At 44.5% G+C, this 139,226-nt stretch overlaps 16 protein-coding genes, 2 long non-coding RNA genes and 2 pseudogenes across 22 annotated transcripts; 6 read left to right on the top strand and 14 right to left on the bottom strand.

Annotated features, from left to right (window-relative positions):
* Positions 1-28,902: 28,902 nt before the first annotated feature.
* LOC100824928 (4-hydroxyphenylpyruvate dioxygenase) lies at positions 28,903-30,921 on the bottom strand. The gene is made up of 2 exons (XM_003575698.3): positions 29,539-30,921; positions 28,903-29,399 (listed from the first exon to the last, which is right to left on the bottom strand). The coding sequence occupies exons 1-2, from the start codon at positions 30,843-30,845 to the stop codon at positions 29,225-29,227; spliced, it is 1,482 nt and encodes a 493-aa protein (XP_003575746.1). The 5' UTR covers positions 30,846-30,921; the 3' UTR covers positions 28,903-29,224.
* Positions 30,922-40,886: 9,965 nt separating this feature from the next.
* LOC100824316 (lysine-specific demethylase JMJ25-like) lies at positions 40,887-46,492 on the top strand. Its single transcript, XM_024454535.1, is given in 13 exon segments — positions 40,887-41,043; positions 41,562-41,698; positions 41,930-42,029; positions 42,120-42,252; positions 42,546-42,609; positions 42,694-43,035; positions 43,037-43,274; positions 44,012-44,341; positions 45,107-45,254; positions 45,338-45,489; positions 45,575-45,647; positions 45,733-45,818; positions 45,948-46,492. Coding segments are annotated over 12 exon segments (2,046 nt in total). The 5' UTR covers positions 40,887-41,043; positions 41,562-41,591; the 3' UTR covers positions 46,221-46,492.
* Positions 46,493-47,724: 1,232 nt separating this feature from the next.
* Positions 47,725-48,760, bottom strand: LOC112268804 (CASP-like protein 1U1). The gene is made up of 2 exons (XM_024454933.1): positions 48,248-48,760; positions 47,725-48,166 (listed from the first exon to the last, which is right to left on the bottom strand). Exons 1-2 carry the CDS (start codon positions 48,418-48,420, stop codon positions 47,839-47,841), a joined length of 501 nt encoding a protein of 166 aa, XP_024310701.1. The 5' UTR covers positions 48,421-48,760; the 3' UTR covers positions 47,725-47,838.
* Positions 48,761-52,299: 3,539 nt separating this feature from the next.
* Positions 52,300-53,928, bottom strand: LOC100824006 (CASP-like protein 1U3). Its single transcript, XM_003575696.4, has 2 exons — positions 53,099-53,928; positions 52,300-52,991 (listed from the first exon to the last, which is right to left on the bottom strand). Exons 1-2 carry the CDS (start codon positions 53,296-53,298, stop codon positions 52,559-52,561), a joined length of 633 nt encoding a protein of 210 aa, XP_003575744.1. The 5' UTR covers positions 53,299-53,928; the 3' UTR covers positions 52,300-52,558.
* A 182-nt stretch (positions 53,929-54,110) lies between these two features.
* LOC100837822 (tropinone reductase homolog At2g29170) lies at positions 54,111-56,289 on the bottom strand. The gene is made up of 5 exons (XM_003577234.4): positions 56,053-56,289; positions 55,396-55,603; positions 54,880-55,105; positions 54,668-54,774; positions 54,111-54,471 (listed from the first exon to the last, which is right to left on the bottom strand). The coding sequence occupies exons 1-5, from the start codon at positions 56,124-56,126 to the stop codon at positions 54,307-54,309; spliced, it is 780 nt and encodes a 259-aa protein (XP_003577282.1). The 5' UTR covers positions 56,127-56,289; the 3' UTR covers positions 54,111-54,306.
* Positions 56,290-56,719: 430 nt separating this feature from the next.
* Positions 56,720-59,231, bottom strand: LOC100838517 (tropinone reductase homolog At5g06060). The gene is made up of 4 exons (XM_003577237.4): positions 58,838-59,231; positions 58,166-58,391; positions 57,312-57,418; positions 56,720-57,091 (listed from the first exon to the last, which is right to left on the bottom strand). The coding sequence occupies exons 1-4, from the start codon at positions 59,150-59,152 to the stop codon at positions 56,927-56,929; spliced, it is 813 nt and encodes a 270-aa protein (XP_003577285.1). The 5' UTR covers positions 59,153-59,231; the 3' UTR covers positions 56,720-56,926.
* A 2,763-nt stretch (positions 59,232-61,994) lies between these two features.
* On the bottom strand, positions 61,995-63,683 carry LOC100823697 (annotated as a pseudogene).
* A 3,827-nt stretch (positions 63,684-67,510) lies between these two features.
* LOC100823396 (tropinone reductase homolog At2g29290) lies at positions 67,511-68,973 on the bottom strand. The gene is made up of 4 exons (XM_003575694.3): positions 68,521-68,973; positions 68,158-68,383; positions 67,931-68,037; positions 67,511-67,807 (listed from the first exon to the last, which is right to left on the bottom strand). Exons 1-4 carry the CDS (start codon positions 68,818-68,820, stop codon positions 67,646-67,648), a joined length of 795 nt encoding a protein of 264 aa, XP_003575742.1. The 5' UTR covers positions 68,821-68,973; the 3' UTR covers positions 67,511-67,645.
* A 4,637-nt stretch (positions 68,974-73,610) lies between these two features.
* Positions 73,611-75,038, bottom strand: LOC100823087 (tropinone reductase homolog At2g29360). Its single transcript, XM_024454857.1, is given in 5 exon segments — positions 73,611-73,641; positions 73,759-73,865; positions 74,607-74,814; positions 74,930-74,967; positions 74,970-75,038. Coding segments are annotated over 4 exon segments (309 nt in total). The 5' UTR covers positions 75,024-75,038; the 3' UTR covers positions 73,611-73,641; positions 73,759-73,856.
* A 1,180-nt stretch (positions 75,039-76,218) lies between these two features.
* Positions 76,219-79,880, bottom strand: LOC106866905 (tropinone reductase homolog At2g29290). Its single transcript, XM_014903344.2, has 4 exons — positions 79,255-79,880; positions 77,754-77,979; positions 76,962-77,068; positions 76,219-76,847 (listed from the first exon to the last, which is right to left on the bottom strand). Exons 1-4 carry the CDS (start codon positions 79,546-79,548, stop codon positions 76,683-76,685), a joined length of 792 nt encoding a protein of 263 aa, XP_014758830.1. The 5' UTR covers positions 79,549-79,880; the 3' UTR covers positions 76,219-76,682.
* A 175-nt stretch (positions 79,881-80,055) lies between these two features.
* On the bottom strand, positions 80,056-81,713 carry LOC100837004 (annotated as a pseudogene). Its single transcript, XR_001408085.2, has 4 exons — positions 81,323-81,713; positions 80,763-80,974; positions 80,526-80,632; positions 80,056-80,389 (listed from the first exon to the last, which is right to left on the bottom strand). The product of XR_001408085.2 is annotated as a tropinone reductase homolog At2g29150-like (transcript).
* A 918-nt stretch (positions 81,714-82,631) lies between these two features.
* Positions 82,632-88,232, bottom strand: LOC112272488. Of its 2 annotated transcripts, XR_002966329.1 has the most exons (3): positions 88,096-88,232; positions 84,500-84,568; positions 82,632-82,713 (listed from the first exon to the last, which is right to left on the bottom strand). It is a non-coding gene; the product is annotated as an uncharacterized LOC112272488 (long non-coding RNA). The 2 variants fall into 2 exon arrangements; XR_002966328.1 differs by lacking the exon at positions 82,632-82,713 and having other exon boundaries at positions 83,790-84,568.
* Positions 88,233-91,002: 2,770 nt separating this feature from the next.
* LOC100822147 (lipase) lies at positions 91,003-94,646 on the top strand. Of its 3 annotated transcripts, none has more exons than XM_010239168.3 (10): positions 91,004-91,192; positions 92,209-92,288; positions 92,473-92,538; positions 92,639-92,686; positions 92,775-92,842; positions 93,012-93,084; positions 93,176-93,349; positions 93,714-93,908; positions 94,032-94,120; positions 94,200-94,646. In XM_010239168.3, exons 1-10 carry the CDS (start codon positions 91,096-91,098, stop codon positions 94,387-94,389), a joined length of 1,080 nt encoding a protein of 359 aa, XP_010237470.2. In that variant the 5' UTR covers positions 91,004-91,095; the 3' UTR covers positions 94,390-94,646. The 3 variants fall into 3 exon arrangements, with proteins under 3 accessions (XP_024310813.1, XP_010237470.2, XP_003575740.1); XM_003575692.4 differs by having other exon boundaries at positions 91,005-91,192; positions 93,188-93,349; XM_024455045.1 differs by lacking the exon at positions 93,176-93,349 and having other exon boundaries at positions 91,003-91,192.
* Positions 94,647-95,686: 1,040 nt separating this feature from the next.
* On the top strand, positions 95,687-96,644 carry LOC112268859 (glutaredoxin-C10-like). Its single transcript, XM_024455046.1, has one exon. It carries the CDS (start codon positions 96,098-96,100, stop codon positions 96,413-96,415), a length of 318 nt encoding a protein of 105 aa, XP_024310814.1. The 5' UTR covers positions 95,687-96,097; the 3' UTR covers positions 96,416-96,644.
* An 8,182-nt stretch (positions 96,645-104,826) lies between these two features.
* Positions 104,827-110,905, top strand: LOC100836074 (acyl-CoA-binding domain-containing protein 5). The gene is made up of 16 exons (XM_003577228.4): positions 104,827-105,189; positions 105,604-105,708; positions 106,264-106,342; positions 106,440-106,598; positions 106,723-106,800; positions 106,900-107,004; positions 107,501-107,567; positions 107,679-107,740; positions 107,815-107,954; positions 108,197-108,323; positions 108,435-108,549; positions 108,710-108,798; positions 109,180-109,263; positions 109,476-110,240; positions 110,320-110,379; positions 110,504-110,905. The coding sequence occupies exons 2-16, from the start codon at positions 105,662-105,664 to the stop codon at positions 110,582-110,584; spliced, it is 2,058 nt and encodes a 685-aa protein (XP_003577276.1). The 5' UTR covers positions 104,827-105,189; positions 105,604-105,661; the 3' UTR covers positions 110,585-110,905.
* Positions 110,906-111,350: 445 nt separating this feature from the next.
* Positions 111,351-115,619, top strand: LOC100835769 (peptide chain release factor APG3, chloroplastic). The gene is made up of 15 exons (XM_003577227.4): positions 111,351-111,567; positions 111,656-111,712; positions 112,073-112,153; positions 112,255-112,312; positions 112,393-112,496; positions 112,570-112,621; positions 113,092-113,141; positions 113,427-113,492; positions 113,593-113,757; positions 113,845-113,917; positions 114,018-114,150; positions 114,403-114,460; positions 114,916-114,963; positions 115,062-115,145; positions 115,232-115,619. The coding sequence occupies exons 1-15, from the start codon at positions 111,430-111,432 to the stop codon at positions 115,298-115,300; spliced, it is 1,236 nt and encodes a 411-aa protein (XP_003577275.1). The 5' UTR covers positions 111,351-111,429; the 3' UTR covers positions 115,301-115,619.
* Positions 115,620-116,049: 430 nt separating this feature from the next.
* Positions 116,050-116,544, bottom strand: LOC104584908 (keratin-associated protein 5-10-like). The gene has a single exon (XM_010240726.1). It carries the CDS (start codon positions 116,542-116,544, stop codon positions 116,050-116,052), a length of 495 nt encoding a protein of 164 aa, XP_010239028.1.
* Positions 116,545-117,979: 1,435 nt separating this feature from the next.
* LOC104584907 (chorion class high-cysteine HCB protein 13-like) lies at positions 117,980-118,477 on the bottom strand. Its single transcript, XM_010240725.1, has one exon. The coding sequence runs from the start codon at positions 118,475-118,477 to the stop codon at positions 117,980-117,982; it is 498 nt and encodes a 165-aa protein (XP_010239027.1).
* A 1,417-nt stretch (positions 118,478-119,894) lies between these two features.
* Positions 119,895-121,830, top strand: LOC112268795. The gene is made up of 2 exons (XR_002960265.1): positions 119,895-120,487; positions 121,180-121,830. It is a non-coding gene; the product is annotated as an uncharacterized LOC112268795 (long non-coding RNA).
* A 525-nt stretch (positions 121,831-122,355) lies between these two features.
* LOC104584906 (keratin-associated protein 5-4) lies at positions 122,356-122,865 on the bottom strand. Its single transcript, XM_010240724.1, has one exon. The coding sequence runs from the start codon at positions 122,863-122,865 to the stop codon at positions 122,356-122,358; it is 510 nt and encodes a 169-aa protein (XP_010239026.1).
* Positions 122,866-139,226: the final 16,361 nt, after the last annotated feature.

The following is a 139,226-nucleotide window of genomic DNA, read 5'->3' as shown; positions in this document are numbered from 1 at the left end:
AGATCCTGCCCGGGAGACGGTCGATAAGGTTTTTGGGGAGCATTCTCACGCGACTGCTCGCTTCTTCACGTCTCTGTTTCGTCGGCATCTTCATCACCAATGGCCGACGACCTCGGAGATCCCGCGGCTCAGGCTGCCGCTTTAGCTCAGCAGCAGCAGGCTGCACAACTCCAAGCACAGCAGCAGGCTGTCCAACTCCAAGCCCAGGCAACTGCTGCTGCACAGGCGCAAGCGCAGGCACTGGCCGCTGCTCAGGAGGTAGTCAAAGCTGCAGCTGCTGCCGGCGTGAACATCGACGCCACCGGACTCGTCACCGACCTCAACAAACAAACACAAGAAAAGAGCACAGTACAGTACGTAATCTGCTCTTTCTTGCTGATTTTGATTAGTAGTTCTATTATTCATGCCGTGAAATTAGATGAGTTTTATTGCTGTGCGTTGCTATTTAATTTGTCTAGTTTGCATGATATAATGTGCTACATGTTTTACACACTGTCTTTTTGATTAAATATTCATCGAAATTACCTAATTTATCAACACCATCTACCATGCCATCTGTTTTTCCTTTCTACCACCCTAGATGCTTGAGATGAGTTGAGAGGTGTTTACTCATGTCCTTCCACAGAATTGTGTACAGTCCAACATACATGGCACAACCCACAGCTTACAGATCTGTGTACATTCCAATGTACATAGCATAACGCACAGCCTGCAGTCAGAGGTTTAGTGATTTACCCATGCTAGCTCTATGTCACCTGCCCCATGGAAGAGAAACTGACGTCGCATCACAGGCTCTCGAGTGACCTAGAGCGAGCTACTGAAGGATGGTTGCAAGACTTCATTCTCGATACCTCCCTTTCCTACTCAATAGTTGGGAGAAAACAAAAGGAGAATTGCGAATAAGAAGAAAAACAATTGCATGGTGACAACAATCCTACTAAATTCAGAAACTATATATACTGTGTGAAATTTACTGGCTCGATCTCTCCTTTTATATGCAACACTGTGATAAGAAATTAACATTGCTAACGGCTTGGTGGTCGGTCTATATATGGGAACAAGGCAAGCCCAAGACAAGAGAGAGGTTTCGCGACGGAATCATCTGGACAACGGCTGGCTGAACCGTTATGAGAGAACGGGCTGAACAAATATCAGATCCTAGTATGTTTGGATGGTGACCAAACCTTCCTTATTAAATATTTGGTAACCAATCAAAATTTGGTTCTTGTTTGGATGAAACCAACTTTTTGGCAAGCCAATGTTCCACTGGCAATTTTTTTGTCTTATTATTAACTAGTTTTGGAAATCTTTTACTGTAATCCTCTAATGCATGTACTGTGAATTCTGTGGTTTCATGATCAATATCAAGTAGGAGGACTCTGCCCTATTTAAAAAAAATGAAGAACTGTGTGACATTTTTGTCATGTAATCTCTGCATCTTGCTCTTACTTTATTTCTTGAGCACTGTATATATACACTGCTCTCTCTTACTTTATTTCTTGAGCATTTTGAAATAAATATTTGGCAGCACAAGGTGTCAAGGGCCCGAGGAACTCAGGGCAATCGATGTCCATGGCTGCGATGGCTGCAGGCGCAGTCTTGCAGATAGAACCGACAGCAGCGATCCATGTCCATGGGTGCAACCGTTAGAAGGAAGGAAATACATACTCTTTCCGTCCAACAAAAGATGTCTTAAATTTATCAAAATTTGGATGCATCTAGATATTAATTAGTGTATAGATGCATTCAAATTTAGTCAAAATTAAGACATTCTTTGTTGGACGGAGGAAGTATATGGTGTGGACTTTAATGGCTCGATCTCTCCTTTTTGTATACAGCACTGCAAAACCCAAGAAAAAGTACACAATTTTCATGTCCTTGAGAAGAAAATAACATATATCAGGATGAAGAGAGCCCAGCCATTTAGCTTAAGGCAGAGCAGCTAAAGGGAGAAGAGAGGATTTATATACTCTGAAGCCTGACGACAGAGCATTCTCTTGCCTGGTCGTATTACACGGCGTGGTGTACGTGTATTTCGAGTACAGTACTACACGTGTATGCTGCACTTTTTTTTTTCCTTCTCCTTCAGAAAATGCTGAATTTCGACACACACCCGGCACGTACCGATCGGCCCAATCAGTAGCATGGTAGAAAGCCTAAAGAATTACAACGTGTGACTCGGAAACGAAAAAAGACCATGGGCCTCGGCCCAGATGCAGCGAATTGCAGTGCTGGGCCTCCTTTCGTCCCAATCTTCCTCCATCGGTCCGACCAAGCAAGAGAGGGTTTTTTTCCCTTCTATGTCCAAGTTGGCCGCGGTGCAATCGATGGCCGGCGAGATCGATCCCCTGTTCTTCCCCTTCTACTCTAGTACTGCAATTGTATTCCACATTCATTTGCTTCTTCATTCATTTAATTTGATTTCTACGAAGTCTTATACTTACATCAGTAACAGGTTCTCCTACAGAGTATAACATGATGCCAATACAGGGTCTTCATAATTCCTTGGATAAACTAGCACCATCTAACATGGCATTAATCCAGTCCTTAGTCTTCTGTTTTTCCTTTCTACCACACTAGATGCTTGAGATGAGTAGAGAGGCGCTTTCTCATCTTCTTCCACAGAATTGAGTGGCTTTGATAATGTGATATATATTCTCTTCCTTGATCTGACCTTGAGGGCTTCATTTTTCTTGTCTAGTTGTTGTCATTGACCCTGTTTACCCGAGAGGTTTAGGAAAAGCGATCGTGGGGCAGTACACAAAATTAGGCCAACAACCAAAACCCTGTCATGGAAGACATGTCACAACCAAATTCCCGCTGCCTCACTTGCCTACAAATTGTTGTGTTTTACCATAAGATCCACCATGCGACTTTTACACACTAGGAGGTGGAACTCAATTGGCCTACAATTTAAATCGATGGGTGGTTCTTATTTACTAGTGTGTTTTCTCTCTCTCAATATATACACTACCATAGCTTTTTTGTCTTGTCGAGGATAAATGTTAATATACTACTATGTACCAAAAACTGCAGAAATCCGTAAGTATTTCTTGTCCCCACAAGACAGCGCAACCGGCAACCCGATTGATGTGATTCATTCTAAAGTGCCTCTGGAAACATAAAAATGCCTTCAGAAAAGAAATGTTACCAAACAGTATCAAAGAGACTTTTGTTGGTTCGTCTCTTGTCATGTAGTAGGATTAAGGCATGGCCGATATAAGAGAATTTCTTTATACCCCAACACTAGCAATTTTTAAAAACTAAGATTGCACGGATCACAATCCCCACCTTTATATATTCTTATATTACACAAAAGGTGTATAATACAATAGTAGTAGTAATATCGGTATTTTCGTAATCTCAGCAATATATCTGTCGAAGACCAACAACTCGTTGCTGACAAAAAGGAGTCCCGCTCGAATTGACCGATTGATTTAGTAAAGGACCCAATACAGCAAAAATTTCTCAAACGAGTGTGAATTTCTTTTCTCTGTGCGCCACTGCGCCTACAGTATACCACCGACGGAGTTGGCAGAAGGTGTGGAGTGAGGGCGTGGGCATCTCCCTTCCGCCCGCTCGGACGTCAACAAGAGTTTTGTTGCTTTCTGTCCCTTGGCATGCAATCACTTACCGCCATTGCAGTTGGCACCAAGCTGGTTCCGCAAGCTCAGTTGGTAGCAAGTGCCTTTCGCCTGCCCAGTTGGCCAAAACGCCACGTGTCGGATGCTGACTTTTTGCCATGCCATTTCTGACATCAAGTTTCTGATAGGGGCATTCTTGTCAATTCCTTTCGATGGGAGGCCAGAAGAGCGAAAAATTCTCAATGTATGGCATAGAACAGCCCAAGCGAGATGTCACGCACACAAGGAATAACATAGCTGGATTCCTGAAGCCTCGGATGCCTACAATGCAACAAGGGCCGGATGGCGTCCGCCACATGATTTTCAGTCGGCTAGCTAGCAAGCACGCTCTAAGGATGGATGGTGTTTCTTCTCTGCGTAGTTTAGCACCTGAGATCGGATTGCACATGGAGTCCATGGCGGATTTATAGGCATGTATTGAGTTTATCATTGGCAAATGTGGAGTCCACATACATTGCCAAGATTAATTGGCATTGAAGATTATATGCAGTAGGTAATTCACCTACCGATTTTGTCTCACAAAAAGATTGACATTGAAGAGGATGGTTTATCTCATTGATGAGACGCAAGTACAGATATCCAAGTAACAATATAAATACATATACTTCCTTTGTTCTGAAATACATGATATTTTAGACATTGGCCATGGTCCCGAGAAGCAATTTTGACGGTTACTTTTTATATGAACATGTTAATAGAAGGAATTAAAAAGCCACTGACTAACCTACTTAGGTTCAGTTCGCCGTACACACAAGTTATTATCCGGTATAGCGCCAACGTTTAGCTTTCACGAGGTCTATGACCCGGTGGGATCGAACAGTTAGCAGGAACCCGATTGGTTTAGTACGTGTGGCTTATCATGCCAATTTCATTAATTTGACAAATCATAATAATCTTTTGCCCTATCAATAGTAAAATGCAGAGAAGTCTGATTGCGCTTTCAAGAATTTAATCTAATTTGCAACAATGTAGATAGAGCATATTTCGGCCAGTTTGAGGAGTGCACATTGATCGAAATAATTAAACATTATGTCGCTTCTGTTGGAATTTAGGATAAGGCAAACGCCTAAACTAAATTAAATTCATGAAAAATCTTAAAAGCTCATTCATCGAGTCGGTTGGTTTGGATCGTTGCTTATTCTTTTGGCAATTCGAATATGTTGCGGACGCGTAACAAATCCCGATAATTGCGGAGTCGATTTTGGTTTCTTAAACCGAAGGTTTCCTAAATTGATGTTTTCCTAAACCGACGTCCGCATGCGTGCCTATATAATAAGACGTTCCCGGCCTCAGAACGAATACGCCAAAAATCCGTCGTTGCACCCACGATCCAATCTCGTTGTTCGCCTTCTGCTACTCCATCCCGCTGGCTGCATGCACAGCTCGCCGGGAGAGCAGGCATCCGGAACCCCGACCTTCGAGATCCTGCCCGAGAGACGGTCGATAAGGTTTTTGGGGAGCTTCTTACGCGACTGCTCGCTTCATCACGTCCCTTCCTCGTCGGCTTCTTCGTCACCATGGTCAACAACAGTGATCCTGCGGATCTGGTTGCCGCTCAAAGCTCAGCAGCAGCAGGCTGCTCAACTCCAAGCACAACAGCAGATCGAACAACGGGCGACTTCTGCTGCCCAGATGCGAGCACAGGCGCTCGCAGCTGCCCAGGAGGTTGCCAGGTCGGCTGCTGCAGCCGGCGTCAACATCGACGCCGCTGGACTCGTCACCGACTTCAACAAATTCATCAACAACGAACCAACTCAGGAGAAGGGCACCTTACCGTACGTAATCTGCTCTTTCTTGTTGATTTTATTCAGTAGTTATATTATGCATGCTGTGGAATTAGACGAGTTTTATTGCTTTGCGTTGCTGTTTAGTTTGTCTAGTTTGCATGACATAATATGCTACATGTTTTTAGCCATGATTTTATGGATTAAATATTCATCAAAAATACTTAATTTTTCAACAATCCAAAAACCTTATATGTGTAGGCAATTTTCGATGGCTCAATGTGCTGCTACTTTGATACCACCTATGTTTACTGGACTGCACTTTAAGAGGTGGCAGTATAAATGTCACATGTGGCTTGTGGCTATGGGCGCATGGTGGGCGGTACAACACGGGAAGACTTAAACGGTTGCTCCTAAGCAGTTGTATAAAGAGGCTTGTGTTGTAGTCGTCGACGCGATCGTAAGTGTGCTGGCAGATAAGCTCGTTGATGCTTATCTGCACATTCAGGATGCCAAAGAGTTGTGGGATGCGCCCAACGCAAAATTCGGCGCATCTGATGCTGGCAGTGAGCTATACGTCATGCAGCAGTTCTTTGACTATAAGACGGTTGCAAACCGATCTGTAGTCGAACAAGCTCATGAGCTACTGACTATGGCTAAGGAACTTGAGCAATTCAAGTGTCCACTACCCGACAAATTTGTTGCCGGGGGCATCATCGCCAAGCTTCCTCCCTCGTGGAGGAACTTTGCTTCTTCTCTAAAACACAAGAGACAGGAAATCTCTGTGGAGAACCTGATCGGGACTCTTGATGTTGAGGAGAAGGCGAGAGCAAAAGATGCTGGCCCCATAGGCAATCCTGTGGAGGGTATGTCCACTACCAACATGGTTCAGAGGAAAAACCATAACCACAACAACAGTAACAACAAGGGAAGGGAAAGGGATTCAGCATGCTTGGTCCCAAGAACACTACCACTTTCAAGAAGAAGAAGAAAGGATGCAACAAGGACAAGAATCCTTGCTTTGTGTGCGGAGGACTTGGCCATTGGGCGAGTAACTGCAAAGAGCGCAAAGGAGGACAGATACGGCAAAAGTTTACCAATTTGACTATTGGCAACAATGAAAATGCAGGCGGGTATGGTAATTCATTTACTGTATTTTCTGTATGTCAATCCACCGATTGGTGGGTTGATACAGGTGCAACTATTCATGTGTGTGCTAATATTTCCTTGTTTTCTTCATATCAGGCCATCAGGTCCTCAGTGATGATGGGGAACGGCGCTCATGCTTTTGTTCATGGTGTTGGCTCGGTGGATCTGAAGTTTACTTCGGGGAAGATCGTGCAGCTGAGGAACGTGCAGCATGTGCCCTCCATTCAGAAGAATCTTGTTAGTGGATCCCTCCTTTGCAAGGATGGATTTAAGTTAGTGTTTGAGTCCAATAAAGTTATTGTGTCTAAGTATGGGCAATTTATTGGTAAAGCTTATGAGTGCGGAGGCTTGTTCCGCTTATCCCTTTCGGATTTTTGTAATAAGGACGTGAACAGCGTCAATTCTATTAACAATGAGTCTAATGTTTGGCATTCACGACTTTGTCACATTAATTTTGGTTGCATGACGCGGTTAGCAAATCAGAGTTTAATCCCTAAAATCACCGTGGCTAAAGGTTTGAAGTGCCAAGTTTGTGTGCAAGCGAAGCAGCCTCGCAAGCCTCACAAGGCTGCGGAGGAGAGAAACCTAGCACCGTTAGAGCTCATACATTTTGATCTTTGTGAGATAAACGGTGTATTAATCAAAGGTGGAAAACGTTACTTTATGACTTTCATTGATGATGCGACTAGATTTTGCTATGTGTATTTATTAAAATCAAAAGATGAAGCATTGCATTATTTTAAGATCTATAAAGCTGAAGTCGAGAATCAACTTGAGAAGAAAATCAAACGGTTGCGGTCTGACCGCGGTGGAGAATATTTCTCCAGTGAGTTTAATTCATTTTGTGAGAAACATGGCATTGTCCATGAGAGGACGCCTCCCTATTCGCCCCAATCAAATGGGGTTGCTGAGAGGAAAAATCGCACGCTGACTAACTTGGTTAACGCCATGTTAGACACTGCGGGTTTATCCAAGGCATGATGGGGAGAGGCTCTATTGACTTCGTGTCATGTCCTAAATCGTGTTCACACAAAAGATAAAGAGATCACACCATACGAGCTATGGGAAAAGAAGAGACTCACACTTTCTTACTTACGGACTTGGGGTTGTTTGGCGAAAGTCAATGTGCCAATTACCAACAAACGTAAGATTGGACCCAAAACCGTTGATTGTGTCTTTCTTGGCTACGATCCTAGGAGTGTCGGCTATAGATTCTTGGTGTAAACTCTGGAGTACCTGACATGAGCGTCGATACAATTATGGAGTCCAGGGATGCTACATTTTTTGAGGACATATTTTCCATGAAAGATATGCATAGCACATCTAGAGAAGATCATGATATAACTGCTGAACCCGACAGTTCAGAGGAACATCAAGATCATGATGTAGCTCCTAAACCCGCCATCCCAATTGAAAATCTTGAACAAACGTTTGCTGAGATTCTTGAGGAGGATGACAATGAAGCTCCTACAAGGAGTAAGCGACAAAGGATTGCAAAATCGTTTGTTGATGATTTCATTGTGTACCTTGTGGAAGACACTCCTAAAACCATTAATGAGGCCTTTGCATCTCCGGGTGCAGACTATTGGAAGGAAGCCATTCGTAGTGAGATAGATTCCATCATGACTAGTGGTACTTGGGAGGTGGTTGACCGTCTGTACGGGTGCAAACCTGTAGGATGCAAGTGGATATTGAAGGAAAAGCTTAGGCCCGATGGTACTATTGAGAATTACAAGGCGCGGCTTGTGGCCAAGGGTTTTACTCAGAAAGAAAGTGAAGATTTCTTTGATACTTACTCACCTGTAGCTCGATTGACCACAATCAGAGTATTACTGTCACTGGCTGCCTCATATGGTCTGATCATCCATCAAATGGACGTCAAGACAGCTTTCCTTAATGGAGAGTTGGACGAGGAAATTTACATGAAACAACCAGATGGATTTGTAATAAAGGGACATGAAGGCAAAGTGTGTAACTTATTAAAGTCTTTATATGGCCTGAAACAAGCTCCTAAGCAATGACATGAGAAGTTTGACAAAACTTTGACATCTGCCGGCTTTGTTGTTAACGAAGCTGACAAATGTGTATAGTACTGCCATGGTGGGGGTGAGGGAGTTATACTCTGATTGTATGTCGATGACATACTAATATTTGGGACTGACCTCGAAATGATTGAAGAGGTTAAGGCTTTCTTGTCGAAGTGCTTTGACATGAAAGATCTTGGTGTAGCTGATGTCATTTTAAACATCAAGCTTGTGAGAGGTGACAATGGTGAGATCACTCTGTTGCAATCTCACTATGTGGAGAAGATATTGAGCTGTTTCGGCTATGCTGATTATAAACCTTCTCCAACTCCTTATGATCCAAGTGTTCTGCTTCGCAAGAATCACAGAATTGGAAGAGACCAACTGAGATATTCTCAGATTATTGGCTCGCTCATGTATTTAGCTAGCGCAACTAGACCTGACATCTCTTTTGCTGTGAGCAAACTGAGTCGGTTCACTAAGAATCCAGGAGATGATCACTGGAGTGCACTCGAGAGGGTAATGCACTACCTAAAGGGTACAATGAGCTATGGTATACACTATACTGGGTACTCCAAGGTACTTGAGGGCTATAGTGATTCAAACTGGATATTTGATGTTGATGAGCTAAAGGCCACGAGTGGATATGTGTTCACCCTCGGAGGGGGCACTGTTTCCTGGAAGTCTTGCAAGCAAACGATCTTAACCAGATCAACAATGGAACCAGAACTTTCAGCGTTAGATACATCCACGGTTGAAGCCGACTGGCTTCGAGATGTCTTGATGGACTTGCCGGTTGTTGAAAAACCTATACCGGCAATTCTTATGAATTGTGACAATCAAACTGTGATAGTCAAAGTGAGCAGTCTAAAGACAACATGAAGTCATTAAGACACGTCAGAAGACGTTTGAAATCCGTCAGAGCAATGAGAAATTCCGGAATAATAGCATTGGGGTATATCCCAACGGCTAAAAATATGGCAGATCCCTTTACGAAGGGTCTATCAAGGAATGTGATAGAATCTGCATCAAGGGAGATGGGCTTACGACCCACGTGAGTTACCATGGTGGTAAACCAGCCTATGTAATCAGAGATCCCGTGAAGTAGGACCTGTGAAACAAGTTATGGGATAACTGAGGAGAGTGTACATTCTTTATCCCACTCAGTTGACGATGCATTACTCTCATATGTTGTATGGTAGGTTGTTCAACTTCATGTGTTCTGATGCATTGCATTAATTTGCAAGAGAGATACTGTCCTACAGAGTAGTCTCGAAAGAAAACACCTATATGAGCCTGACTGTTGGTCGCAGTCTATGAGATTTGGCTGGTCTCTAGTCAGCTCATGAAAAAGGCCTGGAGAATGACTTATATGCTCCACACCGCGGGGTAGCTTTCGGAAGCCCTGTACCAGACAATAACTGAGTGAAGCTCTAACACAGAAAACTGACAATTCAAGATTTTGTCCATTGTTCAGTTGTGCATGAGTGTAGCTATTTGTTTAGGTGGATGTTCAATCTTAACCGGTCTCCACTGAAACGCTGGTATATCAAAAACAGAGTTTTTGGATCAACGGCATTCTTATGTGCTTATGAGATATTGTGGGGGATTGTTGGAATTTAGGATAAGGCAAACGCCTAAACTAAATTAAATTTTTGGAAAATCTCAAAAGCCCATTCATCGAGTCGGTCGGTCCATCGTTGCTTATTCTTTTGGCAGTTGGAATATGTTGCCGACGCGTAACAAATCCCGATAATTGCGGAGTTGATTTTGGTTTCGTAAACCGAAGGTTTCCTAAATCAACGTCGGTTGGTTTCCTAAACTGAAGGTTTCCTAAATTGATGGTTTCCTAAACCGACGTCCGCATGCGTGTCTATATAATAACACGTTCCCGGCCTCAGAACGAATATGCCAAAAATCCGTCGTTGCACCCACGATCCAATCTCGTTGTTCGCTGCCTTCTGCTACTCCATCCCATCGGTTGCGTGCACAGCTCGCCGGGAGAGCAGGCCTCCGGAACCCCGACCTTCGAGATCCTGCCCGGGAGACGGTCGATAAGGTTTGTGGGGAGCGTTCTTACGCGACTGCTCGCTTCATCACGTCCCTTTCTCGTCGGCTTCTTCGTCACCATGGTCAACAACGGTAATCCTGCGGCTCAGGCTGCCGCTCAAGCTCAGTAGCAACAGGCTACTCAACTCCAAGCACAACAGCAGATCGAGCAACGGGCGACTGCTGATGCCCAGATGCGAGCACGGGTGCTCGCAGCTGCCCAGGAGGTTGCCAGGTCGGCTGCTGCAGCCGGCATCAACATCGACGCCGCTGGACTCGTCACCGACTTCGACAAATTCATCAACAAGAAATCAACTCAGGAGAAGGGCACCTTACCGTACGTAATTTGCTCTTTCTTGTTGATTTTATTCAGTAGTTATATTATGCATGCTGTGGAATTAGACGAGTTTTATCGCTTTGCGTTGCTGTTTAGTTTGTCTAGTTTGCATGACATAATATGCTACATGTTTTTAGCCATGATTTTCTGGATTAAATATTCATCGAAAATACCTAATTTTTCTAACAGCTTCCAGTCCAAATTGCATTGTGCCACGAGATGTATGCTTCTTGGAAGCACTCCACTTTTGATTGTTTCGCGTTGGACGGTCTTCTTGCTTGGAGCTTCAGAGGAATTCATCAGCTGATGCCCTCATTGATACTACATTCAGCTCTGATCAAGGCTGTTCTAGTTTTCAAGGTCAGGACTAAGCTTTGGCCCTCATTCATTTAGCTGATGCTCGTGGATCGTTATTATATTAGGAACGATGCACGAGAGGACCAATGTATGTAATGTATGTAGATGCAATCCTGGTGCCTCTAGTGTCCAGGACTCCAGGCACGTCCGTATGGTGTCATTCGAGCAGTTCATCTCTTGAGTGGTTTGAAGTTCTTGAGCTTGGCCTGGAATATATACATACGTGCTCCTCAATCCGAATTGTGTGACAAGCTTCCCGTATATATACATGTATTTATATTTTCTTCCGGCGGGGCAAAGTTTAGTGCTAGCACATGTCATGGAGTTCACATATATGTAGCAGATATCACGGAGTTCCATAGAGATTTATTCCTTTTGCTCGTTTATGAAGCGCGTACGTCCAATCCAATCCAATAGATGTTGATACTCACGAGTATCTTTCAACCACATGAACATTTGTATTGTAGTTTTCATGAACCATTTGTTTCGAAACACCCATCTTTTTTGGTGAAAATTCAGTAACAGCTCGTTTGGCACCTAGGATTTCATTTCATTTGGTAGAAATGAAATGAATTCAAATTTTCCACAGGATTTCATTTGGTTGAAATGAATTCCAAATTCAAATATCATGTTTGGCTACCACATGAATTCATAAAATGAAATGAATTCCATGCCCTGTTCGGCTGCCATTTCCAACGTGATGTTTGCAATATTAAAATTTCAGGCCAGTATTATGATTTCTCCTGTTTGGCAGCCATTTTCAGCTTGAACTTTGCAATATTAAAAATTCAGGCCTTTATTATGCTTAGTCACAGCACATAAACTTGAACTCATAACACAAAATGCAATATTCAGGAAGATCCTACGGATTGACTTGCTTCAAGATCCACTTCTTCTTCATTCTAGGCAAGGCTTAAGGGACTTGAACTTGCGGTCATTGGAAACAAGAATATTGTAAACTGCTAGCACATCATCCTCACCCAATCCTGATATTGCATCAAGAGCAGCTAGGTTTCTCCCTTGTTGTAATGTTCGACAAAGACATCTAACAAAGCTTTGTCCATTGAATCCGACCAAGTTAGGTAGCCTCTACCTCCTTTTCTCCCAGACATCATACCTACAACAGCAAGAATATCATGAGATTTAGTGGCAACTACTAAGAAAGAGAGAGAATAACTAAATTTGACAGATATGAAATATACCAAGTATATATTAAAAAAAGACTGTACAACAATCAATCGAAGTCAAGCATTTGCTCTCCTAGCTTGATAATCTACCCACATCTGATTAGCTAAGGTATCTCTGAAATTGTTCCACACGGTAGTTGACTCAACATGCCTAATCATATCATGCTCGTCTTGCTCTTCGATGGCAGCATTGTTTATCTCATTGTCCACTTGCTGTAAGATTATGTAATCCATCTCTCTTTGTCTACCAGTTAGGAAGTTATGCAAGATGCAACAAGCATTGATGACACGAATCTGCCATGAAGTTAGTATGGCATGTTAACACAACAAAAGAAGAACCCAACAAAAAGATACAATTAACTAGATGATACCTGATTTCTTATTCCAAAGAAGGAACTAGTCCTCACAAAAGCCCATCTCATCTTTATAAAAGCAAAAATCCTCAAAACTACATTTCTAGCAGATGCATGCCGTAGGTTATATAGCTCTCTTGGAGTTTGTGGATTATTTCCATTGGCAGCCCACTCTTTCAAGTGATACCGCACAGTCCTGTATGGAGCAAGAAAGTCTGGACCGTTTGTGTATCCAGCATCTACTAGATAGTATTTCCCTAATGTTTATGAAAATTAGCCCATATTAGATTTCAGTTGAAATATCTAGTTAGAAGTTGTATCATACAAAGATAGAAAATTACCACTTGGAACTTTAAAAGCATCTTGCCTTAACATTGCATCTCGCAACACTCATGAATCTCATGCTGAACCTTCATATCCAGCTAATACATAAACAAACTTCATGCTTTGGTCACAAACACCCAGCACATTTGTGGTTATCTGATGCTTCCTATTCCTATATCTACCTTGCTTGCGAGCTGCAACACGGACCCTAACATGTGTGCCATCTAAAGCTCCAAGCCCATCTAGGAACCACTTCCAAACATTGTCCTGGGGTAGTTCAGTAGCAGGGTCCGACAACTTGATGAATTCACGAGATAGGGAAAGGATAGCTCCTAACACCTCATTGAAGTGTACTAATTGTCTCAAGTGTCCACCTATAGGTGCTACGGATTAACCTATACTTCATGCCATGGCCAACAACAAGGAGGAAAATGGTTAAGGCTTCTTCAACAGACACATAGAAGGTGTCTCTCAAGCCAGCCTTTTCACGCAAGAATGCACATAAGTCAGAGAAGGACCTTTTGGTCAACCGTAGAGTATCGTAACAATATTGATTAGGACCTTCATAGATGTTTCTAAGCATATATTTCCTATATCTAATATCAGCCTCATCCTCACTGAAGTCTCCAAGCTCTACAATTCTTCTTCTACAATAGATGTGTTGAGCCATTGCAACTACAGAAACAAAGAACCCGGCTGCTGCCCTTTTCCTTTTTTCCCTCCTCTCATGATATAGCTCTACAGATAGATCTGCCATCTACAGTACCTATAAAGAATACGGAAATAAATAAATAAAAGCCTAGCATGCAATCGACTAGCTAGTACTACAAATTAGGAGATGCAATCAGCTTTCAGTACATGATAGGTGCTCACCTTGTTGACTTTCACTCTGTAGATTATAAGGGTCAGGAACGGGACTCCAGGATGGTGGAGGTTCCCCCTCACCTACTCTGATTGGGGGCGGAGGATTCTGCAAAACATCAAGTATGCGCAATCTGAGATGAGCTCTTTGCCACACAGATCAATGCATGACCATGTTTGGAATGCCAACACAAGAAAATAGCCATTCAGCATGTTGATTTTACTAGTAGATGCATAAGAATCCCAGTTCTATAACAGATAGAGAAAAAGCTATGAGCAACTAGCTAATTAGATATTACGGCCATGAAGTAGAAACAAAAAAACATATAAAGATGCCTAAAAAACGACCATATCAAATTAACACAAAACATACGATTGTTGGATCTAATTAAACAAAGAGAACTAACACGAACCATTATCTGCCATTAGTCATTCCATGGCTCATATTTTCTCAATCCACATAAAAACTAAAGAACAACAGCCTAAGGAGGAAGCAGAACGTAGCCACTATCCTGTTGGCTTGTGTGTATAGATAGGTTGGCTGATCTAGAGTTTAGAACTGATGCTTCTATACTGCTATAGCCTATAAATGAGAAATTCCACTAGAATAACAAGAAACTAAATCATAAGTATGTTGTGCCATCAGTTTTCTAAATTCGGTGAGGCAAACTCATCCACTAACTGTATGTTTCACATCTATACTTCAGAAAGGAACCATTCAACTCACCAACAAAGCAAGAATTTGTTGCCAAAAAAAGGAGAAAAAATCTCACTGACACCTCACAAACAAAGAGAAGGAGAACTTACTGGAGAGAACGTCGAAGGACAGGGCCAGCGCCTTGCCTTCGCCTTGGAGGTTGCCTTGCGCGTCGCCGTAGTTGCAGGTTGATCAAAGGGGAGGACCCCGACTTGCGGCTGCATGCGTGTGGTTGATTAGGGTTAGGGTTCTGAGACGAATAAGAGATACAAAGGCGTTGGAGGAGAGGAGAGGTGGAGGAGGAGACTTACCTACGGATGAGGTTAGATCCACAACGGAGATCACTGGAGGCGGGACGGAGTCAAGCAGGCGGCAATAGGAGCTCGAGGGGGAAGGGTCGCATAGAGAAGAGGACTGGACGAGGAGGGAGGCGGGAGACGGGGGTGGGGGCGGAGATGATTCTGCTCACCGGTAGCAGCAAGGGTCACCGGCGGTGGGGAGGACGAGCACCATGGCGGCGGCAGGGAAAGGCGAGGAGAACTGTCGGGGGAGAGGAAGGAGTTGGGTCGGGGGAGAGAGCGACGTGAAATCCAGAAGAATAACGGCCTCGAGAGGGGAATTGGGTTTAGGTATTGCAGGATTCCATGGAATCGGTGATTGAATTCCAAGGCCCAATTCCGTGGTTGCCAAACTTGTTTGGTCCGAAATTGCGAAATGAATTTCACGATTCTCGGCCCAATTCCTGGATGCCAAACGAGCTGTAAGTTAAATGCCTGTTTATTTTCTGCACCAAAAGAGAGTGTTTGTGTGTGTTCTGAACTGAATCGGAGTGCAGATTCCTCCTGTTCTCTCCCCTGGTCCCGAACTGGGCCTTATCTGCGCTAAAATTTGCACATGGGCTGTGTTTGCTGCATTGGAGAAGCAATTGAATTGGAAATGGAGAGTGTCCAGGAGGAGTATGGCAGCTGCTGCCTTTGCTTGAGAACGGCAGAGAATCCGCACTTTTTGTCCCGGTTGCTGGGTTTTTTGTCAGGCCATTTTTGACATTGTGTTTTAGATAGGAGAAATTACTTAAAACCACTATGATTGGGGCAATCTTGTAGGAAAACTACCTTTAAAAAAAAAATTCAAATCACCACCATTTTTGGGGACAACAGTTATCTAGAACACTAATCTCTCGGTTAAGCACAGATTGATGGCAAATCTAACAACGGGGTCCACCTGTCGGAGCCAACGTGGCGCCACATCAGCACACAACATGCAGCAAAGAATCAGAGACTCGCCGGAGTCGCGTCTTGGTGCGGCTCAGGCGCTGCTGGGGAGAGGAGGAAATATAGTGACACGCAGCTGCAGCTGGGTAGGCAGAGCAGCCGGCTCGTCGCCGGAAATCTTGCCGACGGCGTGCTCAAGCGGCACAAGGGGCAAAAAAGCCGGAGGCTCACCGTGAGTGCACATGGGAGGCAGGGGAAGGCAGGTACGCTCGGTGCGGTTGACCTCCACGGTAGCCGGCGGCGGCCGAAGCAGAGCGTCGACGCGACAACGGCTCGGAGCTAGCGTCCACTTTAGGAGGGCATCGGCGTGTTCCTCTCGGTGACGCAAAGCTCCAGAGCTCGACGTGGAAAACCGGGACTCGCCGGTGGTGGAGATCGGCGCGGCTGCGCTATCGCGCCAGACTCAGAGAAGACGAGTGCAGCAACAGTGAAACACCTTGGCGTCCGCGTCCTCGTCCACGGCGCCTAGCCGCACGCACCGGAGCACCGCCTCCTAGGTCACATCCCTCGGGAATTTCTCCTCCGCTTGCCATTGTCTGATGCTCCCCTGTTCTGCTCGCACAAATTAAATCTCACGAACTTGAGCTTGAGCAAGCTAGCAAGAGTCACTCTCGTGGAGTGGATAAGTAAAGTAACCTTAGAGGTGGTGGAGAAAGGCTGGCCGGTGGCATCACGGGGCTGAAGGGCTCGGGTGCAGCCAGTACTTGGACGGGTCCGTGGTCAGCCATCTGCCATCGTTAGTGCCGCAGTCAGGTGCTGCCATGCGGATGGGGAAATGGCGCGGGCGAGGGAAGCTCCGATGCGGGAGCAGGTCGGGCAGATGGGGGCGAGGACGAGGACGGGCAGGAGACGTGCGGGGCCGTCTCGGTGCAGACTAGCCTCGCAGCGACGCGGGGGAGGCTCTGCAGTGCCGCAGCGATCTGGCGGACGGCGTTCGGCTGGAGCTGGGGAAGACGACGACCGTCAATGCCATGTGGCACCACGCTGGCTCTGAGATGTGGGTCCCATTGTCAGTTTTCCTGTCAATCCATGCTCAATTAATATACTAATTAGTGTTCTAGGTAACTGCTATCCCAAAAATGGTGGCGATTTGAATTATTTTTTTTTAAAAGGTAGTTTTCCCAGAAGGTTGCCCCAATTGTGGTCGTCTTAAGTAGCTTTTTCTTTAGAGAGAGTCATTTTTGTCAATTCCTTTAGACGGGGGCCAAAACAGCGAAAACTTCTCAATGCACGGCAACAGCCCCAAGGAGACGTCACATAGCTGGATTCCTGAAGCCTCGGATGCACAGCGGCCGCCAAATGATTTTCAGTCGACTAGCAAGCTCACGCTCTAAGGATTATAGATGGTGTTTCGATCTTCTCTGCGCAGTTGCCAAGATTAATTGGCGTTGAGGATTCTATGCAGTACGTAATTCTACTACTGTTTTCTTTCAAAAAAAGATTGGCACTGAAGCGGATGGTTTATCTCATTGATGAGCCCCAACTACACATATCCAAGTAACAAATACTTCCTTTGCTATAGAATACATGATGTTTCAGACATTGACCATGGTCCCGAGAAGCAATTTTGACAGTTACTTTTTCATATGAACATGTTAATAGAAGGGATTAAAAAGCTACTGACTAACCTATACTTAGGTTCAGTTCGCCATACACACAAGTTATCTGGTACGGAGCCAACGTCGTTTTCTCTTTCACGGGGTCTATGACCCGGTAGGATCCAAAAGTTAGCACGAACCCGCGCGATTGGTTCGCTAGGTGTGGCTTATGATGCCAATTTCGTTAATTTGACAAATCATAATGATCTTCTGGTATAACAATAGTAAAATTTAGAGAAGTCTGATTGCGCTTTCAAGAATTCAATCTAACTTGCAACAATGCAGATAGAGTACATTTTCGCCAGTTTGTGGATCGGAGTGCATATTGATCAAAATAATTAAACATGCTCTGGCTTGTTTCTTACTCCCAGTGGTATTGTGCGAGGAGATGTATGCGTCTTTGAAACACTCCGCTTTTGATGGCTTCGCGAGTACATGCATTCCTGATGTCTCTCGAGCCTGGCTAGAGATTAATTTCGTGCGCGTTGGACGGTCGTCTTCCTCGGGGCTTCAGAGGTATTGGTATTCATCAGCTGATGCCCTCGTCGATACTATACATTCAGCTCTCGCGGATGATATCGTATTCAAGTTCATAATTACGCTTCGGCCCTCGTTCGTTAAGCTGATCGATGCTCCTCCATCGCTATTTCTTGTCTATGCAGAGGCATCTACCCACGTAAATCTCGACAACTTGCGCCGTCATTAAACTGGGAACGATGCACGAGAGGACCAATGTGTGTAGATGCGATCCTGATGCCTCTCGTGTCTAGGAACGTAAATATGGTGTCATTCGAGCGAGCCGGTGGACAGCAGGGGCACAATGCCGCAAGACATGTTCTAGATAGCGTTTCATCTTCGAGTGTGGTTTGTAGTTCTTGAGCTTGTACTGGATATACAGAGAACTGCGATGCCATACGTGTTCCTCAAAGTGGGACAAGCTTCCCGGATATATAGCTATAGCCTTTTCTTTTATGAATCCCTACTTTGAAGACAAACAAAGTTGGGTGTTTAAATAGGACCATTTTTCCCAAGTGTGACAAGCTTCCCGGATATATATATTATATAGCTATATATAGCCTTTGCTATGTCATACGAGCGAAAGTCGTTTCTGGCGGTGCCGTGATGTACCGGCACTACTAGATCAGTTAGAGCTTCCCACGTGTCTGAGCAAAAGCAAAGCCCCACTTCCCCACGTGCTAGTGCGTCGGACAAAGAATGGGATTGGGATTGAACTTTGCTAGTTTTGCACTAACATATTTTGTTGTTTGTACAAATTATTTAATGGTCCAAACAAACCTGGAGTTGATTGTGTTCAGTTTATCACTCAGTTGACCGTTGACCCTGGGATGACAGCGATGTTCAGAAATGTGGCCCGGAAACTTGCTCTTGATGGCAGCCCAACTTCCTTCATCTTTAGCTTGCAAGCCCCTTCCTCTGTGGTCATTACTGAGATTGAAAATGATGATCATGTTCCTTCTGTCCCTGCTACTCCCAGGAAAAGAGGACGTCCTAGCAAGACAAGCATCAACTTGGACCATGCCTGTCTGCGTCGAAGCCCACGAGCAAACAAGTTTGATGGCTTTAAAGCCCATGTCCAGGGAGCTGCTAGGGTGCGTGCCTCCCACACCAAGCCTCGACAGGATTTCCAAGCCCTGCCGCCCCCCACTCCGGTTGTTGTGCTCCAGAACATTGCTGTCAATCTCTGTGGAGTGCCAGCAGAGGAAGTGACCGTGGACAAGCTGGAGGCTGAAGGTTTGGCACCTCGGCGCAGACTTGACGACACTAAGTGCATTTCTTTCGATCATTCTTTGACACTAAGTGCTCTTCGTTGCGAACTCATATTGATGCAAGTAACTGTGCTATCGTGTGTTTACAGGAAACTAAGTGCATTTCTTTCGATCATTCTTTGATTCGATCTTTTTGCTCAAAGAGGCTGGACAAGTTTGCTTTTATCCCTTCTGATGGGGCTTCGGGGGGTTTGATCACTATTTGGAACAACAGCTTTTTCTCGGGGGAAATCATTTTTGAGGAGATTTTTGTACTTGTTATTCTTTTCAGAGTAAATATCACGGAACCCATGGTTTAGGACGAACCGTATCACAGAACTCCACGTTTTGGTTTTCTTATCACTTAAACCCGATAATTGGGCAAAAGTGTATCGCTGAACCCGTAATCACGCTGTCAACGGTGCTAACAGGGAAACTGACTCCGGGCCCCACCTGTCGGTCTCTGTTACTTAATCTGGCTTAACTGGTCGGTTTTTAGGCCGGTTCGGGCTGGTCGGGACTGGCATAGCCTATGGGGTATAGAAGGCGTTTGGGCGAAGACCTGGCGCAGTATCGAGAACCACCTACCCGGAAGGCGAGTCGACAGATGGAGGTGGAAGCGGGTGACGACGACGTCGGCGGCGACTCGGGGGGCTCGGCGACAGCGAATCGCGTGCGTGCGCGGCCATGGAAGCATCAGCCTTAGAGATGTAAGCCCCTGCTATCTCAATTTTGCTTTTTATCTAGGGTTTGCGTCGTGCTTTTTATCAGCCCATACCTGAACTTCAGACAAGGAAGATGAAGCTTGATTGCTGTTCGTCATCTTCGCGCCTTCATCCGCCACCTTGGATTTCATCTCTCCTTGCGGGAACAACGAAGAACAGAGGGGAAGAGCAGGAGAACAGAGGGGAAGAGCGGGCGCAGGAAATATTTCTCCTCTTCACGCCTTCTATATCCCACAGGCTATGCCAGTCCCGACCAGCCCGAACCGGCCTAAAAACCGACCGGTTAAGCCAGATTAAGTAACAGAGACCGACATGTGGGGCCCGGAGTCAATTTCCCTATTAGCGCCGTTGACAGCGTGTACGGGTTCAACGATACACTTTTGCCCAATTATCAGGTTTAAGTGATAAGAAAACCAAAAGGTGGAGTTCTGTGATACGGTTCGTCCTAAACCATGGGTTCTGTGATATTTACTCTTCTTTTTACTTGGCTAATATCTATGGGCCGTGTCAAGGGGATGATCGGATAAATTTTGTGGCCTGGTTATATGGCTTGGACATTCCACGCAACAGCCTTTGGATGCTGGTAGGGGACTTCAACTTCATTCGCTCGCCAGAAAATAGAAACTGCACCGGAGGGGACGCTAATGATATGCCATTATTCAATGACATTATCCGCGCGCAGCTTCTCACTGAAATCCAAATCAAAGGTAGATCCTTCACATGGAGTAATATGCATGCATCACCTTTGTTAGAGCACCTGGATTGGATATTCACTTCAGTCGACTGGATCTCCTCGTTCCCCAACACCTCGGCCATTCTACTCCCCAAACCAGTGTCTGACCACACACCGATACTGGTCCTTCATCCCGAACCGTGACACCGCGTCAGTAGTGGTTGCCAAACTGAAAAATGTCCGTAAAGGTCTGAAGAAATGGATCAAATCGCTGTCCAAACTGTCGCTGCTCATCCATAACTGCAACAAAGCGATCTTCCTTATGGATGAACTGGAGGACAAAAGATCTCTTACCAGGCCGGAAAGCAACTTTCAGAGCATCATCAAATTGCAGCTAATAAGACTAATCTCCTATCGACAAACTTTCTGGCGCAAAAGATGCACAATCAGATGGACCCAGTTGGGTGATGAAAACACAAAGTACTTCCATGCGGTGGCCACTGAACGCTTTGGACGGAATAACATTGCTCAAATAGAGATGGCACTGTGGCAGTCTCCCACACTGAAAAAGAAGCTGCTTTCTTTCAAGTTTTTAAGAGCCGTCTTGGAGAAAATTGTCAGCCCACCATGCTTTTTGATCTTGAAAATCTCTTTCATAAAGCTGATAACCTGCAGGCCCTATCTGAACCTGTGACTAGGGAGGAAATTGACATGATCGTCCGCTCTCTTCCAGTAGATAAAGCTCCTGGTCCGGATCGTTTTAATGGTCTGTTTTCTAAACTGTGTTGGCACATCATTAAAGAAGAAATCTATGCCCTCTGTGAAGACTTCTTTTCCAGAAAGATTGGGCTCAAAGCACTTAATGATTCTTTCATCACCCTAATACCGAAGAAGCTTGATCCTGAAACAACTAATGACTTTAGGGCCATATCACTTCTTAATAGTTGCCTCAAGCTGATAACTAAAATTCTCGCAAATCGTCTGGAAAAGCGTGTATTGGAACTTCTTCATCAGAACCAGTATGGCTTCCTCAAAAGCAGATCAATTCAGGATTGTCTAGCATGGGCGTTTGAATACATCTATCAATGCCAATCCTCTGGCAAAGAGCTCCTCATCCTGAAACTCGTCTTTGAAAAAGCCTTTGACGCCATCGAGCACTCGGTCATCCTTGAGATTTTATGGCATAAAGGTTTCGATGCCAAGCGGTGTGCATGGATCAAGGAAATCTTCTCGTCTGGAACGTCTGCAGTTCTTCTCAATGGAGTGCCTGGGCGCCAATTTTTATGCAGATGAGGCGTGCGGCAAGGCGACCCTCTGTCGCCCCTGCTGTTTGTTCTTGCGGACGACCTTCTTCAAGCTATTGTTAACCATGCTCATCAGAGCGGCCACCTAGACCTCCCAATTCCAGCAGCAGGAACTGCACATTATCCATCATTCAGTACACGGACGACACAATTCTTATCGTGCCTGCCTATGACCTGCAGCTCATGCACCTCAAGCACATACTCAATGAGTTTGCGACTCCACTGGTCTGAAAGTGAACTTCCAAAAGTCCCAGCTCATCCCTCTTAATGTGTCAGCAGCAAAGGCAGAGCATCTGGCCTCAATCCTTGGTTGTGTCATTGGTTCCATGCCATTCACCTATCTTGGATTTCCTCTGGGCACCACTAAGCCAACTGTCACCGACTTCCTTCCCCTTGTTGATAGAATTGAACGACGTATGTCCAACACCTCAGCCATGCTTTCCTATGGTGGCAGAGTAACTATCCTAAACTTAGTAATCTCCTCCCTAGCAACAAACACCATGTGCTCGCTTGAAATCCCCTCTAAGATCATAAAGCACATTGACAAGGCTAGAAGACACCTCCTATGAAGTAAGCAAACTGATTTAGGAGAGAAGTGCCAGTCTCTGGCTGCATGGGATCTTGTTTGTAGGCCGAAGAGCAAAGGTGGTCTTGGGGTCCTGAATTTAAAAATCCAGAACAAAGCCCTTCTTCTTAAGCACCTTGATAGATTCTACAACAAGAAAGATTTGCCCTGGGTTCATCTACTTTGGAACACACACTATAGACATGCAATCCCCCATGCAACCCCCCCTTGAGCTCTTTCTGGTGGAAAGATATTCTCAAGCTCAGCCCCATATTCAGAGGCCTGGCGAATTGTGAGATTAGAACTGGTAATACCTGCTTAATGTGGAAAGACAAGTGGAACGGCATAATTCTTGGGGAAGAGTTCCTAAGGGTGTTCTCCTTCTCCATTCAAGACGACATCTCGGTTCAGGATTTCTTCGCTCATCTGCCGGCAGCGTCGTCCCTGCAAGCGCCCCTCTCGACACAAGCTTTCCAGGAATTCCAAGCCCTCAGCCGCGATTGTGCGCAGGTTACACTAGGGGAGGCTGAGCCCGACATCTGGTGCTATCCATGGAACAAAGATTTCTCAGCAGGCAGATTCTACAAGCACTGCTTCGATCTACTGCCGGATCATCCTGTCTTGAAAAAGTTCTGGAGATCAAAGTGTACAATGAAGCACAAAGTCTTTGTCTCGCTGTTGGTGGTCGATCGCCTCAACACTCGAAACATGCTCCAGCGCAGGCATTATACTATTAACTCGAGCTGGGATTGTGTGCTTTGCCCGGATGGCAATGAGGAACTCTTTTGTCTCTTTTTTGACTGTCCTTTCAGCCGACACTGCTGGACCTCCCTTGGCATTGCTTGGGACGTGAATCTGCCATTGTCTGATCGGCTATGCCAAGCTTCCACATCGTGGCATGGAGGTCTTTTCTGGGAAACTTTCACCTTGGCAGCCTGGTCCCTCTGGCAGACGCGCAAGGCCAAAATTTTCGAGAACAAAGCGCCTGCCTTAGGACACTGGAAGGCCAGGCCCAAAGCTGACCTTGCCCTACCAGCGTTCAGGTCACAGAAGGAAGAATTTAAATATAAATTAGTTATAATCCTTGCTACTTTGTAATCTAAACAACCTCAGCTCTTGGTTCCTTTTGTTTCTTTTTTCCTTCTCCTTGCTTGTACATATGTAACATTTTTGTGGCTTTAATTTAATACAGTAGGAGCCTCTCCTGCTGTTTGATCCCGGTCAAAAAAAACAAACTTGGGATTTTATGGAAATTTAAGGGTAGTTTTATTATGGGAAAATCCACCTTCCGTAAAAGTTTCAAAAATTTTAGAGCAAGTTCAAAATCCACCATTGGAATTGATATACCATATACCATTCATATATCATATATGAATGACGTAAATTTGATATACCATATACCAATGACATGTACCATTCGTGTGTCATATATGAATGACATATACCATTCATATATCATACACCAATAACACATATCACATACCATTCTTTTATCATATATCGGCAAATATATCATATACCGATGACATAAACGAATATACCAATGACATATATCATTCATACATCATACACCAGTAAATATACCATTCATATGGCATATACCAATAGAAACATATGCCAGATTTTCAAACTTGCTCTAAAATTTTCGAAACTTTTACTGAAAGAGTATTTTCCCATCTTAGAACTATCCTCAAATTTTCATAAAATTATGAGTTTGTTTGGACCATTAAATAATTTGTACAAGCCACAAAATGTGTTAGTGCAAAAAAAGCAAAATCCAATCCCAATCCCAATCCTTCTCTGGCAAAGCACGTGGGCGGGAAAGGGAGGCTTGCTCAGGCACCCGGGGGACTCTCATTGGCTCTAGCGGTGCCGGCACAATCACCGCTTTGTGTCATATGACCAAGTTTGTCTTCAAAGTAGGTAAAGGTTGCCATCAGGCCGAGATTTTTGTATCGCTAGATTCGTTATCAAAAGTACATCATAATACTTGTGGTTTCATGTAATACAAACCACATCTTAACATAGTAATTTGTGATCAAAACTTTGTCTTAACTAAAGCTAATATGACATCTTTCAAAGAACGGATGGAGTCTCCAATTTGGTGCACATACATTTGTACTAAAACCGATAAATTAAAGAAGTATTTTAAGACAAATGCTATCTTTTTGCATTTCAGGGCGACAAGACACTTATTCTTCGATTCCTGGGTTTGCGTGAGGAATCAAACAAGTACATGAGCTTTGCAAGAACCTTGTTAAGTTGGCGTCAACTTTACACCTAAAGTACTCATAATCAATTCCTAGCAATTAGACATGATGGGCTAGAGGGCACGCCAAGAATGAGATGGCACGTCGGGCCAAGAGCGGTCTGCACGACGCCTCGCCAGACCTGGGATGACACGAACGGCATGCTCAACATGGAAAAATAGCCCGAAAGCACGAAAAAAAAGTCTGATAAGCACAAAATGGCACAAAAAATTCAAAATTTTGGATTGTGCCTGTTTTAGCCCTGAAAATGGCTCATTGTTTTCCTATAAATAGGGCTTCATACCGCACTCATTTCACACACACAAACCACACCTCTCTCATTCACCACACACTTCAATCTCATGGCAGATCCCAACCAGTTTCCCCCGATCTTCCTTTAGGAGGTTTGGGGATAGATATCGGCTACGAATTCACTCCAACTCCTCTTGATATTCCACAAACACAAGAGATGCCTCCTCATGCCCATTCCACCGGTTCCAATAGTGCCATCGCTTCGTCCTCCATCGGTACAAAAAAGCGTCGCACAACCTCACCTGTGTGGAAAGACTTCAACGTCAACCAAGAGCATTGAAGTGGTGGGAGGACCACAAGTTTACATATCTGGTGTTTTCCAAATTAGCACAGGTGTTTACGGTACCTGTCTCAACAACAACATCGGAGTCTGCTTTCGGTCTTGCTGGAAGAATAGTCCAGGAGAGAAGAGCATTCTCAAACCTAGAGCTGACAGTCGCAATCCAGAACATTTATCTTGACGAGAGTACAAGAATAATTGTAGTCTTTGTACTTTTCTTATCATTTTTAATTTTCGTTCTTTTTTCTAATTTCTCTTTTGATTCCAAGCAAGCTTGTACTCTTTTTTTTCTTACCAAGGTTTATCTCCCAAGGGAGTGTTTACTTGGAAGGTATTAACACTACAACAAATATGTCTTGTAGAGACATTTTCATTGAGGCAATGTACTCTTTGTCTCTACCTAGAGACAATTTTGAGACAGAGTTTCATGTAGAGGCATTTTATGAGGCGTTATAGGCAATGTCTTAAATATAGAGACACTAGTTGAGACATTATGGTGTAGAGACATTTTTTGAGGCATTTAATAGATTGTCACAAAACTCATGTAGAGACATGGTTTTGAGATACTTGAGGAAATGACCTTACGGTATGGTTAGAGACACTATTTGAGACACACATTATGTTGTGTAGAGACATTCTTAGAAGGTTTGAGACATGTAGCAGACTACTCATAATAATTTCATTAGAAGTATATGCAAGAATTGATATCAGGTTGAGATGGTTAGGTTAGTGTGTAGTTTTCCTTAAGGTCTTGAGTTCGAGGATTGATTTCAACATGATTTTTTCAATGCATATTTTCTAGCACATCACTATAGAGACACAATTTAATGTCTTTATAAAATGTCGCGTTGAATGTAGAGACAATATAGTGTCTCTATGAAATGTCTAAAAAGTATAAAGACACAATGCAATGTCTTTATGAAATGTCGTATTGAATGTAGAGACGGTATGGTGTCTCTATGCAATGTCTAAAACAATAGAGACGTTTTCTTAGTGTCTCATCACACATAGCGACACTGTCCGTAGTGGCAGTTTTGTGACATTGTACCAAGCGTGTCTAAAGTTATGTAGAGACAATTATAGTGTCTCTACAAACCAAAAATAGTGTCTCCACGGGTTATTTCTCTTGTAGTGTAATGAGGCAAGCTTACTAAAGCTCACTATTTACCCCACATGACATTTAGCCACTTTGTCTTCTAAATATTTTTCTTATTTCTTCTTACAATTTTCTATAACAAAATTTAGAACTTCTCTAACTTTTAGATTTTTGTAGATTTCAGAAAAACACAGTTTTGGGGCTAGGGTTTTAAGGAGACACAGGTTTTGTGTTTTGCAACAGAAAACCACAAGTTTTGGGCCTAATTTTTCAGAAAACCCAAATGACCCGGATTAGGCACTTCGACAGCGAAACCGACAGGTAGGGCCCACAAGTAAGTCGCCACGTCAGACGAACTCTTTTTTTCCCAACCCCTCATCTTAGTCTATATTTGCAGTTTGCACCCAACTCCAAATCAAATTTAAAAAAAAAACAGAAAATTAGCACATCTTTTGGCCGGCCGTGCCTTGCAGCAACCGCCGGAGATGGGCTCCGACGACCATCGTGACCTCGCCGTCGATGGAGACCTCCCGTGACGGATCGATGTCGCAGCAGGGAAGACACGCGGCAACGCGGAGGTGCGAGGGCAGCAGCGCGGCAGCCCGCAGCAGAACACTGGCGCTCGGCAGCAGCGGTGGCGGTGGCCCACGGGCAGCGGGCGGCGTGCAGCAGCGGCGGCGCGGGGGGCTCAGCAGCAACGGCGTTGAGGCGTGGCCGCAGGTACAAAGGCAGCCAGGTAATTTTAATTTTCTGTTTTTTTAGATGTTATTTGTTGTTGGGTGCAAATATAGACTTAGATGAGGGGCCGGGGAAAAAAGAGTTCGTCTGACGTGGCGACTTACCTGTGGGCTCTACCTGTCGGTTTCGCTGTCAACGTACCTAATTGGGTCATTTGGGTTTTCTGAAAAAATTAGGCCCAAAACTTGTGGTTTTCTATTGCAAAACCCAAAACCTGTGTCTTCCCTACTGCAATTTGTAAAAAAAATTGACCATTTTCCTTATATGTATATGTATGTACATGCATGGCATAAGTTTGTCGATTGCTCGAATTCGCAGAGGACAAGAAAGACGGGCGGAACTTCAAATTAACCAGTGCTATCAGTGCCATCGGAACGGCAAAGGAAAGGGCTGCATGTACAGTGCCTAGGCTGCAAAACACATATGAGGAGATACTGCTTGCCGTGCATCGCACTCGATGCTTTGTGCGCCTTTCTAAAAAAGCAGCCGTGTTGATCGCCTGAATTATATTTTTGCATCTGCCTTCCTGATCATCATACGGTACGTAATTGCTCGATCTCTTGTGTCTGCGATCTCTTATATTTATTGTAACTGCCTTTTCAAGCACCTTGATACGCATATACCAGTTTATGATGATGTATTTGTTATTAAAGTGGCCAGGATCTTGTGTTTGTGGCATGTCCCTATGAATAGGTATCCACATTTAACAGAAGAAGACTTTGTTAGTAGTTGTCCATTGTGTCGGAATAATTGCACTTGCAAGGCTCGTCTATGGACAGACTAGACAAGGTATGTGCCTTACTTTTTGTGTTCTGTTTTTCTAGTTTGTTCCCTATGGGTGCATTTGACATTTCCTCTTATTTCTTTCACAGATTGACAACTTTAAATATGCGGTGAGGATGAAGTTAAACTCTCTCATTGAATGCACACTTTCTGCTCCCTTGGCTGAAAGATTTGCATCATAAGCTGATCCTAGAGAAAAGTGTTGAGCCCACAATTAGAGGTATTTTTTATTGGCTTATTTTTTTTTCCGTTTATTTGATAGTTGTTACTCTCTTCACCTTATAGCAAAGGTCACTATGCAGTCAACAAGGTGCACAAGTCGACGTTTTTGAATAAATCCAGCCGCCTCGTGGAGCTTGATCTACTCCTATCTTTGGTGTGGTATGGAGTAAGGTGTCAATTAGTCGCTTGGGGTCGTTTGAGACTTCACAAACTGGCATCGATGGAGGACTACCCAGAACTCGTCGACCCTAGGAGTTCCCCTTCAAATGGGTCTTGGAGCTCCCTCTTGGAGCTCCCTGGCTAGGCTCTCTTCTTGAGTTTTATGCAAGAGAGAATGAAATGATTTACACATCCTATGGGATGTTTTGTTAGAAGTACGTAACAAATGACCATGGCTAATCTTAAGGAACGAGAAATGAAGGGGTGGAAGGGTAAGTTTGGATATTATTGTAGGGTCCGTAGTTCTTATATTTCTTTTGATTGCCCACAGGGTCCTTTGTTGTTTGACTTGTTGACTTCTTTAATCAATCCTTGGTGGCATGTTGATTGGAGAAGACTCTCGTTGGTTTGTTCTCATATATAGGAAAATATATTTATATCCCAACACGTACTAGTAATTTTTCAAAATTAATTACACAAAAATCACAATCCCTGCGTTTATATATTCTTATATCATGCAAAGGGTCTATGATACAATATTTTTTTAGGAACAGTCTACAATACAATATTGGTAGTACATTATACAGTTCTCCGAAAGAACAGAAAGTATATAGGAGCTATAGTTGTACATCATGCATATTATGATACGTGGTACCCGATATATTGAACGTTCATTCAGTTTCAAATGTATTCATGATTCAGTCACAGTGCTTAATTATTTCTATATTCAAAACATATATGATAAGGTTATTGGAGAGTGGTATCGTGCATGTTGTTTTAATTTGTTTGGGAAGGTGCAGGAGCATCAAGGGTCTTGTCATAGTCCTCGTAGGCCTTGATGAAATCAGTGGTGTTGCCCCTCGCAAAGCCGCCGCAGGCACCCCTCTGCTTCCCGTTCTCGTCCTTGCCCATGCAACCGATCCTTTGGATAAACTCCAACAGTAGGGTTGGCCTGCATATATAATTAATCTTGTTACTTGTAAGAATTAATCCTTTCTAGAATATATAGCTAGTCAATATTGTAAACTTGATCAAACTATTTGAATAAAGTAAATGGACCGAATAGTACTTATTAATTAGGCAATCATCACCTGTCTCCTACGGGCTTTGTAAAGATCTGGAGCACAACTCCATCGTCATCTCCTCTGTCCACCATCACGCCCAGCTCCTCGCACTCCTTGATCTGCGCTTCCGACAGCACGTCCCCGATGCGCCGCCTCACGCCGTCGTAGTAGCTGGGCGGCGGCGTCGGGAGGAACTCAAACCCGCCCATGGACGCCGGCCGGGCCCGGATCTTCCTGAGCGTGGCGAGCAGGTCGTCGCTGGCCATGGCCAGGTGCTGCACCCCGGGGCCACCATGGTGGTCCAGGTACGTCTGCACCTGGCTCCGGCGCTTGGTGCCGTGCGCCGGCTCGATGACGGTGAGCAGCACGGTGTCGAAGCCCTCGCTGAGGACCACGCCATTGAGCCCGCTCTCCTCCGTGCCGACCTCCTCCGTGGTGAACTCGAAGAACCGGTGGAACCCCGTGAAGCCGGCGATGTAGTTGGCCACTTCGCCTAGGTCTGGCACGTTGCCGACGATGTGGTCGAACCGCGTGAGCCCGTAGTCCTCCTCCGAAGCCTTTGAGCTCGAAGACACTAAGTTCTCGAAACCTGGCAGGAAGGGTACCTCCGTGTCGTCCGGGTAGCTCACGAAGCGGAGGACGGAGTCTCCGTAGAGCTCCACCTCCGCAAAAAGAAACCCATGGCCGAGATCGACAGGGGCGAAAGCCGGGCGCGCCCCGGCTTCGACGCTCGCGTGGTAGGCCTCGGCGGCATCGGCCACCCGGACGGCCACGGTGCGCACCGCGAGGCCGCCGTGCGCCGCGGTGAAGGCGCGTGCGGCGTCGGCGGAGAAGGAGGGCACGGTGGATGAGGATGAGGACGAAGAGGAAGACGAGGCGGCGTCGGCGTAGGGCGCGGTGAAGAGTAAGGCGATAGAGCTGCCCGGGGACGACGAACGGAGGAGGTGGGAGGCGTGGACGGTGTTCCCCATGGAGAGGTCAGAGCGTGCGGCGACCGGCACGCCGAGGCCGGAGGAGAAGCGGGCCGCGGCGGAGGCGGCATCGGCGCACCAGAACTCCGCGTGGTGGAAGTCGATCACGCGCAAGCGGTTGTCGACGGTGCTGGGGAGGATCGTCAATCCGGATGCGGCGGATGATGATGATCGCTCCAGGGGGGCGACAACAGTGGCGACGGCGTTGGGCCGGTGGGTTGTCTTGAGGGCTTGGATTGGAAGCCGCCGTGCCAGCCGTGGGCGTGATCGGATGCTGGAGAGCTTAGAGCTGGGGAGAAGGTGGGTGTGGAAAGCGGAGGAGGCCAGAGCCTGGTACTGGGTGTGGACAGCGGCATTCATCATGTTGATTTGCTTTGTTTCTTTCTTTGTTGCACTTGTGCTCAATTGTGCTGTGTCTCCGCTGCATGCAATAACGATGCTTATAAAGGCAACGAGTCGTCGCCCGGTAGTATTTAACTAGCATTTCGTGTCTCAGCATATATAGCTAGTCGCGTAGGAGGCACATGTGCACCTGGCCTCGAGATCTTTGTTCTCCACGATACAATTCTATTCGCGTATATCAACTTCAGTAAGTTTTGGGTCGAAACTAGGTACGCACGTCAGCCACGATTGAAACCACCGAAAATGGAGCAAAGGGACTAAATATAATGTACGTGGTTTTCAAAACCGGATGACTAGTACATGTGATTTTGTGGTTGATACTACTTGTTAAAAATTACTCCTCTATAGTGAAGACTTGTGAGTGGAGCTAGCTTTGGCATTTGCAGTTAACTGACCTTAAGTTAAACCATCAGCCTGGCAAGTTCACCTCACCAGACCTTAATTATGTTCGTAACTTTGTTTAACACCACCATGCATGCAACTTGATGCCCTTAAAAATTTGGGAATTAGAACCATGTGAGGGGAGCTTTGTCATTTGCTATATATTGATTGCTAATGTGAGATCAGCAATAGTCAATTAAGCTTTGTCATATATTTGCTATATGGAAGAGTTCTTTCACACCTCACCGTCCATATGGCATGAGGGCCGGGATTACCAGGTTAGCTAGATTCTCGTCGATCAAAGATGAGACGTAGGTGCTGGTGTCTATCTTTATCTTCCTTATTCCCACGAAGTCACGAAAGGATATCTAGTACTAGATTCAGTACACCTACTACTACGAACTCCTGCATGCATCAGCTGATAATGATCTAGCTCGTATGACATATGCCCATGACATAATGTTATACGTACGCTAGCTACAAGGAAGAATATATAATCCATCCGAATTATTTCAAGTCCTTCATCAAACTTGGTACTAGATATATAGTTAGTCCCATATAATCCATCCGAATTATTTCAAGTGTACCACATACATGCATATATATTTTATTTTTTTGAGGAACATGCATATATATTCTTATCAGTCCTCCTATGACCACCTTAGATATTCCTCTGGAGAAGCCAACTAATTGATTAAGTTAGCCTTAATTTCTTTGGGATAATTAAATTTTCATCTGCCTAATTAAGCCGAAATCCGTCAGGAACCATGCATGCACCAACTTTATCATGAAACAGCCGGCGCGCTTAATTTCTTAACTTAATTAGCTCTAGCTTGGAAATTAAATTACCTACCGCGCCTTGTCGACAAGTGTGTCGACCATTGGCATCTTTCCCTTGGTATCAGGCCCGGCCGGCTCTTTCTTAATTCATTGGTGTGCTGCCTAAAGTCTAAATACATGTTGAATAATTAGTTAATTTCGATGAATATTTAATCCAGAAAAACAATGTGTAAAACATATACCATATTATATCATGCAAACTAAACAAATTAAATAGCAACGCGCAGCAAGAAAACTCACCTAATTTCACGGCATGAATAATAGAACTACTAATCAAAATCAACAAGAAAAGAGCAGATTACGTACGGTGCAGTACTATTTTCTTGTGTTTGTTTGTTGAGGTCGGTGACGAGTCCGGCGGCGTCGATGTTCACGCCGGCAGTAGCAGCAGCCTTGACTACCTCCTGGGCAGCGGGCAGCGCCTGCGCTTGCGCCTGTGCGGCAGCAGTTGCCTGAGCTTGAAGAAGCGAGCAGTCGCGTGAGAACGCTCCCCAAAAACCTTATCGACCGTCTCCCGGGAAGGATCTCGAAGGTCGGTGTTCCGGAGGCCTGCTCTCCCGGCGATCTATGCACGCAGTCGACGGGATGGAGTAGCAGTTGGCGGCGAACAGCGAGATTGGATCGTGGGCGTGATGGCTAGGGTTGTCGCGTGGTACATCCGAAGGCCGCGGTCATCTTATTATATAGGGACACAGGCGGACTTCGGTTCAGTTTAGGAAACCAAAACCGACTCCGCAATTATCGGGATTTGTTACGCGTCCGCAACGGATTCCGACTGCCAAAAAGATAAGCACGACCCTGCCCCGCATCGACCTGGGCGTGGCGTGGCGTGGCGAGCGGAGAAGGAGGAGGAGGAGCGTGCGTGGGGATTTTCCTTGCTCACTTGCTCAAGAGCTGCGAAACAACATACCTTATATATTGGTCTAACTCCCCCTAAACTAGCAAGGTGGGACTATTCCTACTTCCTCATCCTACTTCATGAATGGGCTTTTGAGATTTTCCAGAAATTAATTTCAGTTTGGGCCTTGGGCCTAACCCAAATTTCAACAATCCCCCGCAATATCTCATAAGCACATAAAATTGCCATTGATCCAAAACTTCTTTTTTGATATAGCAGCATTTTAGTTCCACCTAAACAAATAGCTTCACTCACGCACAACTGAACAATGGACAAACCTTGAATTGTCAGTTTTTTGTGTTAGAGCTTCACTAAATTGTTGTTTGGTACTGGGTTGCCGAATGCTACCCCGCGGTGTGGAGCATATAAGTCATTCTCCAAGCATTTTCATGAGCTTACTAGAGACCACCCAAATCTCATAGACTGCGACCAACAGTCAGGCTCATATAGGTGTGTTCTTTAGAGACTACTCTGTAGGACAGTATCTCCCTTGCAAATTAATGCAACGCGTTAGAACACATTAAGTTAAACAACCTACCAAACAGTACACGAGAGTAATGCATCATCAACGGAGTGGGATAAAGAATGTACACTCTCCTCAGTTATCCAATGACTTGTTTCCCAGGTCCTAATTCACGGGATCTTCGATCACATAGGTTGGTTTACTGCCATGGTAACTCACGTGGGTCACAACCCCATCTCCCTTGATGCAGATTCTATCACATTCCTTGATAGACCCTTCGTAAAGGGATCTGCTAGATTTTTAGCCGTTGAGATATATCCCAATGCTATTATTCCGGAATTTCTCATTGCTCTGACAGATTTCAGACGTCTCCTGACGTGTCTTGATGACTTCATGTTATTTTTAGAACTGTTCACTTTGACTATCACAGTTTGATTGTCACAGTTCATAATAATCGCCGGTATTGGTTTTTTAACAATCGGCAAGTCCATCAAGAGCTCACGAAGCCAGTCGGCTTCAACCGTGGATGTATCTAATGCTGAAAGTTCTGCTTCCATTGTTGATCTGGTTAAGATCGTTTGCTTGCAAGACTTCCATGAAACAACGCCCCCTCAGAGTGTGAACACATATCCACTTGTGGCCTTTAGCTCGTCAACATCGGATATCCAGTTTGAATCAATATAACCCTCAAGTACCTTGGGGTACCCAATATAGTGTATACCATACCTCATTGTGCCCTTTAGATAGCGCATGACCCTCTCGAGTGCACTCCAATGATCATCTCCCGGATTCTTATTGAACCGACTCACTTTGCTCACAGCAAAAGAGATGTCAGGTCTAGTTGCGCTAGCCAAATACATGAGCGAACCAATAATCTGAGAATATCTCAGTTGGTCTCTTCCAATTCTGTGATTCTTTCGAAGCAGAACGCTTGGATCACAAGGAGTTGGAGAAGGTTTACAATCAGCATAGCCGAAACGACTCAAGATCTTTTCCACATCGTGAGATTGCAACAAAGTAATCTCACCATTGTCGCCTCTCATGAGCTTGATGTTCAGAATAACATCAGCTACACCAAGGTCTTTCATGTCAAAGCACTTCGACAAGAAAGTCTTAACCTATTCAATCACTTTGAGGTTAGTCCCAAATATTAGTATGTCATTGACATAAAACAAAGTATAACTCCATCACCCCCACCATGGCGGTAGTATACACATTTGTCAGCTTCGTTTACAACAAAGCTGACAGATGTTAAAGTTTTGTCAAACTTCTCATGCCATTGCTTAGGAGCTTGTTTCAGGCCATATAAAGACTTTAATAACTTACACACTTTGCCTTCATGACCCTTTATTACAAATCCATCTGGCTGGTTCATGTAAATTTCCTCGTCCAACTCTCTGTTAAGGAAAGCTGTCTAAACGTCCATTTGATGGACGATCAGACCATATGAGGCAGCCAATGATACTAATATTCTGATTGTGGTCAATCGAGCTACAGGTGAGTAAGTATCAAAGAAATTTTCATCTTCTTTCTGGGTAAAACCCTTGGCCACAAGCCGCGCCTTGTACTTCTCAATAGTACCATCAGGCCTAAGCTTTTTATTGAATATCTACTTGCATCCTACAGGTTTGCACCCGTACGGACGGTCAATGACCTCCCAAGTACCATTAGCCATGATAGAATCCATCTCACTACGAATGGCTTCCTTCCAATAGTCTGCAGCCGGAGATGCAAAGGCCTCATTAATGGTTTTAGGGGTGTCATCCACAAGGTACACAATGAAATCATCACCAAAGGATTCAGCAATCCTTTGTCGCTTACCACTAATAGGGACTTCATTGTCATACTCCTCAGGAATCTCATCAAGTGTTTGTTCAAGATTTTCCATTGGGATGGCGGGTTCAGAAGCTACACCATCATCCTGATGTTCCTCTGAACTGACGGGTTCAGCAGGTACATCATGATCCTCTCTAGATGTGATATGCATATCTCTCATGGGAAATATGTCCGCAAAGAATGTAGCATCCCTGGACTCCATAATTGTACCGACGCTCATGTCAGGTACTCCAGAATTTACAACCAAGAATCTATAGCCAACACTCCGAAGTGCGTAGCCAAGAAAGACACAATCAACGATAATTGGCACATTGACTTTCGCCAAACAACCCCAAGTCTGTAAATAAAAAAATGTGAGTCTCTTCTTTTCCCCTAGCTCGTATGGGGTGACTTCTTTATCTTTTGTGGGAACACGATTTAGGACATGACACGAAGTCAATAGCGCCTCCCCCCACCATGCCTTGGATAAATCAGCAGTGTCTAACATGGCGTTGACCAAGTCAGTCAGCGTGCGGTTTTTCCTCTCAGCAACCCCGTTTGACTGGGGCGAATAGGGAGGCGTCCTCTCATGGACTATGCCATGTTCCTCACAAAATGAATTAAACTCACTGGAGAAATATTCTCCACCGCGGTCAGACCGCAAACGTTTAATTTTCTTCTCAAGTTGATTCTCGACTTCAGCTTTATAGATCTTAAAATAATGCAATGCTTCATCCTTTGATTTTAATAAATACACATAGCAGAATCTAGTCGCATCATCAATAAAAGTCATAAAGTAACGTTTTTCACCTTTGGTTAATACACCGTTCATCTCACAAAGATCAGAATGTATGAGCTCTAACGGTGCTAGGTCCCTCTCCTCAGCAGCCTTGTGAGGCTTGCGAGGCTGCTTGCTTGCACACAAGTTTGGCACTTCGAACCTTCAGCCACAGTGATTTTAGGGATTAAACTCAGATTTGCTAATCGCATCATGCAACCAAAATTAATGTGACAAAGTCGTGAATGCCAAACATTAGACTCATTATTAATAGAATTGACGCTGTTCACGATCTTATTACAAAAATCTGAAAGGCATAAGCGGAACAAGCCTTCGCACTCATAATCTTTACCAATAAATTGTCCATACTTAGACACAATAACTTTATTAGATTCAAACACTAACTTAAATCCGTCATTGCAAAGGAGAGAGCCACTAACAAGATTCTTCTGAATGGAGGGCACATGCTGCACGATCTTTCCCGAAGTAAACTTCAGATCCACCGTGCCAACACCATGAACAGAAGCATGGGCGTCGTTCCCCATCATCACTGAGGAGCTGATGGCCTGATATGAAGAAAACAAGGAAATATCAGCACACACATAAATAGTTGCACCTGTATCGACCCACCAGTTGGTGGATTGACATACAGAAAATACAGTAAATAAATTACCATACCCGTCTACATCTTCATTGTTGCCAATGATCAAATTAGCAAACTTTTGCCGAATATGTCCTCCTTTGCGCTCCTTTCAGTTACTCGCCCAGTGGCCAAGTCCTCCGCACACAAAGCAAGGATCCTTGTCCTTGTTACCTCCTTTCTTCTTCTTCTTGAAAATGGTAGTGTTCTTTGGACCAGCATTGTTGAATGCCTTTCCCTTTTCCTTGTTGTTACTGTTGTTGTGGTTGTTCCTCTGAACCATGTTGGCACTGGACGTACCCTCTTGTGTGTTGCCTTTGTCGCCAGCATCTTTTCCTCTCGCCTTCTCCTCAACATCAAGAGTCTCAATCAGGTTCTTCACAGAGATTTCTTGTCTCTTGTGTTTTAGTGAAGTAGCAAAGTTCCTCCATGAGGGAGGAAGCTTGGCGATGATGCCCCCGACGACAAACTTATCGGGTAGTGGACACTTGAATTGCTCAAGTTCCTTAGCCACAGTCAATAACTCATGAGCTTGTTCCACTACAGATCGGTTTGTAACAATCTTATAGTCAAAGAACGGCTCCATGACGTACATCTCACTGCCAGCGTCAGATGCGCCAAACTTAGCATCAAGCGCATCCCACAACTCTTTGGCATCCTAATAGTGCAGATAAGCATCAACGAGCTTATCTCCCAGCACACTACAGATCGCACCGACGACTACAACACAAGCCTCAACATACAACTGCTGAGGAGCAATTGTTTGAGTCTTCCCAAGTTGTACCGCCCACCATGCGCCCATAGCCACGAGCCACATATGACATTTATACTGCCACCTCTTAAAGTGCAGTCCAGTAAACACAGGTGGTTTCAATGCGACAGCAAATTGAGACATCGAAAATTGCCTACACAAATAAGGTTTTTGGATTGTTGAATAATTAGCTAATTTCGATGAATATTTAATCCAGAAAAACAATGTGTAAAACATGTAGCATATTATATCATGCAAACTAGACAAATTAAATAGCAACGCACAGCAATAAAACTCATCTAATTTCACAGCATGAATAATAGAACTAGTAATCGAAATCAACAAGAAAAAGCAGATTACGTACGGTGCTGTACTCTTTTCTTGTGTTTGTTTGTTGAGGTCGGTGACGAGTCCGGCGGCATCCATGTTCACGCCGGCAGCAGCAGCAGCCTTGACTACCTCCTGGGCAGCGCCAGCGCCTGCGCTTGCGCCTGTGCAGCAGCAGTTGCCTGGGGTTGGAGTTGGACAACCTGCTTGTGTGCTTGGAGTTGGGCAGCCTAAGTTGGGCAGCCTGCTACTGCGGAGCTAGAGCGGCAGCCTGAGCCCATGGTTTTCCGAGGTCGTCGGCCATTGGTGATGAAGATGCCGATGAAACAGGGACGTGAAGAAGCGAGCAGTCGCGTGAGAACACTCCCCAAAAACCTTATCGACCGTCTCCCGGGAAGGATCTCGAAGGTCGGTGTTCCGGAGGCCTGCTCTCCCGGCGATCTGTGCACGCAGTCGACGGGATGGAGTAGCAGTTGGCGGCGAACAGCAAGATTGGATCGTAGGCGTGACGGCTAGGGTTGTCGCGTGGTACGTCCGGAGGCCGCGGTCGTCTTATTATATAGGCACGCAGGCGGACTTCGGTTCGGTTTAGGAAACCAAAACCGACTACACAATTATCGGGATTTGTTACGCGTCCGCAACGGACTCTGACTGCCACCGACCCGGCTCACAGCTCGAACTCGAACTCGAAATCGATTCACAAAACTCGACCCGGCTCACGGTGCGGCGACCAGAGGGGGAGGAGAAGCGCGCATGGGGATTTTCCTTGCTCACTTGCTCAAGAGGTGAGAACCAACATAACTTATATATCGGTCCAACTCCCCCTAAACTAGTAAGGTGGAACTATTCCCACTTCCTCGTCCCACTCCATGGATGGGTTTTTGAGATTTTTCAGGAATTAATTTCAGATTGGGCCTTGGGCCTAACCCAAAATTCCAACAATACATACAGCACCTTCTAATTTGTTTTCTATAGCCAATTGGGAAATATAAAGTCTGAAGCCGCTGTTGGCTTCCCTGCTTCCTAGGTTCAGACTTGAGGCCACTGATCTGAAGCATCCGGCGAAGGTACATATTAGTATTGACTTGACTTGGGTTAATGCATGGCGGCCTACGCCCGGTGACTTAATTTTCTTCTTCATTAATTCACCACTGTTGGCATTTTAAGCACATGCACCACGATACAAGTCTTTGTTTCATGAGTCCTTTTCTTGTGTAATTAAAAGGAGCCCCACCGATGTTTGAGTCGCATACGACATAGAAATTGTAATGCAGTACGACAAGTTGTAGTTACTTCGGGTCAGGTCTTTTCTTGTATTGAGCTGTAGTGTTAGGAAAATTAACTAGAAAAGTGCAAGTTGTTGCAAATTTAGTTTAACCTGGTTTCGGCTGTAAAAACGCTAGAGGCATATATCTTTCGGAAATTTGAGCCCTATATCTTTACAATGTACTCCGTACGTGCATATGATTAGGGGATATGACGAAACACTATGAAATTGTTCCTCCTGAACTAAAAAACTGTCATCTTTTTCTTTCTTTCTTTGACAAGAACGCAGGCACTTCATTAGTTTGTAGGCTCAACAAAATCGTCGGCCATGAAAATATGATCTTTTTCCCGTTCTATAGAAAGGGAAAGGTAGAGGTGAAAGCTGGAAGGAGAACTGGAAAAGTTATACGAAACCATTCGCAGGCAGAAGAACTACTGGTTTTTTTCTCGCAAAAAAAAATGTTAGTTTCCTCAGTAGCCCAAAAACATTAAACAGCACCTTTCTATTTGTTTTATTAGTGTGCTACCCAAAGTTGAAGATAAAGGTGCAACATGGTGACCCTCGGGGTACCTTTTGACCCTCCTTTGTTCAAAAAAATGAACTAGTTTTTTAAAAAGTTATGTCATTTTAAATTTTTAATTCATTTGGTTGAACTAAGGATGGTTGAAGGGTGGTCAAAAATTTGCAGCTCTAGTTGAAGACATTACAGCACCTTTTATTGTTTTTTATATATACCCGGTCAATTGGGAAATACAAAGTCTGAAGCCGCTGCTCGCTTCCTTCTTAATTAGGTTCAGACATGGGGCCACTGAAGCATGCAGATTGACTTGTTCAATGGCGTCCTACGACCGGTGACTTAATTTTGTTCTTCATTAATTCACCACCGCTAGCATCGTAAGCTATATCACATGCAACACGATACAAGTCTTTGTTTCATGAGTCTTTTTCTTGTGTAATTAATTTTGTTCTTCATTCACACCAGTAGGGTGATGTTTAGAAATCGTAAACTAGGTTTTCATTTTGAGATTTAAACCGAACAAGGTGTAATTAGTTACTTGAGGTCATGTTGTGTTGGGAATATATGTATCTTTCACGGCGGGATGAACACGCAGGGTCGTTCTTGTATTGAGCTATCGAAATTAAGCAGAAAGTTGCAAGTTGTTAATTGCACACCATATATCTCATTCCAAATTTAGTTTAACTTGGTTTCGGCTGTCAAAATGCTACAGTACCGAAAATAGCCATATATATATTTATAATGCACTCCCTCCATTCCATATACAAGGCATATGGTTTTTGTCCGAAGCAAAACTTTTTAAAATTTGACCACAAATTTGTAAGAAAAATAACTATCAACTTCTGCAACACCAAACCATCACTAAGGGCATTTTCAATAGTCTGATACTAACGAATTTCCTCCCACGTCACCTTTCGCTTATGTGTCACCCCACTCTAGTAAAACCTTAGGTGGACTACCGGAGATGCTCTAATATATCAACCATGAAATATATTTTCATAATATTTTTATTTGCAAGCCGGAAGGAGAAAAAGTCAAACGAAACCATTCGCAGGCAGAAGAACTGCTGGTTTCTTCCTCGCCCCGAAAAAAAAGAACTGCTAATTTTCTTAGTAGCCAAACACCACTAAACAGCAAGCCCAACTCAAAAGAAACTAGTACTATTACTTTCCTTCGTAGTCCATTCGACTGATAAAATGGGCTGGAACTGGATGGTGGGCTAGGCCAGAAGCACCTCTCCTGGCCTGCTGAAAGGCCCATCCAGCTCGTAGAGTGGCCCATTATCCATCTAACGGTCGAGGCATGAGTGTAGGAAGGACCAAACGGCGCCTTTTCACTGTCAGTCACGAGCTTCCGCCCTCCTTCGCTCCGGCGACCCGAGCTCCTCTTCTTCTCCGCCGGCGCGCCGGGATGCCCAAGCGGGGGCGGCAGGTGCCTCCGCCGGAACCAAACGCCTAGCCGGGCTCCGCCGCTGGTGCCAAGGTAAGCAGCATTGTCGTTCCCCAGCCGCAAAATCCCCAATTCGTTAATCGTCAGACATAACACCCACCCCCTCCGCCTCCGGCACCCAGCGCCGCCCCTAATCCATCCCATCTCATCTAGTCCCATGAACTGTGATTGCGTGAGCGTAGGGCTTGTGCGTGAGTGAGAACCCAAACCGCAACCCTAACCCTAACGCGCGCGCAGCGGGCATATGGTCGACGGAGGAAGAAGGAAGGGGTTCAGGGGGTCCCTCTCTCCACATGCCATTCTGCACTCACACAGGAAACCGGCCAGTCAGAGCCCTCTCGGGTTAAAAAAGATTCAGGGGGGCAACTCAAATGCAGCTTATTCTAGCTTGATTCCGGGCACATTTTAATTTCATCATCACCTGCTATGTATGTACACTCTGAAATCTCTGCATAAGAATTAGTACCTGCTGCAATTTATAATATTTACCCTTTTGCCCCTATATGTATGTACATGTATGGCATAAGTTTGTTGACTGATCGAATTCGCAGAGGACAGGAAAGAAGAATGCAACTTCAAACATGTGTCATCAGTGCCAGAAAAACGACAGAGGGCGAGTTGTACTGTGCCTATGCTGCAGAACATATAGGAGGTGGAGGAGATATTGCTTGCCGTGCATTGCTCGCTGGTTTGTACCTTTTCTAAAAAAGCATTCGTCTTCATCACCTGAATGATATCTCTGCATTTGCCTTCCTGTTTATCTTAGAGTAATTGCTCGATATCCTGTTTGTATGATCTCTTATAATTATAGTACCTGCCCTTCAAACACCATGGTAGCCCACTAGCCCATATACCAGTTTATGATGATGTACTTGTTAGTAAGGTGTGGCTTGTGTTTGTTGCATGATCTTATGAATAGGTATCCACATTTAACAGAAGGAGACTTTGTTAATAGTTGTCCATCTTGTCGTAATAATTGTAATTGCAAGGCTTGTCTGCGGGCAGACATATTCAACAAGGTATATATGTGCCTAACCTTTTGTGTTCTGTTTTTCTAGTTTGTTTCCTGTCTTGGTGCATTTGACATTTTTCTCTTATTTCCTTCACAGATTGACAAGTTTAAAGTATCCTTTGATGATGAAATTACATTCGCTCATCGAATTGTACACTTCTTACTCCCTTGGCTGAAAGATTTGCATCATAAGCAGATGCTAGAGAAAAGTGTTGAGGCCACAATTAGAGGTATTATTTCTTCCCACTTATTAATTACTATCTCCATTCCCTTTTACTTTTTTTAGTATTATGTTTATTGAATATTATAAAAACATAAATGTAATACTTTGAAAGAACTTCTGATAAAAAAGCTATGATATCATTTGCATGAGGTAAATATAAATACTTTTGTGTATATTAGTCATCCATAATTTAAAAGTTTACAACATGGAGGCATGCATTCTAGGTAAGACTCATGTATATATTTAGGATTGAAGTTAGTACTCTTTGGTTCTATTGTTCCTGATTTTTCTTCATAACAGGGATTGATGCATGCAAAGTGGAGGTTCAAGTTAGGTGTACACAAACCGATGAGCGGATATTATGGTTGGTCTTGCTCTCTACTTATGAACTGTGTGCAAATTATTTTTTTCCTTTCAGGTGTCTAATTCGTACTTTTGTTTGGGATAGCGACAATTGCAAGACATCTATTCTTGATTTCCACAGAAGGTGCAGTTCATGTGGCTATGATCTCTGCCTCAGTTGCTGCCAGGAGCTTCGTCAATATAGCTCTCGCAGTTCAAGACAATTCAAGGCAAGTAACAATGGAAGCATACTTTGCACTAGCTGTTGTGATCGTTCTCTTGAACTAAACTGCTGCTTCGAGGAAAAGTTAATTTCTGATTTACTGGATAAAGCAAATTCAGTGGTCTGTAGCAAAACAATGCTCGAGGTGGTAAGTTCAAAATGTTCCTGCTTTATGGAATCTGGCGAGATAAACGTTGGAACATCACGGAAATCAGCTTGTAGAGAGCCCCAATGATAATTACATATATTGCCCAGCTGCTAGAGATGTTAAGAATGGCGGTTTAGATCATTTCCAGCACCATTGGTTGAAGGGCCGGCCTGTTATTGTCTGTGATGTGCTTGAGTTAACTTCTGGATTGAGCTGGGAACCAATGGTTATGTGGCGAGCCTTGCGAGAACAGAAAGGAGAGACTAAGAAAGAGCGGCTCTTTGTTAAAGCTCTTGAATGCCTGACATGGTCTGAGGTAACTGACATCTTTATGATTATTGATTTTATCCTAGCATTGTTGTGAGCTGTCTATGACAAAACAGAATTGTGGATTAGTACATGCATATGGATCTTCTAAATTCACTACATTGTTTGTAGATGCATACAGTATCTTGTACATTAATTTGGTTTGTTTCTCTTTATATGTGAGTTGGTATCTTTACTCTAATGAAGGTTTCAATTGGTGGTGGCACCCCATCACTTTGACACCACACCACCTGTTAATTTGGCACAAACCATTTAGATTAGAAAGTGTCCAGATTATTTGATACAAGTTGAGAAATGATATTACATCATTTTCTTAAATCATGTACTCCCTCCGATCCATAATAAGTGTCGCTGATTTAGTACAATTTTGTACTAAAGTTGTACTAAAGCCACGACATTTATTATGGATCGGAGGGAGTAATATATTACTGTAATTTTTATTCTATAGCAATGTACGGGTATTGTGCTAGTTAATGCTTGCTCAGTTGTATGCTTGTTACAACTTAAATAATTCAGGTTGTCAGCCGCATTTCAATGGATACCCACTCGTTTGTTTCAGGAACCCGTACCCATATACTATTTGCATGTACTACCTGGATGTGTTTTGCTGCATAGGAAATGCTTTTGAAATGGATTTTCTATGTTGCACTTGGCATGAAGATAATTTTTATTTTGTAAAGGAAAAGATTCTAATGATAGTGTTGCTTTCGTTTAACCTAAATGCAGATCGAAGTAAATATCCATAATTTTTTTGATGGATATTCTTGTGGAATTGTTGGTTCAGAGGATTTGCCATCTTTAATTAAGCTTAAAGATTGGCCAGAAGGTAGCACTTTTGAGGAGCGACTACCAAGACATCATGTTGAGTTCATTTCTGCTTTGCCATTTGGTGAATATACGCATCCTATATATGGCCCTCTTAATCTAGCAGTGAAGCTTCCGGAGGAAGTTGTAAAACCAGACCTTGGTCCAAAAATTTGTATTGCTTATGGTGTTGCGCAGGAATTGGGAACGCGTGATTCTGTTACCAAGATTCATTCTGACATGTCCGATACAGTAAATAAATGGATCTTCCTTATGCTTTCTATCTTTCGTAGTTGTCGATTTTATGATTAATATCTTATTACTTTTGAATTTGGAACAAATATACTTTCCAAAAAGCATATTTCTTATGCGAGGATTAAGATCATTAGACCACACACAGCGGTTTGGTAGGTTTACACTTTGCACGCTCACTGCTGCAGGCCCAGGAAATATGGTTTTCCACACACCCCAGGACATATGCACACAACTATATTCAACTCATGGAACTTGTTAAGAACAAAACTACGAACCTTCATCGAGAAAAATGTAGTAATGGCTAATTACCATGATCTGTGTGGCCCTGTTTTAAATGACAGAAACCATCGGAACTTGCCAATGATTATTGCTGTTTCCTATTTGCTGTTGTTTGCACGTTGAAACTTGTTTAATTATAAGTTTCACTCTAAATGAACACTGCGCAATTATGTATATCGTCTATGAATATTTTAGGCGGTAATTACTTTTTAGCTGGCATTTGCTCCTCTGTTGCTTTGTATCAAAGCTGCATCCCTTAGTTCTAAAGCTATATATAACAGCTCACAGTGTTGGATTCTTGGTTGATCCTGGTTCAGAGAATTTTGTTGGAAAAATCTAAATCCTGAGTATGCATTTGCCACATACTCCACCAATCTGAGTCCTCATGTTGTGTTTCTTTCTTAGAAGTTGTTTCATTGGGTAGCCTTCTTTTTTCTCTGTTTATTTTTCTTGATCAGATCCTGTTTCCTACCGTCTAAGCAGGTGAATATCCTCACACATACTGCCAAAATAAAGCTCAAAGCCCAAAGTATTACATAAATAGAGAAAATGAAAAAGAGTATGGCTTTCATCAGCAAAGATACAAGTGAACCTCCTAATGACGCAGAAGAAGGAACTTCTAAACCTACTGGTTGGCAAGCAGATGATAAGCAGCATGGTTCTCCTCATTCTTCTAATACAACAGGGAAAAGAATTAAACCAATCCTTGACCAAAAGACGACGATCTACCATTTGTGGAGGAAAATGGGCCAGAAGGTGGTGCGCTGTGGGATATATTCCGAAGGGAAGATGTCAGCAAACTACATGATTATCTAATGAAGCACAAAGAGGAGTTTAGGCATTACAACTGTGAACAAGTGAAGCAGGTGCTTAGTTTTATTTTACTATTTGACTGTCATATACAATATGACATCTGATTCTCACATTTGTATAATTGCTGTACGCTGGCAGGTTACTCATCCTATACATGATCAGTGTTTTTATCTAACGAATGAGCACAAGAGGAAGCTTAAGGAAGAATATGGTAGTTCAAGACACGGATGTCTTTTGGAAGATTAAATTAATATTCCCTTATTAGTTAATTCCTTCTTTTTCTGTGGCATATGCAGGAGTTGAGGCCTGGACATTTGGACAGAAGCTTGGTGAGGCAGTACTTATCCCTGCAGGTTGTCCCCACCAGGTGAGAAATCTGAAGGTATGATGACATGGAAACAGCTGTCTGTTTCTGTTGCTGCTAGTGACATGTCATATACTTGTGAACTGACAGGATTGTAGTTACATTACCTTTTGATAATTTCTTTACCTATTATTTTGATATTGGCAGTCATGTATAAAGGTTGCACATAACTTTGTTTCTCCAGAAAATCTGAACGAGTGCATAAAGTTGAGAGAAGAATTTCAGCGGCTTCCAGAAGGGCATATGATGAATGAAGACAAACTAGAGGCCTGGCAATCGTTTTCTCATTACTCCCATGATGTATCTATTTACATCAAAATAATCGTCCTATGCCAATTTTTGTGCAGCTCTAGTACTGCTGTATATATGTTCACCTTTAACATTCCATTTTCTAGTTGGATCTACGGAGCTAAAACCTGAAATTCTGTGTGAACCTTGGAATCCAGGTTAACAAGATAACTCTTCACGCGCTCTGTAAAGCCATTATGGATATTAATAGTGATTGTGGGCTTGTGGCCATTGGATATTAAGATAATACAGCAGACGAGTCCAAGTTCCAGGAGTAGGAAGAGCAGTTCAAGGCTAGGAAGTTATCTTTAGGGCACATCTGGATTATAATTAGAATTCTATACGATGCAATAATCTTTCCTTTAGAACCAGGAAGAGCTCAATGGAATATTCGATTAAGATTATCTTGCATGTATGTTTTGAACCAAGAAAGAAGAACTTGCATTAACAGGCAGCCTCAGCTAACAGTGCTTGGTTCATGACGCTGTGAGGAACCCTCTACTTGTATTAAATCAGATTCCCCTGAAGTAGCGTATGTGCAGCCTGATTACCCTCAATTTATTTGATCCATAGTGACTACTGCACTCTGTAGGCTCATGGCTGCAGTATTTTTTTTTTTTCGGACTGTCGGCTCATAGCCGCAGTTGATGACATCTTCGCCGCGGTTCCTCTGCTCGGGATGATACTACGCCCGAACAGAGCAGGCCCCAAACAGAGTAGCTTATGCAGAACTTGCTCTGTTTTCAGCCCCTGAACTGAAGAAGCTTCCGCCCTGTCCAAGGACGCAGCAGCAGCCGCCCTCTGCCAGGCATCTGTTCTCGCAGGCATAGCCGCCGGTGCAAGTCCTAGGAAGTAAAATTTTGACCCTTTGGCTTCTTTATAAGCTTCAAACGGTTCAAACTTGTTTCTCTTTCACGCATTCTTGACCTCCTCAGCTTGATGCTTTTGTTTTTACAGGCGATGTGTTGGATGTCTTGTATGTTGATCCGTACGTAGGTTGAGACATCCTTTGATCGATGAATGAAGGCATTGGCTTGAAAGATGCACAAAAAATCAGGTGGATTAAACTAGCTGTTGCTGCAAATTTGAACAGTCACCAAGACAGAAGACAGGGGAATTTTTTTTGACAATTTTAAACTCAGCAAAAATGAACACTTTAGTCCACGAACACAGAAAACGCACACTTAAACTCCTAAACTGGGAATACTGTGTCACTTTAGTCCAAAACGGTTCGTCCAGGCTTAAATACGCTACGTGGCCACCACGTCAGCTTCAACCAGTACGCGGACAGCTACTCGATTTTCTCAAGAATTTTTTTGCAAAATCATCATGCCCGAGCCGCTCGCGAGGGGCAAGGCAGCCTCGCCCAGACGGGAATCCTGACCCTTGAGAACCACGCCGTTGCAGCCGTCGCCTCGCGTAAGGTTGTTATCAATTCCATAATACTTAATTTTGAGGATGCCGGTGAAAGAGTGATCGAAGCCAACGTGGCGGGCACGTGGTGAATCGTTTTTGGACTAAAATGACACAATAGTCACAGTTTACGGATTTAAGTGTGCGTTTTCCAAGTTCGTGAACTAAAGTGTTCATTTTTGCCGAGTTCATGGACTAATGGTGTTAGTATTTACATTGCATATATGTCAGGCTTATGTATATATAATAGAGAGAGATGACATCCTGCAAAGCCATTAATTCCTCTGTTCTGTTCTGTTTTTCTTTTGCTCTGTACAAGATGCAAGTAGCTTGCTAGCTAGCATCCGTGCTTGCAGCCATGGCCGTCTGAGTCACCGCCGCCGCCGCCGCCGCGCGGAGAGAAACTCGTCAGCGCGGCGAGGGCGACGGCGACAGCCGCGCCGGCGCCGACGGCCGCCGCGACGCCAGTCCTGGAGCCAAACGCGCCGCCGTCCGCCCCATCGACGAAGCAGCCCCGCGCGGCGAGCGCGGCGCCGGAGGCGGAGAAGAGGAGCGCCTGGGCGGCGGCGTCGAGGGCCCACACCCGCCGCGATCCGCCATGGACGAACCAGTAGAGCGCCAGCGCGGCGAAGATGGCCGAGACGGCGCTCGCCGCCACGAAGTACCTGAGAAGCGCGCGCGAATCTCAAAGCAAATCTCAACGGTTGATAAGCGTTCGTACACGTGGACAAGGTGAGAGCTCTCACGTGAGGGCGCCGTAGTTGGAGTAGGAGACGACGCGGCCGGCGCCGGAGCCGCCGTGGACGACGAGGATGTTGCTGGCGGTGCCCATGACGACGGCGGCGGCCACCGACAACGCGAGCGCCGCGATGCGGAAGGCCAGGCTCGCCGCCTTGGCGCCCTCCACCTCGGCGGCCATTGCCACACCAGAAGTTCTGAACACCGCAGTTAGCTAAGCAAGATGAACCGGGCAAGAAAGATGTAGAGGATGAAGATCTAAACTGAGCCAAGAGCCTATGATGCTTGTAATAGTGGTGGTACATTTGGGCGAGCAAAGCAAGCAACCATTTTATTAATCAGTTTCTTTGCTCTTCTACACGAGCAAGCAAGCTAGTTAGCCGATCATGTCAACGCGAAATCACGAATTAGCTGTCTGTTCTGTTACTAAAGAATTTTGGTTGGAAGAACTCCAATCTTGCACTCCAAAGACTCAGAAGAAACGTTGAACTGACTAATTAAAAACACGGTGGGTGTAATTGTTTAGTGTTGATTATGATTAGCTAGATTTTAAGAATGCAACATTTGTATAGTCATGTCATGAATGTTTGAGGGTTTGGTATTAAGAGAATAAGTACATTGTTGAGCAAGACACTCAACACATGCGGATACCTTTTGAATTAGTTTGTTGGTCCCGTTTGTAAGCGACAGAGCTACCTAGTATGACAGCGTAACAAAGGAATTCATAAATGATTTGTTTGTGTTCAAGTTGCCCAACCTTGGAACAGACATTGATCTTGATAAATCATTAGCTGCATGTGGTAGTTAAAGAATGGCGTTTGGAGATCGTTGCAAAATTTGTTTGCTTGGAGTAAGCAGCAAGTCATAGAGTTGCAGTTGTTCAGTTGACAACGGAGCGACATCGCCAACGAGGAATTCTTCAGAAAATGATGTGTATTCTATGAATAATAATACAACGGCCGAGAAAGAAAGACTTGATCTTTGAGTTTTTTAGTGATCAATGAACGGTAAACTTTTCTTCTGATATTGAACTGTTCCATAATAACAGATACATTGGAGTTTAGACATTTCTTCAGTTCTATGCTGAAAAGATAATACTCCTGTCGACATCAATCATGCCCACAGCTTAACGTCCCTTCTGATTGACTTTGGATATCCTTGGCACTTTCTGAACAGGTCGAGGAACCGACTGTTACCTGAATTTGGGCTGAAAGTATGCAGGAGATAACAACAAATCACCTGCTTTTGACCAGGAAATACCTCAGACTGTTAGATAACCACACTTGTTGATCTCCATGTGAAATCCTAAACCAATCTGAAACTGCTAAAACATCAGGTTTTGGTTCTCTGTGTGGTTTCTTTCTTTAAATCAGAGTTTTGCCTTTATCTTAGGTGTCTTCCTGTCTCTGTCTTCTTCTGCCCCTTGTCAACCTGGACAATACTCTTCTGAAAATCATAGGGCAGGTTCAGAGTTCGCAGCTAGGCAGCCTGAATATCTCTTTTCTGTAAAATATATACTCCCTCTGTCCCATGTTAAGAGACGAAATATTACATGTATCTAGACGCTTTTTGTGTATAGATATATCTATATTTAGATAAATTTGAGTTACTTAATATGGGACAGAGGGAGTATTATATATCTGTAGAAAATTTGTGCAGGTCAAGTTCAGTATCATCTGAGCTCCCTTATATGCAATCTTAACCAGACGATTTATAAGTACTGTTGCCAAGAAAATTACTACTGTTGCTACTAATAAACAAGTACCCTCCAGTCTCCAACATCATCTCTAAAACTTGCTAACGCAACAAGCTTTTGCCTTACTAAGTTCAGTGCCTGACGCTGACAGAGATCATCGAAGTTCAGTGCCAGGCAGAGATCGTCAGGGAGAGTTCAGTTCAGAATTTCAGATGCCAAGAGCCAGAACAAAAGCTTGCATCCAGAGAGGACGCGAAGATGCATCGAAGTGCTCAAAATGGGCCGGCCATGTCCATGCTGCTCATATCGCCGGAATGAGGCCCACGTAGACATCACACGATTGCGAATCTTGTCTCAGAAAACAAAAGTAGGAGTCTTTTTTTTGTCCTCTTTTTTAGCTGCGACTGTTTTCGCTTTTGCTGATCTTGTCTGCGTCTGCGTGTCCCGGTAACATTTTCCTGGTCTTGTGTCAACGGTATATAATGAAAGTCCTCGTAAAAAAGGACTTTTACAATGAAAGAGGTAGACTGCTCTGAGAAGGAATTAACCGCAATTAATCAATCAATCAATGGCACCATTTATATGTAATTCTCGACCCGATCACTGTCACCAGAAAAGCTTCATACAAAACTCCCAAGTTGTGTCATGCAATGATATGGAGTGACATAATCAAAGATCGTTGGTCGATCGATGCATTGACTTGGCCACTCTGTATTGTGTGTGTATATATATTCGTACACGTTAAGGTGATGGACTAATTGGCCACTCTCACAAAAGAAATAAAAGAATTGTTAATTCTTGTCTGCGTGCATGGCTCTTGCCATTAATTTTGCTGGTGTAGTACGACTAATGTAAGCAGGACCAAACTGCCTGTTTTTAATCACTCGAAAACAAAAACATTTCCTGTACTTTTAATCTCGAAGACCAACCTGCTGAAGGTTCTTATCCGATCGAACATGATTAATTCGACCAAGACAACATCCATAGAGGGACTAATTTCAGCTTCTTCTTCTTTTTAAATTTGTGCTGGACGTTAGTCGTGAACTGATTGGGTACGTTCGAATTAACAAAGGTTGGTGTTAATTAAGCGTTAGGTGTACTAGCTCGGACGGATGTTCATTGTTAATTAGTACTTTCTTCGTTTCATAATTCTTTTCAAAATATTACATCTATCTAGTCTAGACACTTTTTAGGAATAGATACATTCATTTTTGAATAAATTTGAGACAAGAATTATGCAACATAAGAAATACTACGTACAGCAGAAGCCAGTAATCTTCAGACATCTTTCAAAAAAAAAGTAATCTTCAGACAATGTTCATTGTTCAGTTTCGTCTTGGATTCGGTAAAGACTTTTTTTTCCTTGCTATATATTGCTATACGGGGAGTAGATATATGTATGTACCGGCCTATGGCTGTTGCTTTCTGGTTTGCTTGAAAATTAATCCCAGCAGCTTGATTGCAGCTAGAGCTGCCGCCGTCACCAAATGTTCCCTCTTGACGAATTAATGACTCAGACTAAGAGCAACCGGCCGGGGGTTACAACTAGCTAGTAGTAGCACGCCATCTCACTGTTAGGTGGTCACATGCATGCTTTCTTGTCTTAATCCAGTGATCAATTTTGGATGTAACCACCAAATTAAGGGTTAGATTTGCATACTAGGTGTTCCCGCCTAAATCCTTTAATTTCTGCACTTTTGTTTTCTTTATTCTCAAGTGATGGACCAGAAGTGCCACACCATATGCATGCATAAGTTTTCCTATGGCAATCAACCGCAGTAGGGGTTGGAGATAAAGATTGTCGAAATATACGATCAGATTTTCTTTATCATCCATCGATCAGATCTATTGAGCTTGAGCCTTCGGAAATTGGGAGAGAAGGAAGCTAGGCACTTTAATTTGGCTCAGATTAATTAGCAACAAAATCATCATCAACGACCCTTATGGATACTGATTGAAGTTAATCTATTTGCATCATCGAAGGAAGACACATTTTGGTTTCTTTCGGTTGGATGATTCCACATTATTCCAATTTATTATACTCTTACATATGCATTGTACAATAATGACAACTAGTTATTGGTTGCATAGTAGGACTTCCAACAGAAGTTGGTTGGGACTAATTTGGAGGGCTGCCATCAAAACATTATAATAGGACTCTCTCTGCTCCTATATACTTGTCGCTGTTTTAGTACAAAGTATTTAGAACGGAGGGAGTACAACATATCTTGTCAGCATAGACAGTACGCATACGCATGCATGTAGGCGGCCGCCAGGTCAGCTAATATATACAACTTGCTACATTTGAAAATGCAAGTACATTTTTTTTGTAAGAGGATGGACATGAATTACATGCTTTCTCTCTAGAGTGAAAATGCAAATAGTATTACAGATGTACTAATACATTGTACAATACACTTCTTATATAAATATATACTCCTGATACTTACAAAAGAGCAGCACACAAAATGCAAAACATCCCAACAAAAGATCTTCAGTGACAAAATTCAGATACGCACAAACTTGGCCACCATGCACACGCATGCTTGCAAACTCCCAAACGATTAACTAGAAATGTGGCGAATTTATTCAAATTAACCACAAAGGCAAAACAAGTTCCTAATTAATGCTTGCTGTGGCATCCATGGCCGCATCCGCCGGCCTCAGACTCGGAGTCTGACCCGTCGGACCCACAGCCCAGCGACAGCGGCACGTTCTTCGCCAACTCGGCGGCCGACGCCGCCGCCGCCGCCGCCAGCGAGATGTACATCGCCATGTGCACCTGGCTGCAGAAGCTCCTCGTCGTCCCTCTCACGGCGCCTTCCCCGGCGACGACATCGCAGACGCTGACCCGCCGCCCTTGGGTCGAGCAGTAGGACATGTACTGCCCAGCGGCGAAGGCGGCGCCGGTGGCCGAGTACAGCAGCGCCGGCGCGGCGGCATCGAGGAACGGCAGGAGGAACCTGGAAGGCTTCCCCTTGCCTTTCTTCCACACGCTCAGGATGATCGCCGCGCCCACCATAAACGCCGCTATCGCGTTCGCCGCCACCAGGTACCTGGATAGAAGAAGTACGCGACTAGAGTTAGAATACGTACATACTGAGAAATACGCTTTCGGAACGAGGAAGCGGGGTTTTGGTTGTGTTGGGGATTTATGTATTACACGAAGGGGCTGAAGTCGCTGTAGGTGACGGTGTGGGCGGGGGAGCCGTTGGGGAGGAGCACGGTGCACTGGCTCGCCGTGGCCATGAGCGCCGCCGAGGCGACGGCGAGAGCCATGGCGGCGATGCGGCCGGCGATGTTCACCGCGTTCGGGCCGCCCTTGGACGAGGACTTGTGGCCATTGCCGCAGTGCGTTGTCATCGAGAGGAAGAAGAAGAAGATAGCAACTGAGCTTTGGTTAATTTGGAAGAGGAAGTTGCTTCCAAGCTAGCTCAATTAGCTCACTGCTTGGGACTTTGAGACCGGCCGGCTGGTGTGTATGTATATATATTCATAGAGACTGCATGCATAGAAGTTAATTTGGTCAACTTGGCTTGTGATTGGAGGGTGCATCAACAAACTTGGCTTGTCTAAATTGTTTTTTTATATTTATTACTCGCTGGTTGCTGCATTTGTCGTCCAATCTCACTTGTTAATTTTGTAGCAGTTACAGGACCATGATTGGTGGTAACAGTTTTATTTGTCTTATCACGACTAGCGCTGCATTTCTTTTCTCTAATCGAGAGCTTGGTTTCAATGATTGGAATGGAGGACGTGTTCTCTTCTGTCTCTTTATTTTTTTTTTCCTTCCAATGATTTTCCTCATTTTTTTTGGGCCAACTGGGTTGACACATATGAGAAACCGGCGGTGTCCCATCATCGTTGAACAAAAATATCCGATGTAAAGTTTACAGAACAGACCTAGACCTGGCAATAGCTATTGATAGGTAAAAATAGACCTTTTGCCAACTAAAATGCTCGTGTGCATAGTACCAATTTCTCTAAATGATTAATTATGCACAAAATCAAGTTACCATAGTCATGTTTTTCTTCTCAGATAGTTACCTTAGTCATGTTTGAAGCAGAGGAATTTCCATCCGGATTCTTACAACCATTTACATAACGTCCAGGGTTGTTTTTTTTTTTTCTGAACGGAGGTTCAAATTTTTTGTGAAAATCTAACTAATTCGAAGTTGTTGAAATTAGTTTTCAAACAAATTCCAAAGTTAGAATATTCCTAAGAGAACCAATGTCTTACAGTTTCCCAAAATTTAAACCCTAAAGGATTCATAGCTAGAAGCATCGAATTAAGAATGTCATGCTGCGTATAGGCACGTCCTGCGGGTTGAATTTCTTTGTTTGGATCCATGATGACGAGGAAGCATCTAACTAAGCACTGATTGTTCGTCCGCCGTCAACATTAATGACCTGGCCGGTGATGAAGGAAGCCGCCGGCATACAGAGGAACGACACCACTGATGCCACCTCCAGTGGTGTGCCGACACGCCTCATGGGGACTTTCGAGACCTCTTGCTCAAGGGCCTCCGACTCCATCTGTTCGACCCAAAATAATAGCTGACCGTGTGTTAGTTATGAACGATTTATTTCATGCCAACTCGTTAAGCGTTGATCAAAATTAAATTCAGCTTGATCACGAGAAATCACAGCTGAAACAAAACAACAATGTAATAGTACATCAGAAATCAAGACCAACAACGCCAGGCCGAACAAAACAAAACAAAATTCATACCTTTTTGGTCATGTCAGTCTTGATCGCTCCCGGTGCGACGCAATTGACACGGATCTTGTCCCGGGCCCACTCGGTAGCTAGGCTCCTCGTAAGCTGGTTCATTCCCCCTACACGCAGGAACGACGTTTTAGAGGTTAATTTGCTGTAAATTGCCATCAACGACAACTTAATTATAAAATTTTAATATACTAATATGAATGTACATTATGTACCTTTTGTGATGCCATAGACAGCGAGGCCTGGGTAGCCGATCAAGCCTCCGATGGAAGAGATGTTGATGATGCTGCCTCCTCCAGCGATGGAGGCACGGAGGAGGAGAGGGTGTGCCAGTTGGCTGAGGTGAAAGCTGGACTCCAAGTTGGTCGCCATGATTGTCGAGTAGTCTCTCGCCGTGTACTCGGTAGCTATTTTACCATCAACCCGTCCTGCGTTGTTCACCTACATACATCGAGTAAACGAGCTTAATTATAGTGGATATCCAAAAGTCGTTAAAAAAATTGGCTCAATTTTTTTAAATTCTTAATTAATTGACAATGTGAGTGCAAATTAGACGACATTGACAATTTGAGGGACTAACAGTCCCTGTGGTATACAGGAAATGATGCATCAGTGTCAAAAAAAATTATGAAGCGGTGGATGTATTTATAAACGAGAACAAGTACTTTGACTGAAATATTACTAGTATGTCTTTTTTAAATAATTAATTTGAAGAGAGAAAATAATAATACTAGTATGTCGAGCTTGCCGTCGAAGTTTTGTTTCACCGTCTCCATGAGTTTCTCCCTGTCCGCACGGGAGGAGACGTCGCAGACGGACACGGTGACCTGGAACCTCTTCTCGTCCCACCGGTGCCGGCACTCCTCCAACTCCTCCGCGTTCCGGGAACACATGTGCACACGGGCGCCGAATCCTGCCAGCTCCTCCACGATCGCATGCCTGGCCAGAAGGTTCCCAGGGTTATGTCTGAAAACTATCTGTGAAAAAATAAAATAACTAGCCTGGCCTGGACAATCATAGGACATATTTAGCCCGGGCTGACACACTATAAGGTGCCCGGGGCTGTGGCCGCAGCTGCCTGAACACTAATTTCACTTTAATCAGAGAAAAGAGCATGCAGTTGCTCACTTTTATCTTGGAACAACAAGACAAGGCATCTTCAGGGACAGGCAACAACGAAACAACATGTCCCCTCGTCAAGGAAAAATATCAAACTTTTAGGCGCCTGACTTGCATGAAGCACAATGTATAGCAACCAAACAGCCCCTAAATACATCCATTTCAAACTCAAAAGGGAAAAAAAGGAGGACAGGGGCACAGTTTAGGAGCAATTCTAACAGTTACCGAATTGAGGCGATCAGATCCCTTTGCTGCCGCAGATTACGTACCCGATCCCTTTGCTGCCACCGGTGACGAGCGCCGTTGCGCCGGCCAGGCTCCACCGCTCCTCCCTGCTCATCATCGTCTTTCCCTATTAATTCCCCGGCGCCCAAGGGGTTGTACTAACCTCAAGTGATTTTTGTGTGGCCTGGATCGATGCCAAGACATATGTACTCTCACAAGACAAGCCCTGTAGGATTGGCCTCGTCCACAAGTAGAGCTAGACACACACATGCGCCACAACCACTCAAGACAGATGGCACCCTGACTAACCAGTACATCTTGATTTTTTAATACTGTGCAGTTTTCCCTCCTTTTTCTTCTTTCGAAAAAGAAAAACAGTTGTGTGGCTGTGTATTGGCACACGTTTTTTTATAGAAAGTGTATCGGCATGCGTGAAAGCTCAATCAGCACCAAAAAAAAGAAAAGAAACAGACTTTTTCGTATCATGATGCCACACAGGAGGCTTGGCTCTCATCAGGCCCGTTGTTTGGTTATGGACTTATGGGTTTATCTTCTGGGCCTTGACCCAGTGGCTCATGAACCTTCTATAAGATGGATGAGCAATCGGGCCTTGGACCTTGGCAGTAACCATTATTATCAATCCTGATTGGAATCAAGTAATCCTTTTTTTTACTCCGACAAAAAAGAGATTAGCGCAACAATCATCTCAGCAAGAAAAAAAAGGGTGATTCCAATCAGGATTTGTTAGTAATCAAGTAATTAATCAGAGATAAGCAAATTAAGCAAAGCTTCGCTAAAGAAACAAAAAGAACCAAAAAAAATTATGAGCGCAGAACACATTCAGGCCCCTCCTAATCACTTGTTACTTCATCTGCACCGGGCACAATGTACTTTATTGCTAACATAAATCTTGGCTAACTAAGCAGCAATGGTTCGACCGCCATCGACGGTGATGACCTGGCCGGTGACGAAAGAAGCCGCCGGCATGCAGAGGAACGCCACCACCGACGCCACCTCCACCGACTGGCCCATCCGCCCCAACGGAGTCCTTGACAGTTCGTTCTCTACGAGCTCCGGCTCCAGCTGTACATTCGATCCACATTAAGTAATCACTGTTAATATCTCGCTAGCTGAGGTAGCCATATTGGTAAAAAACTAAATACTCCCTCCAATTCATTCCAATTTATAGTAAGTGCAAAACCTGAGGCATTTTATTATGGATTGGAGGGAGTAAAAAAGTATATCTTGACGCATGTAAAAATGTCATAATAAGCAAGGGTAAATAGTTATACTCAGTACATACACTGCTTGCCATGTCAGTCCTGGTCACTCCTGGGGCAACGCAGTTCACACGAATCTTGTCTTGGGCCCACTCCGCAGCAAAGCTCCTTGTAAGTTGGTTCATTCCTCCTGTGAATGGCGGACACGATTAAAATATGTATTACTTCCTTCGTTTCATAAAGATTGGCGTATTTTGTTTCGTTAATACAAAATTTTGACCGATAAAAACTCTATTGATATGTGTTTTTTCATACATGAAATTTATATTAATGGATTCGTCTTTAAAAGTACTTGCTAATGATCATGGTTTCGTATCATATAACTTACATATTAATAAATGAAATTTTGGTCAAAGGCTTGTCTTAACGAAACAAAATACGCCAACCTTTGTGAAATGGAAAGAGTAATAAACAAAAAATGTCATTTTCATGTTGTAATAGGAAATTTTATTGAGCATCAGCAATGATTATATTCAATTAAAGCTTTACTGAAAAAAATCATATATCGAAAACACGTCAGTGTGAATTATTTCTTTTCAGGCAATCGGGGGCCACCGGAATATATTACTTTTGCAAACGTGTTCTGGACATTATAATGGTCTCTAGCTAAAATACAACTTTGATTGTTCAGTTTCATTGTGACATGTTTAATTATGAAGTAAAAAACAAACTATGTGGGTAGTTTTCGAGACAAATTCACAAATACGATTTTCAGATATCCGGTCAAAATAAACTATGAGGAGTATTACACTAATTGCTTAAAAAATTATTGAAATACTTCTCTTCCAAGTTCACATATATTATTTGTAAATATATCAATTGTCAAAATTTGAAAACTTCAATGGACGATATCTTGGTGGAACAATGTACAATATACCTTTTGACATGCTATAAAGTGCGAGTCCGGGGAAACCAAGCGAGCCAGTAATGGAAGATATGTTGATGATGCTACCTCCTCCAGCAATGGAGGCGTGGCAGAGTAGCGGGTGCGCTAGCTGGCTGAGGTGGAAGACCGACTCTAAATTGGTGGTCATGATATGCGAGTACTCCTCAGATGTCCACTCCACGCCTGCCTTACCAAGAAGCTGCGCTGCGTTGTTTACCTGCATAGAGAGCATATGTCTTCTTAGCTACTACTAATAAGATGATCCTCACCCATCTTTATCGCTCGGTGGAACGTTCATTTCAGTAGACAAAAAGACGAATACTCGGTAACTAGATCTTTACTATTTATTAATTTACGGATGATAGTGATGATATGTCCCTCCTTCCAAAGTTCGATCTCAAATCTATAGTCTCATTCTATAAATGGGGACCCCAAATCTAATGAAAATTAGCACATTCCTTGTATACAATTAGCACCAAATTTTTTTCACTAGGATCTAACGAAAAGCAACAAAAAAGGAAGAAAACTTGCAGAAAGAGATTGACATAAAAATTCTCTACGTGAAAAAGGTTAAAATAATGTAACGAATTACGTACGTTTTTTTCTCGAAAATGGAAGCTTACGTAGCAATGGGAGATCACTTCTAGATCTTTCCATGATTACCAGTATGTCGAGCTTGCCCTCGAAGGTCTGATTCACCGTCTCTATGAGCTTCTCCCTGTCGGCGCCGGAAGAGATGTCGCAGACGGAGACGGTGACTTGGAACCCCTTTTCCTCCCACCGGAGGCGACACTCTTCCAGCTCCGCCTCGTTCCGGGAGCACGTGTGCACACGCGCCCCAAACCCTGCCAGCTCCTCCACGATCGCGTGCCCGATCCCTTTGCTGCCGCCGGTGACGAGCGCCGTGGCGCCGGCCAGGCTCCACCGCTGCTCCCTGCTTAAGGTGTCTCCGGCTCCGGCGGCAGCGATGGCTGCCATCTCTTTCTTTTCCTCTCTCTCTGTATATCTTTCTTATCTCTGTGTTTGTTCTGCAAATGCTTTTTTGGTGATCGATATATAGAATCCTGGTGGATGAGCTAAAGGCAAGATAATAAGACAAGAGGCAGTCACAAGTAGCATAACGTGCGCGGCTGACACCCAAAATCGGCTGTGACCACTCGAATTTTGTCTAAGCTTGAGCACACCACACACGGCCACACGTACGGCTTTGGGATCGTATCAGAAAAAGGACAGAAAAACTTGTAGAAAGTGTCTGCTAGCTGGGGATAAATCTTACGCCAAAATGGACATTTACGAGCGGCATTAAGGGTGCGCATTTCTATATATACTGCCCCTCTGCAAATTGAGAGAGAATTAACATGCTATCTATATATCGTAATCAATTTATAGGGAACCTTTGCTGGGTACTCGCTGATGTAGATGCAGACGTTTGTGGCGCGTTCTCAACGTCGTCCCGTCGTGGAGAGGGCTGGTTGGTAGGTTTGTCATTTTGAGGGTGGGCACAGTACTTTCGTCAGCACCTTGCTGTCGTCTTAGAGACGCGTATCAGGTGCATTCGAGGTCAAAAACATCCATCCACCTAAAAGTCGTGAAAATCTAAGAGAGGAAAGCACATTTTTGGTCTTTAAATTGGTACCAAAGTCTAGGAAGAGTAAAACACACCGTTAGTCATCTAACCTGTGTTGACGGTTCAATCTAGTCCTCGTACTCTCAAAACGCTTATCTAGGTCACCAAACTTTAAAATACGGTGCAATACCATCATATACGATGGAGATGTACGTATTTTGCTGATGTGGCATGTATCTTACGTATAGGACCCACTAGCTGACATGCTGTAAATTGTAATAACCCCCCTAACACCCCCATCCACTCAAACCCATCATCTTCATCCTTCAGCTCCGCCTCTTTGCTCTTTTCTTGACTGCGGCAGAGCGGAGCGGAGCGAACATCGTGAACGCCTGCACGACGCGCGCTGCAGCCACACGATGTCGCTTCTGGCGTCAAGCACCATGGGTGACGGCGTGGCAGGGTTCCCCACCCTGCGGGCCGGTGGCCGAGCTCCGTGCCGCTCTCTTCCCTCCTGCTGCAGCAGCTACAGCCATCAGTGAGGGACTCGGCGAAGAACAGGCGCCGCAGCCCTTCCTCTCCGATGCCGGCGACGGTGCATACGAAGGACGCGTGGAGCGGGAAGACGCCGTGTACTGCTGCAGCCTCCGCACGGACAGGCCGGCAGGATTGCATCTCGACGACGGTCACCATGAGAGCCATTCTCTCCATCCCCAAGCTCGCCTCGCAGGCTTCCCAATTCCTTGGCCGCCGTCAGGGCCCCATCATCGATCCTCCTCCGCCACCTTCAGGCCGACTCCACAGTCCACACCACCTCCTTCTCAAGCGCCACAGGCCACACTCCTTCACCTCACGCATCCTCCAATCCGAAGAGAACTTGAGGCTGAGCACCGGTATGCAGCAGGATTAGCTCGCTTCTGACCCCGTCCTCAATGAATTCCTCGCCCGCTCGGTCACCGCGCTCCGTCCAACTCCTGCCGCTGCTTTCCACACCCACACCCGCCATGTGCTCGACGAAATGCTCCACCGAGCTGCAGCTGCAGACGAAGATGGTACTGTCCACCGAGCCGCTGAATAGGAGCGCCTCGGGCGCCGCAAGGTAGAACACGACCTTCTTGTGGCCCTTTGGCACGCCGCCGTGGATGAGGTGGAGGTCGCCGTGCCAACAGTTGACGAGCAGTCCGACGAGCCGCAGTAGAGAATAGGCGGCAGTGCGCCACGAGTCCACAATGCTCATGCCAACGCGTTCACCGCGTGCTCCGGCTTCAACAGTGTCTGCGAGTCTGAGTGCTTGGTGGTTGGTGCCTTTTCTCTGTGGCTGCCGGCAGCGAGAAGAAGGGGATCAGGATGCTGAGTGGTGGCCATAGGAATAGGGAGAGACGGCGGTTGTTAATTAAATAGGATGTAGGGTTTTTTTATGGAAAAGAACCATCACACTAATGTATGTTGTTTGATGGCCCCACCTGTCAGATATGTGCCACATCATCGAAATACGTATGTCTCCATCGTATAGGACCGTATTGCACCGTATTTTAAAGTTTGGTGATGTAGATGAGCGTTTTGAGAGTACGAGAACGAGATTGAATCGCATATATTTGGTCACTTAATTGGCAAAACTGGATACTTTAGTCCTTCTATCAGATTTGAGCATTTTAATTAGGACAGCCACGCCCCCCCCCCCCACCCACCACCCACACCTCCCCGGGGCTATGCACCTTGAGGACTGCTGCAAAATGCATGCTCCTGAGTTAGAGAGGCTTGCCTAAAGAAGAAACTCACTAATTATGAAACAAAAAAACACTATTTTCGAGAGGAATCAAGTTCAAAGATTAAATTCATTCAGCGAGCAAACAAAGACACACAAAGGAAACAATATCTTGGTCTGCAAAAAAAAAAGCAGGCAAAAAAACAGGGCAATTCCAATCAGGATTTGTTAATAATCAAGTAATTAATCATGACTCTAAATAAAAATTAGCACAACTAATCATCATCACTTCAGCGGTTAAAAAAAGGTAATTGCAACCAGGATTTGTTTTGATTGATTCTGATTAGATGATCATGAGAGTGGTGATAGATGCACATCATGCATCATATATCCTTGAGAGAGGACATTGACCACTGGATGTGGGGCGTGGATGGGTGCAGAAGGGGCGAAGTTAGCATGTAAGCAACGGCATCGGTGTCAAATGAAATCAATGACTTCTTCTTGCTAATTCTTGTTAGAAATAGAGAAATGCTCCTAATAATATGCAATGACACCAACAAATTCAGCTCATTCCTTCCATGAAATAAAGCAAAGTTTCTTAAAGAAAATTGGCAACCAATTTTTTTTATATGAGCGCACAACACATTTAGGTCACTGCTAATCACTTGCTACTTCATTTGCACAGTCTCTTTATTGCTAACATAATCCTGGTTAACTAAGCAGCAATGGTTCGACCGCCATCGACAGTGATGACTTGGCCGGTGACGAAAGAAGCCGCAGGCAAGCAGAGGAACGACACCACCGACGCCACCTCCACCGGCTCGCCCATCCGCCCCAACGGAGTCCTCAACCGTTCGTTCTCTATGATCTCCGGCTCCAGCTGTTCGAACAACAGCAATCACTGGTTAACAATTTGCTAGGTGAGGTCATAATTAGAAAGTGTATATAGTTATATGCGGTGCATACACTGCTTGCCATGTCAGTCCTGGTCGCTCCTGGGGCAACACAGTTCACACGAATCTTGTCTTGGGCCCACTCTGTCGCGAAGCTCCTTGTAAGCTGGTTCATTCCTCCTAGGTGCCAGACCAAATATATTCGTTGATAAACAAAAGATTTTCATCTCTTAATTGAAAAAAATTGTATTGAGCATCAGCAATGATTATATTCAGTTTATATATTTACACAATCAAAATATTTGTAAAAGATATTCATAGTCAAAATCTTAAAAGTTACACTCTTGCCCAAGATGACATCTTTTACATGATCCAAGGAAGTATTACACTATTTACCTAAAAAATATTGAAATACTTTTCTTCCAAGTTCACATATATTATTTGTCAAAAAATTGAAAACTTCTATGGACAAGACCGAGGTGGAACGATGTACAATATACCTTTTGACACGCTGTAAAGTGCGAGTCCCGGGAAACCAAGCGAGCCAGCAATGGAAGATATGTTGATGATGCTGCCTCCTCCGGCAATGGAGGCATTGCGGAGGAGCGGGTGCGCGAGCTGGCTGAGGTGGAAGACTGACTCTAGGTTGGTAGTCATGAGATGCGAATACTCCTCAGATGCCACTCCACGGCCGCCTTACCAAGAGCCTGCGCCGCGTTGTTCACCTGCATGCATTATATAGATAATCTCCAATGTTTTTAGCTTAGCGCTAGCAGGAGCTAATAGATCTAGTGGCCTAGATGAAAGAACCAAACATTCGGTAAATAGTTATTTTCGTGATTAGTTACCAATATGTCGAGCTTGCCGTCGAAGGTTTCCTTGAAGGTCTCCATCAGTTTCTCCCTGTCGGTGCTGGAGGAAACGTCGCAGACGGAGACGGTGACCTGGAACCCTTTCTCCTCCCACTCCTGGCGGCGCTTCTCCAGCTCCGCCGCGTTCCGGGAACACGTGTGCACACGCGCCCCGAACACCGCCAGCTCCTCCACGACGGCCTGCCTGATCCACCACATGATCCAGCATCCAGCAATACCAAGCACAAAATTAATTGCATATCTCACACACGTGCGTGAAAGCCAGCTGCATGCCTACATCTATGTGAGCTCAAATATATGCGTACCCGATCCCTTTGCTGCCGCCGGTGACGAGCGCCGTGGCGCCGGCCAGGCTCCACCGCTGCTCTCTGTTTATTGTTCCTTCGTCTCCGGCTCCGGCTCCGGTTCCGGTTCCGGCAGCGGCCATCTCTTTCTTTCTCACAGCTGCGTGTGTGTGCTCTCTATATAGAATTCGGGCCCGACATAGAATTCAGGCCTGATATAGAATCCTGGTACGGTGGATGAGTGGCAAGATAATAAGACAAGAGGTAGCCACAACCTACAAGTAGTATCTGACACGCAATCGAGTTTGCCAAGCTCTAGTTTTTTTGTTTTTTTGTTTTTTGTTTTTGTTTTTTTTTAGGCCTTGTGAAGCTAGCTGCTCTGGTAGTGCACTAGCATACACCACACGCCGCGCGTACGGCCGTCGCAGAATTCTACTGGTGGCACTCGTCAACATGCACCATTGACTACATATAGACTCATATAGAGTCGTGCCAAAGAAAAGGGAAAAACTTCCAGAGATTGTCTGCAGCTGGGAATACTAAGACACAGGTAGCAGGCACCACGGCTGACACGCAATCTGCCGTGACTACTCGAATTTGTCAAGCTAGTGCACACACGTACGGCCGGTAGCAGGATTCCACGGAGGCACTCGTCAACACCATTGACCCGGCCATAGGCCCATATGTCTGCCAGATGGGGATACTAAATCTTACGTCATAATGGACATTTTTAGGGCGGCATTAAGAAATGCCATTTATAAGGCATCGCTAAAAATCAATCATTAAATAGGACGTTGTGATTAATTGGTTTGCAAATCTTGGAGAACCTTCTTCAGTACTCGATGACGATGTAGGTGCAGACATCGTTTATTGCGTAGGGCGCCTCACCGGCATTGGCACACTCTTCGATTTACGACTTTTATTGATACGTATGTACCTTTGTTTTTGCGGGGAATACGTATGTACCTTTTGCTGTCGCACCCCGGACAAGTGTACGTTTGGATTTAAAATTTGTCTAAAAAAATGTATTTCTCTTTTTTCAAAGCATTTTAGACTAAGAAAAATTGTTTCTCTCTCATTACACGAAAATCAAATCGAATAACATTTTTTATGCACTTAGCTCATTGGAGCTAGAAGAATTAAAGAGTAGAGAGATGATTGTTGGTATCTTCCTAATGCATTTTCTATCTCAATTCTTAATTTTTTTGGAAAACCCCCAACATACACTTTTTCGCAGACTGAGGGAGTACCTAAAAACATCCATCCACTTAAAAGTCGTGAAAAACTGAAAATAGTGGAGTGGATATATATAGAGTTGACATGTATATCTGCTTCCATATGTCATGAAATTTCAATTCAAAATTCGACTGTGACTCGTGGCTTGAGAAACAAAAAAGATGAGATAAATAGCACTCCCTCTGTTCCTAATTACTTGGTGCTGGAAATTTCGCAAAAAAAAAACCTTGCTATTTTTCCCGAAATCGACATGCGGTCCACGTTCTATCAGAACTTTTGCAAAAAAAACCGTGTAGTTTTTTGGAATCAACGCGCAGTCCACGTTCAATTGAAAATGTGTACTGCAAGTTGGTTTCGTAAATTAATAGGGTTTTTTTTGCAAAATGGCCGGCGCTAATTAATTGGGAACGGAGGGAGTATTGACTCAAAATAAGCTGTGAATTGAGCCTGTTTAGTGTTTACACTACCCTATTTGATTTTATTATTTTAATTTCTTGATGTTTCATTTGAATTTTGATACTTCCTCCGTCCAACAAAAGATGTCTCAATTTTGAGTAAATTTGAATGCATCTATACAATAAGTCATGTCTAGATACATCCAAATTTTAACAAACTTGAAACATCTTTTGTTGGACGGAGAGATGATAAAATTTGTGCAAGAGAGACATATGTTGCGTTTGTATATATAGGTACACTCAACTGTAGCTCATGAATGTTGTGTTTGTCGTCTATACACCATTCGACAAATCATGCATGTTTGTCTCTCCTTTTAGCTCGAGCTAACTAGACCAGACCAGAGACCGTGACCTTTGGGAAAACAACTCGTGAACATTACCTCATGGGGTTATATTAGGAGTAAATTTCAGAAAACCACACTTCTTTAACCACTTGCCTCACAAAACCACAATTGTTGCTAATTTGTCCGCTGCACCACAACCATTCGGGCAAAGTGTAACAACGAGCCCAAATAGCGATTTTGACGGGATTTCTGACGGATGGAGCCCACCTGTCAGGCGAAAAGTTCAGGTCCGACCCGACCCGACCCAATAATGGATCCGTCTTCTTCCCTCAGCCTTCTGCCCCGCTCTCTGCCCCGACGCTTCCTCCTCCCCGCATCATCCACCTCCATCTCCACAGCAGCATGGTCAGCAGCGGTGTCCCCGTCATCCAGCGTCGCCACAGTTGCAACTGGCGTCAAGCGCGATCTCAGGCAGCAGGAGGGGGGGCGCGCGCGGAGGCCGCAGATGGCGGGGCACGGACGCAGCAGGTGGCCGGAGGCGCGGCGCGGGCGGGGACCGGTGGCGGGGCGCGTACGGGCTTAGGTCGGCGCCGGGCGCGCGATGCAGCAGAAGGCGTTGCACGGGAGGAGACCGGCGGCGGGGTGCACGCGGGCGGAGGCAGCCGTTCAGCCGGTGGCGGGGGCGCGCGTGGGCGGAAGCAGGGGGCGCGGCGCGCACGGGCTTAGGCCGACGCCGGGCGCGCGAGGCCGGAGGTGGCGGGGCGCACGCGGGCGGAGGCCGGCGGCGGGGCACGCGGGAGTGCTTCCGGTGGGGAAGAACGCTGGAGGAAGAAGAAAGAGCTGCTATTGGGTCGGGTCAGATTGTTTGCGGGTGGGCTCCATCCGTCAGAAATCACGTCAAATCGCTATTTGTCTTAGTTTTGGGCTCGTCGTTACACTTTGCCCGAACAGTTACGACGCAACGGACAAATTAGCGACAAGTGTGATTTGTGAGACAAGTGGCTAGAAAATTAAGTGTGGTTTTTAAAATTTACTCTTATATTAGCGACAGATACACGAATGGCCAAATCTGCTTTTTTCGACAGCGATTAATAACGATCACTCTTTTCCGACCCGACTCGCTCCATCGTTGGCATCGTCTGCTAAACACGGAATTAACGAGTTGCTCTGTACTACTTTGCGACTGTAAAATCGGAAGATTACTGGCATTGGCTACTATGGACCGATGAAATCTGAGCTAACTGACACCACCTTTTTTTTAATTCGAAACCCAATCGTTTCACGACCAACATTCTCCGGTACAAAAAAAAAGCATAAAATTTGCTAGTGTCTCGGTGTCTCTTCCGTTGTCTTCGTCCAATCGTCTTCAACCCTAGATAAGAACGTGTGTGCTAGCTAGCTAATTAGTCATTCATATGAGTCTAAAAATGGGAATTATTTTGTTTTCGAGTGAACTAAAATAGGCAAATTTTGGCCGTACATATTCACAAAAGGATAAAATTCACGAAAGCAAGAATGAACAAGTGATTTTGTGCTCGGGTGGTCAATTAATCAGTCCAACACCTTAGCGAATATACAAGTTCACCCGAGTCCATGTCAATGCATCGATCGACTATATCTTAGGTTAGGTAACACTCCATAACAACATTGCATAATATGAAGAGTGATCGGTTGATTGATTGCGCTTAATCTACTACATACAAAAAGTATAATATGGATTAATCAGGAAAAAGACACGGTAAAATATCATAATAACAAAACAACTCGTTTGGGAAAAAAATGCTCCCGTCTTGGAATGTCACGGTCTAACATTGCTAATCAAGATTATTTTTCTCAAAATCAATGGCACTAATTAACTAAAAGTCTTACCAATTAAAACATAGTAATAGCAAAGAAATTAATTAAAGCAGAGCAAATAATCAATTGTAAGATAGAAATGTGAGGCTTATAAAAACACCAAATTATGAAACACCATTTTGCAATATGTTGGAGAGGAATATTCATTCAAAGTTAAATTCATTCAGGGAGCATAGAAAAACCAAACACAACAAGGAATCAAGATATTGCTTTGCTCTTTTGAGATGGCCTCTGCCATGAGTAGGAATTGAATTTCGACATCAGTTTAGATATTTTATTTTTCGATACATCTTAAACTTGCGTCACATCCATTAAGCACTAATAAATGGTTCGACCTCCATCGACGACAATGACTTGGCCGGTGATAAAGGAGGCCACTGGCATACAGAGAAATGACACCGCGGCCGCGACCTCCACGGGCTCGCCACTTCGCCCCATTAGGATCCTGGAGTGCTCCTCTTCAAGGACCTCCGGCTCTATCTGTTCAGTGCACAACATAGGTAGTAATTGGTCAATAGTTAGTTAATTAGTACAGATGAACAAATTAGTGTTTGATCTCGTAAGGCTGAGTTAGATTATTCATGTGGCGATTGATCAACATACGTTTCTTGTCATCTCGCTAGTGACCATCCCTGGGGCGATGGCATTCACACGAATCTTGTCATGGGCCCACTCAGTGGCCAAGCTCCTTGTAAGCTGGTTCATTGCTCCTTCATGGTTTACCAACAATAGAAAATAAATAAACACCTCAAATATCTAATAAGGTCATTTTAACATGCATAATTAATAAATCTATTGCGATCTTGAAAAGTGTGAATATGTATGTGTACCTTTGGTGACGGCATAAACCGCAATGCCTGGGAAACCGACCAATCCTCCAATGGATGAGATGTTGACGACGCTAGCCCCTCCGGCGATGGGCGAGCAAAGGAGGAGCGGGTGCGCAAGCTGGCTAAGGTGGAAACTCGATTCCAAGTTAGTTGCCATGAGATGTGAGTACTCCTCCGAGGTCCAATCCGTAGGCGCATTGAAAAGCAATTGCCCCGCGTTGTTTACCTACGCGAAATATGACGGACAAATTAACACGTCGTTCGAGTTAAGAAATTAATTAGAATTGGTTAAATACCATTTTCCACAACTCTGTGAGACACCGTACTAGTCTGGCTAGCAATAGAAAAAAAAATATTCAGTACCAGAATGTCAAGCTTCCCCTGAAAGTTCTTGACGGTCTCCATGAGCTTCTCCCTCTCGGCACGTATCGAGACGTCGCATACGGAGACGGTGACGGCGAGCCCCTTCTCCTCCCACCGGCGGCGGCACTCCTCGAGCTCCGCCGCGTTCCGGGAGCAGGTGTGCACACGGGCCCCGAACCCGGCCAGCTCCTCCACGATTGCATGCCCGATCCCTTTGCTGCCGCCGGTGACGAGCGCTGCCGCGCCGGCCAGGCTCCACCGCCCCTCCCTGCTCAAGCCGCCGCCGCCGCCTGCCACCATCTCTCTCTAGCGCACTCGTAGTGCTTCTCCCAGTATTAGCTGCAAGATGTGTAATTGGGCCTTGGAGATTATCATATATAGCTGGATTCCATGGAGGGCGGCCGATCCGCCAAGCAACCATCGAACAGAACAGAATGCAGCAACAAAAGTTATAGGATCGCCTCCAAAAGCAGCCGGCCATCTCGGCGGCATATGCATAAGCATAACGTATGTATGTTATTAGAGTAGCTGGAGTCCGCTAATTAATCCGATAACTCCAAGGACCGAGCTAGCTGGACTCGGTCTCCTGTGAAAATTTGTAATTTTTCGTGCTTCCAAAACCCCCAGACTGTTGGATTGCTGGGCCAAGGAGGATGGGCTAGTTCTTTCTGGGCCCAACTCGACGCGGCTTGTCGAGCTGGACAGACCCGAGTTAGAATATTAAGCTTGGTTTGGGCTTTTTTCCTAGCGGGCTGAGCCCGACTTGTTTTGAGCCACTATTTGGCCCGGATGTCTACCTTCAGTTGGTGCTACTATCGTATATCCAAACTTTTGAAAACATTTCTGAGTTCTCTTTATATATGTACATTTAGATGCTCACTATGTACCCACAAAAAAAAATTCATGAATAATGTTTCCGTTTATGGGCCTGACAAAATAAAACAAATATTTGCTAATATAAATCACAGACACACATATATATCAACATTTTTCTCCATACAAAAACTACCGTGCTTCTTTATGATGAAGTATACATGTATAAACGGGAACATTTTCAAAACTTCTTAAATACTTCTAAACTCTTGAAAATACCAGGATCCATTGATCCCAGGAGACAAACGTCTGTCCGTGTCCAAAAAACAATTTTCAGAACAGGTCATGGGAATATCATGGGAAAGCCAGTTGTTTGGTGGTTAGTGTTGGTTGTGAATGAACCACATCCTGAGAGCCAACAACCAAATTTTCAGATAGCTCCCACTAGTTTTTTCTTTTCTTTTTTACCACTTGTACAGTTACTCTTTTTTTTTAATATATGACTGTAGGCATTTTTGCCTACAGCCTTTAACCTCAAAAAAAAAATTAGCCTCTCATGGAGGGCAGTTTATAAACACGTAGTCAGAGCCTCGGAAACTTAATTAACGGTAACGACGGAGAGCTGGTTTCTCGGAATATGTAAATTATTTCAACTTCAGTCAAATTTTATCTGCCAAGTATAGAAAAGAAACAGCAGCTCTCTACACCTACAATTGCCTCAAAGAGTCTTAATTGCTTCCTAATCTGTTCTTGCACATGTGCTGCACTGCCATATGTTCTTTTTTTAGTGATGACATAGACTATATCTTAGAACAACAGCGACGATGACGAGGGTGGAGGCCAAGGCTAGGCACAGCACAAAATTAATGAGGTGCCGTCGTCCATAATATATAAAACAGAAACTACCAGCGATAACCATGATCCAAGTTATAAGGACCAAGGAAAGCTGGACTTATTTTTATCTTTTGAGAAGTCACTATTACAAAACGGGCTATATCTCACGGCACATCAGTTACTGATGAACAACATCAGTGTCGGTCACGGCCTCGACCATTACTGATGAACAGAGCAAGGTCTGTCCGTACCCGCCCAGCCATACATCAGTGGCGGTCGCGCGACCATCATTTCTCGCAAGAGACATCAGTGGCGGTCGGTTAAGAGACGACCGTTACTGATGAACCACGCATCAGTAACGGTCGCCCTAACGTGCCCGCCACTGATGTGTGGTACATATCAGTAACGGTCGCTCTTGGCCCGACCGTTACTGATCATGTGTGGTACATAAGTAACGGGCCGAGTTAAAGCGACAATTACTGATGTACCCCCTATTATCAGTAACAGTCGCCCAAGTCACGACCGCCACTGATGAGGGTCGCGGTTTAAATACGCAGGACAGGGCCGCAGCTGGTCGCGTTGCGCGTCGTAACGGACCAGCTGCGGACCTTCTTCCTCGCCGACGACAAAGCCCTGCCCAAATCGGCCGCCATGGCCGCCGGTGAGCCCAGGTAGCCCCTCCTCCTCCCTCTCCCTTCCTCCTCTCTCCCCCGGCCGGCGGCGCCCATCTCCATGGCCGGCGGCGGCCCATCTCCGGCGAGCTCCAATCTTCGAGCCTGAAACTTCCCTCTCCCTTGCGAGATCTCTCTCCCTCCTGATCTATCTCGCCGGCCTCCAATTTCTCTCCGAAGTTCCCCAATTTCAAATTTTGGAGATCCGGCCGCCGGCCAAAATGCGGCCTCCTCGTGACGCCCGGAGCTTCCCTCTCCCTTGCGAGCTCTCTCCCCCTCCCGATCTTTCTCGCCGGCCTCCAATTTCTCTCCGATTGTCTCTAATTTCAATTTTTTAGTTAGCCCCGGTTAATTAACATCTTAATCCCCTTGTTAATGATTAGGCCGGCTAACTATTTTGCTTTGTGTTTTCTTTTGTATTGTGTTGTAGATCGAATGACCGTTCTTGGATGTACGCCACGGAAAGAATCAATGCTCGATGGGTAACTGAATGGACGGTCTTTTTTGGAGTCGCGAAAGGTGATATGGAACGAAAATGACTTGTGATGATGTGTTGTTCATGTCTCAAATGTGGAAACACATGCATGATGAAACCTGAAGATGTTCAGATGCACGTACTGGCATCGGGTTTTGTGAAAGGTTATTCTCGCTGGACTTGTCACGGGGAGGATGCGGTTGATGTCGGTAGCGGTAGCGAAGATGATGATGTCCTGCGCTATGATCTGGCAAAGGATTCTGAGGAAGAAACAAGGGTCGACGAGGAGGCTACTGTGGAAGGTGAAGGAGCTCCACGTGGCAGAATTGCCGAAATGCTAGATGACCTGTACCTACGGGACCAGCTGGAGGACCCCGAAGATGAGGCAGAGTCTGCTCAGTTCAAAAATTGTTGGAGGACGCAAATACACCCTTGTATGATGGAGCCGGCGAAGAAAACAACGTGCTCGAAGTAACGCTCGAACTTTTGAGACTGAAGGCAACATCATGCTGGTCAGACAAGGGCTTCCCGGACTTGTTAAGTTACCTTGCTTCGGTTTTTCCACAGCCAAACAAGTTGCCCAAGAGCACGTACGAGGCGAAGAAGATTACATGCCCGCTTGGATTAGATTGTGTGAAACATCATTCATGTCAAAACGACTGCATGGTATACATTGGAGAGTTCGAGAACCATGAGAGCTGCCACATATGCGGTGCATCGAGATAGAAGAAGAAAAACGCCAGAGCTGGCGAAGACGATGGGAAAGAAGTGATGAAGGGCAGGCCGACAAAGACTGTCCGGTATCTTACGGCAGGTGGCCGAGTTGAGCGTTGGATGTAGAACGTTAAGGACGCGAGGTATCTCGTCCATCGCGATCCGGCGCAGGCAGCATTCGATCCTGACGGGCACTACCGTGTGGAGGAAGCTGGGGTCCTAAGACACCTTGCCGATGGGACTCAGTGGAGGAACTTCGACACGGCATTTCCAGATTTCGGGGCAGAGCCCAGAAACCTGAGGCTCAGGCTCAGTCTCAGCACTGACGGGACTCAGTCTTTCTTATACACCCTTAGATACTAAAGTTTGTTTCTTTTGAAAACAGAGACCATTGGGTGACACTACTCATTTGTTTGCCTTTGTCCGCGGTGTACTATTTCGATTCACTACTTCCGAAGAAAGGTGTTCGAGGTCGCTACTGGAAACCCATCAAATCACTCATTAACACTGCCTGGAAAGTTGCGACCAAGGGAAAACTAGCTGGTAAAGGCTATAAAGACGAGCCTCACCACAACCACAGGTTCTCTTGCCAGCAACAGCCGGCCGGCAGTGTGTACTGTGGCTACTACTGCTGTCACATCCTTATGGAGAATGCCAGCATGTTCAAGCCTGAGTGGAAGGGGTCAATCGCAGCGATGGAAGAGTACTGGCAGCCCCGAATGACAATGGCACACTGACCTAAATGGGTCGTGTATAACATTCAAAGGGAGTTCGCCCATCTCATCAACAATGAGGTCATCAAGCCTAGTGGGGACTTCTACGAACGCGTGGAACAAGTGATGACTAGGGTTCACCCACAACAATAGCTTAAAACTTGATTTTGCTATGAGATTTTGACACTTTGTAATCAATGTCGTGAAGTGAGATACATTTGTATTCTTTATATATTTTAAATGATGCGGCTTTCTATACATTTGTATGCTTTAAATGATGTGGCTGTGTATTTTTCTATGCTGTGTTGTGTATTCAAATATATATTTTTCTATGGTTTTAATTAATTTTTTAATTACGTAAAATGTATCAGTGTCGGTCGCTCGCCCGACACTGATGTGGCAAAGCGACCGTTACTGATGTACATATCATCAGTGACGGGTGCGGAAACGTGACCTTCATCAGTAACGGTCAGGTCGTGCCGCCCGCCACTGATGATGGTACATCGGCGCAGCGACCATTACTGATGATAGGTACATCAGTAACGGTTGGAGCGACCGTTACTGATGAAACCCATCATCAGTAACAGGAAGTTAGTAACGGCGGCCCCGACCGTTACTGATGTTGTTTTTCGACCGTTACTGATAAGCCTCTCTATGGTAGTAGCCCACTTGCGATCTGGCTTAAATTGTACTATCCAATATACATTTCACACGTGTGCATGGTAAATAGCATGGGTTATGCACTGATGGTGCATCCACCATCGACGGTGATGACTTGGCCGGTAATGTAGGAGGCTGCTGACATACAGAGGAATGACACCGCCGCAGCGATCTCTACCGACTCGCCGTTCTTCCGCATTGGGATCCAGGAGTACTCCTGCTCTTGGACCTCCGGGTCTATCTGTACAATACAAGCATAGATAATTATTGATCGGTGGTTTACTAGCAGAAACAAACAAATTAGTGTTGTTCATAAGGATAACTTGGATCATTCATGTGGTTATTGATAGTTGCTTACATGTCTTATCATGTCACTGTTTGTGAAGCCTGGGGCGATGGCATTCGCACGAATCTTGTCATGGGCCCACTCGGTGGCTAGGCTCCTTGTAAGTTGGTTCATTCCTCCTTCGTCGTCAGCAACAACAGAAACAAATAAACACCTCAAATTTAATTTGACTAGAGATTCTTAGTTAATTATGATTTGTATTGTCTTTTGCCCTGATGTGAATTACTTATTATTAATTTGGAACTTACATAACTTACTGTTAATAATAATGTACATGTGGGTCCCACTTGTCAGAAACACCATCAAACGATCTTAATTACCTGATTTGGGTTCTTTGAGAAGATCTATCCGAAAAAGTGTGGTTTTGTGAGACTATTAGTCATAACTGTGGCCTGAAACCCTAGTCCCAAGAAATGTGGTTTTGTGAAATTTACTCTTCTTTGAAAGATATTTGGGCCACTGTTTGAATCTTAAGTTTACAGTATTTCTTTCGCTAGGCCGATTGTCGGCATTTATTTAGGTCAGCCTGGATGTGAAATTAGCTAGGCACATTGGCCTACATAGTTGTGTTTCATATGTTTTCGAACTTCTTTTATTGCTAATGATTCTATCTAAATGTGTGTAGGCCACTTTCACACGCTTATCCTAACTAGAGGCAGCCTAATAATGTGTTTGTTTCCTCTTAGACAAATGGTCAATTAACTAGTGCCTACCAAAATTTATGCATGAATAGTGCCTAACAAAACATAATTTCTTTTACAAACATAGGACACACACATGCACATGAAAAAGGATAACGGTAGTTTTTCTCTGCATCAATTGATGCACATGTACATGGGTATATTATTCAGTTTAGTTACCAGTATGTCGAGCTTGCCGACGAAGGTATGCTTCACCGTCTCCATGAGCTTCTCCCTGTCGTCGCGCGAGGAGACGTCGCAAACGGAGACGGTGACCTGAAGCCCCTTCTCCTCCCACGCCCGGCGGCGCTCCTCGAGCTCCGCCGCGTTCCGGGAGCACGTGTGCACACGCGCCCCGAACCCCGCCAGCTCCTCCACGATCGCATGCCTGCAGATCCATCCAACAATCATCCAGCAAGCACACGATTAATTTAGCTAGACGTGCATGAAAGATGCCTATGTGATTGCATACGTCGTACGTATATACAGTATATATACGTTACCCGATCCCTTTGCTGCCGTCGGTGACGAGCGCCGACCCGCCGTCGCGCCTGCCAGGCTCCACCGTTCCTCCCTGCTCGCGCCGGTAGCTGCCATGGATCGATCTCTATCTGTTTGCCAGACAACTAATTTGCCTTGGATGTATATGGTTCAATGGTGTATGGAAGTTATATGTAATGCCGGTGCCAAACGTACGACGACAAGGACCGGCCAATTGGCAGTGAGTGGCCTGAGCCAGCCAACGCTTAATCTTTTTGTACTAGATGACCTTGATTAAGACTTCATTAATTTTTCTAGATATCATTCGCATGTGGTTTGTAAAATATATAGCTAGTGGGTGTGCATCTCGCTTAGGTTTGTTAGCTAGGGGAACACGCTCAAGCAATCATAATTAATCTGCAACTGACTTTACAAAACTAATTAATCTCTAGCTGTTAGACTGTTAGTTACACAAACAAAGAATAGATTATTACCGAAGACTTTCCATGTGATTAACAGTACTCTTGCAGTTCTCTTTCTTCCGGCAGTCATAAATTAAAGCCCTCTGTTGTTGATTATCAAAATAATGCCAACTGGCCGTCAGTAAGCTGTAGACTTTGTCAAGTGTTCCAATGCTAACAAATAGGGTGTGTGGCTATATATATGTTGGTTGATTTTGAAGCAAAAGGGTTAGATCTAAGTTGACCAACCAGACTCATTGGATTAGTATCTAAATCTCATTTTATCCCTTTTTTCATCATCCTTTTCGAATCTTAAAGCACAAATCATGTCAAACTGCTGAGGAAACAACTTATCTCAAACTAAAAATCAGACAACTTAAATGTTGCAAAACTGTATTGTATATTGTTGGATTCCACGGAGATCAAGCCAAGGCACGGTCGAACAGGACAGAACGCAGCAGCAGAAGGTATATGAGCGTCCACGGACACAGCTCCAAATGCAGGCTTCAAAGGTGTATTTTTTGAAACTGACTTCAAAGGTGTATCGATGGTCTCTATCCAGCACTGAACCTATTGTCACGGAGTGGCCGGCTCCGGCTGGCAGGACCGTGCTGAGCCGGCGGCGAGATAAAAAAAATTAAATTCTTTCTTGTGCTTGCAATTTTTTTGAAACGCGGGAGTAAACTCTCAGGCAAGATGTGGATTCTTCGTGCCTATGATCGAGCCTATATGGCCTACCTGACCGTTAAGTTCAGACTTTCACGCAGGGCATGCATGCAGTTTGTAAACACGTAGTTACAGAGCATCGGACACGTAGTGATAATGTCGGAGAGCCGGTTTCTAGAAACACATTTAGAATTGTATAGTAGATTATTTCAACTTGACAGTGAAATTTCATCTGCCATGCAAGTACATGAGTAAACAGTTCTCTCCACCTAATACATAACTGCCTCGAAGAGTCTTAATTGCCTCCTAATCTGTTCTTCTTGTACATGTGCTGTAGTGCCATAAGTTTTCAGTGATGGAGACAGACTGACAGACTATTTCTTCGAACAAATGTTGATCGATGATGAGGAGGGTGGAGGCCAAGTTACAACGCATAATAAAACAGAAACTACCTCTACCGGTGGCGATGACCATGATCCGAGTGATAAGGATCAAGGAAGCTGGATCTTATATATTGTACTTTCGAGAAGACCTCTTGTGATCGGTGGCTTAAATTGCAGTACCCAGTTTCCACTACATTTTTGGGATGTTGCCGATATTTATTTTCCCAGATGTACATTCCACATGTGTGCATGGTAAATAGCATCAGTTAAGCACTAATGGTGCGTCCACCATCGACAGAAATGACCTGGCCGGTAATGTAGGAGGCCGCTGGCATACAAAGGAATGACACAGCCGCAGCGACCTCCACCGGCTCGCCAATCCGCCGCATCGGGGTCTTGGAGTTCTCCTCCTCTAGGATCTCCAACTCTAACTGTTCAGTTGCAAACATAAATAGTTATGGATTGGTGATTAGCAGAGGAGAACAAATTAGTGTTGGTCATAAGGATAACTTGGATTATTCATCTGGTGATTGATTGTTGCTTACACTATTTGTCATGTCGCTGGTGATGAAGCCTGGCGCGATGGCATTCACACGAATCTTGTCATGGGCCCACTCGGTGGCTAGGCTCCTTGTAAGCTGGTTCGTTCCTCCTTGGTCGTCACCAACAGTAGAAACAAATAAACACCTCAAATTTGACTTGAGCAACCACTCTTACTTAATTATGATATGTATTGTCTTTTGCATTGATGTGTGAATTATTTACTTATTATTAACTTGTAATAATGTACAATATTCTCCTACCTACTGTCTTGCTCTATAAAGAAGTAACTTTTTAGTACGATGATTGAACTGAAAAAGTGAAAAGATCTTAGTGCTCAGATATTACTGACTACTATTTTGCCACTCACATAACTTACTGTTAATAATAATGTACAATATTCTCCTACCTACTGAGTTATTCTAAAAAACGTAACATTTTAGTATGGTGACTCAACTGAAAACGTCTTAGAGCACTCATGATTCATGAATAAATGATACTCCCTCCATTTCACAAAGGTTGGCGTATTTTGTTTCGTTAAGACAAGGCTTTGACCAATGATAACTCTATTAATATGTGCTTTTACATAAATGAAATTTATATCAGTAAATTCATCTTTAAATGTTCTTTCTAATAATCATGATTTTGCATCATATATGTTACATATTAATAGTGTAATTCTTGGTCAAAGTCTTGTCTTAACGAAACGAAATACGCCAACATTTGTAAAATGGAGGGATTACATTCTAAATATAGTAACTGAGATAGGACCTCGAAAAGTACATATGCACATGTACCTTTTGTGACAGCATAAAGGGCGGAATTTACGTAACTAATAGAGCCACCAATGGATGAGATATTGACTATGCTGGCCCCTCCTATCTTGGACGAACGAAGGAGGAGAGGGTGCGCGAGCTGGCAGAGGTGGAAACACGATTCCAAGTTAGTCGCCATGAGATGTGAGTACTCCTCAGGTAACCACTTCACGGCTGGCTTGAAAAGTAATTGCCCTGCGTTGTTCACCTGCACCAAAAATTTCAGGGAACTAAATCATGTTGTACGACCATCAATTTGCACGATAGAATGATTTGTATTGGCAAAATAATTGAAGCATTGAACGTAAATATTAAAATTGCATGAGGTAGCATATCTATTTGTTTGTAATGAAAGATGTGGATATTTGTTAATATTGGAAAAGTAAGTTGAGTTTTAGTTGTTGTGAAGATATTTGGGCCACCTCTTGGCTGATAAGTTCGTAGTATTATTTCTTTGGCTCGACCGATTGTCAGCTTTTTGCTTGGTCAGACTAGGCATATGGGTTGGCCTGTGTAGTTACGTGGTGTATGTTTTGCGAACATTATTTTACTGGTAATGATTTATGTAAATGTGTGGGTTGTTTCTCCTGCTTAGGCAAACTGGATGCAGCCTAATAACGGTTTCGGTTTTCTGTGCGAGAATAGCAGCTCCTTGCGACATATGGACCGGATCGATACAATGAAATGTGGGGGATCCGACGGCCATGCATGATTAGGGGTGTTAAATTGGAACAGATAGTGCACAAATACGAATTCAAAGTCGTATACGGTCAGGAGTATTGCACGAATAACTATCAAATATGGTACATTAATGGATATTTAATCTAACATCACGCAGAAAACAACAACATAGATATTAATCGAACATAGATATCAAATATGGTCCAAGAATGATGTTCTCAGCATAACCAAGGAGGAGGCTGCGGCTTGGAAGCAAGCAGGCGCACGGATTGACGTGCTCTGCTCTGGACCTTGCCGAGAACCATGTTGTTTTTTCCTAAACTTTGTTCCCGGGCCGCTACGCGCGACCCTCTTTCGCAATAAAATGGATCGCTGCATCCGTTTCATCAAAAAAAAATATACCACTTATATCAAGACGACGACAAAAATGATATGTTAAAATATCACTCACAACACACTGTTTTGTAATTATCTCTTATTAGCATGACAAATTTAAACCACAATCAAAACCCATATTGACTTGCCACCTACGAGTCTCATGAAAGCATAATATCTCGGAGCTAAAAAAAAGACTATGTGCATGACAGCTATGTTGGAACTATCCGATTGATTTCATCAAACAGCTCTTCCTTCCTAAAAATAAAAAGAGAAAAAGACAGTTGACCAACCAATAATCTATTTTCCTTTAACAGATCGATCGAGCTAGCGCTCAAGGCCGGTAACTAAGAACTGATCAACACGATGAATTCCGTCCATTATTTAATCTCGATGTGCAGAAATTAATTTAAGCTATATTAATTACCAGTATGTCCAGCTTGCCGACGAAGGTATGCTTCACCGTCTCCATGAGCTTCTCCCTGTCGTCGCGCGAGGAGACGTCGCAAACGGAGACGGTGACCTGAAGCCCCTTCTCCTCCCACGCCCGGCGGCGCTCCTCGAGCTCCGCCGCGTTCCGGGAGCACGTGTGCACACGTGCTCCGAACCCGGCAAGCTCCTCCACGATCGCATGCCCGATCCCTTTGCTGCCCCCGGTGACGAGCGCCGTTGTGCCGGCCAGGCTCCAACGCTCCTCCCTGCTCACGCCGGCAGCCGCCATGGATTATGGATCTCTAGCTCTGTATTTGACAGTCAACTAATCTGCGTAGCTTGGATATATATATTGTCCAATGGAAGCCAAGCAGAGAAGTTATATGTAAGGCCGGCGCCAAACATACGATGACAAGGACCGGCCGGTTGGCATTCAAAACCTTTGGTTTCTTTTTCCCTAAAGAAATGTTCTTAATTAATTATTAAGACTTAATTGGAAATCTGTGGCATTTTTTTAACCTCTCGTATACTCGAAGACTTGATCGGTAATCCGGTATATCTACAAAGTAGATACCATTTGCAATTGGTTAGTTCACTAATTAGATACCATTTGCAAGTGGTTAGTTCACTAATCTCTAACTCCATGGGCCGGGATTGCATCTCGCTTGGGTTTGTTAGCTAGGCAAGCACGCTCAAGCAAACATATTTAATCTGCAATTGGCTCTGCAAAACTAATCTCCAGGCTAGTTGCACAAGCAAAGAATAGATTAATACAGAAGACTTCCAGTGTGATTAATAATGGCGCAGTCTTGCAATTTTCTTTCTTCTGGCACTTTATTCTTACCAAAATAATGCCGATGGAATGTGTTGCTTTCCAACGCTAATTAACAAATAAAGAAAGAAGCGAGACGCCAGACTTAACAATATTTGTCACATATGCCATGGTAATTAAGAGATTAGATAAGCTAAGCACTAATTGTACGGCCACCGTCGACGAAGATGACCTGGCCAGTGATGAAGGAGGCTGCAGGCATACAGAGGAACGACACCGCCGCTGCAACCTCCACCGGCTCGCCGCTTCGCCTCATCGGAGTCTTTGAGTACTCTTTCTCGAGGACATCAGACCTTATCTGTTCCATCCACAACAATTAATCATTCGCTGTTCCATTTTGCTTGTAAATAACTCTTTTTTCGTTCCGTCAATAAAAGTATTAGACAAGAACACTATGAGAATGATACATATCCAAGCGGGGTCATAGTTCATACATTTCTTGTCATATCGGTGGTGATAAAACCTGGGGCGATGGCATTTACACGAATGTTGTCATTAGCCCACTCAGAAGCAAGACTTCTCGTGAGCTGGTTCATTCCTCCTGCGTATATGACAACAATATATACATACATTTTATGAACAAACCATGTTGTAGTTAGGACTCTGCTATGCTCTACAAAACCACAAGAGACCCATTTTCTCTTTGCAATGAAACAAACAGATGCATATACCTTTTGAAATGGCGTAAAGCGCGACGCCTGGATAGGCAATTGAACCTGAGATGGTGGAGATGTTGACGATGCTGCCTCCTCCGGCGATGGATGAGCGGATGAGAAGAGGGTGCGCGAGCTGGCTAAGGTGGAAGCTCGACTCCAGGTTAGTCGTCATGATATTCGAGTAGTCTTCGGCTGTCCACTCCACGGCTCTGCCCCGCATTGTTCACCTACGTCAAGTAATTATTGTAATTCCGATAAATACATACATGGACATAGACGAGGGTCCCCATACTTTCAATGAAATTTCACCATAACTTTGAAAAATTCTGTCATTTCAGCAGGCAACAAAATATTTTCCTTTCGGTCAAATTCCCTGAATTGAGTTTGATTTCAGTCAATTTCGAGTGAAAGTTTTGCTCTTTTCGACAGACATGCAAATAGAAGTTTGTGAAATTCCATGGAACATAGTGATGCCCGAAATACTTACGGACAGTAGTGTAGGACGTACTGATCAAGTAAAGAGAAATGTGGAATTAATCTACTTAGCTAATTAAATTAAGCTAGCGTAACTGTACCAGTATGTCGAGCTTGCCATCGAAGTTCTCCCTGACAGTCTCCAGGAGCTTCTCCCTGTCGGCGCGCACGGAGACGTCGCAGACAGAGACGGTGACCGGAATCCCCTTCTCCTCCCACCGGCGGCGGCATTCCTCCAGCTCCGCCGCGTTCCGGGAGCACGTGTGCACACGAGCCCCGAACCCGGCCAGCTCCTCCACGATCGCGTGCCCGATCCCTTTGCTGCCGCCGGTGACGAGCGCCGTCGCACCCGCCAGGCTCCACCGCTCCTCCCTGCTCAAGCCGGCGACCACCGCCATCTCCTCACCACTCACCGGAGCGAGTATACCTATATATGACTCAATGGAAGGGCACACGCACGGAATGCAAACAGAAACTATACAACACGGAGTGATCGCCTCCACACATACATAACGGCTCCGGAAGCACATGCGCCACACACGTACCACGACGACCCAATCTGGTGAGATAGAGAGTGTGAGCCATCATTTGAAACCGGTCAAGTTATTGTCAGAGTAGGAGGAGAGTCTTGGAAAGTTGACTTCATTTACTCAGGTTCACAGCAACAGGTTTTTTTTCTTTCAACGCTACCAGGGCAATCTTGTTACATTTCCGTCTATATTACTCCATCCGATTCATAATATGTGTCTACTGTATACTAAATTTGCGACAGTTATTATGAATTAGAGGGAGTACTACTTTATTTCTGAAGCAGACACGTTCCTACCTAGTACTCTTATAAAATTACATAAGCAAGAAGGTGTACACATAACAACATTAAACATTCTGACCTGAATTTGGAAGTTAAAAACACATCAACACAACAAGTATACAATTTCCCTCAAAAAAGTAGTATACAATTTCCCTCTTGGATCAAAAGAGGAAATCAACATACATATACGTACGGTGTGGATGGATATGCTAGCTAGGAGAGCCTGCCAGCCAGCACTAAGCTAGCAAACTCTGGATTATTACAGAGGCCAGTATATATGTATTGCAGAGAGATCAGTGAGACTCGGAAGTTCAAGGATACATATTCGTCTCACGGTACACACACCACTCGTTGTTGTCGCCGCGACCCAGATTGATAGCGCAAATGTACGTCTCTGGTTCGCAGCAGTTGGTGTCGTTGAACCAGCTGCCGCACTGGCTGCAGCATATGTCCCCAGGAGGAATGCAGGTGTCCTGCAACAGCCTTCTTATCCCCACCCTGGCCGCCAGATTGCCGACGCGGGAGAGCCCCGACGCCGATGCCGGAGCTGCCACGGCTAGCAGCTGCGCCGCCACCATAATCATCGCCGCCACTTTGCTTGCCGCCATCGTCGATCTGCTTCTTCTACTCTCTTTGCTTTGGTTCTCAGTAGCACCTCATCCTTCCCTGGCCAGCTTCTTCCTAGTAGTATATTTATAGATCAGTGAGGAGAAGAGGAAATAATTAGCTATAGCTACATGCATGTTCTTAAGACCAACAAATTAGTATCTTTCTTTTATTTGTTTTGAGGGAATATAATGAACATGCAAGCTGACCAAGCTAGAGATGTAAACAATTCATTGGCCTCGCATCAAGCTGGTGTGCAGTTGACCTTAGCTCATAATTCAGCAGCAGAAACATCATCATCCGGATCACACACACAAAAGGCATCTTGATCGACCGGGAAATTAATCCAGTGTTTGTAGACACATACTTTCTTTTTAAGGAAGAATTCACGGCCTCGCATCGAGCGAGAACTTGTATTTTTTTTCTCTGACAAGGAAGGCGTACTGTCACAAACGACTCCTGAAGCCCATCCGAATTGTTGCTGCACGAGCCTGTCTGGCTAGAAAGCAAATGCTTAAGCATCGGTAGAGAGACAGTTTTGTGGCAAATGCCCGTACTTGAGTCTGTAAGCACGGCAGCTTCTCAATTTGCCTTGGCAGTCCAGTGATGTCTGTGTTCCTGAGGCTCAAGTACTTGAGTAGTAGTATCTTACAGATATTGTTCACATGCATCTTCTTCAAGCCTTTGCAACCTTGAAGTCAAGTACCTTCAAAAGCCTCCATTGTGCAGATCCAGGCAGAGATACAGGGAGAGTTAAGATGCCCTGACTGGAACAATCAGAGCCAGAAAGAGATTCTTCTTGTAGTAGCACCCCACTGTTGATGGAAAGCCAGTGAGACAGATCAGGTCGAGACAATGTGTCAACGAAGCCTACATCTGTGGTAATGAAATCATGAACAACATGGTGTATTGTGCAGCTCTTGATCTTGCCAGCGGTGCTGGTTTCACCTGGAAGAATGAACCCTCGGATGACTAGCAGGTCGAATCTGTGCTCAGCTTGGTCATCCAGTGTGGTCACACCTGTGCTTCTTGTGAGGACTTACATATAGTAGATGAAGGAACATCTGTATTGCAAAGGCATCGTGGTAGCATTTCACTAAAACAGCCAACATGGGAGGACCTTCACACTCGGCAAGGTGCAATGCTCTGTCTCGGAAAAACTTGGAACAGGTTTCACAGCGGCATGGTTTAAGACAATATTCTTCAAACTGTTTAGAGGTAAAAGGATTTGAGCAACTTCGGGTTATTATCGCAGCACTATTAGTATTTAGTAGCGACATCGTAAAGGTGAAAATTATCGTATACTCTGAAAAAGGAATCACTCCAACTGTTGTAAATGGCTTCATTTCTGTCATCAACAGCACCAGTATTTAGTTCACCAGCGGCTGCAGTGAGGCGGCCCAGGAGTGAGTCGAGATTGCCCTGGGCATCCATCTCGCACGATGTGACTTCGAGGTGGCAAAGATGGAGATTGCAGCATGCTCATCAAGGAAAGGATATGAGATGGAAATGAGATACTGGATGAAATAATGTGGGTGGGACTTCTAAAATTTCAGCCCCATGGCAGATAGGTCAACGAAAGAAAAGACAGATGCAGGATAACTAGCTAGCATTTGGTATTTGCTCACTTTGTAGCTTGACTATAGTTTACTTTGCACAACTACAGGCGGCTCTTGACTGTTCAGGATACATTCTTTTTTGCCGTTTTTTGCGGCTCTTCCCCTCTCCAAAAGCTGTTACCAGTCATCAGTAAAGACTGAATACATCAAGTCGGTTCATCACCTGATTGTTTCCTTATTCCCATTGCATAGGAAACATATGGCACTTATTTTTATCACCACAAAGCTACAGACTAAAGTACCTTTAGAAGTTCGCATAGCAGTCTGCATAGTAAAAATCATGACAAAGAACAGTGATTTCCATTGGGGACCTGCAATATATTCACACAAGTTCCTTCCATCAATCACTACATAGCACACATTGTCCAACTTTTAATAGCCAAACAAGTACAATAGATAGATTGTCCGCTCACGCGTGAAACATTAGTAGTACAGTGCAGGTTAACTACTCACAAATCCTATACCAAAATACAGAACATAGTACAGTGCTAGTGCATGAAAAATAAAAGAAACAAACAAGAGGCATAAATTCGGATTCAGTGATACATGAGACTGAAGAAGAGGACCATGAAAGGCTCTCCTTCAGGTGCATCTTTATTCAAGGATAGATGAATCAACAAGTACAGAAGGAAGATTCCAGTTGATGGCGAGTAATTGACAGGGTGCTCAAGATGTTGAGGCAGCAACATCGGTAGCAGCTCCTTGCAATTGATCTTGTCCATTGTACTTCAAATCAGGATGATTTGGATGTTCTTTAATTGCTACTCTCACCGGGCCTATGATGCAGCTGTCACCATTGAGCTCAAGTTTCTTCAGCTTAGTAAGGTGGTTCACTCCAGAAATAGCCTCCATGGAGGCAAAAGACCAGACAATCGTCTCGAGTTTAGGAGCTGGGCCAGTGTCAAAGGTAATGTTCGTGATGTCGCTGCCCATGACGACCAGAGACTTGAGACTTAAATTCTTCATCCTTGAACCTGAGCATGCTCTCAGTGTATGACTTGTACCGAAGCCTGAGGCAGCGCAAGATTATAAGCTTTGCCAAGGATGTGTAGAGCTGCTTCACCCAAGTAAGTCTCAGTCAGAGTTATCTTGGTAAGATGATCGTGCCCTGCAATCCAGAGGTGAAGCCCACCAGTGATGCTGCTGATGATTAGGCTCTGGAGAAGTTTTGGAGGCGAGGATAACACAACCACCTTTGCATCAGGAGTACCTTTGCTTTCCTCTTTCAAGAAGAAAGGAGTCCCCTCACTTTTGGTCGGTTTATTAATCCGGATTGATAAGGACCGGAGGCAAGCATGCAACTTTTTAATCTGTTCGAATAGAAGAACCAAGCTACCTTTTTCACCACCGAGGATCACACCTAGTTTCCTCAACTGCAGCAGCTGGCCGACACCAATTAAATCATTAACATTGTGGGAAACATCAACATGGGACAGTATCTCCAGTTTTTCCATTTTCCGAATGCAGCTGGGAAGGCGCATTCTCACAAACCTATCAGAGTGGTTGCTTGGGGAATCTGTCTGGCCAGCAAGCAGATGCTTTAGAATTGGAAGGATGATAGACTTTGTGGCAAATGCTGTTACCGCTGTTTGCTGGATGTCCAACGTCTCCAAGCACCGCAACCTGTTGATTTGCTTCGGCAGTTCAGTGACATCTGTGTTTCTGAGGCTCAAGTACTTGAGTAGTAGTACCTTGCAAATATTATTCATATGCTTCTCGGTCAAGCCTTTGCAGCCTTCTAGATCTAGCACTTTCAAAAGCTGCCATTGAGATGATTTGGCCAAAGATGGAAGAAATGCCACAATGCCATCGCTGTCAGCTTCCACATGATTATTAGAGTGAGATTCTTGCAGCCCTATTCTGTTATGAACAGAAAGATGGTGAGCCAAATCAGATGGCAGATCTGTGTCCAAATTTTTTACATCTGTAGCAATCTTGGCGATGAACTCGCGAACTTCACGATGCATTGTGCAGCTCTTGATGTTGCCTGCCGCACTAATTTCCCCAGGACGAAGATACCCTCGGGTGATGAGCATATCGAAAAAGCCCTCGGTTTGATCTGTTGCGCTTGCCAGTTGCTCCCATTCTACTCCCAGTTTGATCTCTATTAGCAGGTTATAAGACCCTCAATGACCCATCTTCTAACCAAGCTTGTTGTCCTGATGATGTGGTCTTCAGGGAAGATAGATAGGTACAACAGGCAGCTCCTGTACTTGCTAGGAAGCTCGCTGTAGCAGAACATTAGCATTTGCTTAGCAGTGCTTTTGTTCAGACTCTTGCACTCCGACAATACATTGCATATATCTTTTAGCTGATTGTCTGTCCTGTCACAGTTAGCATAGAGAAGATGTAGGACCATCTTCATTGCGAAGGCATCAGGGTAGCATAGTTCCAGATTGGACCATACATATTGCTAATATTGCAGTATGATGTTTTCAGAGTGAGCACGCTCGCTCTAACATACATAAAACCGCGTAGGCTTGGAGCTTTCAAGATTCTGTAAGGGGACGACTCTATGTCGTCCTAGACCGTGGTCATGACGATAGCGCTGCCAGGATGGCAATCACTGTCAGCTTCAAACAGAGCAGACCTTATGCTTGCCCATGTCTTCTTGTCTTCGACTTGCTGAAGAACGATCAAGAAGCGATTACCTTTGAGATGCCCCTGAAGTTTCTTGGTGAGTTGGCTGACCTCATCCCATGGTCGTCTGGGATCTGATGGTTTTCTCGTCGAGGACCAGCTGGGAGCTATTTCTTGTAGTAGATCCCGCAAGAAAGGTTCCATGCTGTATCTGGGATTAAAGTCTCTGACGTTGATCATGGCCTTGCAACTGAACGAGTTCTCCACCGAGGAAAATGTTGGTACACTTCCTTCCCGATACGAGATGCCAACTGTGCCAATGCTGACTTACTTTCAGAAGAATCTTTGCATACGACGGGGATGACCCTCAACAGCTGTCCAGGTGCGTCTTCAAAGAGCCACTGGATGACCCGATCGGTGCCCTTCTTTACAGTGGCCTCATCGTTGTCGGGTGGTTCACCATTGAGTTCAGAACGTCTGTGATCATCTTCCTCCTCCTCTGCCGCCCCTCGTGGAGTCGGGACGTCAACGAATATCGTTCCACCACCCAGCGCCGCAGCCAATGGTACGGTAACGCCGTACCTCAGCCGCCGGTCACCCATGTCACGCGCCCGGATCTTGAGCTCCCGGATCCGGGTAGGCGGGTAGACGAGCCCGGATGGTGAGCACGAACCGGACAACCCTCCGGAGGCCACCAAGGACACCCCTGCTGTTGGCACCCGAGACGTACCGGACATATAGCTCAACATTTCCCTCAGAGTCACGGGAAAGGCCGACGACATGCTTCATCCATGTCCGGACTTGCTGGTTGCGGTGCTGGGACTCGGTGAGGTGTGCTAGGAGGCTGTTCATGCTCTCCATCTCATCTTTGATGAACACCACGTCGCCCCGCGGACACCCCGCAGCAGCTGTGCCTCATCAATGAGGATATGGCAACAAAGATGGAGAGTGCATGATGCCCACCAACCAAGAAGGCAAATGGGCAGTGCAAGATTGATTACCTAACTTTTGGCGTTATTTGGTAGCTGCGTTGGCATATGTTGCTTGACTGTAATTTGGGTATCAGGCGTGTATCACATGCATAATTGTAATCTAGGTATGGATGCAGTTTCTGATGACTTTGACATTTATTTAGAACTTCTGATTATATAGGTATATAGATTCAAGACTGACTAGATGAAGACTTAAGCAGTAGCACTACTGGTGATTAGAAAACGGTGAGGAATGAAAGGCAGGCAGGTTCATATATACAATGTACCTTGGTATCTCCATCTTAGCTTCTGTCAGTATAACTCCCCCAGGGCCAACTGGCTTCGTATCATAAATCCCTTATGGTCTTGTTTCTGTGTACAGTAGAAAGTATTTTCTCCCCAATCAGTACATATAGGTGAAACTTGAAAGAATCGGTGTAAGTAGATCTGGAGACACAAGTAAGCATGAAGGTAGAGAGTAAAAATCTGCCAATGTTTTTGAAGGGAAATGACCATCTTAGGTTCAAGGAGTAGTTTTTCTCGTGCCGCCATGCATGTCTCAACATATTTACTGTCCAGTCCTCTGATTTTGATCCAGACCATGTGGTTCAGAGCCTATCACTGGTTAGTTCAAGACTAACTGCATCAAGTCTTAGTAAAAGCGTTAGCAATTAGAAAAATAGCAATGCTTAATCAGAAGGTAGGCAGTGAAGCCTTGACTTTGTGGCTAGTTTGACTGGGTGCGCATCTGGACCTCACTATTTTAATCTTCTCCTACATTAATCACTAGCATGTTCATGAAATGGTCAAAATTCGGAAGAAAGCAAAAACAGGCACACAAGGAAAAAAGTAGTAGTTGTTGATGTTTTCGTCCTTGAAGTGCAAAGGCCAGCGAGTACTACAAGATTTAGACCATTATGACAACAAGACAATGCGTGTCTGATTTATTAGCTAGTTGTTATGAACCTGCCATAGTGCCATGTATTGTATTTCCCAACTTGCACCCTTCCCACTTGTACATAAAAAACTATGGCACTTATTCTAGCAAACTTCCACAAATAAGATAGTTTTGTCCCGTTGGGTGCCTCCTTGGCTCTTAGTATAAACTCTAATGATTACAGAAATGCCGATGATTAACAAATAGGTGGGCAGCGAAGTTGACATGGTCTGTTTTCATATGCACACAGCTTGCATTCTTCATATTATACTTGTATGTTCTCATGGCTGAGCCTCATTTCCGCAGACTATTAAGATTAATTACACTGGTTGTGCATCACCACCTCACTATTTTAATCTTCCCCTACATCAATCTATAGCGCGTGTTTCATCAAATGAGCAAAGTTCAGAAAGAAGAGGCGCACGAGGCAAAGGGGTATTTGCACTTGTTCAGATTTTTTTTTCAGCTTGAAGTGCAGAGAAGCCAGCATGCATTACAGAGACCACCACAAGTTCTTTTGTTTCGATTCGATTTCTGCTGTATCAACAAGACAGCAAGAACAAATATACTCAGTACTGTTTAATCCCTGGCTGTTTGGAATCTGTCCCTATAGCTGGATTTCCTCATTCGCATTGCACAGGAAAATTATGGGACTTTTCCTCAATTAGATCTCCACAGATATTTTCTGAAAAACGTGCAAAGGAATTTCAACAAGATGAAATGAAACCCCAAAATTCCTACTGGGGGCGGGCGGGCATTCCATTCCAATTTGGCTGGAACACTTTTCTGCAGATGACGGGCAGAGAAAGAGGAATCAAAGTGGCTGCAAGCTTAAAGGCGGCCGTACCTGTAGCCTACAACCGGCGGCGGCGGCGGTCTGTCTTCCTCCTCAGTTGCGGCCTTCTCGAGATCAACCTACCACTCCTCCTCTTCCTCCTCCTGCGCAACACATCGTCCGCTCCGCCGCCGGCGAGGAGCACGGCGTTCCATCCGAGCGAGCGCTGCAGGAAGCGGCATCTCATCTGCGGGCCTGTGTGGCTGGCCTGCTTCTAATCTCCACAAGGATTACCCTGGGCCTGGTGGTGCGTGGGCTCCTCTTGGGCCTTCGGTGATCATAGAGCCCAAGCCCGTGTACCTAGCCAGAGCCCAGAGGAAAGGGGACATCGTCCTGGGCCTTCAGTGATCAGAGTGCCCAAGCCCACATACCCTGCCAGAGTGCCAGTGAAACAAAAGGGGGTTTCCTCCTCCTGGCCTTCGGTGAGACTGATCGATCAAAGAAAAAAAAACAAATATTCTCAAAAAAAGTTTAAAAAAAAAAACAGTGAATGCAAGCACCGCTAAATCCGTTTAGATTGCACAGCCGTTTTTCTTTTCTTGGCTGTCGATTTATATTAATTAGATCATGTCCCGCACGTTGTTGTAATAGTTAATATACGTGCGTGAGTGAAATTGAATAGCAACGAAAGAGTATTCTAAACTCAAAACATAAAATGAAATTGTATGATAAATTCTTAACATAGTGAGGATAGCATGATGAAAGATATCATGCATGTGCAACAAATATGAGTTTCTCACTGAATAGATGTGAACATAGTAATGATGTGATGATATGACATGCTTGCATGTTGAGAGAAATCAACTAATAGGTTATAGATACAGAAGGTTAATTAAATAATTAATAAGACGCCCAAAAACGGTCAAGAGAAGTGCACGCGCCATCGTTGACCCGATCGACCAGTCTCCTGCGTACGGCACAAGTTTTTCCTCAATCCGATCGATCAACAAGAAAGAAATATACACGTCTGGATTTCTGCTGTTAGGAATTATTTTCCCAGAGAAGGAATATCCACAATTAACAAACTCTCCTCCCAAAGGCAAGCAGCAGCCACCGCCATTGACGCGAATGAACCAGAAGGTCCTAGGGAGCCAGAGCTCCTGTCTCCCTGACATGTGGGCCGACCGGACCACACGGTAACGCCGCTGACACGGCGCACGGACCGGTACGGCAAGTCGTCGATCTTCCACTCCTGGCCCTCACCTCTCCTGTTATTATAGGATGACGTTTTTGTAAGGACACGTGGCAGTCTCCGAGTGGCTAATCGTCTTTGTTAGGCGGTTTCCTTGGACGGGTTTCGCATTCATAGAGTATTCTGAGGGGCAAAGTGGAAAAAGTACGTGCGAGCGAGTAGCGTTTCACAGTTTCACGAAACAGCCCTCGTAAGAAATTCTTCTGACTTTCCTCCTGCTTTGCTTTCCGCTGCTCTCTTCTGTTCCTTGCTCTTTAGTCTTTACCCCGTCCTTCTCCGTTAGGTGCTGCAGAGAGAGAGGGAGAGAAAGAGAGAGATTGGCGATGGCGCCGCGGCGGCGGACGGCGGCGGCGGTGCTGGCGCTCACGGGGCTTCTTCTCTTCCTGTCCTCCCCGGCTGCGGCGGCGGCGGAAGACGGAGGTGACTTGACTTGACTTCTCCCCCGGCCGGGTCTCAGCCGCCGGTTCCTTCCATGTTTTTGATTCTTCAGCAGATGTGTGTCGCTTCGCTGCTAAGCGTGCCTAGTTTTATTCTCCCGTGCTTCCGTCGTGTGATCGGTCGATGCTGGTCCCGTGCGATTCGGTGCTGGGGCAGGAGGAGCTACTCCCGCCGGCTGTGTTGGCTGTGGCAATGCGAGAGCGCGTGACAACATAGAACCGATTTGGTCGAATTCGAAGTTGGCTAGACGGGAATCGATGGAGGGTTGCTACGGGAAGGTGTCGATTTTGGTGTAGTGGCACTGCTAGAAGCCTAGATCAGCGAATTTCATGTGATTGGTGGGAAATTTTGTCTGGGGACTGTGAAATAGGGGATTTTACTAGGTGCGATTTGAAGTTCAGCTGTTCTGCACAGTTGCTGGAACTATACGTGATGCGTGTTGAATTGAATGTGTGCTGTATCTGTATGCCTACAGTGGATAAGTATGTATGTACTCACTCTTGTTCCGTTCGATGCCAAAACGGTGCGGTAATATTGCTAATTAGCTGTATATACTCACGCTTTTCCATTTGATGCCAAAATGATGTGGGAATGTTTCAAGGGATGTGTCACTTGATATAATGCTAATAATTAGAGATGATTTTTTGGCTGTGTGCATCGGCCGGGGACACTTCCCCTTTTTGAAAAAATAAATTACAGATGATTTTAGTCTCTGTGCTTATAGATGTGCTGATACCATAGAAACAAGCAATGTTTTTCCCCCAAAATGCACCCAAATCGTGTCATTACTGATGATGCGAAGAAAGAACCATTACTGAGGATTGAAATCAGTTGGCTACCTTCTTATCCTTGCCGAAATAGGAAAATGTTGCTGGATATCACTGCATTGCTGGATATGTAGATCCCTTCAACTGCTATTTACGAAATAAGCTTAAAGCCCTTCATTGCTTTTCATAATGTAACTTAAAGTTGTTTACACTTTTCTTTGCACAATGCAGAACTCAGGATGAAACACTCTGGTGATGGTTATCATTACAATAGTACTCTTGCCCATATTCTTGTGGAATATGCATCTGCTGTAAGTTCCTCGTTGAACAATATATGCTAGTATGTAGTTGGTTTTGTTAAGAACTGCTCAAACTAGTTCCTCAAACCAAACTTCCTATTGTCCTAGCGAGAGTAGTTTTGTGTTGGGAACATCTTTGTTTGTGTTTTTCTCACAAAATCTGAATATAACTTAGATTGCATGCAATGCATTTCAGGTGTATACATCCGACCTAACCTCACTTTTGACATGGACTTGTCCAAGATGTGAAGGTCACACAAAGGTACAACCCATGAGACGAACACTATAGAACTGGCTGCTCACACTGCTTCTACAGGCTCCTCCTTGTTGACTAACTATCTTCTTTTTCATTATTAATGCAGGGTTTTGAGATGATAGAGATCATTGTAGATGTCGAGAGATGTTTACAGGTTCATTATTTTTGTGTTCCCTCAATTTTCTTGTGTTCAGTTCTAAATGAAAGTTTTGCCTGTGTATGACAACAATTATGTTGACCAGGCTTTTGTTGGTGTTGCCCCTGATCCACGGTCCATAATCATTGCTTTTAGAGGCACCCAAGAACACAGGTATGAATAATAGCTGGTCATGTTAAATATAAGTTGCTGCTGACCGAAACTTATACGTGTGGACACTTCTTTCATTTGCACGTAATTCTACTTTTTGACTACCTATAGTACTTCAGACTTGCTCATAAGTCATAATCATTCATTCCTACATCAAATTTTACTTGTGAAGCGCCTCAAATTGGATTGAAGATCTCTTCTGGAAGCAGCTCGATGTAACTTATCCAGGCATGCCAGATGCCATGGTAACTCCACCAGTCAATTTTCTGTTGTTTAGTATGAAACATCATTGAATATCGAATAACTCCCGTTCACTTGCTGTTTTCCTAATCCTAGCACATGTTGCAGGTCCACCATGGATTTTATTCTGCATATTATAATACAACTTTGCGACATGAGATCCTGAAATCTGTTCGTTGGGCATGGAAAACTTATGGAAGACTACCCATAAATGTTGTTGGCCACTCCATGGGAGGGGCTTTAGCGTCATTCTGTGCCCTTGATCTCTCTGTTAGTACCTTTGAGCAATCTGCATTTCCATCTGTTACTAGCTAAATGCACGTGCATTGCTACGGAATTAAAAGATACATATTACATGCATAAGTTTTTTTTAAAATATTTATATGCCCATATTTTTCAATTTGACACTGAATAAGAGATCGGATGACCACCAACTCCACATTGTAAAACAGTTGCATTTATATTTTGATCTAACTTATTTGATACGCCCAATGTGGACCCTGTGTTTTCACATCAAATTTAGATACATCCTTTACAGAGCAAGTATGAAGCTGCCGTTTTCGTTATAAGTGTACTATATTATATGTAAGAATATTATATATGGTTAACTGATTTCTCACCTTCCATTTTCCAGGTTAAGTACGGATCACATGCAGTTGAGCTCATAACTTTTGGACAGCCTCGCGTAGGCAATCCTGCTTTTGCTGCATACTTCAGTGAGCAGGTTCCAAGAACAATCCGCGTGACCCATGAGAATGATATTGTTCCACACTTACCGCCATATTTTTATTACTTGGGCCAATGGACATATCACCACTTTGCAAGAGAGGTTAGTGTTTGTTATTTGGAAAGAATTTACAAAAGTGCATAAAATAAATTGAATGTCTCATAGACTTCTGGTAAGCTATAGTCTATAAGTTTATATGTTTGTTCTGTATTTATCTGTGTTCAGGTTTGGCTTCATGAGACCGTAGTAGGAAATGTAGTCACTAAGAATGAGACAGTCTGCGATTGTACAGGCGAGGACCCAACCTGCAGCAGGTATCTACTTGCCATTCACATTTCTTGTAACATATGCTAGTACTACTGTTTTGCTTATCCTTTTCTCTTGCTTGAATAGATCGGTCTATGGGAGAAGTGTGGCAGATCATCTTGAGTATTATGGTGTCACCCTACATGCTGATTCAAGGGGAACCTGTCAATTTGTTATTGGCACATCCAACTCAGCAGATGGTGACATTGTTCAAGTTGATGGAACCATCATCTTATCAAGATATCCACAAGAACAACATTCTTTGGCATCTATCTAACCCTTTAGCCAAGGGTAAACTGCACAGTATATTATTTTGTGTTTTGTGTATATAATTATGTAATGTAGTCATACTGGGTGCTCTAGGAGCTCTCCTGAGGATAAGGAAGGTTTAGCCTTTAGAATGTGCCGTCCTTTACTCAAGTGAGAATTGTATATGAAGCTCCATGAACATTGTAGACACACCATAAATTGATGTATATAACAATATCACGATCTCAAACAAAAAGTATTTGATGGAATCCTGTTTTTTTCAAATTTTGTTCATTGTGGTTCTCTGTTCCTATTGCAGAGATATTTCCAGATTTTTTTTCTCTGCATTTCGTCTCACCTTTCCAGGTGTCTTAGCGTCAGATTTGCATTTGAGATCAAAAGAGTGTTGCTCCTTGAAGATCTGAGGAGCCAGGAACTGATCAAAATCAGGCTGGAATCGCAAGATGCAAAGCTCTATGCATGGTCGGCACTTCCAGGTCAGAAAACTGAGGATAAGGATACGTGTCTATTCAAATATTCTCCTTTGACATCTGCTTGCCCTGTAGGGTTGCACCATACATGAGAAGGTGCATTGCAGCATATCAACTGCTACTGTTCTACAGCATCCCTTGCACAGCATGTGCTGAAGATACGCTAAGCAAGATTGCACTCGCGGATCACGGTGCGGCGAATGCTTGCATATCTGATAACGACAGAATCAGGCTGACGATGAAAATATTCAGAGACAACAGAACCTTGCAAATGGCACAGATTCTGCATCATGGATAAGGTCAGAAGAGAGAGTGTGAGTGTGAGAGACTGAATGAGACTGGAAACCCTCTCTGCCCAAAGATGCTATACTCTGAGCCAGAAGGGGAGCTGATCGAAGCACGTCTTCTTAAGCCGGTGGAATCAGATCCCTGTACCGTACTGTCATGTGACGAAGCGTGGATGTGTGGATTGCGGCGCCATCTGTGCCTGTTTCGAGCTTTTCTGTATTTACAGTGAAATGCCTGAAAAATTAGGTGCCATGTACAGAGCATGTTTCAGAGCTGAAACTTCCAGACAAAATGAAGCAGAACAGTAAGAACCAGAGGAAATGGCATGCATATTGCACAAGAGATTTGGAGCTACTACAAATATCAAACTCTGTTAAAGGCAACAGAATTTTCCGTACAGATGCTGAGGTTAGCATGTTTCTTCCATTTCAACAATATAGTGTTTCTATATCGTAACTGAGAAATGATTTTCTTTTCTTCCAGAGAAAATGCTCAAGAACATATATATAGAAGTCTAATCTCTCATGCAAACCATCTTGTAATTAAGGTTTGTTAGGCTTAGGCATAGAAGAATTCGCAACTTGCAAGAGGTCAACTGAGATGAGGAAAGAGATTCCAATGTTCCATGGGACCCTCATGAACACCAACATCTTTTCTTATCCTAGACCATCCAACCTTTACCCTGTGCTGGGTTTAAAATGTGTTCTTTTTATACAAGAACCAAATCTATATTCCATAATAAACGAGTTGATGCACATGATACTAATTGCTAATTATCCCTATATGGCAAAACCAGCAGATCCTCTTTGAGCCAGTGAGCCTATAAAAGGCAATCCCCACCCCAGTAAGCAACAAATCACAGCCAGCCAGCAAGCAAGCAACCAGCTTCCATCCAAGTCATTACATCCAAAGCCGAGTGTAGAGCTAGCTCTAGAAGCCTCTAGAACCTTCAGAACCATGGACCAGGTGGCAACCCTGGCATCGGAGCGAGCGGTGGTGGTGTTCACGACGAGCAGGTGTTCCATGTGCCCTGTCGTGACGTCCCTCCTCCGCGAGCTCGGTGTCAACGCCGCTGTGCACGAGCTCGACAAGGACCCCCAGGGCAGGGAGATGGAGCGGGAGCTCGCCAGGAGGCTCGGTCGTGGCAGTACATCGGTTGTACCTGCAGTGTTCATCGGCGGGAACCTCGTCGGCGGCACAAACAGGGTCATGGCGCTGCATCTCGCCGGCCAGCTCGTGCCCATGCTCAAGAACGCCGGCGCACTCTGGCTCTAGCTCTCTAGCTAGTGAGAGAAGAATATGTGCATGAAAAGAGTGCAATGCCAGTTTTAATAAGGGATCTGGAAATGAAATGTAGAAGGACAGGTTTTTTTAAATATCCTGAGCCAGCTGCTGAGAAGAACTAGTAGTGATGATTTGCTTGTTAAATTAAGGTTTAACCCTTAATTGGGTTCTCCTGTCCTTTCCTTTTGGTAATAAAGATAATGCTCTCTCAGTCTATGTATATCATAAGATATGCACATGTCTCTTTTCTTTTGGTAGCCTTTGAATCTAGACAATATATTCACTTGCTCTTAGCTACATCTAAATGAAAATGCTAATGAAACTCAAGGAAAGGTCAACAAGACTACAATGTCCATCGGGGAAAAACTATGATGCATGGTGATTTACTTACCACGACATGATTGTAAGAAAAAGCAAAGATTAGCACACAGCCCTTAACTAAAAAAACTATGTGTTTATCATCTCCATTTCTTTACTAAATTCAACCTCTCAAAACCCTTATATATCCTGTCCTTCCCTAGACACAGCTCTCACACCCTCTCCGCTCCCCCCGGCAGGCAACAATGTAGGATGACAAGGAAGAAGGGTAGCTGGAGAAGGCGTCGCCGATGAGCTAGTTGGGATGATTATTTGGAGCCTGTATGAACTAATCCCAATGCAAGAACCAGAGCTATACGTTAACTTTCGAACAGAAAGTTCATTCATTCTGAAAACTAGAGTATGGTGCCTGTATGAACTAATCTCCATTGGTGCTTGCTCTAATTTGAACCATGGACTCCGTGTTTGGTTGTTGTTGTGCATTTCGAGGTTTTCAAAAGGTGGAAAAATGATATATTTAAAAGATGTACCTCTCCAAGTTGTTTATCACCGTCAAAAAATTTGTAAAGAAACAGTGACAATTTGCATCATGGGCAAAATGTTACTTGCCAATTTTTACTGAAAATTGTCGGGGTGGTTTTTTTGTTGAAATTGCACATGTTCAGGAAGCATTTCAATGTTTCATGCGGTTTGGTCATATATATTCTTCTTTGTTACCTTCGTGCCATGATGCCATGGATAGGCTTCAGAGATTCCAAAACACAATGGATCTAAAGAAACAGCTAGCTAGCACATCATGCATGCATGCACCCCTGGTATGACACTTGTCTGATATTATTTGCATTTGCATTCGAATTCAAATAAATCACCACTTGCAAAGTTTAAATTAAAAAGAAGGAAAAACCACATTAAAATTTGCATGGAACAGTGAGCAGCCCATGAGAAGGGTGAGGAGCCAAGCTACCTCCATATGATCTCAAGTAGATCGATTTCCAGAAATCCTAATGGAATCATGCATGCATGATGCATGCTGTGATGATATATCACAAAGAACCCCATTAAGATGTAGAACCAAAGTAATCTCAAAGAACCTGTCCATCTCCCCACAGATGCGATATGCCTGCAGTGTCATATCAGGAATCTCCCTCTGATAGATGTATGCCCAATTCATGGTCGACAAAGAAAAGAAAAATGCATGACGAAAATATTCGGTTGATTGTGGAAGATCGATGGCGCGAGCAGCTGCTGGATGATGCATGGAATGGATTCCTGTGATAAGGTTCCTGTATTTTCAGGCTCAGGACGGCTTGCTAGATTCTGCAAGAGGTCAACTGATGAGCAAAAATTATGATTACGTGTTTCATAGGCCATCATGAATTCTCTTGAACATCCTTTCCTTCGGCATTTGTCAGATTAGAAAAATTAAATCGCCACAAGATTCCTTAGTTATTACCTTACTAAAAAAAGGATGTCGACTGGTGGTGGCACATCCCATTATTTTTTTTTCTCTTCCTCCACTTTGCCCATGGGGTCATTTGAAATTTTTGGCACAAATGTACATACCTTTGTTAGTTAACTAAGGTATTTAATTAGCTAAGCTAAGCCGATTATTCATCTAATCTATTTTAAGAGAAATACCCTGACAATCAACTCATCGTAATTAAGGTTGATTGGTGATAAATGATAACTGAGGCTATATATATTAGGGAAAAGTATACTTCTGGGCCTAGCATACTTTAGATGGCCCCTAGGCCCATTGAAAATGATATTAGAGGTTATGTAATGGAGGTTTTCGACATGTTGCAACCTAGTCAACACAAAATTTAGTTATTTCTTTAGTCATGTTTTGAAGCACAAAACTCAGAAATCTCCTAGAGAAGAACATGAAGTTCATTAAAATAAAAATAAACTACTTTTATCCTACTATTTTCATTCTAAACTGCCTGATTAATAGTTATTTTAGTATAATTTTTAGTTTCTAAATGTTTTCTAAATTTTACATATATTTTGATAAGTTTAACCCTTTATCTCAATTTACCTGAGTTAAAGAAAAATAATTTTTTGTTGTTGTTTTATTATGATTTTCTTTTATTATTGTGCTAACTGGGTTGCCACATGTGCGAAGCCACCACCACCTCATCACTAAAACCGCTTTAATTGGAGCATATACAGGACCAAATTTAGACGGTATTGGCAACGGAGGGGAACAACAATTCCCCGAAAGTCGTTGGTGTGCAACCATTCTTCCTATTACCTTAGGGAACAAACAGATTTCCTCCTTGCTCCTTCTACCGACACCCACTTGTCGATCTTCCCGCCAGTCCTTGCCTCAACCCTCCCACCTCGATAGTATTGTTGTCGTCGATATGCTCCCTAGTAGGTTAAACTATTGCCTTCTTCTTCTCCTGCATCGCTCTACCTGACATCTTCCTCCTCTGTCCTCCAGTCAGAACAATAACAAACCGGTTGCTCCATAAGACCAGTGAGTGAATGGCCGCACATAAAATTCCAAGTTATTTGATCACATGATACTTGCAACGTGCAATTGAGTACTCCCTTCGTTCCATAAAGGTTGGCACGGGTTTGAACTAAAACGAAAAGAGTAGTAATCGATTGATTGAACAACGAGAGATGGAGAATGGAAAAAAAAAATGCACACACAGATAAAACAAACGGACGCAAATTGAGATGCAGAAAGTTTCCCGCAAGGAAAAAAAGCACATACGCAAAAAAGTTGCATACGGCCGGAGTTGACGGTGTACTGCTAGCGGCCCATGAGAAGGGCGAAGAGCCAAAAGTCCTTAATCCCAAACCCTTTTTCGTTTTGAGAAATCCTAAAGGAATCATATGCATGCATATGTCTCACTGCCCATCAAAATGTGCTGCACTGCTAGCGGCGCCTTTATTTCATTCTCCAAACAAAGAACACGTGCGTGAACCTGCCGTTGCTGCGTGCCGATCGACAAGCAGCATGCACGCCCCCGAAAACTAACTTTTGTTCGAGGAAGATCGTTGGCGCGAGCTAGTGTAGATGGATATATTAGATTTATGATATTCCAATAAAAATTTGCGGTGTCGACACAACAAAGCATCGCGAAGATGTATTCGGTCGATCGAGGGCTAGTGGACGACGACAAAAGGTTTGATTGTAGCATCTGGTGACAAAAGGTTATTAACAAGGGAAGAAAGAAAGAGAAGGAGGAGCATTGGAGAAAGTATGAAAAGATAAGGTTGGTCGAAGAACCGACAATACCATCCTCATCTTTTCACTAGGGTTTTAGGGTTTCGGAGGACGGGGGTTTGTGGTTTTTTGAAAAGAAGGTATACTATTTTGAAAATGTGATGCAGAGGCCGGAGCTTCCACCCTTTTTCGAAAAAAAAACTTTTCTAAAAATGTTTGATTTGTTGTCTTTTTTTTTTCTCCACTTTCCGCATATAGGCATGTTGACCCGCCTTGTTGTTTTGATCTTAGTTTTGTTGGCCCGTTGACCAGCTTGACCTTTAGATTGACTTGGTCATTGACATATAGTGGTACTTCCTATATGAGGGTTATTATTCCCCGTTGTATTCCTTAACGACAAGCTTTACGGATATGTACCAAATCAATTTTACATGCGTCTCTCTGCTTCACCAGCACGAACGTTTAGCCCATTACTTCACTTAAGAGACTCTCTCTTCTCTTCTTCCACCAACCCAAGAACACCGCTTGCACAACCTAATGTGTTCCCTTTGTCCTGTGGCTGATTTTGCCTGACGTGCCGCTTCTTTGCTTTAACCCTAGGCTTGGGTTCCTGAATTAGGATACATGTTTGATTGATGATTAACTTTGTCACAAATAATCACAAAAGGTGCCGTGGATAAAGTAGATACCACAAGTGAGGCAAAATTTGATAAAAAATATGACCCTATGTCATCTGGACCATATGTCTAAGAAAAATATGACAAACCACAACTATAACAACAAACCAAACACATGCCTAAAATAGTGGGGCATGGCTAAGGTTAGACGTAGTCATGTAGCAACGTTAAGCTACGAACTAAAGACGCCCTTACGAAATTTTCTTTCTTCATATCTTTTGAGGGGATTTTTTTTTTGAGAATATTTTCTTTCTTCGTCTAAAGCAACTCGGGAAGTTTACTTATCGGGCTCCTTGATAAATAAACTAACTTGGGCCGAAGTCCAAAGACTGACCGAACCGGAAACCAGGCCGGCCCATCTCTCTAAGCTCCATTCCTCTCTCGCGCGCGCTCCGCCAGCCAGCCGCCGCCAGCAATGAGGAGTCCTCGCCACCGCCGCTGCGTTCCCCTCCGCCCGCGCCGCCGATTTCGCCCTGTCCGCGAAGCCTAGCCTTGGGGTTCCTGCCTCTGGGGCACGCCGGTGTACTATACCCGCCGGGCTCAAGCTCTGGCTTGAGATAATCGTCGAATTCGCGCCCTAGCAAAGCGAGAATCCATCCGTGTAAGTGTAGGTTTAAAGAACCAGGTTTGCAGAGGTAATATGCTTGAGTTTTAATGTTACCATCTTCTGATGGGATTGTCTATTGGCATTGGCAAGCTGCCTGAAATCAGGAAGGAGAAATAAGGTACTATCAGTTTGATGATATAGTCCTAGTTGTTTGATTCAGTTTCTTTTCCTGGAGGGGAAAATTTGGTTCAAATTTTGCAACCCGGCAGTGCCTGCAGCTTGCAGTATTCAGTTGTTTGAGATACACATGGCTGGCACTGGCACTTGGCAGATATATTATTATTCCTATATATTAGGTACTATGTATTCCTATTTTGCAGCAATCTTCTCAGGTCTTCCGGCAGAAACTTCATCTACAGTACCTGCTTATCTTTTGATGTGTTCATCCACAATTTTTATTTTACTGTCCATTTGTGTATGGATCGTGTGATACTTTTTTTGAAACGCTTTGCCTCGTCATATTGATTAAGAAAGAGTGTTACAAGAGAACAACAAAACAAAATGAGAGAATTCCATATTTGTCACTGAGAATTTGTCCATATGGCCAAATGCTACTGAGAATTTCCCTGTTCCAAATATGCCACTCAAATTTTACATGAGGTACAAATATGCCACTACCGTTAGTTGACCGCTAGTTGACCATTAAGTCAATTTCATATTGACCGAAATACCCCTGGTCCACAGGTCAGGAAAAACAAAAAGAAACAAGAAAACTAAAATACCCTGTCGGTCTCTTCTCCCTCTCTCTCTCCACAAATTATGATGAGTTTTAGTATATTAATTTGCTGAATCTATTAAGAATTTTGTGATGTTAATTAAAATCAAGGAAAGTGCTATTGAATTTTTACAATTTTTCATGCTAAAATCATTATTGCTGAAACTTACTCCGAAATGGTATTATGGGCATCCTAAAAACCTTGAAAAGCTAAGTTTTCTAAAATGAGTAATTTATTGTAAACGGAACATCAACATACTACATAGGGGCAAAAATGTCTTTTCATCTTTTACTTAACGGTCAACTAGCAGTCAACTGACGGTAGTGGCATATTTGTACCCCGTGCAAAATTTGAGTGGCATATTTGGAACAGGAAAATTCTCAGTGGCATTTGGGTATACGGGCAAATTCTCAATGGCAAATATGGAATTCTCTCAAACAAAATCTAGCCAGACCGGCACATGAACGAACTACTCTCGCGGTAAGAAAGATCTCAAATGAATGGCAGCCGCAACCACCCAAGTAGAGGCCTCCCTTTTAATTTTACTTGCGACGACCGTGGGCATAGAGAAGATCTTCTGGAACACCCTCGTGTTTCTTTCATTCCAAAGTGGCCATGCCTTTTCGTCGATTCCCTTGAATGTTGATAACGGAGCACCACCAATACTTGACCGAATTAAAGCTTGACCAATGTAACAAATCGATATGAACGAGACCCAACCAATCTCTAATCATTCGCCAAACATTCAACGAGTAACGACATTTGAAGAACAAATGAGCCGCAGATTCCTGCTCCCTCTTGCAAAGCTGACAAAGGTTGCAGTTAGGCCATCCTCGCCGCTGCAGCCGGTCAGCCGTCCAAACCCGATTCTGAATAATGAGCCACGCAAAAAATTTGCACTTTGACGGCGCCCAATTCTTCCAAACAGCAGACTTCATAATTGAACCGGCGGTTCCTTCAAACTGAGCTGTATATGCCGAGGCCGCCGAATAAACCCCAGAGGCACAGAGACTCCAAGTGATGTCATCCGGAACATTTTCCTGCAGGTGCACGGCCTGCAATCTTCCCCACAGATCGAAGAATTCGATGAGATGCTGCACTGTGAGACCCTCAGAAATATTGATGTTGCTAATCCAGATATTATGGCCCAAAGCTTTTTTGACACATGAATTCTTCAGCTTTGAAATTGCAAAGATGGAAGGAGCGATGTTCTTGGGCTTGCGCCCTCCAATCCAAGGGGAGTGCCAGAACCTCGTAGTTTTACCGTTTCCGATCGTGATGCTTGTCGCCTTGTAGAATAGGTCCATGTCATCATCATCGCAAGGAAGCCACAACCCAACCCAAGCCCTTGCCGGGTCCTTCCATTGGAGCCACGGCCACCGAAGGCTTAGTGCTCTCGAAAATTTATTGAGGTCCAGAATCCCCAATCCGCCCAAATCGGTTGGAGAGCAAACAAACTTCCAACTCACCTTGCATTTTTCTCCGGAAACCTTGTCCGTCCCAGCCCACAAGAAGGCTCTTCGGAGTTTGTCGATGGACTTCGTGATCTCCATTGGCAAAACGAGAGGTGTGAGATGATAGATCGGCTTGGGAGGTAATAACAGATTTTACAAGGGTGTTCCCTCCCGCCATCCATAGCTCCGTATCAACGTGGATCTGTCTATTCTGAGAGACCAATATACGATTTACATTTCTACTACCTGGGATGGTCAATGCATACAAAAGAAATGAATTCTACGGCTACATGATTGCTACTACTTATTATCTAAAAAAAAAAAGATTGCTACTGGTACTAGGGTTCAGCTCCTGGCCTGAACCTGGACCTGGACCTGGTGCATGGTCAGAAGGGATTCAATGCGGCTGTCGGGGGCTACTTGCTTGCACTAATTTACTGCCATCGCTACGCTCCAAGATCCCCATTGCATGGTCAGCAAATATTGAACGAGAGGAGAATGCATACAAGGATTTAGGTCTGATGAAATTTCCAGTACGGTATGGACACGTTTTTTTATTTTACTGTGCATATATACTGTGCACAATGGCACATGTTGTTTACCGGACGTGTCTTGATCATGATAAAAGGTGTCCGTTGGATTTACTATGTCCGTCCCTGACTGACTGTAGCACGAGAAACGGCCAGGACATAGGACGAGGTGGATCCGCTTTGGAGTATGACACGTAGGCGCCCACGTGGATGCTTTGTCAGCAACGGTGAGTACGTTTCATTTCAAAGCGGCAGTTGATCTAGGTCGAAAATAAAAGAGGGTTGAGTGTATCCTGTTGGAATTTTTTATTTCGAAAAAACGCAAAAGTTTTGCTTCTGGATGATTGATAGAAAGAAGTCTATGTACATCATGTTAGAATTTTTTGTTTATCTATTGTGGAAGCATACAAGGTTTGATGTCACCAAACAATTTCTATCACATATCAACATATTTACTTTCTCCGATGCATATTAGTTGTCGCATGACTAAAAAGCTCTGTCAAGTTTTCTCCAAAAGTTCTGTATATTTTTAAAATCTCGAGCTAGCCAAGTGAGCCCGAGGCTGCTACAGTTCAAGGTCAAGAATTGCCATTTTCAAAACGGCCAAATGAGCAGACACACGCTCTTGGTGCGTTTCCTTTGCAATGATTTCCATGTAAATTTGGTCCACGGGCAGTCAGAGCCAGTGAATGACCGATGCAGGCCTTTTTCTCATCTCAGGCCATTGATGAGGTGACTCCTCTGCCACACACATCACATGCTCCCTTGTTTCAAGGAGAAACACCAAATCCTGGTCCAGGGTTAGGAAAATCAGATTTGTAATATCGGAGAGTTTTGGTTTAACACTGAAGGAAAAAGCACATCTTTATATATAAAGAAAGCATCATAAGCTCCTCTCTCCAAGAAAAGATTTGGAGTGAATCAACACAGAAATCTGAAGAAGGGAACATCTGTAAAGTGTAATTTTCTCATCTCTCATGAGTCGTGAGTGTAACAAGCAGCAGTAAAGTGAATCACCTTTTCCTATGGCTGCTGCTGCCACACCACACCACACACAAACTTTTCTACGGAGTACCACACAGTTGCAGTGCAGTGCAGTGCAGGGAGGAGGCCCAGTGCAGGCTTCACAGAGGCTTCTCGCCCCCTCCACCATCCTTTTCACCCTTTTCTCACTCCGACGGAAGCCCAATGTCGCTGTCGCCGCCGCTCGCCCGGTAGCTAGCTCCATTCACACTACTCCTGCAGTCCCTGCTCCTCTTCTTGCTCCGGCTCCCAAGAACGAGTAAGGATTAATCTGTGTTTCTCACTGAATCCGGTTTTCTCTTTTGTTCTTCCTCTTTCTTTCTTCTATGTTTCTATCTGCTTCTTGGATGCGCCAATGGTTCGATTCTTGTTTGTTCTTGAGAGGCTAAAACAAATGCAGCGTTCTTGGTTCGCTAATGTTTTCTCCTGTCATTGCGTTAGTAGTTTATTGGTTGGTTCCCCGTGCCCAACATCTCTGTCTCCCCTTTTTCCCCTGAATTTCTTGATGTCCTGCTGTTCTAGTGTTCTTTCTTTCTCAAGTTCCAAAGACAGCACCTTTTCAAAAGGAAACAAGATTTGTCTTTTCCTCCATATTTTCTGTCATGATTTTTCGTGCTCAACAAAGAAACCAAACTGCTCCACTACACTTAACCCCATTCCTTTTTTTTTGTAGGTGAGAGGGGTTTAGCCGCTCTCTTTCTGGGGATTTTTTTGGAGCTGAAGACGCCGCAATGCCGAAGATGTTCGGCTTCTCTCGTCGCCGGATGAAGCTGGGAAGGTGAAATTTTTACCTGTGCCCCTACGGTTTGAGCCAATAAATTTAGCCCCTCACCTCTTTATTATCCATTTACGTCCTGAATCTTGGTGGTTGTTGGTTTTTTGGGGGGCTTTTGGTTGGTAGATATGTGCGCAGATTCCATTTTAGGAGGTAACTTAATTAGCTTTCTTCAGTTGATTGGTACTCACTGGCCCATTTAGATGATTTAATTTAATGGTTTATATGTTAGAAGAGTTGGGCTTTGTTCATCTCAAGGATAAGCAAAATGTTCTTTTGGTCAAGAGATTTGGGTTACAATGAGCTCCAAACATCTTGGTTGGGAAAAAGAGCTGCTAATTAAAATGTTGAGCTGTTGTGTAGATTTGTTTTTACTTTGGCTACCTTAGTGTTCCTGTTCTTTCATACAATTCCTGTTTCGCAAGAGAAAGGTTGAATTTTTTGTTAATGTGGTGAAGTAAAACCATTTATTCCCCAGCTTTATTTGCCTATTTCAATGTCTCTTTGTAAATTCATTCTGTTTGCTCTCACCTTTTCATGGTCTTGTGATTTCTGTAGGTTGAAGGGCCATCTACATGATCCTTTTCATGGCTCCCGGAGTCCTGCCCGGCTCACCAAGAGGTCCAGTTACCCCAATGTGAGCTACTCTTGTTGAATTATTGCACACGCTTGTTGTTTTGATTCATTGTATTTCGATGTACTTAAATGGCTATCGAATCCTGCGGTGTGTTCAGGGAGAGGAACCGGTGGCTACGTCAGTGAGTGGCCGCGCTGATGAGAATGCTTGGCGCTGCTCGTCTGATACTTTTGATCTTAGTGGCCGTGCATTTGAGAACTCGGAGAATTGGGCGGTGCTGTCAACGGAGGGGGATAAACCGAGTCCTCGTTATGATGTAATTAGCCATCTCAACATTCTGAAGTGTAAAGAAAAACAGAGTGATTTTCTCATCATTATTCAGTTTATATTCTGACATCTTCGTATTTGTAACACATCCATCGGGCCGTCGTTTTAAACAGCATGCTGCAGCCATGGTAGGGAGCAAAATGATAGTCTTTGGTGGTGATTCCGGTCATCATTTGCTGGATGATACAATGGTAATGAATGTCGTGTTTCTCAAGGGGCTCATCTGCTTTGCGTGGCCGTCAGTTTTGAACTAACTTCCTGATATCATCTTTCCTATGTGTATACTTCAGATACTGAGCTTAGACAAGCTTACATGGGATTCCGTGGCCCCTAAAGTTCGTGTATCACCAGGTCGACGCTCTCAGAAGTTTCGACCGTGTAAAGGTCATTGTCTGGTATACTTCTTGGAGCTCCTTTATTACTCTGGTTTTATTCGATTTCTTACATGGAATTTTGGATTTGTAGTATATGCAGGATTGCCAATTGGTGCGTGCTTGGGTTATAATTTATACTTAAAAATTTACTGGAAGATTTGCTCTTATAGCCTCCTTTGGTGTAGTAGTAAAAGTAGGCAAAGAATGATTAACATTCCCTTAGTACCACATTGCTAGTTCATAAAGGGCTACACGATATAATGCCTGTAGCTGAAGTTGTAGCATTTTGATGTTAGCAATACATTTTCGGCAAAACAAGTACAAAACCCAAGTGAGGTACTACACATGTGCGTCCTTGGTCCCATGTGGGGGCTGTCGGACTGGACTTTGAGTGAATTTGGCCTCAAGTGTTACATTCATCATAGTTTTTCACCTTTCAATAGTCTTACCTTTTGTGGTCGCAATGATCATTTGAACTGATGACTTGAAATAAGAAAAGTAGTGTTTTTAATCTTAGGTTCCATGGGGGAAGAACGTCATTCTGGTTGGGGGAAAAAGTGAGCCATCTTCTGACCGGATATCAGGTTAGACTGTGCTATTTAAGTCTCAACTCACATCGTTTTGTTTTATTTATCAGCTTCAGTTTCAAACTTTGATAAGACATACTTTGGACTTCATCATTTATTTTACTGCAGTATGGACATTCAATACAGAAACTGAGATCTGGTCACATATGGAATCGAAGGGCGACATTCCGGTACTAATTTGAACATTGATTTATACACTGCTTAAATTGTTCTTTACAAGATGACATGAGACTGCGCATTTCAGGTTGGTCGATGTGGCCATACAGTGACTAGAGCAGGCCCTGTTTTGATTCTCTTTGGGGGCGAAGATGCAAAAGGGAAGAAACTACATGACCTTCATATGTTTGATCTGAAGTCTTTAACATGGCTTCCTTTGAACTATAAGTGAGTCATTCTTTTCTAGAATTCAGAAGTGTCATGCCAATAAACAAACAAAAGTAAATGGAAGCTAAGCAAAAAGGTGTTTTGGTTTCTCCACGGTGCCTTGAAATGTCAAAAGTCGATACTTATCCGCAAATCTAGTAGTTTAATTAATAGTCCATGCACTGAAGCTCCTTCATGTTCTAATCATTCTCTTACTTTTCTTTGCTGTGTTTTCTTGTACTAAATATAAGTTCATGTTTCAGAGGTGCTGGACCTTCTCCAAGATCTAATCATGTGGCTGCACTTTACGATGATAGAATTCTTTTGATTTTTGGAGGCCAAACAAAATCCAAGACCCTGAATGACGTTCACGCTCTAGACTTTGAAACAGTAAGTTCATTATCACCTCATTTTACAATGATAGAATTCTTTTGATTTTAATATCAACCTGCACGTTTTTTTTGTTATTTTCCTACTGAAAAGAATCAATCCTGTTGTTAGATGGTATGGTCAAGAGTGAAAACACATGGTCATCATCCATCACCTCGAGCAGGTTGCTGTGGAGCTCTCTGCGGGACTAAATGGTATATAGCAGGGGGTGGAAGCAAGAAAAAGCGTAAGTTGTTATGTACTCATTCATACAGTTGTATATATAATATGACATATGCGTGTTTCAGTTTCATTTTTACCAAGTATGTACATTTTCGTAGAAGAATTGCGTCATTTACAACCATGGCTCATGATCATCTTCTAACAAAAAGTCTCCTCTCTGTCAGGTCATCCAGAAACTTGGGTCTTTGATGTTCTAGAATCCAGGTGGTCTGTTTGTGTAGTACCTCCTAGTTCCTCAATTACTACCAAGAAAGTAAGTGCAATCCAAGTAGTCTTTTTCTTCCATGTTGATGACTTGTAAGTAACATCTTCACATCAACACTGGAAGGTGGATATTATATCATGTTGTATTTCCTAGAAATCTGAAGAAATGCAAACTTAGATTGTATAGAGTTATACTCTACTATGATGGATACTGTAGAGTCGAATACCCCGACTTACTAGGCAAATAAATATCATTTTAGTTGTTTCCCCATGGAATCCATACTAAAGTAGAAGGCCGTCTTTAATATTGATCTGGTCCTAATGATAGCAGAAACAACAGACTCTCCAAAAGAAAATCCTTTTCAGGTTCCTGTTATTGCGGTGTTATCATTTTTCAGTTGCTGACCAATTGAAGATACAACTCATGCAGGGTTTCAGCATGGTTCCTTTGTACTACAGGGATAAGATTGTTTTAGTTTCTTTTGGAGGAAACAGGAAGGAGCCATCTGATAAGGTGAAAACCAACCTTTTTAAGTAAAAAAGAACATCCCTTCTTGCAATTATCTGGAGTTCTGGATATAACTCTTCATCTTTTGTTGCAAGTGGATTTTCTAATATTTGCTATATAACATAGTTCTATTTTTTCTAATATTTTGTGTAAGAGACCTGAAATATTCCGTGATCAAGCCACTATTCCTGATTTCATATTATTTTGTGTTTTTGAAGGTCGAAGTACTAGTAGTTTTGCAAAATGAGCATTGTTTCAGCTGGCGGTCTGCCCCTGATGCAGAACCCTTAATGTATGAGGAGTCTTCTCCTAGCTCAAAGGAACTCGCCGATCACCTCAACAACTGTGATCCTCTGTACTCTACTAGTTCTGTAGCAAGGCGCAGTCTCGCCACAACAGTGGAAAGCTCATCTGGGAGGAAATCCCTCCCTGATTCAATGCTGCAGCATTCAAACCTGGGCAACTCATCACTCCGCAGGCAGTTCCGTCAGGAGGAGGAATGCAGCCTAGCCCAAAAACTGCAGAAGCCAATCGATGACGATAAGTACAAGGACGTTGATGAATGTTCTGAGCTACCCTCGATCGGTAACCAAAAACTACGGATTGATGCATATCCTTCTCCAGATGCTGATGCTAAAGCGAAGAGGTTGGGCAGAAGTTCATCAGACATTAACCATCAATATGATACAAAAATCGCAAACCTGGTCAGGAGAAACATGGCCTTGGAAGAGCAACTTTCAGCTGCAATGGCAAGCAAAGACGAAGCGGAGAAGAACCTATCTCTTGTCATTGACAGCAAGGAAGACCTAGAGAAGAGGCTAGTTGAGAGAGACAGGGAAGTCGAGGCGCTGAAGGAGAAGGTGACGGGATTTGAATTGGCACAAGAGGAGTCGAACAACGCCACAAACACCGTCCATGCTGACAATGTGCGCCTCGAGCGAGAAGTGGCATTCCTAAAGGCTGTAATGGATGAGACCCAGAAGGTGAGAAAATTTCCCCTATGATCTGTCCATGTGCCAGTGTTTCTGCTGTTGTACCAACTCTTGTTCTTCTCCTACACAGGAGCTGCACTCGACTCGTGGAGTTCTAGCAGGAGAGCGTGCGAGGGCATTCCAGCTCCAGGTATGACAGCAGTGTTGAACGTTTCAGGATCCTATTTTAAATGATTTGTCATGCTGATGCCCAAAATTTACCTACATTTGTATCCATGACCCTGTAATGCTGCTGTCCACATTTACATCGCTAGGTTGAAGTGTTCCATCTGAAGCAAAGGCTGCCGACGATGGATGGAAGGTCACCTACACCAAGAAAACCTCAGAATCTCTAGGATCCAGAGGCCAGGTGTCCATGGTGATGGAGTTTACCTAGCATCCTGATGTAAATCAATTGTTACCGTGTCTATTTTTGTCCATCAAAACATTAGGGCATGTTTGATTGGCTACCGTGCGCTTCGCCCCACCTAGGTTAGCAGAAGTCACACTTGTAGTGGCAACCAAACCGGCCAAAGTGCGGTAATGAACCAAACATGCCTCAAGTATCCATATGTCCTGATCCATCATGGAAATGATTGTATTGCTTGATACAAAGGTTGTAACCTGAAAGATATTATTGAATATTGACCCAAATGGATTGATTTGTGCAACTGTCAGTGATCTAGTAATGTGCATACTTGTTTCTGAAACTAATCTTGAAAATGCCATGAGACTGTTATGTTAAGTGAACATTTGTGGAATGTTATCAACAGCAGAGTAAAGTTCTCTTTGCAGATTCAGTACGGTACCAGGTGCTACAAATACAAATCAAGTAGGTTCAGAAAAAAAGGAAAATAAAATTAAGCCATCAAGGTGAAATCTGATAAATGTATGTTTTTTCCTCTTCTTCTGTTGAATAGATAAAAGGTGGTTTCGGATTTTCCTCAATCCATGTCAAAATCAAATCATTTTGAATTCCCTTCTGAAATTTATTTCTCCCAAACTGCTCTTATTGGGTATATGACGTTTCAGGCAAGGACACAAACGGACGGTGCACGAGGAACACACGAATCTCGAGGCAGATGGCTAGCAGAAGCAGAGCAGCTCTTCTTCAGTTTCCACCTTCCGCTTCCTGTACTCGGCTGTTCTATCCTCAGCTCGCCATCACCACCTCTCGTCCTCCCCCCCGCTGCAAGAAAAGATGGAAGCTTTCCTCGCCGGCTTCCGGGCGCCGCCTCGGGCTCCGACCGCATCCACCGCCCGGAGCCCGCCTCCCAGCCCCTTCTTCCTCGGCTCCAAGCGGCGGAGGAAGCCCTCCTCCTCCGTGGTCTGCATGGCGGTAAGGCTCCTCTTACCTTGCAACGCCATTGTTAGCGGCTAGCAATGGTTGTAACCCATTGGGGATTCATTTTGGTGGCCTCGTATAGGAGCCCCATCTCATATCGAAGCTGGAATCTACGGAGAAGGCATGGAAAGAAATGTCGGTATGGTTGTTTGCTCACTGTTCAATTCTGAATTTTTGTTACGGCCCTTTTTGGGGACTCTTAATTTGAAACAAAGTATTTCATATAGGATTTTAATACTTATGAAATTTTCCTGCGTAGGTTATTTGATGATTAGCAGTTAGCACTGTAATTCAATTCTTTAAAGCTACTGAATAGTTCTGATTTTTTTTACTCTGCCTCATAATTGGAGAAAATCAATATGCAATGTACACTGTATGCTTTTTTCAATACTGATATGCAAAATTACCTTTTGATTGTCATATAATGTCGGTTTTCCATACAAAGGAGTCCGATGGATGATCCATACACAGGAATCTAACTAATGAGCATCTTCTTCAGGCTAGATTGGGTGACCCTGACATTGTCTCAGATCCGAGCGAATACCAAAAACTTGCACAGTCTGTTGCTGATCTGGGCGAGGTATATTTGATATAATTCCAGCTGCATTTACTTATGTGTAATGAACCCTTGTGCTTATAATTTTCTCCCAGTTTAATCACATTTTTGTGAAAAATATTCAGGTTGTGAGTGCATATAGACAATTTAAGGAGTGTGAGAGGCAGATTGAAGAAACAAAAGGTTGGCCTGGTTCAGTATTTATTTTCCCTCTGATTAAGCAGTGGACACTCACAAACTTTGTGTTTTGACCACCATGATAGCTTTGCAAAAAGAGAATGGAGATGACCCTGACATGGCAGAGATGATAGCTTCAGAGCTGGAGTCTCTCTCTAACCAGCTCGCAGAGCTCGAGGAAAAACTGACGGTGGGTAGGGCAGATATGGCACATTATACATGTTGAATTGCTTCTCATGTAACTTACTTTTTCATCATGTCAGGTACTGCTGCTTCCCAGCGATCCTCTTAATTCACGCAACATCTTGCTTGAAGGTATGTCTTAGCATTTTCATTTATATAACAAACCTATCAACTGTTGGGTTTGCGCAAGAATCAATAGAAGGAAGACGCACACGCACACAAGATATTAAATAATTTTGCCAAAGGCACAAGACGTGCCTTGTCTCTTTTCTTTTATTTCCTTTGAATGAACTCTCATAAAACTTACAAGACAACACCGTGTACATGTATATTTATACATGGACGTGTCTAGCAAGCCGGCCACCAGAACCAAGTCCGATTAGGACTCTAACACCAACTCGTACACGGTTAGCTACCTAGGACTAAAATCCTACTCGGACTACACCACTAAACCTAGTGCTATTCGGACAAGTATGGATTAGTTCCAACATCAACTTAAAGATAATGTAAGAATGACATACCGTGGAAATTTTTAATTTATAATCTGTTCTGTTATACTTCTTTTGGAACTGAAAAAAATTCTGTTTTCTTCATATCTGCAGTAAGAGCAGGCACCGGCGGTGATGAAGCTGGAATTTGGGCTGGTGACCTTGTAGGTAGATGCAAATCGAGTATGATTTAGCCACTGAGCTAGTATATCTATTGTTGCTTGGTCTGGTAATAGCACACTAAAGCTTGTTGGACACAATTTTGATGACTTGCATGGACAACAACCTAACAGTTACTGAACATGCAAGATGGATTTTGAGTTTTGGCAACATAAGAGCATCCTGATTTCACCACTGTTTCAGAAATGAAAGTCCAAGTATCATAGTGCATCATATTTGTTATCTTATTTGCATAATCCACGACTAAATATGTAATGTCTTCTCTGCAGGTGCGCATGTATCAAAAATATTGTGAGCTCAACAATTGGAAGTTTAAACCAGTTTCTTGCTCAGAAGTATGTCCTTGCAACCTTAACCTGACTACTTAATAGCAACACACGTTTATATGAGGATCGATGAATAGCAACACGCTCATCAAGGAATCGACTCTTTCAGGCAGAAAAAGGTGGATATAAGACGTATGTGATGGAGGTGAAGGGCAAACAAGTCTACAGCAAACTGAAGTTTGAGTCAGGCGTGCACCGTGTTCAACGTGTTCCACAGACAGAGACTATGGGCCGTGTCCACACGTCAACCGCAACTGTAGCTATTATGCCAGAGGTGACTATTAGATGCCAGTTTAATGGCATGAATTTCTGTGGGTTTTTTTTTCTGAAGCTTTCTAACGTCGTTTTGATGGCATCGTAGGCCGATGAAGTTGATGTGGTTATTGATCCAAAAGACATTGAACTTAAAACCGCAAGATCTGGTGGAGCTGGAGGTGCCTCATCTCTCAACTGTGACTTGTTCTGGTATTACTCTTGAATGTATGTTACAAGTTACAACTGGTTTTTGTTCCTGTACACTCTCCATCAATGCAGGGCAGAATGTTAACAAGGTGGAAACAGCCATTGATCTTATTCATAAGCCTACGGGAATTAGGATATTCTGTACAGAAGAAAGGTCACAACTTCAAAATAAAGAACGTGCATTCCAATTACTGAGAGCAAAACTGTAAGTCCATATGCTCTATTTCATCCCTTTTTGCCTGCTTGGAAAAATGCTCTTTGATTGTACTATCATGGTTGCATTTCTATCTCTAGTTCTTTGGAAAGGAATTCCATGGTTGTACCTTCAGAACAAATGGAACCTATATTTACTCCAGACATTTATTACAATTCTCAAATGATAAGCTGTAGATTTATAGTTACATAAATCGAGCGATCTTATTTTATCCTTCATATATCTCTCCTATAAACATCGCAGATACGAGATTAAGTTAAGGGAACAACAAGAGTCGATAAGAACCCAGAGGTTACTGCAGGTATGCCGTCTGATCTCCAAGCTCATATATTTCAAAGGTCATAGATGTCCAACTGAAAGAAGCAAAATCTTTTTCCGCGACAAATAATGTTTGAACTCAGTGCTAAATAGCCCTTCACATAGTATTAAATTATATGCATGTCGGTCTCAAAATATAAATTGCCATCATTATATCAAAATGCATGTAACATAGTTCTTTGCTATACCTAACTCAAACTATGACAAGATTAAAAAAGGATGTACATCTACTCCCTCAGATCCTAAATTGTTGTCGAAATATTACATGTATCTAGACGCTTTTTAAGAATAGATACATTCATATTTGGGCAAATTTGAGTCAAGAATTTAGGATCAGAGGGAGTATTTAATTTGCATACAGGAAAAAGATTGTCTCATGGAACTCTGTTTTTTTTAAATACCTTCTGTTGTAATTACTATTACTACTGGTAATTGCAGGTTGGTACCGGCGCTCGTTCGGAGAAGATACGGACGTACAATTATAAGGTAGTGGCACAGTTTTAATCAGAAGGCCTAGTTCATGCCACCAACATGTTCAGAGTTGTCAATGTTCAAAATATTTTCTATTTCACATTCAATTACAGGACAACAGAGTAACTGACCATCGGCTGAAGATGAATTTCGTATTGTCTAGCTTCCTTATAGGAGATATCGAGTCGGCTGTTCAGGTCTGTTATGTCACGCAGCATGTAATGGCACAAGACATATAAATCCTCTGTCTATCTTAATTTTTTTCTCCTTGAAATATCTGCAGTCCTGTGCTGCGATGGAGCAAAAGGAACTCTTGGAGGAAATGGCTACTTCTTCTGCAGTGAAGGCATGATCAGCCAATTATTCCTTTTGCTTCAAGCAGACCCTGTAAAAGGACACCCAAGGACATTTTACAACCGACAGAGATCGTGACCAAGACCAAGTTGTACACGAAGCAACTCGGCGATTGGATTTCCTCACATACACGCTTATTGTTTTGTTCATGATCACTTTGCATATACACTAATATCGTGAGACATAATGCTACACTTGAAGAGATCTCTGGTGGCAGCAGATTTTGACTAGTTGGAAGTAGACATGCTGTGTACAACTGAAAATAGACATGGGTTGCATACTGTTGATTTTTCTTATGGGTCAGCAGATTTTGACTAGTTGGATTTTTTATTAAATCCATCATGATACATATCTTATACTTATTTATACATTTTTCTATAAATTTGATCAAACTTTAAAAAGTTTGAATTAGGACCTAACTAGAACACCTTATATCTAGAAACAAAAGGTATTAGTACCTCCTTAATCATACATGCTAGCCCCTGTATCGATTTTACTCCCTCTGTTCCTAAATGTACGTACTGATTTTGTACGTAGTTAAACTTTGACCAAACATATCGAAAAATCTGCCAACATATATGACTCTAAATTAGTTTTATTAAATTCATCATGATATATATTTCCATATATAGTATATTTATTTGATATTCGTTGATACATTTCCCTATGAGTTTGTTCAAACTGTAAGAAGTTTGACTCAAGACAAACGTAGGACTTGTTACATTTAGGAACGGAAGCAGTACATTTTTACTGGACGCAGTTGCTGTTGCAGGAGGCGCTGCACCGCCGTTCCTCCACGGCCCGGCAGTCCTCGCACGCACGGAGGTTCACGGTGCAGGCGCCCTGGCACCTGCTCTCCACCACGCCGCCGCACCCACCGGTGCCGCCGCAGTAGTCGCACGTGCCGCAGTCTCGTCCTCCGACGGTACCGTTGCTGCAGCCGCCGCCGGCGCCACAGCACGCCGTGCACCCCTGGAGCACCGCCGACCTGCAGTCGTCGCAGCCCGGCGGTGGCTGCCGGTCGCCGCAGTACCTGCCGCACAAGCCCTTTGCGGCGCCGGCGCAGTACGCGGGGCAGTCGCTGCATCGCACACCAGTCGGCGCCGGTGGCAAGGGACCCGGTGCCGGTGCCGGCGCCGGGGCTCGTGAGCGGCAGCGTGCTGAGGAAGGGAGGAGGAGAATGGCGAGGACGGCGAGGAGCGTGGTTGCCTTGAGTAGTGCAACAGCTGAAACTGAAGCCATTGTGTGGTGGACTGGATTAGGACTAGAATCACTGAAGATATATGGGTAAGATTAAAGAGGAAGAAGACGTGAAGGGAGGCTGTTTAACAAGATCCGGGCCATGTGGATCGATCCTAGTTGTAAATTTGGCCTATTAGCAAGGGGAAGACTTGATATGTTCGTATGTACTACTTAGTCAACTCTTAATCGCATGCAGTACTGCCACGTATCTAGTCAACTCTTTACCATGCATGCATGTTAAGTAGTACAAGCTAGTTGACGACCCTTGGGCTAGGTGGGAGTAAAATGCTATCCATTTTGGCAGGGCTCCATTCGTATAATATGCATGCCAAGTGTGTAACTTGCACTACAAAATTATATATAGCTAAGATCCAAGGGAAGCACCAGATTGGAAGCAAATAAGTCTGGCAGGCTTTGCTAGCTGATATTGCTTTTTTTCCTTGGCACACGGCAAAATACGTTTTCGCAGTGGCCAGAGCTGAAGCGACGGGGAAAATCTCATTTGGCTGATGGTTTGGTTGACAGGAACTATTTTACTAGCGGACTTCCCCTGTCGGTGGCTCAATCCTAGAGAAATTCGAGTACGTCAAGTTTCCAAATCTGTTTCTTATGTCTGGCAGCCGTCAGGGAAAGCACAATATGTCCAGTGGAGCTTTCAAAAAAACAATGATCAGTGATGTGGCAGTGGTTCACAGAAGTATTCATAACAAATAGAAAAGGGAAAGGCTTGGAAGCTGGATTTACGACTTAAACCAGGAAAATTAAAAATATAAACATATTGCAAAATCTTGAAATAATCAAACACAAATTAGAAAAAGGCATATTCCATTAGTAATTTTGAAACAGGCACACCGTAAATTTATTTGATTCACTCAGAAACTACACACGTATTGGGGTCAATTCTTAGTAGACGCGATGTACAATATATATACATACGTTCCTGTTGTTTTTTCCAAAGCCCAGATTAGTTAACTAGAAAACCTAATTCAGCCTAGCCTGTTATACGGTAAAAGATAACACAAACGCAAGAAACAAATCAAAAGAGTAAAAGGAAAAAAAAAAGGCCAGAAGAGAGGTGGCTGCCATCGATCAATCATACGGAAATCTCAGTCGACTGAGCTCCAGCCACTCCCTATAAAAAAAAGGCAAGATCATGCAAGGAAATAAAGTTAAATTCATTCTAGATTAAAATTGCTAAGTATTTTACCATACTAAAGGACTTACACAATTTATTAATTCGGTGTCACAGCATCTCATAAATAAATTGCATACATAGAAGCACGAATATACAGACAAGTTGACCATGAAACGCGTGCTAGATGAAGCTAGCTAGGCCTGCAGGCCAGGCACGTAGTTGGACGCGGAGAATGAAACTCGCTGGAGGTTTTCACATGATACGTCGCCCTAGCTCCTAGCTACTTTGATCGGTCCATTTTTACTGGACGCAGTTGCTCTTGCAGTACTCGTTGCAATGCTCTTCCTCCCGTGCCCGGCAGCCCTTGCACGCCCCTTCGTCCTCAACGCGGCAGGCGCCCTGCGGCTGCTCGCACGCGCGCTGCACCTCGCCGGCGCACCCGCGCCCGCCGCAGTAGTTGCACGCCCCGCAGCCACTTGCGGCGGTGCTGCTGCTGCTGCTGCAGCCGCCGCCGGCGACGCAGCACGCCGTGCAGTACTGGAGCACCATGGACCTGCAGCCGTCGCAGCTCGTCGATGACGGGGGGTCGCAGTACTTGCCGCACAGGCCGGCCGCCGCCACGGCGGCCGCGCAGTACGCGGGGCACTCGCTGCATCGTACTATGACCCCCGCCGGAGCCGGTGCGGGAGCAGGAGCTCGTGAGCGGTAGCGTGCTGAGGTAGGGAGGACTAGCATGGCGAGGACGACGGCGAGCAGCGTGGTTGCCTTGAGTAGTTTAGCAGCTGAAAGTGAAGCCATTTTGTGATACCGTGATAGTAGCTCGAGCGCAATGTGAAGGAGAAGACTGTACTTGTGGGTCGGGGCTATTTATGGGCCGAGGTTTATAGATCTGGGGCGGGTGGTTTGATCTACTCATCTGCTCCGATGTAAATTTGACCATCTCACAAGGGGAAGACTTGATATGTTGGAACGTACTTAGTCAATTCTTAGTTACTAACGTACATTCATGCATGTGCTTTTGACAACAAAGTTTATTCCCTCACGCCCCACAGATAGTTTATGAAATACCGTTTCCTAAGTAGAAATTATCAGAAAAAGTTGAAAAAAATATACAACTTTTATCTTCTTTCGGTCAATCCGTTTGTGAACCAGTGTGATGTTATGAATTTTTTATGTCAATTTCTCCATTGCCAAAAACTTGAATATGGCACGTGCGCATTTGGCTGCCTGTAAGCGTGTTCATTTTTGAAGAGCTTCATGCGCTAGCCAACGCAACTAAAAGACCGATCTGATGGAACGGGCAAGGCAATTCACTTATATTTCAACACTCCCCCTCACGTGTGGCCCCCGCATACCTAAACGTGGACCAAAAGTGCGTCGCAATTTAATTACGGCAACCGGGTCTCGTACTCGAGACCTCTTGGCTCTGATACCATGAAGAGCTTCATGCAGTAGCAAATGCAACCAAAAAATTGATCTGATGGAAAGGGCTAGGCAATCCACTTATACACTTCAACACCCCCCATCACGTGTGACGGGAAAGACAAGTCAACACGTGTAAACTCAGAGATATGGCTCAAGAGGCCAATATGTGGACGGAGGGGGTAGAAGCAATTTTTAAGATAAATTGTGAAAGCCAGGACTTGAACTTGAGACATTTGGCTCTGATACCATGTTAAGATTCATGCGCTAGCCAACGCAATCAAAAAACCGAACTGATGGAAAGAGTTAGGCAATCCACTTATACACTTTAATACCCCCCCTCACGTGTGACGGTGAAGAGAAGTCAACACGTGTAAAATCAGAGGTATAATTGCTCAAGAGGCCAAAACATGGACGGAGGGGGTGACATCAATTTTTAAGATAAGTTGTGAAAGTCAAGACTTGAACTTGAGACTTTTGGCTCTGATACCATGTTAAGATTCATGCGCTAGCCAACGCAACCAAAAGACCGAACTGATGGAAAGAGTTAGGCAATCTACTTATACACTTTAATACCCCTTACGTGTGACGGTGAAGAGAAGTCAACACGTGTAAACTCAGAGGCTTCCACAGTGCAAATCAGGGCCACTTCGCCAGTCCTCACGGCCCAGCCCACCACGTCCGCTTCCAGGCTTCCACAGTGCAAATCAGGGCCAGGTTCGCAGCCCACCAAGATGTTCGTTACACCTGCGCAGACGAAAAAAATCCCGATCCCCCCGTCCGTGGCGCTGCTGCTTCGCCTCCCATGCGCCGCTCGCCCGCTCCCAATCCCATCCATGGCGTTGCTGCTTCGCCTCCCATGCCCCACTCACGTTGTTGCCATCCCCTGCCCTCCCAGGCGCGCGCCCCGTCTCCTGCCCTCCCTCCGCGCCGCTCCGCCTGCCCTCCCAAAGCGTCCGTTACTAGCCTGTTCGCTCCCCGTCTCCATGGAGCAGCCGCTTAGTCATCGAGTAATTAACTTTTGCTGGTCACGCCACGTCCTGCCATTTACCATGCTCCGCCCCTTTTTCTTTTCCCATTCCCACTCATAATTAGCCATGATCCTCCGCCGATCTTCACCATCCTATCTCCACCCACCCCTCCCCCATTTCTCTCTCTCTCTCTCTCTCTCTCAGGTTGAGGATGAATTTTCTAATCGTGGTGTTCTTGGTCTCTCTCTTCGAAGGTTCAGGATGGATTTCCTTTTCCTGGTGTTCTTGTGTGGTTAGCATGAATTACTGTGGCTTTTAGTGAGCTAAGTTGTTTGATTATCCTTCATTTGGCCATGCAAGTCATCTCTCTATGGTCTGTCATGGAACACAAATTTGCCCAGTTCGTTCAGATCAGGTAATTGTCCATGCAGTATGCATATTGTTACGACCTTTGTAATTCCACTGAAATTTTCTATTGTTAGTTACAGTCAGGTGACAAGAAAAAAAAATTATACATTAATGATTAAGAAAATATCACCGGTTATATATTCGTATTTTTACATTTACTACCATCAATTGTTTTATGACAATCACCAAAGGTTCGTAATTTACCCAGATCTTGGTTAAATTTACCCTGCATTTATTCTTGATTTTCTATTATTATAGATACAGTCAGGTGCCAAGAAAAACATTTACGTCCATGATTAAGAAAATATCACCTATTTTTCCCAGATCTTGGTTAAATTTACCCTGCATTTATTCTTTCCTTCATGTGTTCACACAGGGAAAGTGGAATCAAGATTGAAATTTGATCGCAATTCCTTCTTACGGGTTTAAAAGTCACAAACGTATTGCTGGTGTTTGTTTGAATCTAGCACCTTCCTTAGTCAGATAAAAGCATGAATATTTAAGCACTTACGAGATACACAATGTTGAAGAGAAATGACAAGGACGTATTGCTTTAAGATTTCAATAGCTATTATTTTTTTTCCTCTTATTGATTTCGGAGTGAGCGAGCAAATTAACACACCGATATTTATTTAAATGTGCAATGGAGCAACCAAAGAAAATTCAAAACCTTCAAGCTCATGGACTGTTTCTGTACAGCTTTGCTCTTCCTATTAGTACTCTTGGTGACGTCTGCACATTTGTTTGGCAATGTACACATTTTTTATCTACTATCATAAAGATGTGCGAAGGAAAATCAGATTCTTCTTGTGGCTCCTATTGCTGAACCGATTATGGACTGCGGACAGACTTCATTCTCGTGGATGGCCCCATGATCTTTGCTGTTTCTGTGATCAAACAATTGAATCCTGATTGAATCTGCTCCACACATTATGCTCTCTTGCACTTTTGCGAAACAGGTATGGTTTGATATGAAGACAAATTGCGAAAGCGCTTTCTCCATTGCATCTAGATCAAATTCTTTGAAAAGTGTAGAAAGCTGCTGAGGTTGGGAAAAAGCAAAGAATCTTCACATACTATAACCGTGGCTGTTTATATTGTTTGGAATATTTGGAAGGAAGAAACAGACGCATCTTCAACAAGGAATCTCTTTCCGCTGCTGCTATTGTATCGTTGATCAAGAGTGATATTTGCTTCTTCAGGGAAGCTGTTACGGAGGAGTAGAACCTCTTGCTTGAGAGCCTTGGGTTCCTTTTCTTTCTCTTTTCTTCTTCTCTTCGTTTCTCTCTATCATGTAGTACACTTTTCCCTCTACTTAATGAATGGCAGTGAATCCTGCTTGCCTGTCAATATTTTTACAAAGGCCGGTTATTATATTCTAACATGTTATCAATTTAATCTTTAGGTGATGAGGCAAAGCTAACTTGATATTTTCCAACCTAATATCATGGATCTGGAAATGAAAGTGCGATTAGTGTCTCAGCATTTTCTACAAAACTGATATTACAGTTGTTGAGGGGGCTCCCTATAGGTTATCCATACATGTATTTTTATTATCACATCCATGCCCATGTGATTCTGTCCAAGGCCATTGCCAATCTATAAATATAGTGTTGTTCTTTTAATATCACATCACCATTCTCCAACCATGAAAATGTTAATTTAAATATACTAATATCCAATTCAAATTTGAATATTTCAAAATTCAGTTCTATGTTTTGCACTATTTTAAGTGCTTTTTCATAGCATTTAGCATCTTAGCAAACCGGTATCCCCATTCCCGCAGCAATGCGTGGGTACCATCTAGTTTATGTAACGAAGAAAAACAACATTGCATACACATGCACATGGTATCTCGCTAGCTAGCTACTGCTGTTATTCCTGGTGGCAGGTGTTGGCGCAGTTGGTGTTGCAGCTCTCCCTGCACGACCTGGCCGTGCCGTACCGGCAGGGCTGGCACAGCCGGTCGTTGCAGAAGCTGTAGCAGCTATAGAAGGCGGACTGTCCGCACGGGCCGCAGCTGCAGCTGCTGCTGAGCCGGCAGCACTCCATGTCGCAGTGCTCCCGGAGGTAGGCCGACATGCAGGGGTTGCAGTAGGGATGGTAGCAGTACTCCCTGCATTTCTCGTGAGCTGACGCGTCACACGTCGAGTTGCAGTGCGAGCCGCAGTCGCCGCATAATATTGGTGGCCCCGCCGGTGCAGAAACCGGAGCCCGAGCTGGAGCTGGAGCCAGAGTTGGTAGTGGTGGTGCAATGGGGGCTGGTGGTGGTGGTGGTGCTGGCCCTAGAGACGGACAGCGGCCCGAAGAAGGCAGGGCCAGCAAGGCGAGAATGGCAGCCATGGTGGCCGCCTTGAGGGCGAGAGCTTTTGAGCCTGAAGCCATTCTTGTCGCTGGACACAGTTTGTATCAAGCTAGCTAGCAAGAGGGAGATACTATATTGTACTAGATCCTAATTAAGATAGAGCAAGAGCCGTGTGCATTATGCTTTTTATACGCACTACGTTTTAATGTGACGCAGGACCCTATAGCATACCTATGACTAAACCAACTATACCTATAGATTGGATATATTGTCTATGTCAATTGCACCAAGTTGCCAAGTCGAGATCTGCGTCACGCATATTACACCATCCATTTCACAAAAAATGGCGTCCACATTTTTCGAAGTCGAACTTTGACCAACGATTAGACTAATTGTATGTAGATTATATGTTACAAATTTTATATCGTTGGAAAGGTTTTTAAAATACGAATCTAATGATATAATTTTTGTAACAGATAAGCCTCAAATCATTAGTCTAATTGTTGGTCAAAACAAAATTTTAAAATGCGTGCGTGCCATTCTTTGTGAAATGGAGGGAGTACAAGTTGACTTCATAATTAATTTCTGCTCTAAACGCGGCTTGATTCCTCCCATAGATGTGTTGACTTAGTTTTTTTGCAAGACTACGATCACCAAGGAGAACGTGTCTAGAGTATTTGACTAATCCAACCTACGAATTGCGAATAACCACATTGTCGCCTTGTCGGGACTCTGCATTTACATCATGTGCAAAAATAGATTGAGACATACTCATGCAAACTTCGGCCATGCAATGATGCGGTAGTTTCGGGAGTATTTTTTTTTGTAACACATAGAACCTCTTTATTGCTTAGAAACAATAGCTACATCCTCGATTAGTAGAGGTAAAATGCTAGGGGGAGGGGAACTAAAGCAGGAGCTAATTGGCTTATACTTCATCAGTTCTGCTAATTGATCATGCGCAACACGATTACTCTCGATCGCGACAACAGTGGGCGATATCAAACTGAGCAAGGTCCTCCAAGTAGCTGAAGCAATCTTCATAAATGGAAGCGGCGGCATTCATCGACAACATCGGATGAATGGGAAAATGAGAGGAATTAATTAATTAATGCGTGGTGGAAGAGGAAACGATACAGGAGTTATTCTGGTTTTAAGTTCAAAATGCATGCACAGTCTTAAGTCTTTTACTCATATGACTTTCATATTATCCGTACATGCCATACAATATTTTTTAGAGAACTTGCAAGAGATATATGCACAACTGAAAAAACGGAGGGAGTATACATAAAGCATCTGGCAGAACATTTTTTTATTGTTTTGCGAACTAGGACTTCCAAATTATTCCGTGTCACATCATCTCTCATTAGTACATGCTAGTAGCTCTAATTTCCTACACATCCATGCGCGTGGCAATCGCGGGCGCAGTTCTGCCCACACTCCTTGCTAAGCCCATCACTGCAGTTTCCACAGAACCAGCCATTGCAGTCGCTGCTGCAGCTCGAGGATGCTACGGTTTCGCAGTCGCAGCTGCCATCGGCGCATTTGCCGCGGGCCTTGCAGTCCTTGGTGACCTCCGTCATGCAACGGTCGCATCTACTTTTGTAGTCGCAATAGTAGCTGCATTTGGAGCTAATGGTGCCTATGCACGGACTGCTGCACTGTATGTGACAGTCATTGCATGATATCATCGGTCCCGGCCCCGGCGCTGGGGCTGGTTGTGCCGCCGGCGGCAGCGGTGTCGGCGGGGGTGATGTGGGCAATGGCCGCGGCGGTGGCGATGCATATGCTGGTGGTGGTGGTGATGCATATGCTGGTGGTGGCGGTGGTGTTGACGCCTGCATTGGTGGAGGTGGTGCTGGCCCAAGAGATGGACAGCGACCCAAGGAAGGCACGGCCAGCATGGCAAGAGCGGCAGCAATGGCGGCGACTTTGAGAGCGAGAGCGGATACGCTGGAAGCCATTGTTTTGTGAGCAAATTAAGCAAGCAAAGTTCAAGAGCTACTAGCTATTGACTAGACAAGATGGAATACATGGGATGAAACATGAGGACTTAATTGTGGTGTACATATGAAGGGGTTGGTTGATGCAATTTATAGGCATCCAAGAACCCTAGCTAGTTAAATTAGGTACCTCACTAAAGACTAAACTAAACATGGATGGACGATTTTCTATGTACATTACAAACCAAGTTGCAAGTCAAGATCTGGGCCATTCTTGTTATATTACAAGTTGATCGACTTCATAAATATGACTACTCACCTCGACCGATTCCTCGCATATAGATATATGTTTGAAAATATGGAAAATAACAGCACAGCAACACATTGCATACACATACTCTCGGTAGCTCTAGGTCCTTTTGTGATTCCTGGACGCAGGTCTTGGGCACGTCCCTGTTATTTTCTCTATGGGCGCAGTCAGTATTAAAGCCATCCTGGCACCACTTGGCAGGGACAGCATCGCGTGAATGATAGCCATTGTGGCTGCCTTGAGGCGATAGAGCGGCAGAGCCTGAAACCATTATTGTAGACACAATTAATTAGGATTAATTAAGCTAGCTAGAGGGAGATAATGAAGATCTAACAAGAGCCATATGCAATGTGTTTTATAGGCACTTGCGCAGTGCAAGATCATACACAGAGACTTATTCAACTCTCTGTGTATTGGATTGTTGATGTAAATTGCACCAAGTTGCCAAGTCGGGATCTGCGCCATGCATGTTAGTACAAGTTGACTGCATGATTACTACTCTTGACGTGGCTGTGTGTTGACTTCTAATTTGGGCAAGACCTCGATCACCGAGGAGAAATTAATTAGTTACTCAAATGTAATATATCCAGTATTTTGACGTGGCTGTGTGTTGGCTGTGTGTTGACGTCATAATTACCCGAACACGCAGAGGTCACAGCATGAATTGGAGAAGTTGATTGTCTGGCCATGCATTGGTTGTGGCTGCAATGCTATTGCATTCCCTGATTCAATTTTTTTTACGGAAAGCTTTAGGTCATAAGACCTATTGTGAGATCGAGATAGCCAATCAGAGGGGGGGTGAATGATTGCGCGGAAGCAAATTAAAACTTTTCCCGAAAGTTCAAACCCTAAATCACTTTTCTGTTCGTGATAGTAAAACAGCCGTAACTTTTGATTGGATGAACCAAAAAATACGTATGAGTATGGAAAAGAAAGGTATTAAAATTATCTAACCAACGCAACAAGAAGCAGCTCAATCGGACTTACCAATCAAAAGATATGATCAAAATAGTAACAGCTGACAGAAAGTTACGAGGATTAATTTAAAACCAATTTCGAGGAATAACAAGAAAGATGAATTAATCGCAATCTTCTCTTGATCTCGTGATAAACCTGCAGCAAAGTATTATGAACTTGTGATGAACCTGCACCAAAGTATTAGAAAGATCTAGCATGAAGATTTCACGAAGATCCAACAAGAACAGAGATGACACCGCCAACGAATTTCTTTATTGCAACGATGACGATCGATTACAAAAGATGCAACCATGCATCCAAGAACTTTCCAAGAATTGATCTAGATCCAAAGCTTTGAGTTCTCTCACGTCCTTGCTAAAACCCTAGCTAGGATGCCCTCTATTTATAAGGGAAAATTCGCAACCCTAAACCGAATCCGAATCCAACACGGACTCCTCTGTCCCGGTCAGTATTTTGTCCGTGGGGCCCGCATACGACCTCGGATTGAGATGACTCCAAAAGCAAAGTTGTTCGTCTCGACGAAGCGCACAAATTTCATGTGGATCACTTTTCCATCCGACGCCATCTTGATGACGCTACTGTTTAATCTTTAAACAGCTCTCATCCAGCCACGGCTGAACCTACATATCTTCACCTCGATGTCACTTCATGCCATCAACTCTTCTTGTGATGTCTTCAAAACTCGACCATCACGTATCGAATATCTCCAATACCGAACATCTCCGGTATAAACAACATACGACAAACCGGTGCCCTCCCGGATCATCGTAGCCTTGAAGTCATGATACATGTCAGCACTTAAATATCCATATTATCCAAAGTATCCACATCAATGTTTCATCTAAAACACTTGCCAATGTTACACATCACATATGATTTCACACCTATAGCATCTTTATTAATAGTTTAAAATATTTACAGCAAATGGAAAAGAAAAATCATCTGAATCTATCTATCCAAGCCTTGAAGTCATGATATTTCTTTCTTTTAGCTCAAGTTTGAGCTCATCTTAAAATATTCTTTTACATACATCCGTATTGTGAGGGAGGGATCCCATTAAAGAAGCAGTCATTTCGGATCTTCTTCCAGATGCTCCATGCAACTAGTGTGGTAATCTCCATGTGGAATGGGATCGAGCATCACGAAAAGCTGCCGTTTGCATGCATGATACTATCTGTCCTGGAGCTGGCCATGCCACCAATTGGCGTGGTGGTGGTGGGGTGGGCGGTACCGGAGGTGGTGGCAGCGGCGACAGTGCTGGTTGTAGGGACACTAGAGCCGGTGGCAATCCTAGAGATGGACAATTAATGCTTCAGGGAAAGCAGGGCATCACCGCGCGAGAAAGGCAGCGAGAGAGGGTGGCCGTACAATGGCAATCAAGTAAGAGTGGAATGATCGACTAGGTTTTGGAAATAGAAATGTGCAAGTATTTTGAGAATATTTACAAGAGCTATATGTATAAATAAAAAGAAACAAAGAGAGTACTTAAATATATAAAGCTGGAAGAACACTAGAAATTGCTAAGTGAAAGTATGCAAACGTAGGACTTGCATATTAATTATTCGGTGTCACTTCACATCTCAGTAGTCCGGTTTCTAATTTCCTACGCATCCATGATCGTGGCATTGGCGGGCGCAGTTCTGCCCACACTCCTTGCTAAGCTCTTTCCCGCAGTCTTGACAGAACCACTCGTCGCAGTCCCTGTTGCAAGAATTAGAGCTGTATGTGCCGAGGTTATCGCAGTCGCAGCTGCCGTTCGCGCAGGTGCCGCCGGCCTTGCAGTTCTTGATGAGCTCCGTCTTGCACTTGTTGCAGCTAGCTTTGATGCCGTCGCATCTCGGGCTGCATTTCGACCAAATGGAGGCTATGCACGGCCTGTTGCACTCTATATTACAGTCGTTGCATGATATCATCTGTCCTGGCCCCGGCGCCAGTGCTGGTTGTGCCGCCGGTGACAGCGGTGGCGGTGATGATGCCTGTGCCAGTGGTGGTGGTGGTGGTGGTGTGGGCAATGGCGGCGGTGATGGTGACGCATATGCTGGTGGAGGTGGTGGTGATGCATATGCTGCTGCTTCTGGTGGTGGTGGTGGTGACGCCTGCATTGGTGGAAGTGGTGCCGGCCCAAGAGATGGACAACGCCCCAAGGAAGGCATGACCAGCAAGGCAAGAGCGGCAGCAATGGCGGTGACTTTGAGAGCGAGAGTGGCTACACCGGAAGCCATTGTTTTGTGAACAAAGCAAAGCAAGTTCTAGAGCTACTAGCTATTGACTAGAGAAGATCAAAGGCATGCATGGTATGAAACATGAGGACTTTGTGATGTGCATACGAAGGATTGGGTCATGATCAAATTTATAGGCATGCACCCAACAACCCTAGCTAGGTATAGCTACCAGCACTAAACTACACATATGGATGGTGGATTATCTAGTTAAATTAACTACACCAAGTTGCAAGTCAAGATCTGGGTCATTCTCATAGGCTGATTTCATCCACTGCTACGGAATTGGTCAGTAGGGGCGGACCGAAATCAAGGTACGGTGGACAGATCCGGCACTGAGCTCGCGCCACTGGTGCTCCACACCTCCTGTGATATCACCTGAGCCTGAAGCCATTGTTTTAGCTGGACACACTGAGGATTAATCCACCTAGAGGGAGATAATCACTACGGGAGAAACCGGCTTTGCTGGAGGCCACGTGCCGCCGGCAAAGCCAATTTTGCCTCCGGCAAAGCCTTTGCCGGCGGCTTTCCGTCGGTGCCGCCGGCAAAGGCTGTCGGCACGGAGCTCCACCGGCAAAGGCTTCTTTGCCGGCGGCCATTTTACGTTGCTGTCGGCAAAGCCTTTGCCGAAGGCAAATGGAGGGCCTTCGGCAAAGAAAAACACTAGCGGCCCACGCGGAAGAAAACGGCAGGCCAATGTCTTTGCCGTAAGCCATACAAAGCCTCCGGCAAAGAAAATTGCAGAATTAAAAAAAAAAACCGGCTGTTGTTTTACTCCCCACCGCCGCGTCCCGCTGCCGCCCGCCGTCTTAGCTTGCTTCGCGCCGCCGCCTCCGGCTGCTCCACGCTCCCATGGAGCGGCGTTGCTTGCCCCGTCGCTCCTGCCGCTCCTGCCTCGCCTCCCTGCCCCACGCCGTCGCTGCTGCCTCGTCGCCTGCTCTGCACCGCTGCTGCTGCACCATGCTCCTCGCCCCGCCACGTGCTGCCACTACTCGCAGGTGCCGCCGCGGCCAGCGCCCGAAGTCGCCGCAGTTGCCTGCCCGCCTCCCTGTGCCGCTGCACGCCTTCTGTACGTAGCTGTGGGAGAGCCCGCCGCCGCCGCCCGCCGCCGCACGCCGTTTGCACCCGCTCGACCCTCGCCCCTCGCTGTGAGAGAGGGAGAGAGCCTGCGTGAGGGGCCGGTGTGCAGGCCAGGTCGCTGGTGGAGGATGGGTAGAAGAGGGAGAGAAGACAGAGATTGCAGGACGCGAGGAGAAGATAGAAAGGAGAGAGAGGATACGTCCAGAGAAACAAAAAGGAGAGATGAAAATGATGTGCGGCTCGGATCTTGCCACGTCACTGATCCGTGGCGCGGTCACGTGGATCGGTGACGTGGCAAATATGCCTTTGCCGGCGGCTAGGCATATTTTTCATTTTTATTTCGTGTGTCTACTTAGCAAATGTTTTTATCGGTTTATTTTTATTATTTTGACTTGAGATTTTTATCCCAAGTTTATATACCCATCAGTTGACACCATGCCAAAAATTATTAATTTTCGGCAAAGTTTAGGTATTATTTCATTTTCTCTATTAAACGGCTCTAAAAAGTGATAAATAATTCTTTTTACATAAAAGCTGGTGATTTTAATTCACATTACTCATCAAATGATGGTAAATGAAACCACAGAAAAAAAATCAAATCAAAAAGTGAAAAACTGATTACAAAACTTGGTTCGGGACTCCAATAGGACATTTGAACGCTAAGTCCGGAAACTTAGACGAAGATGTTGCAATTTGTAAAGCATGTGCCATTTTAATTTTGTGTATGAACCTGTAATTTTTATCCCAAGTTTATATACCCACAAAATGACACCATGCAAAAATTGTTCTTTTTTCACAATGTTTTAGTATTATTTCTTTTTTCACAAGGCTTGGTTCGGGATTCAAATGTGGAGGTTCACTCTCGAGATCATTCATTTTGTAAAGCTCAACATGCGAAGTATCCACATCGTTAAGTTGATCCCACTAAGCTCAACATACCGTGTCCATGTCATCAAGTTGATTCCCACTAAGATTCATTTGATGTTTGCAAGCTCAACATGCAGGTTGTCCTCCGTGTGCGACATAAATATTTTTTTATTCAAGGCACTCTCATCATAACATTTTACCTCAAACGTAACCCAATTCACCAAACCATATCCTCTCTACTCTCATCGTTCCAGCATGGGATCATTTAACATGAGATCATTTAATGTTTGCAAGCTCAACATGCAAAGTGTCTACATCCTCAAGTTGATTTTAAGCTCAACATGCAAAGTGCCATGCAAATTATATGCATACATACTACATAGATTATCTATGTAATCGCACCAAGTTGCACTACTACAGAAAACCCCATCCGTGATCCCCCTCTAGTGACGGTTAAAACGGACCAAAAAGCACACCGCCACTGGAGGTCTCCCGAGGCATCCACGAGCGCCACCAGTGGCGATCCCGAAACAAGTCACCGCCACTGGTGGTCCATCAGCAGTAACCACCGCCACTGGCGCTGCCCATGGAAACCCTAATAGCGACCAATGGCGGGCGTCCAAAAGAACCGCCACAGACATTGCACCATAGGTGATCACAATACCCAATTGTCAGTATATTCCGTCAACCGCTGCAGCTCCAACGGAACGGGAAGACACCGACGTCTCGGTATCAACGATCGATAAGAGGTGCAGCTGAAGCCTTTTTATGCTGGGAAGGCTGTACGTAAAGAACTTAAACCTCAAAATTGCATACCGCAAGAACAACAGTGGCGGGCAAACCAAAAAACCGCCACTGGTAGACCACTCGATACATGATGGTACTACTCAGTTTCAGACACCACCGCCACTGGAAACGGTTTCAGTGGCGGTGGCCATAGGGCGCCACTGGAAATGTCTAGTGGCGGGTACTGCGCCTGCCACTGCTGTACTTCACGCACTTTTCGGATGGTGCCGAAGGGATTTACAATGGTGGTTTGTAGGTCTTCGGTGGCGGGTATTTTACCCGCCACCGGTGCTAAAACCTCTAGTGACACAGAGTTGGTGGCGGGCGTGATCACCGTCACCAACCCCTTTTTTGACCGCCACTGGAGAGGTTTTCTGGAGTAGTGTTGCAAGTCTGAGATCTACGCCATGCATGTTACAAGTTGACCCATGCGTGTATTATACTTATCTTGACCGAGCAATTTTGGGATAATCTCGATCAGTGGAGAAGAAAAATGTTAATTAATAGTTCGATTGTCTTGAGTCTTGACTTCCTTGTTTTGCAAGATTCCAAATGCTAATATAGCCTCAGGGAGCTAGCTCCAAAGGTGGAGAGTTGAATCTTGTTGTCTTTAAAGATTGAGACGTAGATTTAATTTACTTAGTTGGACACTTTATTTTAATTGAAGGATCAGAAAGAGCTGAATTAATGGAGTGATTCTTCATATACATCATGTGAAACTGTCTGAAAGAGTGAATGTTAAAGCTTTTGGAGACACTAAACGGCGGCTCTCAAGGGGGCCGTGACGGGATGAGAGACTTAAAAAGCCTCACTCTCTTTGCACACTGTGTGTGTTGAATAAACCCTACGCGGGACTAATTAAGTGTCCCCGGCACACGGCAAATCCGGTTTCTCCCATAGAGTACAAAGATGGACTATATAGGTTTTCGAAAGAGAAATTTACAAGTATTTTGAAGAAAAAAAATTAAACGGATATGGAATACCACTACTACAGAAACGGTTATCAGTAACGGTCGAAAAATCATATCAGTAACGCTCGGGGCCGCCGTTACTAACTTCGTGTTACTGATGTACAATCATCAGTAACGGTCGCACTGATCGTTACTGATGTATATATACATTAGTGGCGGTCGCTCCTCCCGGACCGTTACTGATGTATATATAATCAGTAACATGCTGGCATTCTCCATAAGGATGTGACAGCAGTAGTAGCCACAGAACACACCGCCGGGCGGCTGTTGCTGGCAAGGGAACTTGTGGTTGTGGTGAGGCTCTTCTTTATAGCCTTTACCAGCCTAGTTTTCCCTTGGTCGTCACTTTCCAGGCAGTGTTAATGAGTGATTTAATGGGTTTTCAGAACCTACCTCGAACACCCTTCTTCGGAAGTAGTGAATCGAAGTAGTACACCGCGAACCAAGGCAAACAAATGAGTATTGTCACGCAATGGTCTCTGTTTTCAAAAGAAACAAACTTTAGTATCTAAGGGTGTATAAGAAAGGCTGAATTAGAAAAAACAAATTGATCTGTTGGGTATGCTGTTGAGAACCAGCTGATGCTTGCATGTAGAACTGATGAAGCTCTTGCATCTCTCTTGACACGGCACGCAGGGAATCTTCGGTGACCATCGGTCTTACAGGATAGTAAAGAAGCACCCGGTCGAACTCCCTAGCCACGAAATATGATCCGTCTTCGAATCTCTGGCCTTGATATGGGTTCTTGATGAGAATGTCAGACCTATTGTCCTCCCAGACTCCAGTTATGTCAGGCACATGGTGCATCTCATCTTGAGTGACAGTGGAGAACTCCTTGATGGTCTTGCCGCCGCGCCCCCTCTTTTTATGCCTCCTCTTGCTGTCCCATGCCTTCTGCTCCTCTGCCTTGTACTTGTCATCGATCTTGCGGCCACCCATGGACTCAGCGGCACCCAAGAGAGAGAAGGTGGGAGGGATGCTTCCAGCCTGTGCCGACCCTGTTGTCTGGCTATCTTTGAGCTGTGCAGGCATCGACATTGCCCGCTCTTCATCTCCGCCGACATCGACAGGAGGAAGTATCCTAGGGGAAAGGCCGAGAGGCGAATGAGAAGTACCTTTCTGGGCGGAGGGAGATGGAGTCATAGAGGGCCGGCGCTGGTTGTAGAGAGATACCAAGCTTCTAGGCCACATAATTCGGTAGTTTGGACAACCGCCTAGGATATCCACGCCTTCCTCTGGAGGTAGCGGGATAGCATAATCCCGATGGTCGTCGACGACGGAGTCCACCATCACACTCACTTGTGCGTCGTTCATGAGAATGCCGTGCACCAGTGGCGGTGATTGTCTGGGCATCAGGCGGCCAATGGCGCCTACAGGCTTCCCAGGCTTGTCAACATGGATACGACACTTCACCGGTGCCTGCGCGTAACAAGAAGGCATAGGTGTGTAAGATCTTTATTCATGAAGGTAAGGAGTGAAAAAGAGTTTGAAAAGCTTGCTTACAAGGATGTTGTCGCTCGGACCCGGATCGTATCCCGGCTGCCCTCGCTTGGGGAAGGTTGGCTAGCGGGGGGGTTGTCCATGCTAGGAGCCGGGCTGTAACCTGGGATGTAGGTGTCTTCGTCCTCCATACGTGTGTCGGAGGCGGCGCTGCTCTTCAGCGAGGTGCTCTTTTGCGGGGGAATAGGAGGAAGGAGGTTTCTCAAACCTTCCACTCCTCCCCCGAGTATGGCGCCAAGGGCGGGGTGGTCTTTGGCCAATGCCGACACCTAATGATGGACGGCTTGCACTGCATATTCCCGCGACACCTCTTGAGACACGATAGATGCCTGCTTTTGCGCCTTTGCCTTCGCTTGTTCTATTATCTCAGAAGAAGCGGGGAGCTCTTTCTGGACCCTGCTTCGCTTCGGAGCAGGCGGGAAATAATCAGCCCAGCAGGCCCCTTTGCCTTCTCCTAGAACACGGCCTGTGTGCTCCGCCTTTTGCAAGCCGGCGGTCACAGCCGACTCCCACCTCTTGCTCTGCACGGAGTTGTCGGAGGTTTCTGACCTCTTGCTCTCCTCCCATTTGTGGGCATTTTCCTGTTATCATATAAGACAGGACGTGAGTCTATATGGATCAGGAGTGTCATAATTAACACCGAAAACAACTAAATGCACGTGAACCCTTACCGTAAATTTTTTAACAGGCGGCTGCATTGGCTCAATGCCCGCCCACTGCTCGGGTGTCATGTGCTGACGTGCATATTCTCTAGCATGTCATGCACTGGAGGCACCCTACCTGCCGCCTCGAGAATTTGGTCCTGCTTGCGCCAGACCTTCTTCTTCCCCTCTTTCCCTGCACTCCCTAGCCTGTGGTTCAAGGGCTTCCTTAACCGCAGCGCCCTCATGCGTTCACTCTTCGCAGTGAAGGCAGGGTCAGACGATTCCTTCTTGAACTTTTCCCATTCGGCCTCATCAGTTATAGACGGTCATTTCTTCTTTATGATCTCGTACGGTTTGTCCATCCACCTTCTAGCGGTGGTTTTCCAATTAGCAAGTCCATTGCGGACTGCTATGTTGACGGCCGCTAGGAATCGCTCGCGCCACTCGTCGGTGACTTGGAACCTCCTTGCAACGTCCACGATGCACGTGTCTCTAACGACTTGGGAGATGTCACTCCACTCGTCGGTGATCTTGCAATACTTGCGTGCAACGGCTCCACAGGTCGTTGCGAAGGCCTTATGTGCCCTCTCTGGCGACTCCGGGCGGCCTCTCTCAGAGTGCCGGGTGACCACGTAACAGAACTCCTTCAAGTTTTGGCTCCCCCTCGGCGTCTTCTTCCTTGGCTTCTTAGCGGGAGTTTCAGAAGGCTGTGGGTTACTCTCTTCCACCCGTCGCTCGTTGTCGCGCGCTTCTGAACGAGAGCTACCTGAGCCAGAGCTGGCAATTTGCTCTCCCGATGAAGACTCTTCATCGACACGATCTATCTCCTCCCGATCCAACTCTGGTGTCTGGCTACTCTTGCCCATTTCGTACCTATGTGCAATCAAAACCATCAAATATATATTGGCCGAAAATTTCGGCATGACCTATGCTAAAAAACTAGCAATTTTCTCTATTAGGAGCTCGAAACCTGCATAAAAAATCCACCTGCATATGGCCAACCCCTTCTCCAATGACCCGACACGATGGTCAGGCCCACAATTCACATAAATGAAGCATGTATATAAATCATATATATATCATGTATATAGCATAAGTAAACAGCACGTATATAAATCCTAAATTACTCTAACCCTAACACTTGTAACCCTAACACTAACACTTACACTTTTAAATTCACTAACACTAACAATTTTAATTTCAGTGAACCCTAACACTTGTAAAACAGGGGCAGAAGCAACCTAACAGTAAACCCTAACACTTGTAAAAAATTAACCCTACAATGTACTAACCCTAACACTTGTAATTCAAATTCATGCTCTTTAATTCAAATCAGCAAGCTAACACTTGTATAAATCATGCTCTTTAATTTCAGTGAACCCTAACACTTGTAAAACAGGGGTAGAAATCAGCAAGCTAAAATTTGTATAAATCATGCTCTTTAATTATCAAATTAACATGCTTATGTGGCTCGGGAAACAAATCCTAATCCTAAAAACTACAAACTACAATGCTAATCCTAAATTAACATGCCCATCTAACTCAATTATCAAATTCACAAATCCTAACCCTAACCCTAAATTAACAGCAACAAATCCTAACCCTAAATTAACAGGAACAAATCCTAACCCTAACCCTAAATCAAGCTAAATCAGAGGAGAGGGAGGGAGGCAGAGGAGGCAGAGGAGGCGCGCACCTGTGGGGAGGACGGAGACGGCGCGAGCGCGGGCTCGTTGACGACGCGAGGGCGTCGGGCTTGGCGGCGGCGGCGGCCGGAGGGCGTCGGGGTCGACGGCGCTCGGGGTGGAGGCGGTCGGGGTCGACGGTGCTCGGGGTGGCGGCAGTCAGGGCAGCAGGTGCGGGGTGGCGGGAGGAGGGAGACGGTCGGGGTCGACGGGCTCGGGGTCGACGGCGAGGACGCGGGGCAGCGGGCTCGGGGTCGACGGCGGCGGCGGTGGCGGCGCGAAATACCGGCAGGGCTTCGCCCGAGGAGGAAGATGGCCCACTGCTGGTCTACTAGAGGAAAGCGACGCGCAGGCGAGAAGTAACGGGCTAGGGTTTCGGCGCTTGCTTTTATATTGTAACATCCCAAAATTTCAAACCTTTACATGTGCATTGCATCCATGAGCAACATGCCACAATTGCATGTTTGAATTCAAATTTTGAATCACAAAAGGCTTTAAGAGATTTTGTTTACATCCCTGTAACCTTTGGATTTTCAAACCAATAGGGTTGATGTATAAAAAGGGTTTAATGTATATATAAGCTATCCCATAATTTTTGGTTAACTAATTGGAGTTGAAAAAGTATTTTATTCAAACAGATATATAACCCTAAAGTCATTTATAGGGCAAATGTATTTTTATATATTTTCTTTTGAAGAGAAACTACTTCCAAAAGTTGTATCATGGTAGAACATGATTTTACAAATTTTCTGGAATTTATTTGGACCAATTTGGAGTTCAAACACAAAAGATATCAAAGAAATGAGAAAAACAGAAAAAGAAAAGGCCTAAAAGAAAAAAGAAGAAGGGGTAAACGGACCGGCCCGGCCGAATTGGGCCGAACCAGCCCAACTCCCCCGCGCGCGCCACAGCCCAGCTGGCCCAGCCGCCCGCTCACGCGCGCCCGAGCCACCGACAGGTGGGGCCCACCTGTCGGGGTCGTCCCCTACCTCGGGCAGGCGCCCGAAATCGCGCCGCCGTCCCCGCGCGTGACCGCCGCGCGCCATCACCGGGATCAGCCCCTCCTGACCTTCCCGAACCGAGCCGCTCGCGTCCCTTTAAAGCCCCGGCTTCCCCCTTCGTTTCCCCTCTGTTTGCCCGCACCCGCACGCGCCCACGCCGCCGGTTTTCGTCGCCGGAGTTCGCCCGCGCCGCCGCCGTTCTCGCACCGCGCCGACCACGCCGGTGAGCCCTCGCGCGCGAGTCTTCAAATTTCCAGAGCCCCTCGCGCTTGCGCACGTTTTGACACGCTCGATTTGTCGTTTGATGCACCGTAGCGCCGCCCCCGTCGCCGCCCGAAGCTTCGCCGGCGCCCGCGCTCGCCGCCCGCTCGTCTCCGACCTCGGCGAGGCCCCCGACCGCCCGACCCCGCGCCGACCGCGTCCCCGAGCTCGCCGTGCCGCGCCGCTCCGTCCCCGCACCTCCCCGTCACGCCAGCCTCGCCGGAGCACCCCGCGCCGCCGCCGCCCGTGCCGCGCCGTCGCCGGAACCCTAGGTAAGCCCGAGAGCCCCCGTCCGACCGATCCTTGATCAACGGCTCGGATTAGATCGGGTTAATTCCCTTAAGTGAACCGGTATGCGCCTATCAGAAGCTGCCACGTCGCACCCGAGTTATAAAATAAAAATGTGATTTTATTTTCCCCGGATTAATAAAAGGCATTTTTGCAGATAGGCCCCTGTAACTTCAAATGATCACAACTTTAAATCTGTTTGGCCAAATTTAGTGATCCACACCTTTTTGGAATCCTTAAGAAATGTAGAATCTTTTGGCACTGTCCAAATTCAAATTTGAATATTTGAATCATATTCAAATTACAGATTAGGGTTTTATGCCATTTAAATCATAACTAATTATTTAGAAGTTCTTTTTGAATGAAACCAGTGCCCAAAATTTTGTTTTAATGTCCTCTGTCCAATGGGGCAGAGAAATAAATATTATGAATTAAATTGTTTTGCAGATGCAAATAAAACCTCATTTTAGGTTTTAAACCCTAGCTTTTGCTTTTTCTTAAAAACCCTAATTACATGTGTTTAATTCTCAAGGCATTGGATCAGCAGATCACCGAAATAAAATAAACCAAACTCGTGTCACATGTTTTGCATCGCATCATGGCATGCATATTCTTTTGTCATATTTGTATTGTGTGTTTATGTGTGTGTATATGTTTGTTGATGGTATAGTATTCTCGGAGAGCGAACCTTGCGGTTGTGACGAGTGTTTGAACACCAACTATCAAGGCAAGTTCACTTTGACCATCATCCTATTACTTTATTATGCACTAGTTTTTATTAGTTGCATTGTTAGGATTGTTATTGTATCTATGCTATGCTATGATTCTCCTAGTAGCATAGGACACCCTTGCCATTTCCTAACCACCGATTGCCATCGTAGTAGTAAATTGCTATGCTATGATAATAAACGAGGGCGGTATTATTACAATGTGATACTATTGAATTACAATATGATTTTCCTAGTTTATGGCAAAACAAGTAATTCAATGAATCGTCCTGGGTGGGCTGCTTTGAGTTTTCGGATGTCGTGACATTAGGTCCATTTCTATGGGGCCCGCTGAGTCGTCTCTCCGTGTGATTCGGGAGCGTCCATGGTCGTCTCCCCGTGCGATTCGGGGAGCGCCTGCGTCACAATGTGGGATGCCACCCGGGGTAACCAGAGACTGGACTAGTTTCCTGTTTAGTAGCTTCCAGTACAACCACATGGTATTATGGGCTCTGCCAGGATGGATGTAAGAAATATGAACCTGGATCCGAGGTGACATCGGTATGTAGCAGTGTAGGTTGGAACGCGTCCCTCAGGTGGTTTGGGGGAATATGTTCTGAAAATTCCTGTAATCGATGCCGTTGCTACTCTACCCTGAGGACAGCAAGGGATTAACACGTCGATTTCTTGTGGGTAAAGTGTACCACCTCTCGAGAGTGTCAAACTAAGTACTTAGCCGTGTCCCCGGTTACGGACAATTATGAGCAACTAGACATCGGAGCTGTAAGGAAAGTCTCACTCATTCCAATTTCCTAATAAAATGAATGGTTTGAACTGGGTAGGAGCATTGATGTTTCTACTCAATGTGCCTAGGTTAATAAGAGCATGGGTGTTTCTACCCCGTGTCCAATAGAATTCAAAACTATTTGTCTAAAAATGATAGGATTTGAACAATGATGCTTTTATGCAAAATAGCCAAACCCCACTTAGCCAAACTATGCATGTACTTGGTAGGTCCTTTATAACTCTAGTGAGCTTGCCAATACATTCAAATGTATTGACCACGTAGTGGCTGCAATTAATAATGCAGGTGGGTCCGACAATGAGTGATGCTCGTCGTTTTGTCATGGGTCATGTGCTTACATTCCAACATGCTCTCTCCTCTGGGGGTAGATGAGGCCCTTTTACTCTACTTTTCCGC

The sequence above is a fragment of the Brachypodium distachyon genome, chromosome 4, assembly GCF_000005505.3.
Source record: "Brachypodium distachyon strain Bd21 chromosome 4, Brachypodium_distachyon_v3.0, whole genome shotgun sequence".
Lineage (NCBI taxonomy): Eukaryota > Viridiplantae > Streptophyta > Magnoliopsida > Poales > Poaceae > Brachypodium > Brachypodium distachyon.
This window is presented reverse-complemented; position numbering and strand designations above follow the sequence as displayed.

Coding starts and splice junctions, on each gene's coding strand:
- LOC100824928 (XM_003575698.3), bottom strand. CDS start 30,845: ATGATGAATGCCGCTGTCCACACCCAGTACCAGGCTCTGGCCTCCTCC. Junction 29,400..29,538: donor ACAAAGCCCGTAGGAGACAG/GTGATGATTGCC, acceptor TTATATATGCAG/GCCAACCCTACTGTTGGAGT.
- LOC112268804 (XM_024454933.1), bottom strand. CDS start 48,420: ATGGCCGCCGAGGTGGAGGGCGCCAAGGCGGCGAGCCTGGCCTTCCGC. Junction 48,167..48,247: donor TCCAACTACGGCGCCCTCAC/GTGAGAGCTCTC, acceptor CGCGCTTCTCAG/GTACTTCGTGGCGGCGAGCG.
- LOC100824006 (XM_003575696.4), bottom strand. CDS start 53,298: ATGACAACGCACTGCGGCAATGGCCACAAGTCCTCGTCCAAGGGCGGC. Junction 52,992..53,098: donor AGCGACTTCAGCCCCTTCGT/GTAATACATAAA, acceptor TCTTCTATCCAG/GTACCTGGTGGCGGCGAACG.
- LOC100837822 (XM_003577234.4), bottom strand. CDS start 56,126: ATGATGAGCAGGGAGGAGCGGTGGAGCCTGGCCGGCGCAACGGCGCTC. Junction 55,604..56,052: donor GGTGGCAGCAAAGGGATCGG/GTACGTAATCTG, acceptor CCTTCTGGCCAG/GCATGCGATCGTGGAGGAGC. Junction 54,775..54,879: donor TGTCTATGGCATCACAAAAG/GTACATAATGTA, acceptor TCCTGCGTGTAG/GGGGAATGAACCAGCTTACG.
- LOC100838517 (XM_003577237.4), bottom strand. CDS start 59,152: ATGGCAGCCATCGCTGCCGCCGGAGCCGGAGACACCTTAAGCAGGGAG. Junction 58,392..58,837: donor AGGGCAAGCTCGACATACTG/GTAATCATGGAA, acceptor CTCTCTATGCAG/GTAAACAACGCAGCGCAGCT. Junction 57,419..58,165: donor ACTTTATAGCATGTCAAAAG/GTATATTGTACA, acceptor CGCCATTCACAG/GAGGAATGAACCAACTTACA.
- LOC100823396 (XM_003575694.3), bottom strand. CDS start 68,820: ATGGTGGCAGGCGGCGGCGGCGGCTTGAGCAGGGAGGGGCGGTGGAGC. Junction 68,384..68,520: donor AGGGGAAGCTTGACATTCTG/GTACTGAATATT, acceptor TATTTCGCGTAG/GTAAACAACGCGGGGCAATT. Junction 67,808..67,930: donor CTAGCGAGATGACAAGAAAC/GTATGTTGATCA, acceptor TGCACTGAACAG/ATAGAGCCGGAGGTCCTTGA.
- LOC106866905 (XM_014903344.2), bottom strand. CDS start 79,548: ATGGCGGCTGCCGGCGTGAGCAGGGAGGAGCGTTGGAGCCTGGCCGGC. Junction 77,980..79,254: donor TCGGCAAGCTGGACATACTG/GTAATTAATATA, acceptor TTTTTGGTGCAG/GTGAACAACGCAGGGCAATT. Junction 77,069..77,753: donor CCTTTATGCTGTCACAAAAG/GTACATGTGCAT, acceptor GTGACGACCAAG/GAGGAACGAACCAGCTTACA.
- LOC100822147 (XM_010239168.3), top strand. CDS start 91,096: ATGGCGCCGCGGCGGCGGACGGCGGCGGCGGTGCTGGCGCTCACGGGG. Junction 93,350..93,713: donor TCTGTGCCCTTGATCTCTCT/GTTAGTACCTTT, acceptor TCCATTTTCCAG/GTTAAGTACGGATCACATGC. Junction 93,909..94,031: donor ATCACCACTTTGCAAGAGAG/GTTAGTGTTTGT, acceptor ATCTGTGTTCAG/GTTTGGCTTCATGAGACCGT.
- LOC112268859 (XM_024455046.1), top strand. CDS start 96,098: ATGGACCAGGTGGCAACCCTGGCATCGGAGCGAGCGGTGGTGGTGTTC.
- LOC100836074 (XM_003577228.4), top strand. CDS start 105,662: ATGCCGAAGATGTTCGGCTTCTCTCGTCGCCGGATGAAGCTGGGAAG. Junction 107,741..107,814: donor AATCGAAGGGCGACATTCCG/GTACTAATTTGA, acceptor TGCGCATTTCAG/GTTGGTCGATGTGGCCATAC. Junction 110,380..110,503: donor CGAGGGCATTCCAGCTCCAG/GTATGACAGCAG, acceptor TTACATCGCTAG/GTTGAAGTGTTCCATCTGAA.
- LOC100835769 (XM_003577227.4), top strand. CDS start 111,430: ATGGAAGCTTTCCTCGCCGGCTTCCGGGCGCCGCCTCGGGCTCCGACC. Junction 113,142..113,426: donor GAATTTGGGCTGGTGACCTT/GTAGGTAGATGC, acceptor TCTTCTCTGCAG/GTGCGCATGTATCAAAAATA. Junction 113,493..113,592: donor AACCAGTTTCTTGCTCAGAA/GTATGTCCTTGC, acceptor CGACTCTTTCAG/GCAGAAAAAGGTGGATATAA.
- LOC104584908 (XM_010240726.1), bottom strand. CDS start 116,544: ATGGCTTCAGTTTCAGCTGTTGCACTACTCAAGGCAACCACGCTCCTC.
- LOC104584907 (XM_010240725.1), bottom strand. CDS start 118,477: ATGGCTTCACTTTCAGCTGCTAAACTACTCAAGGCAACCACGCTGCTC.
- LOC104584906 (XM_010240724.1), bottom strand. CDS start 122,865: ATGGCTTCAGGCTCAAAAGCTCTCGCCCTCAAGGCGGCCACCATGGCT.